Genomic DNA, 144179 nt, shown 5'->3' with positions numbered 1-144179 from the left:
TAGCTTGAATTTTGTGAGGGAACAGAAGCTGGAAGATTGTGTACTTTTAAACTAGAGGAAGGATCTGCAGTAGTTTCCACAGAGCCTTGTGGCATTAAAGCAATCAGTTTAGCCTGGAAGCATTGTGAAAAAACCATAAAAAGGAATGTAAGCATCCGCAGTTAACAAATGGTAAATGAAAGCAACATTCATGACACACAAGTGCCAGGCAATGATCATCTCCACCAAGAGAGAATCTAACCATCGCCCCTTGACATTCAATGGCAAAACCATCACTGAATTCCCCACTATCAACACCCTGGAGGTTACCATTGACCAGTAACTGAATTGGACTAGCTATATGAATACTGTGGCTACAAGAGCAGGTCAGAGGCTAGGAACCCAGCGGCAAGTAACTCACCTCCTGACTCACCAAAGCCTGTTCGCCATCTACAAGGCACAGGTCAAGAGTGTGATGGAATACTCGCCACTTGCCTGAATGAGTGCAGCTTCAACAACACTCGAGAAGCTTGACACCATCCAGAACAAAGCAGCCTGCTTGATTAGCACCCCATCCACAAACATTCACTCTCTTCACCACCGACACATAGTGGCAGCAGTGTGTACCATCTACAAGATGTACTGCATAAACTCACTAAGGCTCCTTAGACAGCACCTTCCAAACCCACGACCGCTACCATATAGAAGGACAAGGGCAGCAGACACATGGGAACAGCACTACCTGGAAGTTCCCCTCCAAGCCGCTCACCATCCTGACTTGAAAATATACCACTGTTCCTTTACTGGGTCAAAATGTTGGAACCCCCTCCCTAACAGCACTGTGTGTGTACCTACACCACATGGACTGCAGCAGTTCAAGAAGGCAACTCAGCACCACCTTCTCAAGAGCAATTATGGATGGACAATAAATGCTGGCCTAGCCAGCGATGCCAACATCCCATGAATGAATAAAAAATAAATAAATAAAAAGGCTTGAGCTGAGGAAAATGAAAGTAGTCTCCAGAAGACTGTGGCATACTTATGGGCAGTCCCTACAGAAGTAACTAATTTAAGATTGATGTGTCTTACAAGAGAATTCTTGGAAGTAAGAAGTAAACCTAAGGACACAGCATATGTAGTTATAAGCCATATTGTCTCATTAATTGTACTTATTTTGTTTAAGTCTTTAATATACAATAATGTTTGTTTTTGTTTAAAACCGTGAAATCTTAAGGTATAGTCCTACTGGTTAAACAAGGTGTTCAGATTTCTCTTTAAATGTTAACAGTCCCTAACCAGATTGTAACAAGACCAAAGAGATGCAATGCAAAGGAGGAAGATGTTGCTGAACTCTACATTACCCTTGCCTTGAGTAGTATGAGAGGCTAAAGGTGGAAATGTTTATGCAGGAATAGAAAGGTGTGTTGGGACACAAAGAAGTCAGGGTCATGATTGAGGATGAAAAGGAGTTGATGTTCAATATATGACTTGTTTCCTCAATGTAGAGGTGATCAAACTGTCCAAAGAAGAAAGAATACTCTGTATTATGGATGGCAAGGGACTCTGAGAAATGAGATAGTTAAGAAAAAGTAGTCTTGCAGTTTTCTGTAAATTTAGAGTGGAGGCAAAGAAATACTTGGTGGTTGGAGTGCATGGTGGAAATTGTTCTAATGTGCCCTTAAGGGATTGCAGCATGACATCACTAGAAATGAAGTGTGTCATATGATCAAGTTGTAGTTTCACTTTTGCTTTCAGTGCAGCACACACACACACAGCTCTGCTGCTGATGTCTTCAAGCTTTATACCACTGTATAAACATTCCCATGTGCCTAGTCTCAATAAATGAACCCACAAGGTGTTTACCCAATCCCTTATGAATGATTGGTGTCTTTGCATCATTATAAAAACATGACAGAATGGTAAAAGTTGATCTGACGTGTTGAATATCCGTGGGTGGAAGATGAAGACAAAAAGTACTATATGTTGAGGTCAAGAAGTGCCATATCATTGTTATGAGAGGAGTGAGAGGGAATGAAAAGAAGACTTGGGAAATGGGGTAAACAAAAGCAAGGACCTCGTCATCACAGGAAAGGAAAATCCACAGCGGAGCAAAAAGAGCATAGCTCAGAAATTCTGGTGCAAAGAGTTCAGACTTGAAAACAGATAACTGGGAGAAAGTCAGAAAGTGGAAGTTCGGAGGGGGCGGTGGGGGGGGAGGGGGGGGGGTGCGGAGAGGCGGGGGTGGTGGTGGTGGGGGGGAATGGTGTAAACTCAACAGCGTTTGGACAGGGGTAGAATAAGAAGGCAACATGGAGTCATCAGAAAGTGAAAGGAAATATGTAGTAGGGAATTGGTTAGTTGATTTGTTTCTAGCTTTTGTTTTGCCAAGTGTTTTCTTGGTTCACCTTCAAGGAGATTTACAAGCATGTGCAAGGCACAAGTATCCAGTTTAGTTCACAAGGGGATGCTATTATTACACCCTTGGGTTATGCTATTTAAGAGCACCTTGGTATAACTTGACCAAATTTTAAAAACTTGACTGAAATCTATACCAGGATGCTTTGCAAGGCCAAAAGAGACTTTTTCAAATATACAAAATCTGCTAAAAGCTACAGGCTGCTTTTTCCACACATAAACAAGAACCCATACACTATGAAGGAGATCAAAATTCCAAGGCCATGGAATGTTTAGCCAAGGGGTACACAGTCATAAAAAAGAGCTGGAACCAATAACAACCATGCTTTATGTTAAGTCTTCCAGCTAAACTGTACCTAATTAAGAAATGATTGTTGGAATTCATAAGTTACTTTGTGTGTACAATCTTAGTATAGTATCAATGGTCTGATGAGATCAGAGAACATCAGCTCTGAAATTTAGTTTACAATTTGGAGCTAAGATGTATGGAATGTGCTGTGCATGACAGCCTATAATTAAATAAAGGAAGATAAGGTAAAATCTTGATTGATGAAAAACAGAAGGCATGTGTGAAAACACTAGAAATTTGCAGAAAATTGACCATGTCAGAATGTGCTGATGCCCTGTGATTTAAATCAAAAATTCAAAGCTCCAATGGATAATGTATGGTTATAAAGGACTTTTACTGGATGGTGAGCTCCTGTCAGCATAACATCCTGTCTGCTAGTGGGGGGAAATGGTATAAATAAAATGTGACTGCTAAAGAAGTCACTTTACTGCAGTCAAAGTGAGTTGGTTTGGTCAGTCGTCTTGCCAGGAGGACTTGCAAACAAGGACTGATCATTTGTTGGTGGTTACAGGTATGGTTATCTCTTGGAACATTATTAGTGTACTGCTTGCATTGTAGAACTAACTTTAGATTGTGTGGTAGTGATGGTTTTGATTCTGTCTTGAAGCTATAATAAAATCTTATAGATAGAACTTGTGTGTCCTGTGTATTTTCTCTCAAATTTCAGGTAAAAGAATCGTAAGCCTGTACACTCCAGGAGTCGGGTCTTACAGGCTATTGTAATCACATAATGGCAGTATGGCACATTCCTAAATACTCAAATCGCCTAGTGATTAGTATCAATGTAGCTGAGATAATCTAAAGCAAGAACCTTAACTTATAACATCAGGTATTTGCAAATAAATTAGTTTATTATCAGTTATGAGTTTATAATAGGCATTGCAAAACAAAAACAAGTTAATATTTCATACAGTTCCCCTTTGGCTTCCTGGCCGTCACAATGTACAATGATAATAGAGCTTGCTGACTAACCATAATGATAAATCTTTAAGAATTAATCGACAACAGACCCTAAAGTGACATGGGGAATACCCCAGTGGAGAGATTTAGTAACAATGGGCAGAATTTTGCCCTCGGTTGGCGGGCGGGTCCCACTGGCTAGGCGGCGGGCGGGCAGCCGAACTCCACCGCCGAAACGGGGCCCGCCGCCATTTTGAGTGGGTTGGCCAATTAAGGCCCACCCAGCGGCCTGCCCGACAGGAAGCGCTATGCGCTTCCTATGCAGGGGGGGGGGGGGGGGGGGAGGTGGAGGGATTCTCCATCTGCCAAATTGCGCTCTTTCGCGCATGCGCACACAAGAGCGCACTGCTCCCTGAGACAAAGTCCTGTCTCAGGAGATTACTGACAGTCTAAAAAACTTTAAAAATAGAAAAATTAAAAAATTATTAACATGTCCCCCTCATGTGACAATGTCATACGAGATGGGACATGTTAATAAATATCACATAAAATTTATTAAAGTTTTAAAAACGGACATGAAACATCATCCCGCCAATGGATAAGGTTTCATGTATTATCAGGAGCCCGCTGGGGCTCCTGGCCTGCCCGCCAACCTTAAGGTTGGATGGGCAGGGTCTTTAATTATCTTAATTACCCTGTCAATGGCCTCAATTGGCCATTACATGTCGGCGGGCGAACGGCTGATTTCGCTGTCCACGTGCCTTCCTAAAAATTTAAATGGACTGGGATGACGTCGAGGGTTCCTCCCGACATCATCCCGTGTCATTTTCCCCTTGGGCGGGCCCCGCCCGGGCCCTGCCCCCAAATCGCTGACAGGAAAATTCAGGCCAATAGGTCCAAATTAATCTTTTAATTTCCAAGTTTCTACTACTGTTATGGACAGGAGAGGTTTAATACAAACTGCCCTGATTTCTCCATTCACCAGCCAACCATAAACAGAAAGGTGTTTTGATTTGCTTCCCCCTTTATAAGCGGTGGCATGTTTCCCAACCCCTTAGTTTTGGCATGATCCAATTTTCTATTAATAACCCCACAGCAAACTCGAGATAGGATGAACTCAGATGGTTAGTTTATTTACACACACTCAAAACACAGGAGGGGAGATCTCCACATTGCCCCCCATGCACTCAGATAGTAAGAGGGATAGAGAAGAAAAGCTTTACAGGGCAAAGACAATTCTCTGGGACTTTTCCAGAATCGAAGGATTCTTGGAAGGTTACTACCAGTGCACCCACTATCTCTGTAACTACTTCCTTTAATATCCTAAGATGCAACCCATCAGGCCCAGGGAACTTATCGGCCTTTAGTTCCTTAAGTTTCCCTAGCACTTTTTCTCTAGTGATAGTTATTGTATTTATTTCCTCCCCCTTCCCCTTTTGCCCCTTGATTATTTATTTTCTTTGGAATGCTATTCATATCTTCTACTGTGAAGCCTGAAGCAAAGTATTTATTCAACTCCTCTGCCATTTCCTGATTCCCCATTATTATTTCCCCTGCCTCATTCTCTAAGGGGTCTATGTTCACTTTGGCCTCTCTCTTCCTTTTTATATATTTAAATAAGTTCTTACTGTCCATTTTTATATTACTTGCCAGTTTACCCTCAAAGTTTATTTTCTCCCTCTTTATTATTTTTTGGTCATCTTTTGTTGGTTTTTAAAACATTCCCAATCCTCTGGCCTACCACTAATCTTTGCTGCATTGCATGTTTATTTCTTCACTTTGATTCTTTCCTTAACTTCCTTGGTTAATCATGATTGGTTTATCCCCTTCTTTGAATCCTTCTTCCTCATTGGGATTCATCTTTGTTGAGAGTCATGTACTATTTTCTTAAATGTCTGCCATTGTTCATCAAGCGTCTTTTCTGCTAAACTGCTTTCCCAGTCCACTCCAGCCAACTCTACCCTCATTCCATTGTAATTACCCTTATTTAACTTTAGCACAGTTGTTTCTGTCTCAAGTTTCTGACTCTCAAACTGAATGCTAAATTCTACCATGTTATGGTCCCTGTTTCGTAGGGAATCTTTTACTCTGAGATCATTTATTAAACCTGCCTCATTACACATTGCCAGATCCAAAATAGCCTGATCCCTGGCTGGATCCACAACTTATTGTCCTAGGAAACTGTCCTGAATGCACTCTATGAATTCTTGCTCATGGCTACCTCTGTCAATTTGATTTTCCCAAACTATGTGAAGATTAAATTCACCCATAATTAATGTACTGCCTTTTTTACATGCCCTCATTATCTCCTGATTTATTCTCTGTCCTACAGTATAGCTAATGTCAGGGGACCTATAGACTACCACCCATATGGATTCTACATCTCCCAACCCAAGATCCTTTCTTGCTATCGTACTTATCTCGTGCTAAGAAAGCTACCCCACCACCCTTTCTTTCCTGCCTGTCCTTTCGAAAATCCACATACTCCTGAATAATTAGTTCCCATCTTTGATCTCCTTGTAACTATGTCTCTGTAATGGCTATAAGATCATACCCATTAACCTCTATTTACGCTGTTAATTCATTTAATTTGTTCCGAATACTACATGCATTTAGGTAAAGGGCCATTAATTTTGTGTTTTTACCATTTTCCCCCCTTTGACCCTATTTGCTGCTTTTATTTATGTTTGTGCACTCATCCCTTCCTGTCACACTCTGGGTATCATTACCTAAATAACTGCCCTGCAAGGCTGCTATATCCTTTTGCTTTGTATCTTCTTTCCAGAACATTCCCCCATTCTACTTAGTTTAAAGCCCCCTCTACAGCCCTAGTTATTCGGTTCATCAGGACACTGGTCCCAGCATGGTTCAGGTGACGTGAGCCACACCGGAACAGCTTCATTCCACCACTTCATTCCACCACAATACTGGTGCCAGTGCCCCATGGACTGAAACCCATTCCTCCCACACCAATCCCTGAGCCACGTATTTAACTCCTTTCCTTTATTTACCCTATGCCAGTTTGCCTGTGGCTCAGGTAGCAATCCTGAGAATGGTGCTGAACATTGTGCAATCATCAGCAAACATCCTCACTTCTGACCTTATGATGGAAAAAAGGTCAATGATGAAGCAGCTGAAGATTATTGGGCTGAGGACACTACCCTGTGGAACTCCTGCAGTGATGTTCTGGAGTTGAGATGACTGACCTCCAACAACCACAACCATCTTCCTTTGTGCTTGGTATGACTGCAACCAGTGGAGAGTTTTGCCCCTGATTTCCATTGACTCCAGTTTTGCTAGGGTTCCTTGATGCCACACTTGGTCAAATGTGACTTTGATGTCAAGAGTAGTCACTTTCACTCAATCTTGGGAGTTCAGCTCTTTTGTCCATGTTTGAACCAAGGCTGTAATGAGGTCAAGAGCTGAGTGGCCCTGGCAGAACCCAAACTGGGCATCAGTGAGCAGGTTAGACACTGAGCAAGTGCCATTTGATAGCATTTTTGATGACCACTTCCATTATTTTACTGATGATCAAGAGTAGACTCATGAGGCAGTAATTGGCCAGGTTGCATTGTCCTGCTTTTTGTGTACAGGGCATATCTGGGCACTTTTCCACATAGCTGGGTAGATGCCAGTGTTGTTGCTGTGCTGGAACAGCTTGGCTAGGGATGCGGCAAGTTCTGGAGCATAAGTCTTCATTAGTAATGCCAGCATATTGTCAGGGCTCATAGCCTTTGCAGTATCCAGTGCCTTCAGCCGTTTCTCGATATCACATGGAGTGAATTGAATTGGCTGAAGACTGGCATCTGTGATGCTGGGGAACTCTGAAGGAGGCCAAGATGGATCATCCACTTGGCACTTCTGGCTGAAGATTGTTGCAAATGCTTCAGCCTTATCTTTTGCACTGGTGTGCTGGGCTCCCCCATCATTGAGGATGGGATGTTTGTAAAGCCTTGTCCTCTAGTGAGTTGTTTAGTTGTCCACCACCATTCATGACTGGATGTGGCAGGACTGCAGAGCTTAGGTCTGATCCGTTGGTTGTGGGATCGCTTAGCTCTGTCTATTACTTGCAGCTTATGCTGTTTGGCACGCAAGTAGTCCTGTGTTATAGCTTCACCAGGTTGACACCTAATTTTTAGGTATGCCTGGTGCTGCTCCTGGCATGCCCTCCTGCACTCTTCATTGAACCAGGGTTGATCCCCTGGCTTGATGATAATGGTAGAGTTGGGGATATGCCAGGCCATGGGGTTACAGATTGAGTTTGAGTACAATTCTGCTGCTGTTGATGGCCCACAGCGCCTCATGGATGCCCAGTCTTGGGTTGCTAGATCTGTTTGAAATCTATCCCATTTAGCATGGTGGTAGTGCTACACAACACATTGGAGGGTATCCTCAATGTGAAAGTAGAACTTCATCTCCACAACTGTGCGGTGGTCACTCCTACCGATATTGTCATGGACAGATGCATCTGTGGCAGGCAGATTGGTGAGGATGAGATCAAGAATGTTTTTCCCTCTTGTTGGCTCCCTCACCACCTGCCGCAGACCCAGTTAGCAGCTATGTCCTTTAGGACTCGGTCAGCTCAGTCAGTAGTGGTGCTACCAAGTCACTCTTGGTGATGGATATTGAAGTCCGCCACCCAGAGTACATTTTGTGGACTTGCCACCCTCAGTGCATCCTCCAAGTGATGTTCAACATGGAGGACCATTGATTCATCAGCTGAGAGAGGGCATGGTATTCAGCAGGAGGTTTCCTTGCCCATGTACGACCTGATGCCATGAGAATTCACGGGGACCCGATTCAATGTTGAGGACTACCAGGGCAACACCTTCCTGACTGTATACCACTGTGCCGCCACCTCTGCTGATGGGACAGGACATACCCAGGGATGGTGATGGTGGTGTCAGGGACATTGTCTGTAAAGTTTGATTCTGTTAGGATGATTATGTCAGGATGTTGCCTGACTAGTTTGTGAGACAGCTCTCCCAATTTTGGTACTAGCCCCCAGATGTTAGTAAGGAGGACTTTACAGGGTTAACAGGGCTGAGTTTGCCGTTGTCATTTCCGGTGTCTAGGTTGATGCTGGGTGGCCCGTCCAGTTTCATTCCTTTTTTTAGGCTTTGTAGCAGTTTGATACAACTGAGTGGCTTGCTAGGTCATTTCAGAGGGCACATTGCTGGAGTCACATGCAGGCCAGACCAGGTAAGGACATCAGATTTCCTTCCCTGAAGGACATTAGTGAACCAGAAGGGTTTTTACAACAATTGACAATGGTTTCATGGTCATCATTACACTTTTAATTCCAGATTTTTTATTGAATTCAAATTCCATCATCTGCCATATCAGGATTCGATCCAGAGCATTACTCTGGGTTTCTGGATTACTTGCCCAGCAACAACACCACTCCGCCATCGCCTTCCCAAGGGTGTCCAAGGATATATTCCTTCACAGAGATTAGCAGGCTGAGCTAATGCTGGATAATTCACTTTGCCAGTAGAGTTAACTTCCACAATAAGATTGGCATGCAGAGATGGATCAGTCTTGTAGTAGGCAATCGTATGGAGGTTCTATTCAAAACAGTGTAGATAGGACCCAACATTCAAGTCTGGACAGTGCCCCTTTTCTGTGCTGCAGCTTGTAGATGGTAAAATGGCAGACTGAAGCTTCTTAGGACCACAAGATAAATTATTGGTTCCACCAGCTAGGGGTTCATGTCTCATGAGCCCCACCACTCCATTTTCCTTTGACAAAGTATACCTTTGTTTTGGTCCCTGAGCTTGTAAATGTTCTAACCATTAAGTCTTGAATGGGAGGTTGCAGGCTCCTTTGTCTTAGCAGACGAATTGGCTCCGGTTGGCCAGGCCTGGCTTATGAAATGTAGATGGCTTTTGTATAGTTCCTATTGAATTTGGTCTCTGCAGCCCACAGGGGGTTGTTAGGATCTCTTCAGAGATAACATGTTGTGTGGGACTACCACCATACCAGGTGGGATACATTTTGAACAAATCTAGCAACTCAAGACTGGGCAACCATGAAGCACTGTGGGCCATCAGCAACAGCAGAATTGTACTCGACCACCATCTGTAACCTCATGGCCTGGCAAATCCCCAACCAACAGATCATATCTAAACTCTGAAGTCCTGCCACATCTAGTTATGAATGATGGTGGACAATTAAACAACTCACTGGAGAATGGGCTCTACAAATATCCCCATCCTCAATGATGGGGTAGCCCAGCACATCAGTGCAAAAGATAAGGCTGAAGCATTTGCAACAATTTTCAGTCAGAAGTGTGGAGTGGGTGATCCATCTCAGCCTCCTCCAGAGGTACCCAGCATCATAGATGCCAGCCTTCAGCCAATTCCATACACTCCACGTGATATCAAGAAGCAGCTGAAGGCACTGGACACTACAAAGGCTATGGGCCCTGACAATATTACTGAAGACCTGTGTTCCAGAACTTGCCATGTCACTAGCCAAGCTGTTCCAGTGCAACCATAGCACTGGCATCTATCCAGCAATGTGGAAAATAGTCCAGGTACGCCCTGTATACAAAAAGCAGGATGATTTCAACCCAGCCAATTACCACCCATCAGTCTACTCTTGATCATCAGTCAAATGATGGAAGGAGTCATCAACAGCACTATCAAGCAGCACTTGCTTAACAATAAACTACTCACTGACACTCAGTTTGGGTTCTGCCAGGGCCACTCAGTTCGTGACCACATTACAGCCTAGGTTCAAACATGGACAAAAGAGCTGAACTCCAGAGCTGAGGTGAGAGTAACTGCCCTTGACATCAAGGTAGCATTTGACTGAGTGCGGCATCAAGGAGCCCTAGCAAAACTGGAGTCACTGGGAATCAGGGGGAAAACTCTACGCTGGTTGGAGGCCCGAACAATATCCAGGCTTGAGCTGACAAGTGGCAAATAACATTCGCGCCACACAAGTGCCAGGCAATGACCAGCTCCAACAACAGAGAATCTAACCATCACCCCTTGACATTCAATGGCATTACCTCCACCTTCAACATCCTAGGGGTTATCTTTGTCAAAAAACTGAACTGGACTAGCCATATAAATACTGTGGCTACAAGAACAGGTCAGAAGCTAGGAATCCTGCAGCGAGTAACTCACCTCCTGACTGCCCAAAGCCTGTCCGCCATCTACAGGGCACAAGTCGGGAGTGTGGTGGGAGACTATCCGCTTCCCTGAATGAGTGCAGCTCCAACAACACTCAAGAAGCTTGACACCATCCAGGACAAAGCAGCCCGCTTGATTGGCACCACATCCACAATCATTCACTTCCTCCACCACCGACACACAGTAGCAGCAGTGTGTACCATCTACAATGTGTACTGCAGGATCCCACCAAGCCTCCTTAGACAGCACCTTCCAAAGCCATGACCACTACCTTCTAAAAGGACAAAGCAGCATGGAAACACCACTGTCTAGAAGTTCCCCTCTAGCCAATCACCTTCCTGACTTGGAAACATATCTCCGTTCTTTCACTGTTGCTGGGTCAAAATCCTGCAAATCCCTCCCTAATAGCACTGTGGGTGTGCCTACACAACAGGCACTGCAGCAGTTCAAGAAGGTAGCTCACCACCACCTTCTGAAGAGCAATTAGGGATGGGCAATAAATGCTCACCTTGCCAGTGATGTTCCACACCCATGAACAAATGTTTTTTTAAAAATGAGGTGTCAGTTTCTGCTTCTGTACAAACCGTACCCGACTAGCCCGTGCTTGCAAGCTCAACACACAAGTGTACACCATTAGATGTGATTCCGCGATTGGACTACATTTGCCAAATAATCCTCAATGTGCTAAGAATTACACTGACAACCAGTTTAACATTATCAATGAGGCTCGCAGTGTGGTACATTTGTGTGTAATGGAAGCTACATATATTAATACACAGGGGTCTGTTCTTTGCAGACAGAAAGAACATGTACATACATTACACGTGTTTCAGGTAAACAAAATTAGTGACAGTGATTTGCTGACTCATTCCTCAGGGCAATGCCTTGACCAATCAGGGTCAAGCTACCTGGTTTAAATTTCAAACAATGCTTGGCAGTTAACTGTCAGTCACCATCATGATGTATTCTCCATGGCAATTCCACTTGCCAACCAATCAGCACTCTCTTCACGTGCAGTATAAATTGTTGTTTTCCCCCTTATATTGGTATTCTTGCAAGTATCTTGATGAGTGCAAGGTTAGGCATTTCTTTATCAGCAATTCTCAAGTTCTGTACTACCAAATGGCTATTTTGATCTTCATCAGTTAATCATGGTGAGCCAGCAAAGATTTATTAAAGACAAGTTAAATTGACAAATTTGAATAGTTTTTTAAAGAAGTGACCAATAAACTATATATTCAAGTAAAAGTCAATTTTTTGAGAACTATTGGTTAGCCAAAAGTCATAGGGTTGAGGTTTACACAGGTAATATTTTCAAGGAGTAGACATACATGCTTGATTTGGGGCCAAGTAAAATCCAAAAAAGACCAGTGCAGTGGAATGAATTAAAAGCCAACAAGAGTAAAGAGTTCATAAGAATTTTCATTCATAATCATTATCATTCGTAATCTGATCTCTTTAATAGTTTGAATAAATAAAAACAAAACTTAAACATATAAATGTTTTTATGTATTTATTTACAGGTAATCATTTTCATTACATGTACAATGATATCAAATCAATGACAGTCTCCAGGAGAGGCTGGAGTATGGGAACATTTCCTTAAAAGGATAAAATTAGAAGAGATCTTGACGCTGTCAATCTAACAGAATTCTGGTCACAATAGATCTGGAAGTTCCTTCAGACAGATTTTTTTGGTGAAACTGTCCTTGATGACTCTTACTTTTCACAACTTTGCAGTCAAATAAAAACAGATGATTTATTCCGATGAGACATTTCTGAGGAAGGTGGGGCAGCCTGCTTCCGAGGCAAATGCACACACACTCTATCTAAGAGTTTTTTTTAAAGGCTAAGGCCTTAATTTCACCCTTGGCAGGTGGGTGTGATCGGCAGGCCCGCGACCGGTCGGGGAATGGGCCGCCACCTGCCATCGGCCCCCAACCGCGATTTCACATTGGCTGGCCAATTAAGGCCCACCCAGCGTGAAACACATCCTCCCAATGGTCAGGAAGGGGCAGGGGCCTGTTGACCTCCGGGTCCAATGGTGACCTGCTGGCCGGTTTAAGAATGGCACAGTCAGCTCCTTGAAGGCTGCCAGGGAAGAACATATCTTCTGCGTTGTGAACACTGAAGTTATGGCATCAAGTGCGGCTGGAGGTGCAGGTTGGATGGGCACTCAGCCCCCCGGTTTCAGATGAGTGTTTCACGGTCCTCCTGGAGGAGGTGGTTGCCGGGAAGGACACCTTTGTCCCCAGAGATAGGTGGAGAAGGACACTGCACTGAACAAAAAGAGCTTGGAAGGCGGTGGCAGCGCAGGTGAGCAGCCGCAATGTTCTGTGGCGCACAAGGGTGCACTGCCACATATAGTTTAATGACCTGCTGAGCTCAGGAAGGGTGAGTACCATGTTGGCATGGATCAGTGTGTTGAAATATTAAAGTCTGGCTGTCACCCCGTGGAACTCAGCGGTTTTAGAGTATGAGTGCCAACTGTAAATAATGCCAGAGCTGGCCAAGAGGGTGAGCCCTTACTGCTTGGACTGAGGGCCTTGCGGCCTAAGGGCCACGGCTCGGATGTGCACTGGAAGGCGTTCCTCAGGCAGAGTTGGCCAGGCTGCAATGGCGCTGCAGGTAGAGAGTGGACTAATCCATGCTCTCCTGCCCTTTCAGGAAAAGATAACCCATAACAACATTGAAAGGCTACTGACAGGTGAAGGGCCCCCAAACCTCCTAATCCTATCCAGACTTGAGCAGAACGCCTTGGAGCTGGAGAGGCGCCATACACCTTGGTCAACCAGCCGCGGAGATGTCGGGGTGACAGATGATTTTAAGAGTGCAGTGCACAGAGGTGAGAGTTTCAGATGGTCCAAACATTTTTGCGTAGTCTTATCATTGATAAGAGCCTCAAAACTGGATTCCCCGTTGATCATTGAAAGACGATGGCACCATGATGCAGATCTCCACTGTCTCACCAGGATGCCTGGCATGCACAGTGATAGTGGGATGACTTAAACTAATGATATGTTGTTGTTCTCCCTTAGATTCACCAGCACGTACTCAATAGCAGGATCCCAAAGAGCCAACCCTGCTACCAAAGGACTGCCAGGTTTCACATGCACCTACGTCACACCTGCTCTGTGAACCAGGCACCAACGCAGATACCAGCATCTCAGTGGGCATTAGATCCTCGGCTAGAATGTTGGAGCACAGCGGTGAGGGAACTTCACACTCGCTTGAGGAACAGGCGGAGGTAGAGAGTGCCCAGGGCAGTCAGAGGACAGTTGGAGACCAGGACGATGCTCAGTCAAAGACGGATGATGAGCCTCCACAGATCTTGGATGTCTAGCAGGATATACATGAGAATCTGGTGGAGATCCATGAGGGTATGCGTGCCATGGTCTCTGTTGTGGAGGAGTCCCTGCGGAGCATGAGCACTGCATTGACCCTCATGGCCGAGTGCACTGCCTCCTCCATTGAGAGACTGGTGACTCTCATGCAAAGGCAGCTCATGGAACAGAGTCAGGGGTTCTTGGAGTTGTGCTCGGACCTGCAAGCCCTCACACAGGCAATGACCTCAGATGGTCAGTGTCAGTGTGGGAGATGGATGAGGCACCCAGTATCCCAGCTAGGTGCCCGTCCATCAATGGCGAGCAGGGAGGTTCACATTGGTGCACAAGCTGCTTGTGATCTCTGCCGGCTCCTCTCAGGGCACTCTGGATGATGGCAGCAGCTCCTCTGCTCCTCTGCCAGTGACTGTGACATCTGATGAGGTTGCGATGACTGGGGAGATGCCAGCCGTGGTACTGGCCGCTCCCTCCCAGGCGGGGCCAGCACAGGCTCCACTGGCCAGAGAACGACTGCCAAGGTCATCAGGGCCAACAAGACACCAGAGTCAGCAGGCTGTCTCCAATGCCGCTGCCAGAGAGGGGGAAGTGCCAAGATGCAGCATTTGTAAACGTAAGTTTAAGGCACCACGAGCACAAGAGGGGCTGGTCACGAGTGATCTTCTGTTGTGTAATGTTTTGCTTATGTTTACTGGTCTGGTAATGAAGACCAGAGAAGAGGATGTTAAATTTTTTGCATTGTCAAAACAAGATAAAATTTTGTTTCTGAGGTAATGGCCTGAGTATGCTTCACCTTTGTATCTTTTGGTGCAGGGTACGTCAGTATATAATGCTGGACGTGAGTGGCTCTAAACTTGATTGCACAGACATTGAGTGGACTTTGGGTTCAAATGAAAGGGTCATTTCAGACATCCAGGATGGAGGTGGCATTCCTGGTGTGAGGCGGAAGCAGATCATTGGCAGCCTAGCTGAAAGAGCGTTGGATTGAGGCGTCCCTGGTTCCCCTGCCTCCCTGGAAGTTACCGAGGTCTGCCTCTGTGCCCTCAGTGTTCTCCTCACCATGCTTCTCTTCTGACTCACTACTGGATTCATCCCCTGTAGCCTTGGAGCTGCATCAAGATCCTCTTCCTCCAGTAGGCTTCATCTTGCCAGTGCCAGATTGTGGAAAGCGCAGCATGCAACCACTATCAGTGACACCCGCTCTGGGGGGTATTGTAGTGCTACCCCTGAACAGTCCAGGTATTGGAAGTGCATCTTCAGAAGACCTATGGTCCTCTCTATCACCGCCCTTGTGGAGGCATGACTCCTATTATAATGCTGCTCTGCCTCTGTTCAAGGTGGCAGAGAAGCATCATTAACCACCTTTTCAAAGGGTTGCCCTTGTCACCCAGCAGCCATCCAGCCAGTTGGGCTGGCGCACCTAAGATCCTCGGCACCGGGGAGTGTCTGAGGATGTATTTGCATTGCTATAACAGAGACCTGACTAAAGGAGGGACAAAACTGGCAGCTTAATATCCCTGATTATAGAGTCTTCAGACACGATAGAGTAGGAGATAAAAAAGGAGGTGGGGTAACACTAATGGTTAAAGAATCAATTCCAGTTGTGAGAAGGGATGATATACTAAACGGGTCAACAAATGAGGCTTTATGGATTGAGCTTAGAAATGAAAAGGGGTAGTCACACTACTGGGAGTATACTACAGACCCCAAATAATGAAAGGGAGATAGAAGAACAAATATGTAGGCACATTTCTGCTTGTAAGAACAAGAGGGCAATAATAGTAGGAGACTGCAACTATCCTAATATCAACTGGGATTCAAACAATATAAGGGGCACTGAGGGAGAAAGGTTCATGCAGTGTGTCCAGGAAAATGTTTTCAACCAATTAGTGACAAACCCAATGAGAGGAGTTGCAATTCTAGACCTAGTCTTGGGGAATGAAGAAGGGCAAGTGGGTGAAGTGACAGTTGGCGACCATATCAGGGACAGTGATCACAATTCAGTTAGATTTAGCATTACCATGGAAAAGGACAGAGATAAGGCAGAAGTAAAAGTCTTGAACAGGGGGAAGACAAATTTTGCAGAAATGAGAAGGGACTTGGCTGAGGTGGACTGGACAGCACTGCTGGAGGATAAAACAGTGGAAAACCAGAGGGAAGCACTAAAAAGCAAGATCCTAATTGTACAAAGTAGACATGTCCCCTACAAAAATAAGAGTGGTACTACCAAATCTAGACCCCCCTGGTTGTCTAGAGGAATACAGGGGAAGATCAAACAGAAAAAGAAAGCATACGATAGGCACAAAGAACTAAGCACTGCAGATAGCCTAGACGAATATATGAAGTACAGGGATGAAGTAAAAAAGGAAATAAGGAAATCAAAGAGAGGGCATGAAAAAAGATTAGCAAGTAAAGTTAAAGATAACCCAAAGATGTTTTACCAATACATTAATGCTAAAAGGTTAAGGAAAAAGTGGGACCTATCAGAGATGAAGATGGAAACTTATGTGTAGATGCAGAGGCTGTGGGAAGGGTTTTGAATGATTATTTTGTCTCTGTGTTTACGAAGGAAAGGGAGGATATAGATATAGTAGTCCAGGAGGAACACTGCGAGATATTGGACGGGATAGTCATAGAGAGAGAGGAAGTACTCTCTTGAAATCCTTGAAAGTTGATAAGTCACCAGGGCCAGATGGATTGTTTCCGAGGCTGCTGAAAGAAGTCAGGGAGGAGATAGCAGATGCATTGAGGATGATTTTCCAATCTTCACTAGATACAGGGGAGGTACCGGAGGACTGGAGAAATGCAAACGTAGTTCCATTGTTTAAAAAGGGATCAAAGGAAATGCCAAACAATTATAGGCCAGTTGGTCTTACATCAATGGTGAGCAATTAGTAGAATCAATCCTGAGAGATAGGATTAACTGTCATGTGGAAAGGCATGGACTAGTCAGGGATGGTCAGCATGGATTTGTTAAAGGAAGGTCTTGCCTCACAAATTTGATTTAATTCTTTGAGGAAGTGACAAGAAGGGTTGATGAAGGTAGTGCAGTGGATGTTGTGTACATGGATTTTAGCAAGGCATTTGACAAGATCCCACATGGAAGATTAGTCGGGAAAGTAAAAGCCCATGGGATTCAGGGTAATTTGGCAAACTGGATAAAAGGTTGGCTTTGTAACAGGAAACAAAGGGTAATGGTCGATGGATGCCCTTGCGAATGGAAAGTTGTCTCAAGTGGTGTTCCACAGGGCTCGGTGTTGGGACCCTTGCTGTTTGTGTTATATATTAACAATTTGGACGTGAACGTGGAGGGCACGATTGGGAAATTTGCAGATGACACAAAGATTGGCCAAGTAGTGGATAGTGTAGAGGATATAGATGGATTGGTGGAGTGGGTGGTTAAGTGGCAGATGAATTTTAACATAGAGAAATGTGAGGTCATACATTTAGGGAGGTCAAATAGTTATAGGGATTACACAATAAATGGGAATATACTAAGAGGGATAGATGAAGTGAGAGATCTTGGCGTACAAGTACACAAGTCCCTGAAGGCAGCAGTTCAAGTAGACAAGGTTGTAAAGAAGGCATATGGAATGCTCTCCTTCATTGGCAGAAGTATAGAATATAAAAGTAAGGATATAATGTTGGAATTGTATAAAACACTGGTGAGGCCACAACTGACGTATTGTGTGCAGTTCTGGTCACCACATTACAGGAAGGACATAATAACTCTGGAGAGAGTGCAGAGGAGGTTTACAAGAATGTTGCCAGGGTTGGAAAAGTGTAGCTGTGAGGAGAGATTGGATAGGTTGGGGTTATTTTCCTTAGAACAAAGAAGGCTGAGAGGTGACTTGATTGAGATGTACAAAATTATGAGGGGAATAGATAGGGTGGACAGGATAAAATTGTTTCCCTTGGTGGAGAATTCTAGAACCAGGGGACATAGATTCAAGATAAGTGTAGGGGGGAGATGAGGAAGAACTTTTTTACGCAGGAGGTAGTGGGTGTCTGGAATTCACTGCCCAAGTTGGTGGTAGAGGCAGAAACTTTAAACTCTTTTAAAAAGTACCTGGATCTGCACCTTAAGTGCTGTAAACTGTAGGGCTATGGGCCGGGTGCAGGAAGGTGAGATTAGAAAGGGCAGCTGGGTGTCCTCGGGCTGGCATGGACAAGATAGGCTGAATGGCCTCCTTCTGTGCTGTAACTTTTCTATGGTTCTATGGTAAGCGTCATGGGAGCTGCCAGGGTACTGTGCATAGACTTGCAGAACCTGCATCCCGTGGTCACACACTATCTGGATGTTCATTGAGTGCAATTCCTTCCTGTTGACGAAGGCACCCGGCTGACCCGTTGGTAACTTGATAGCCACATGTGTGCAGTCGATTGCGCCCTGGATGCAGGGGAACACAGCAATCGCTGCAAAGTCTCTGGCTCGCTCAGCCTGCCTGGCCTCATCCATACAGAAATGAATAAATGTCATTACCTGCCTGAACAGAGCTTCTGTCACCAGCTTGATGCAACTATGGACAGCTGATTGAGACACTCCATAAAGATCCCCCACTGACCCCTGGAAAGAGCCAGAGGTGTAGAAGTTGAGGGCCACTGTGACCTTCAGAGCCACTGGCATGGGGTTTCTACCCATACAGTTGGTGCTGATCTCAGGCCCAATCATCTGACAAATGGAGGTCATGGTCTCCCTGGAGAGGCGGAGCCTCTTTCAGCATTGCACCTCGGATATATTGAGGTAGCTACATCACCGCCTGTAAACCCTGGCATAGGATAATAGCGTCTTCTGCGGTCCCTTCCACCTTGGACTACCTGTTGGCCCTGTGCCCCTTGTGCCTGCGCCTCTTCTCCCACAGGTCGCTTCCCTCACCAGGTGTTCCCCATTGGACATTTGTCTTGACCCAAGGTTTCTTGGAGAATGGCATGTTTACATCCACAATTAATATTGCAAATTTTAAAAAATAACTCTGGAGGAAGAATTTTCAAAATTCAATGTCCTTCAAATTTTCAAAAAACAGGTTCCTCACACAACTATGAATTTTCAACAGTAAAATAAAAATATAGAAATGGATATAGGTTCACATGATTTCCAGAGTCCAGGAAGTCAAAGTCCAGATGGGGGGTTCCTTCAAGGAGAAGTTCCAGTTCTGGTGGGTTCCTGGCTGAAGATAGCAGTGCAGGCTTCCTTTAAAGTGAATTGTGATGCAGCGAGATGAGATTGCTGTATATAGACTTAGTATGCTTGGCAGGTGATGATCAGAGGCTTCCAGGTAAACAGGCTTCCACGGGCTGAGACTTATTATAGGCTGTTTGGTCAACCTGCAGTCCTGCTGTTGGTCCTGCAGTTTGGAGGTAAATCAGCAGGCTACCCTGCTTCTAGGTTCTCAACTGTATATAGAGATTTCAAATGGTCACTCAAGTCATGTGTCTTCCCTCCTCCACAATCTTTTCATAAAGGGATGTTTATCTGGTGCCTGGATCCGGCTTTTGTTTGGTGGCTTATAATGTCTCAGTCATTTGCTTCTCAAGTCATCATCCATATTGATGACCCTGTTCTGGGTGGCTATTGTCTTGGTAGACCCTTGGACTCTGCCAGAGGGGTAAGTTTATAAAGATGCAAATAACCTCCATTTCCTTTCAATAATTACTTTTTGAAATGGATCTTGACAGTCCCAGGTGTGAGATTCCGTGAGCAACATTTTAGGACATGTGTCCAGTGCAATCTGCATAATGCCTTAGTGTCACCTGACAATTCCAGACATCAGGTGACTTGTGGCAGCCATCTTTTGGTTCAGAATAGCTCATTTTTAAATAAGAAAAAAGGAATAAATTTTGATTTGCATAGTTTATGATTTCTTTCATGTCTTATTGGCATGTCAGTAGTTAGAGATAGGAAAAGAAGTAGATACACTGTAGACTGACTTTCTACAGGCATTCAATAGGATGTTTCACAAGATATTTGTCAGAAAAAATCAGCTGTGTAGCGTAAGAGAAAATGTAGATGTATTGACGGAAACTTAATTGTTGGACAAGTTAAATGGGTGCTACTCAGATTTGAAAACAATAGGCAGTGGTGTACTTGGACACTTGGGGGATTATAATAACAGTAACTTGTATTTATGTAGCTGCTTTAATGTAATAAAAAGTTCCACAGCACTTGACAGAAGTATTATAAACCAAAATTTGACACTGAGCCATATAAAGCAATATTAGGGCAGTTGACCAAAAACTTAGTCAAAAATTTTAAGCAGTGTCTTAAAGGAGAAAAGAGAGATGGAGGTGGGGGCTGGTGGGCGGGAGTGCAGTGACAGGGAAAAGGAATTTTAGAAATCAAGGATCATAGAAAAAAAAAATAAGAGTTCACATGAGTTCCAGAATCCAAAACCAGAGTCCAGGGGGTGTTTACTTCATGTGGGGTTCAGCTCCAATGAGTTTTTGATTGGTTAAGTGATAAGAAAATCTTAGAAACAAATGATGCTGCTGCATGATGGGCTTTTCTTGGCAGGCATTGACCAGAGACTTTTAAAATCAAGCAGGCTTCATAGAGTTCTGTCCAGTTAAAACAGCAGTCTGCCTGTGAGGCCTAAAGTTGCAATGTTAAAACTGTCCAAAAGGCCAGAGGCATGAGTCATGTGACATGGCCTATTAATGGTTCATTGCAACTTAACAATCAGTTTCTACCTTTCTGGCCAGAATTCCATTGTTCCACTTCAGCTGAGAGATGAATTGGCTATTAGCATCTCTTCCAGCATAACAGGTTTCAATTTTTCTCTTTTGTGATAGTTCAGGATAGGTGAGCCAGTTCGCCTGCACTTCCTCTGCTTTCATTGAGTACAAAGGGTTTGTACAATGAAGTGTAAAATTCCAGAAGCTGGAATTGAATTATTTTGTTCTTGAAACTGCAAGGGTAGCTACCAGACAGAGAGCCAACCTTATGATTAGGTGACTTGTAGCAGCCATCTTAATTTTCTTTGTTTAGCAGAAAAGGAAGTGAAGGAACGGCGATATAGTTCCAAATCAGGATGGTATGTGACTTGGAGGGGAATTTGCAGGTGGTGGCGTTCCCATGTGTCTGCTGCTCTGATCCTTCTAGGTGGTAAGGGTCGCGGGTTTGGAAGATTCTGTTGATGGAGATTGATGAGTTGCTGCAGTGCATTTTAAAGATGGTACGTTCTGCTGCCACTGTGCGTCAGTGGTGAAGGGTTGTGGACAAGGTAACAAATATCGTCCTGGATGATGTTGAGCTTCTTGAGAGTTGTTGGGGCTGCACTCAGCCAAGCAAATGGAGAGTATTCCATCACACTCCTGACTTGTGCGTTGTAGGTGGTGGACAGGCTTTGGGGAGTCAGGGTGAGTGCAGCTCCCACAACACTCAAGAAGCTTGATAACATCAAGGACAAAGCAGTCCGATTGACTGGCACCACATCCACAAACATTCACTCCCTCCACCACTGACGCACAGTAGCAGCAGTGTGTACCGCTACAAGATGCAGCGCAGGAATTCACCAAGGCTCCATAGACAGCACCTTCCAAACCCACAACCACTACCATCTAGAAGGACAAGGGCAGCAGACACATTGCAACACCACCACCTGGAAGCTTGCTTCCAAGTCACTCATCATCCTGACTTAGAAATATAGAAACATAGAAAATAGGAACAGGAGTAGGCCATTCGCCCCTTTGAGCCAGCTCCGCCATTCATTATGATCATGGCTAATCATCCAACTCAATAGCCTGCTCCCAGTTTCTCCCCATATCCTTTGATCCCTTTCGCCCCAAGAGCTATATCTAACTCCTTCTTGAAAACCTACAATGTTTTGGCCTCAACTACTTTCTGTGGTGGTGAATTCCACTAGCTCACCACTCTCTGGGTAAAGAATTTTCTCCTCATCTCAGTCCTAAATGGTCCACCCCATATCCTCAGATTGTGACCTCTGGTTCTGGACTCCCCCCACCATCGGGAACATCCTTCCTGCATCTACACTGTGTAGTCCTGTTAGAATTTTATAGGTTTCTATGAGATCCCCCCTCATTCTTCTGAACTCCAGCGCATATAATCTGACCCGACTCAATTTCTCCTCATATCAGTCCTGCCATCCCAGGAATCAGTCTGGTAAACCTTCGCTGCACTCTCTCTATAGCAAGAACATCCTTCCTCAGATAAGGAGACTTACGTGGGACTTTGTCGAAGGCCTTCAGAAAGTCCAAATAAACCACATCTACTTGCTCCCCCTCATCAACTCTCCTAGTTACATCCTCAAAATATTCCAGTAGATTTGTCAAGCATGATTTCCCTTTCGTAAATCCATGCTGACTCTGTCTGATTCTGCCACGTTTTCCAAGTCATCAGCTATTAAATCTTTTAAAATGGACTCTAGAACTTTCCCCACTACCGACGTCAGGCTGACTGGTCTATAATTCCCTGTTTTCTCTCTACCTTCCTTTTTAAATAGTGGGGTTACATTAACTACCCTCCAATGTGTAGGAACAGTTCCAGAGTCCATAGAATCTCGGAAGAAGACCGCCAATGCATCCACTATTTGTAGTACAACTTCCTTAAGTACTCTGGGATGTAGATTATCACGCCCCGGGGATTTATCGGCCTTCAATCCCATCAATTTCCCCAAAACCATTTCCCTACTAATACTGATTTCTTTCAGCTCCTCCCTCTCACTAAACCCTGTGTTCCCCAATATTTCTGGTATGTTATTTGTGTCTTCCTTTGTGAAGACAGAACCAAAGTATGTATTCAGTTGGTCAGCCATTTCTTTGTTCCCCATTATAAATTCCCCTGTTTCTGACTGTAAGGGACCTACATTTGTCTTCACCAATCTTGTTCACTTCACATACCTATAGAAACTTTTACAGTCAGTTTTTATGTTCCCTGAAAGCTTACTCTCGTACTCTATTTTCCCCTTCTTAATCAATCCCTTGGTCCTCCTTTGCTGAATTCTAAACTGCTCCCAATCCTCAGGTCTGTTTTTTTTTCTGGTCAATTTGTATGCCTCTTCCTTGAATCTAATACTATCTCTAATGACCCTCCAATCTGTAGGAACTGTTCCAGAGTCTATAGAATCTTGGAAGATAACCACCAATGCACCCACTATTTCTAGGGCTACTTCCTTACATACTCTGGGGATGTAGATTATCAGCCCCTGGGGATTTATTGGCCTTCAATCCCATCAATTTCCCCAACACCATTTCCCGACTAATACTGATTTCTTCCAGTTCCTCCCTCTCACTAAACCGTGTTCCCCAACATTTCTGATAGAATTCTTCATCCTCACCAAGATGGAGAGTGACATAATTGATTCTGAGACTAGGGCCCTGAATTTAAATAAAGGAAACTACGATGGTGTGAGCTGCGAGTTGGCTATGTTGGATTGGGAAACATTACTTAAAGGGATGATGGTGGATAGGCAATGGCAAATGTTCAAAGAGCGCATGGGTGAACTGCAACAATTGTTTATTCCTGTCTGGCGCAAAAGTAAATCAGGAAAGGTGGCCAAACCATGGTTTACAAGGGAAATTAGAGATAATATGTAGAGATTGAAATGGATTGAGAGAGGGGTTGGGGGTAAATGATGTATAGATTATTTCAGCTGGGATAACTAGGGTGGAAATTAAAGATGATGACTAACTGCATTATATTTGCTGAATTTTCAACTTTTTACAAAACATAATAAACTGAGGAAGAAGCAAAGCTTTGGAGGGATGCAGAAACAAAATAATCACGTTCGACTACTCGTGCATTTTGGCTTCGCTTCGTTGCCAGGGACCTCATTGTTAAAAAGCAGCTTTTTTCAGTCATTAATGTGTCTAGCTGCTCCCTGAAGTTCGCAGGTATTGTTACTGTTGTCATTGCCTCAGGGCTGGAGTCCCGCTCCCCTCGCGCGTGCCCGGGGAGGACTGTTCCAATGCGGGAGAAGGGAAAAGTGAGGCAGAAAAAAGAAGAATATCCTGTCCGACTGGCTGGAATAGTGAGGAGTGGTCACAGTGGATTACAAAGGAATAATATCTCAAGTTCCGAGTTCCCCATCTCTGCAGGTGGAGCTGGACCTGGCGATTTAACCACCCGCTCCTTTTAACTCCCCCCGCCCCGGGAATGTTGGTCGCTGCCGCTTTCCCTCTCGCGCTGCTGTCATGGCGCTGACTCAGGGAGGAGGAAAGAAGAAAGTTTGTTATTATTATGACGGTAAGAGAGAGATGGGGAGTAGAGACCGAGAGGAGGGAGAGACGGGGAAGGGGGAGAGGGCGGAGAGAAAGAGAGGATGGGGGTGGGGTGGGGCGGGAGAGAGAGGGGAGGCGGGGTGGAGTGCGAGGGGGAGGGGGGAGACCGGCCGGGGGTGGGGGAGTGGGGGAGACCGGCCGGGGGTGGGGGAGACCGGCCTGGGGAACGGGCGAGAGGGAGACCAGGAGTTCGAGAGGGAGGGGGGTGGGGGGGGGCGGCGAGAGAGAGAGAGAAACCACAGGAAAGAGCAAGAGAGAAAAAAAAAGGTGAGGGAGGGGGTCTTGCCTTTTGGAGTGGAATTGTTCTTGGGCTGATCTGGTGTTTCTGGTGGGGTGAGCCCAATCTGAGCTGCCATTTATTGGGGGCGTGGGTGAAGGGATCCTGGGCTGAGCTTGTCTTTGGGTTGGGGTGTGCACTCTATGCTGAGTTAGTCTTCAGGGAGGGCGGGGGAGGAATGCCCCTAATCCCTTAGTCTGGGCAAGAGGATCCTTGTAGCATAGGTAGGAACTATTCAGCCCATCAGATTTCTGCTAATTCTGACAGTTGGGCCTGAATTTCATGCTTGGTGTGCGTGCCAAGTCAGCAGGCCCAGAAGTGGATGCGAAATGTGCTTCCGCCCACGATTGGCCCCTGAATGCAATTTCTCGCTGGCTGGCCAGATTGCCCCGAGAAAGCCTCAGCTCTGCCGAGGTGCTCGGGAAGAGGGCGGGTGCCAACAAAAGTGCGGGTGGGCGCTTCTAGCAAGCTCCCTGAAGGTAGACAGCTGTTGTGGACCTGTCTCAGGGAGCTGCAGACCTGAACAGTTTAAATGACAAAAAAAATGCACCAAACTGTGTCTTTGCAACACCTTCAAGCACCTGACAGGAGAACTCAAAAACCATCAGTCCCCAGATATCTTTTTGTTATTATGTTTCAGCCCAGACATTTCGTCCCGCCCTTGGGTGAGGTTTTGTTAAAAACGGACTGCCCACCTGCCTGTTTTGCCCGAGCACGAAATCGCATGGGCAACGTAAATTCAAAGATAATAGGGTTTTTAATGGCCTTAATTGGCCTTTTTATTGTTGGCGGGCACGGCTCCGACCACCATGCACACCTGCTGACCTCAATATTGCTCACGTGCGCGTTGATGTTGGGACGCACGCCCAACACCATTTTGCGCAATTTCATATGAGTTCGGGTCGGGTGCGCAACTGCCCGAAAAACGTAAAATTCTGGGCCTGGTCTCGTTTCCATATCCTGTTAAATTTCGCCTTTCCGAATACTTATCCGTTTCCCTCTTATACATTCTGTTTACTCTGTACCACTGGTAGTACATTGTCTGTCCCAACAACCTTTGCAGGGGGAAGGATCCTAAGCTTTACTTCTCTATTAACTGTATTCACCAAACATTTAGTTTTTCTTGATTTCCTTTATCAAAAGCCTTACATATTCTGATTACATCTATCAGATTGCTCTTTAACCTTCTCTGCCAAAAGGTGTTTCAGGAGCAACCTGAAACCATGTAGAGAATTTTAAGCCCCCCAGGACTGGCAATAAGACCGCCCTGCAAAGCAGATTACTCGCCTACTCCTGCTTTATCCGAAGTGAGTCAGTAATTGAAATTTGCTAATGTCTCAGATTTTAACAGACTGAATTTGACAGCTATTGGGCAAATTTCCCAGGATTGGGGGAAACCCTGCAGCTGAAGGGAGGCAGCATTACTTGTGGGCCAGGAAGGTCAGGAGTGCTTTGTCTTAATTCTCCAAGCTTACTTGCCTTGTTGGACCCTCACCCCCCACCCTGCCATTGCTGACCCTCTGGCACCTGCCACTCACTCCCCTTCCCTTGAAATCTAAGTTGAATTGAGGTCAACGATCAGTACAGGTTCATTCCTGTTAAATGTGTTTCTCTGTGGGATATTGGAGACAAGTCTAATTTTGTCCTCTCAAATATCTCCATACTTTTGTTTGGGGTTGCTTGATTGGATCCAGGTGCAGAAATACTAGCTGGTATTTTTTTTCCTCTCTTTTCCACTCCCCTCCCCCATTTTTTCTTAAGACTGCTAAAGTCAAGTCTAGTGCCTTGTTACTTCCATAGATGAGAAAGCCAAATCAAGTTAGGGATCGAAAACAGAAAATGCTGGAAATACTCAGCAGGTTAAGCAGGTTCTTTGGAGAGAAAAACAGTTCATGATTCAGGTTGATGAAAGTTCATCAGAATTGGGATAAGTTAGAAACGTTAAAAGGTTTTGAGCAAGAAAAAGGGGTGTGTGTGAAAAAAGAACAAAGGGAAGGACCATGACAGGGTGGAAGCCAGAAGACATTAAATGGCAAAAGAGTTAGTGCAGGTTTAAGGTAGTGGTAAGACATTTGCATATGGTCGCCATGATGCAGGCGATGGATCTGCAGAACATCTCCATTGAGTTCGCTAGCATAACCTTGAGCTTTCACTCACCTGTCATTTTAATTCTCCACCTTGCTCTCATGTTGACTTTGGTCCTTGGCTTCCCATAGTGTTCCAGTGAAGCTCAACATAAACTTGAGGAACAGCATCTCAACTTTCAGCTGGGTACTTTACAGCTTTCTTAATTCAACATGGAGTTCAGCAATTTTAGACCAGAGTTTGTTTTCCTTTTTCTTTGCAGGTTTTGATTTTGCTCTCGTTTTTGTTTTTAGTGGCAAGTTGTTTATCATTCTGCCATTCACACCTCCTCTAGACTCAACTTTTGCTTCTTTGCTTGACTTGTTACCACTCCCTTTGGCCTTGCACCATGAATTCTAATTTAATCTCTCTTGTCTTCCACTTTATCACAGAACTTATTCCTTTCTCCCACCTGCCAGCATTTTCTCTTCTTTATTTCAGGTGTCCAACATCTGCAGTATTTTGCTTTTGTTTCAGATTAGGGAACCTTGATGATTGCTACTCACTTAGAGAAGTTAGGTTAAACTTGTATCAAACTTTGGTTACACCACTTGGTGCTCTGTTCTGGTCTCTGTATTGCAAAAAAAAGGATATAGAGACACTGGGTATAGTGGATTAAGGAGGATGATACTAGAAGTGAAATGTTATAACTCAGCAAAGACTAAACAGGTTGGGCCTTTTTTCTCTGGATAGGGTAGATGCGGCAAAGCTGTTTCCACTTGTGGGAGTATCTAAAACTAGGGCCCATAAATATAATGGTCAGTGATAAATCCAATATAGGATAGTTGAGGTGAATGGCGTAGGTGCATTTAAGGGGAAACTAGATAAGTATAAAGTTCAATCACTTACTTTGGCAGTCTTCCGTCTCATGAGATGATGGTTTGCGCCTTGGTGGGCAGTTAATATGTTAAACATCACCTGGCTTGGCTCAGGGCAGTTTCTGTCAGGTTTGCTACAGAGGAAGACAGCGGGTTGAGAAGATGCAGGTATTGTTGGCCTGTTTTCTCTTGGCCACCTTCTCAGCCAGCTGAGCTTTCCGTTTCTCCTCGCCTCTTCCAATGCCCCGTGAAACAGTTAGCTCCCAGAGGTCATAGCTGTTGGCCACTGTCTCCCAGTTGTAAAGTTAAGTCAAGGTTTATAATAATATGAAATATTATTTTTGTTGAAACTGCTTTCGTGACTATGTCGTGGGAAGTACTTCTTAAAAAAGTGAAGAAAACTAATTACACACAAGATAGATAAGAAGAGTCAGTACAGCCTATGTAAAATTAATACTGTTCAGTCAAATCTCAGTTGAGGTCAAAATGCTTCCGTATACTAACTACATTGCAAAACGTAGATGGAAATGAAAGCTTCCCTAAAATCTTTTTTAAAAAAAACTCATGCCAGACCTGTAACCAATAACTGAATGGTACCTTAATATTTGTACAAGTCTTGAGCACTTCTAATTCATTAACATCAGCAAAATCTTTTCCTCTGTTAATGCTTGAAACATTATAACTATTGAAAGTTTTACACTAGTATGTGTAAGGATAAAATTTGTGTCCAATAATGAAATGGGGCAAATTGTATTGAATTTTTTTCTCTTGGATTTGTAATCAATGCAATGAGTTATGTATTTTTCTCTGAGGTGTTTTCTGCTGAAAAAAGGCTGAATGAGAAAAAAAAAAGCTTTGAATAAGAAAAAGCCCATTACACCCACACGCTGGTCAAGAATTGTCACTTGGGTGCAACTGACAGTCTGGGTGCAGATTGCTCTAATTTTATAAATCTTTTTACTATTCAAGTTTCTGCTGAAACACATTTGAACATCACTTGATTTTAAGAGGCTACTCAAAGACCTGAAAACGAAAGTTGTACCAAACCAGTATAGAAATGTCAAAAAGGAATAAAACTGGATGGACCACTGGACTTAGACACTGGAAGCAATAAATGGCACACCCAACCGTGTTGACCCTGCAAAGTCCTCCTTACTAACATCTTGTGCCAAAATTGTGAGAGCCGTCCCAAAGTTTAGTCAAGCCTGACATAGTCATATTCACAGAATCATACCTTACAGACAATGTCTCTGACACCACCATCACAATCCCAGGATATGTCCTGTCCAATCAGCAGGACAGACCCAGTAGAAGCAGTGCAGCACAGTGGTATACAGTCAGGAGGGAGTTGTCCTGGAGTCCTCAACATTGACTCCAGATCCCATGAAGTCCCAGCGCATCAGGTCAAACATGGGCAAAGAAAGCTCTGACTGATTACCAGCTAGTACCCTCCCTCAGCTGACGAATCAGCATTCCATGTTGAACATTACTTGGAGAAAGCACTGAGGATGGTAAGCACACAGAATGTATTCTGGGTCAGGGACAGTTGTCCACCACCAAGTATCAGCACTACTGACTGAGCCGGCCAGGTCCTGAAGGATATATTGGCCAGACTGGGCAAACCTTCAGCAGGTAGTGATGGAACTAATAAGAGGAAAGGATGTACTCGACCTGGTCCTCACCAATCTACCTGTCGCAGATGCATCTGTCTACGACAGTATAGATAGGAGTGACCACCACACAGTCCTTGTGGAGACGAAGTACCATCTTCACACTGAGCATACCCTCCGTTGTGTTGTGTGGCGCTACCACCGCCCTAAATGGGATAGATTCAGCACAGATCCAACAGCTCAAGACTGGGCATCCAGGAGGCACTGTGGGCCATCAGCAGCAGCAGAATTGTACTCATCCACAATCTAATTTCATGACCCGACATATGCTTCACTTTACCATCAGGCCGGGGGATCAAACTTGGTTCAATGAAGAATGCAAGTGGGCATGTCAGGAGCAGCAACAGGCATAGCTAAAAATGAGGTGTCAGCCTCGTGAAGCTACAACATAGGACTACTTGCATGCCAAACGGCAGAAGCAGCATGCAATGTACAGAATTAAGTAATCAAAAATCCAATGGATCAGATCAAAGCTCTGCAGCCCTGCCACATCCAGTCATGAATGGTGGTGCACAATTTAACAGGAGTAGGAGGCTCCACCAATGTCCCCATCCTCATTGATGGGTGAGCCCAGGATATCATTACAAAAGACTAGGCTGAAGTATTTGCAAAGATCTTCAACCAGAAGTACTGAGTGGATGATCCCACGACAGCCTCCCCCTGAGACCCCCAGCATCACAGATGCCAGTCTTCAGCCAATTCACTCCAGTGATGTCAAGAAACAGCTGAAGGCAGTGGATACGGCAAAGGTCCTGACAACATCCTGGCAATAGTACTGAAGACTTGTGGTACAGAGCTAGTCACGCCCCTGGTCAGCTACAACAGTGGCACCTACCTGACAGTGTGGAAGATTGCCCTGGTATGACTTGTCCACAAAAAGTAGGACAAATCCAACCTGGCTTATTACTGCCCTCATCTCTCGATCGTCAGCAAAGAGATGGGAGGTATCATCAACAGTGCTATCAAGTGGCCCTTACTTAGCAATAACTTGCTCACTGATGCTCATTTTGTATTCTGCTAGGGCCACTTGGCTCCTGACCTCATTACAGCCTTGGTCCAAACATGGACAAAAGCGCTGAATGCAAGAGGTGAGGTGAATGACTGCCCTTGACATCAAGGCATGTGTCATCAAGGAGCCTGGCAAAATTGAAGTCAGTGGGAATCGGGGGCCATCTCCACTGGTTGGAATCACACCGAACACAAAGAAAGATGGTTATGGTCGTTGGAGGGCAATCATCTCAGTTCCAGGGCAGCACTGCAGGAGTTCCTCAAGGCAGTGTCCTCGGCCCAATCATCTTCAGCTGCTTCATCAATGACCAGGTGTTCGCGGATGATTGCACAACCTTCAGCACCATTTGCAACTCCTCAGATGGTGAAGCAGTATATGTCTACATGCAGCAAGACCTGGGCTGATAAGTGACAGGTGATATTTGTGCTACACAAGTGGCGGACAATGAGCATCTCCAACAAGAGAGAGTCTGACCATCTTTCCTTGACATTCATTTCGTTATCATCTCTGAATCCCCCTTCCTGGCTATCACATCCTGGAGGTTACCATTGACCAGAAATTTAACTGGTTCGGCCATATAAATATTGTGGTTGGAAGAGCAAGACAGAGACTAGGAATTTGGACTCCCCAAGCACAAGTCAGGGTGTGATGGAATACTTCCCACTTGCCTGAATGCGGCTTCCACAACATTCAAGAAGCTCGACACCATGCAGGACAAAGCAGCTGGCTTGATTGGCGTTACTTCTACTAACCCAAACATTCATTCTCTCCACACCAACACATGGTGGCAGCAGTGTGTACTATATGCAAGCTGCACTGCAGCAACTCATCAAGCCTCCTTCAGACCTGTGACCTCTACCACTTAGTGCAAGGACAGCACACACATGGAAACACCACCATCTGCAAGTTCCGCTCCAAACCACACACCATCCTGACTTGGAACTATTTGCTGTTCCTTCACTTGCTGCATCAAAACCCTGGAACTCCCTAATGGTACTATGAGTGGACTTACACCACATGGTTTGCAGTGGTTCATCACCACTTCTCAGAGGCCATTAGGGATGGATGACAAATGCTGGCTTTGCCAGCCAGTGAAAACTTGCAACAGTAGTTAATCCTCAATTGTGGGTAGGGAGTGAGGCCATTTTGTGGCTGAGGCTGGTATTTAACACAATACTTTTTAAACTAGTGCAGATGATTGTGGGAGCTCAGTTTGTGCTGAATGTAATTTGGACTTGAAATTCCTCAATATTGTATACTGGTTTGGCCAATTTCAGGTGAATTGCACCAGGAAAAAAAAACAGTGCAACTTCAGGTGCTAAGTTTAATCAGGCCTATAATGGGCTCTCCAATTCGTTTTATTTCCAGAGGAAAAATTCTTCCTGTCCCAGGGTAATCATGCAGAACTGCATAGGAATGGTACATATGTTGGTTCCTGTTTGTTTTATCCTTTACAAAGCACCTTTCTGCAAATATTGCCTTATTCAAAGAAACCATTGTGTCTCATGAGTATTTGATGATCTTTACATCCTGTAACTTTCAAGCCTATTTCTTGCTAGATTTTTATGCAGTTATTTTTTCAAGCAGTTAACCAGCACTGCATTACTTTTGTTAGAAGATGTTCCACATATTAATGGATTTCAGTAATGTGAAATAATGGGCACCACTTGTTGTGAAATGGTGCCTGCCCCAGGTCTTTTCCCTTTTATTTGTTTTTGTATTTATTTTGAGCCATTGTCATAACTGCACAAGAGGAGACCATTTGACCCATCAGGTCCACACTAGCTCTCTGTAGAGCAACTCAGTCAATCCCATGCCCCTGCTCCATCCCTGCAGTCCTGTACATTTATTTCCCTCAAGTGCCTATCCAGTTTTTGAAATCATTCATCATCTCCACTACCACCACCCAAGTAGGCTGAGTTCCAGGTAATACCACCTGCTGGGTAAAAATGTTCTTCCTCACATCCTCCACCACCCCCCCCCCCCCCCAAAAAAAAAACCTTAAATCTGTTTCCCCGAATCCTTTTACCATCAGCTAATTGGAAACAGGTTTTCTTTTTCTACCTTATCTAAACATGCCATGATCTTTACAGCTCTATTAAATCTTCCCTCAATCTCCTTTGCTTCAAGGGGAACAATTCCAGGTTCTCCAACCTAACCTTGTAACTAAAATTCCTTATACCTGGAACCATTCTGGTAAATCACCTCTGCATCCTTTCAGGAACCCTCACATCATAAAGTGTGGTGACCAGACCTGAATGCAATACTCTAGTTGTGGCCTGACCAGAGCTCTATAAAGGTTAGCACAACTTCCTTGCTTTTGTACTCAGTAACTCTATTTACAAAGTTCGAGATCCCAAATACTTGGCTAACTACTCCCTCAGTATTTGATGCCACCTTCAAAAATCTACACGCACAAACTCCCAGGTCCCTCTGTCCCTACACACACTTTAGAATTGTACTATTTAGTCTATATTACTTCTCCGTATCACTTTTGAAATTCTACCCAATTCCAAAATCCAAGCCATTTATATATATCAAAAAAGCAGAGGTCCTACCCCTGAACCCTGGGATACACCACTGTCTACCATTATTGTCTGATAAACAACAATTACCACACCTCTGTATTTTTTGTCGTCAAGTAATGTTTGTTTATCTAGGCTGACACTGACCCTCCTACTCCATGATCCTCAATTTTGTTAACCAGCCTTTTATGTAGTACTTTGTTAAATGCTTTCTGAAAATCCATATAGGCAACATCCATTGCTTTCCCTTCATCAACCTTCTCTATTACTTCAAAAAATTTCAATTAGATTACTCAAGCATGATCTTTTACAAATCCCTTCTGGCTCTCCCTAATTAACATAAACCTCTCCAAGCGCCTGTTGATTTTTTTAATTCCCCCCGATTATTGTTTCTAAAACCTTACTTGCCACAGATGTTAAATTGACTGGCCTGTAGTTACTAGGAATGTTCTTATATCTTTTTTTAAAAAGGCTATCACATTTGCCACAATTCAGTAGTCTGGCACCTCTCCTGTATAAAGGGAGGCTTGGAAGGTAATGGCAAGTCCATCTGCTTTCTCAACTCCCACTTCCTTTAGCAACCAGGGATGCAAATCATCTGGACCAGGTGACTTATCCACTCTAAGCATAGCCAGCCTTTCCAGCAATACCTTCCTATCAATATTCACCTTATCCATCATCTCTACTATCTCTGTTTTTACCAATGTTTTGTCAGCATGCTCTTCGTTAGTGAACACTGATACAAAGTACTCATTAAGTATTCTACTCTTGCCCTGCATATAAACATATGTCACACTGTTTTGTCTTGAATAGATTGCAATTCCCCCCCCCCCCCCCAAACCCTTTACTATTTGCTTACTCTTTACATGCTGGTAGAAGATTTTTGGGTTCCCTTTTATGTTAACTGCCATTCCATTCTCATATCCTTTCTTTGTCAGTCATATTTTCCTCTTCCTCTTCTCTTCCCCTCTCAGGTTCTTGCTTGAAGAAGTTACCTGACATGCATCGTTCACACTATTTTTGTTTCATAATATTCTCTATCTCTCTTGTTATTAAAAGAGCCTTGGCTTGGTTCCCTTCCCATTCACTCTTGTTGGAATTTTTATGTTTCTTGTCTGATTTCCCCTTTACTCCAGAAAGAGTTTTAATACCTTTAGATTTAGGTTATTTTCACATTTGTTCTTCTCCTTCCAAGTTAAACTCAATGGTGCACAAGGTTGATGTGCAGCACACCTTGAGCTTTAAACCCTGCATCCAGTCTGTCAGAATATTTTTTTATTTTTAAGGCTCACCTGATTATTCCAGCAACCACCAACTCCAACATCTCAAGCTCTCTCCATTAACTTATCCAGAACACTGCTACCTGCAGTCTTTAAGTCTCACTCACCCATCAGCTAAGACATGAGCTTGGATTTTGCTCTCAGCGTGAAGGAACGATTGTTATCGGTCATCTCATTGACAATTGCCCGTATATCTTTAGAGGATATGTCAGCAGAGAATTGCTCTAATTCAGCATCTTTCCTATCCTGGCGTTCTGTACAGGGGAGCTGTGGCCTTTGTGAATAGATCAAGCAACAATGTGGATCTTCACCAATCAGATTGAAGAATTCTAACTGAGACACATACAGTCTAAACCAGGAAGTACAAAGCAGAAAATATAAATTAGATTTAAATCATGTACAGAAACTGAAATAAAATTGGGAACTGCAGATGGGATTAAAGGAGAGAAATAACAGACAAAGTATAAAGAATATGTTTTTTTTTAATTCTCCAACATTCTTTTTCTTCTGAAGGTGAGACTCCACACTTGTAAAACTATTTTTTCAGGGCCAGAGAGGTTGTTCATGAATTATCACTTAATCATCCTGTTAAAAACTCAGATATTCCTGAATCTGCCAGCTATGAGGACTGCAGTGATACACCCTGTGTAGGGAGAGGGTATCTCTCATAGCTTCTGGGTTTCCGTGTTTAGCTTCGCATGAACATTCTCCAGAAGTTGCTGTAAGATTTTCTCCATTATAATGTTGAGCACTGATAGGCTCATTGTTATCTCATTGCAAATTCTGGGCCTTTAAATTTCAAAACTTTTGTCTATTTTCAGGCCTCTTCATGGGTTCAAATCACTTAATAGCTCAGAAACTTCCTCTAGCCCTATATCCCACCTTGCACTGTTCCACTCTTCTGAGTATTGGCCTGTGTCTCCATACTCTGATCTTCACTATCACTGTAAGAGCCTTTTGTTATTCCAACTCTACATTGGAATTTTCTTCCCTAAAGCTCCTCCACTTTGCTACATCTCTTGTCATATTTAAAAGGCTCATGTAATCTTAATTCTTTGTGCTTTTGAGCATACGCCAAACCTCATTTCCCAAACCAATTTCCAGGCCAATAGAAGTGAGAGTGGCGTGTGATAAAAGGCATGACAACAGAGCAAGCCTCAGAACAGTGGGAGCTGAGCAGATCTGGGAGAAGGTGCGCAGCGGCAGAGCAGGGATTAAGACCCGGAGAATTGAGAGCTGGGCAAGAATGGAGCGGGATAAAAAGCTCTGCAGCAGAGCAGACCCAAGATCAGGAGCTGAGTGAGAGTGGAGCAGGATAAAAGACACTATAGAAAAACAAGCTCATGGTCATCAGGAGCAGAGGCAGAAGTTGAGAGTGACGTCATAATCAATGTGGAGAGGAAGGAGTGGCAGAACCTGAGGGAACTAAGATCAGTTTGAGGATAAATATTGAACTGTGGATGTAAGATAAGGGAATAGAATAATGACATTTGATTTTAAAGTTTTTTTCTAAAGTCTTAAGTTTTATTTCTGATAAATATATTTATATTCCAATAAATAGAGGCATGGCAGGCCACCTCTGTCCCTGGAATGCTCACCCTGCTCCATGTGGGTACTCCAGGATGCTTCTCGTGTCCTGGACAACCACATGCAGGAATTATCTGCTGGAAGACCTCAAGTTCCAGGTTCTGGAGATTGAACAGCAATTAGAGCCACTGCGGTGCCGCAAGGCTATGCTTCATGGATTCCCTGCAGCTTAAGGATGTGCAAGCAGAGAGGGAATAAGTGATCACCAGACAGTCAGGAAGAATCAAGCTGGTAGTGCAGGAGTCCTGAGTGCATCTCACTCTCCAACCTGTTGTTATGGCACAGCCGATGGTAAATGTTGAGCTGCTCAAATCCCAGAGGGAAACTTGAAACGACTGCCACAACCTGTTTTTCAATTTTTTATATATTTCAAGATGCGCACCTTGAATTCAGTAGTAATAAGACCACTGTTTCTTATTGGTTTCTTACAAAATTAAATTAAACATTTATTAATAAAAGAAATAATTTGAAGCACATACTCAGATCTACAAATTACTACAATGATAACTTCTAACTCTCCTAGTTAATCTAACTCTCAGTTACACTTTCATTAAGGCAACACAGATTTTAAAAGACCCAGGCAAAGAAACACGATAGCCTGAACAATCTAATTCAAAGTGAGTTTTCTTAACTTCAGTTCTTTGTAGACAGCATCTTGACGCTTAGATGCTGGAGGTTTTTTCACACTTTGTTTAGATCTTAGAATTCCTTCCCTTACACACAGCCTTTGCTCCTTTATACATATTTTCCCCTTTGAATGCAAATTCCCATTGTATAATTATGTCTTTGGACTTTACCTCTCTGATAATAAAAATCTCTTACAGTAACAATTTTATCAGTAATCTTTGGGAAAAATAAACACACTGGGCAGAATTTCACCCATGTTGGGCAAGCTCGGCGGGGACGGTCGGGAATCTGACAGCTGCCTGCAATCTGGACCGGAAGGCGACTTCTCGCTGGTGGGCCAATTAAGGCCCGCCCAGTGTGAAACGCGAGTGGCAGTGCTGAGTGCTGCCTGTGCGGGTGGAGGGGAGAGTGCGAGCCGGGCGAGCGTGATCTTCGTGCATGCACGCGAGTGCACAGAGCTGCCTCAGGGAGATAGTGTTATATAAAAAATAAAATAAAAATGTAATGAAACATGTCCCCTAACGTGACTGTGTCAGATGAACAGGGACATGTTTTTCAAGTTTTAAAGTTCTTATTGCTTTAGGAAACCTCATCCTGTCTGTGGATGAGGTTTCCAAAAAAAGTGCAAAGGCCGCTTGGCCTTTTCCCCTGCCTGCCAACCGTAAAGTTGGACAGGCAGTGAAAAATTCAAGTTAATTGATAATTTAATGCCTTACAGGCCTTTTAATTGTTGGCAGGCGCGCTGCTGGCTTCATGTGCCCACTGAACGAAATATCGCACATCTGCGCGTTGACGTCGGGATGCTCGCTTGACGTCAATGTGCGTCATTTTACGTTCGAGCGGGCAAGGTGCGTGCCCACCCGCCGAGCTAAAAATTTTACCCACAGTTTCTGAACTTCTGGCTAGGTGTAATATTTCACACCCCCTTTGAAATCCATCTAGTCTGGTTTATTTAAAAATGCAAATGTTCCCTTTACACCTATGTTTACCTACTTAACATTTCAAACCTGGCTTATCTTCTAGTATATCAAAGCCTTCAGAAGTCACGCACACACACAGACACAGACCCATAGACACAGACCTCACTATTACTCTGCAATAAATTCCAATAACATCATGAGAATTATTATTTCTTCCTGACAACCCCCTCCTTATTAAAAAATGAACCATCGTAATTTAAAAAGACAGCTTCGTTCTCTGAACACATCTTACTTATTACACTATTACATTACCAGATGCATGCATTGACATAACAGTATATACACAAATCCTTGATATCAACAGAAATCATTCTAGTCCAGTGTCCAGGTTTTAAATGCCCAATTTTCCCATCAAGCTTCAAACTCTTGACAATGCATCTGCAATCAGATTTTCTTGTCCTGCTACATGTATAATCTGTAGATTAAATGGTTGCAGTAATAAACTCCGTCCGAATGGCCTTGCAGTTCTGTCTCGAAATTTGTCCAGAAACTTTATAGGATTCTGGTCTGTATAACCAATTGTTTCTGACAAATTGTTTGCAATTTCAATTTAATTCAATTTAAATCTCAAAATGCTGCAACGCTAACACCAACCCCAACTCCTTTTCGATCGTTGAATATCTTCTCTGTTGGACATTCAAGTTCCGTGAAAAATACCCTATTGGTTTTTCAAGTCCCGTGTCATCTTCATAATAGTACGGCCCTAACGCCTATATCACTTACGCCAATGGCCAACTTAAATTGCTTGGCAAAATTGGGTACTGCCAAAAATGGTGTCATAGTTAATACGGTTTTCAAACTGTCAAATGCCTTCTGACACCCCTGTATCTATTGAAGCTTCTTGTTCTTTTTTAATAGTTCTGTCAATAGAGCAACCACTCTGCTAAAATTTGGTACAAATTTCCGATAAAAACCACTCATGCCCAGAAATCCCAAAACTTCTCATTTTGTTGTAGGCACTGGGAAATCCACAATAGCCTTAACTTTTACATCTCTCGGGGCCACCTTACCATATCCATTGGAATGGCCTAGATACGTAACTTGCGCATTTACAAATTCACTTTTTGGGAAGTTCACCACCAAATTAGCTTCTTGTCATCGAGTAAATAATTCTTCCAGATGTTGTTAATGCTCCTTCCATGTTTGACTGAAAACTATCAAGCTGTCAATATACACAGCACAATTGCTCAGACCTGCAATTACTTTGTTTGTCAATCTTTGTTGAAATGTTGAAAGTGCATTTTTCATGCCAAATGGCATGACTTTAAACTGATATAGTTCATCTGGCGTCACAAAAGATGATATCTCTTTTGCTGTCTCCGATGACGGTACTTGCCAATATCCTTTTAGCAAGTTAATCTTTGTGATAAATTTTGATTGTCCCACATTCTCAATACAATCTTCCAACCATGTTATAGGTTATGAATCCGCTTTTGTCACCGCATTCACCTTTCAATAGCCCACACACAGTCTTTGTGTTCCATCCGGTTTCGGTACCAGCAGAATAGGCGAACTCCAGTTACTGCAACTAGACTCAATGATATCATTTTGAAGCATGAATTTGATTTCTTTCTGTACATCTGATAACTTTGCCAGATTTAATCTATAAGAATGTTGCCTGAGCAAAGATGCAACTTCTGCACATATATCATGTATAGCCAAATTTGTCCACCCCAATTTATTTCCACAAATAGATTTGTGTGACTGCAATAGATTTCCTAAATCATTTTGACACTTGTCTGGAAGGTAACTAAATGTTACATTTAAATTTTCAAGTATTATCCAATTTAATTAGAGGAAAATCAATTTCAGAATCCTGCACTTCTATTTCTTTCTCATTATCTACCACCACTAACATCTCCTTTTGGTCCTCTTCCCTGTTAAAGTACTTTTTAAGTATATTTATATGACACACCCTCTGCTTCTTTCTTCTACCTGGGGTATTTATTAAATAAGTTACTTTACTCAATTTCTTTTCAATCCTGTAAGACCCACTGAACCTTGTCTTTAATGAGTCACCCAGCACTGGTAACAGAACTAGCACTTTCTCCCCTGCAATAAAACTACGAGCTGTAGCTTTCATGCCTGCCTTTGTTTCATCACTTCCTGTGATATCTTTAAATGTTCCCTAGCCAACTCACATGCTCTGTCTAATCCCTCTGAAATTTGATACATAATCCAGGACAGTAGTTTCTGAATTTTGACCCACCAAATTCTCATGAATCAATTTCAGTGGTCCCCTTACCTCATGACCATAAACTAGTTCAAAAGGACTAAAACCAGTCAATGCATTAGGAGCATCCCTAATTGCAAATAACAAGAATGGAATTTCCCATCCCAATCCTGTGGATAATCCTTACTATACTCCCTCATCATAGTTTTTAGAGTTTGGTGCCATCTTTCCAAAGCCCCTTGTGACTCAGGATGGTAAGCTGTTGACTTAAATTGTTTTATCCCCAAACTGTTCATTACTTCCTTAAACACCTGTGACATGAAATTCGAACCCTTATCTGATTGTATTTCTTTAGGTAAACCATATGTTGTAAAAAATTTAGTTAACTCTTGCACAATTTTCTTTGTTGTAATATTTCTCAAAGGTATTGCTTCAGGAAACCTGGTAGACACGTCCATTATTGTCAGTAAGTACTGATTTCCACTTTTAGTCTTAGGGAGGGGTCCTACACAATCATTCATGACCCTAGTGGAAGTTCTTCAATTGCTGGAATTGGAATTAAACGTGCCAGCTTAATCACTGCTTGTGGTTTCCCTATCACCCGACATGTTCTATAAAATTTGATTATATCCCTATGCAATCCAGACCAAAAAAAAAGTATTTTGTATTTTCACCCATGTCTTTCTAATTCCTAAATGTCCCCATTTCATGGGCTATCCTCAGAATCTCATTTCCTATATCCAAATGGTATTACAATCTGATGCTCCTCCCTCCAGCTTTCATTTTCTGAAACATGGTACAGCCTCTATTTTCCCATTAAGACATTACCCTTAAGGTAATAACATTCTGGAATACATTTTACCTCTGTTTCTGAGTAAGCTGTCTGATATAAATGTTGTATTTGTAAATCCTCTTTCTGTATCTCCACTAACCGCCTTGAGTTAAACATTTCAGCTGAATTGTCCCCTGTTCTTTCTTCCTGAACAATGTTATCAAACACAGTGTCAGCTAATTGGACTTCCACACCTTCTCTCTGCATTTGAACTTCCTGACTTTCTTGTTTCAATCGATGAGCCTGTGATCTCATTATCACACAATCTGGAAACAATCCAAGATGCACTCTCTGCAACATTTCTGTTGAAAATATTTCTGCAGGCTGCTCAACTAATATAGGCATCACCCACACCTGGGATCCAGCTATATCATTACCCAAAATAAATTAAACCGCTGAAATGGACAGTTTTTCCACTACTCTAACAATCACCTCATTTGTTCTCCACTTTTTAAATTTACCTTCCACAATGGAACAGGTTTAGTATCTCTATGAACCCCACCTATTATCACCTGTTCCTGCAATACTCCCTCTGAACAACAAATGTCACTATCCCACAACATTAAGGATTGACTTAAAATTTTAACATTTTTACCTACTCCACCCTGTACACATGGAAAGACTTTCCCTTCACACACAAAATCTTTAAACATTTCTGCCACCTGCTCCTCAGAATTCTTTTGGGTAAATTGTGAACACTTATTACTGATTCTCCCTGTTTATCTGTACACAAACCATTGTTTTTTTCCTGTGCCTGAACCTCAGAACCCACAGTACTTTTAATTCCAGAACTTTTCTGTAACCCTACAATTCTAATAGATTTTCCTTGCAATTTTCAGCACACAGATTTCCTATGTCTAACTTTATTACAACGAAAACACCTCAATTTTTGAATGTCACTTCTACCCTCAGCACCTTCCTTTTTATTCTGAGAAAAAGCTTTCTGGGAATTTCCAGTTACTTGTCTTCCCTGACTACCCACCTTCTCACTCTCTATCCTTTTCTGATTTAAAAGGGTGACAAAAAAAAGGTTTAGCTGTATGAACTAACTCATAATCATCAGCTATCTCTGCTGCTTGTCTTACCGTTACAACGCTCTGTTCCTCCACATGAGTTCTCACTACCAAAGGAATTGAATCTTTAAATTCTTTCAAAAGAATTATCTCTCTAAGAGCTGTATATGTTGTCTCTATCTTTAATGCCTGTATCCACTAGTTAAAATTACTTTGTTTTACTCATTCAAACTCAGTCTAAGTTTGCCCAGGCTGTTTTCTCATATTTCTAAATTTCTGCCTGTATGCCTCAGGAACCAACTCATAGGTACTCAAAATAGCCATTTTTACCACATCATAGTTCACCGACATTTCTTCTGACAGTGAAGCATAAACCTCGTGCTGTACCCACCAACCTGGATTGAAATAACAATGTCCAGTTTTCCTGTGGCCATTTCATCTGTTTAGCTATCTTCTCAGATGAAATAAAGAATGCTTCCACATCTCTTTCCTCAAACTTTGGAAGAGCTTGTACAAATTTAAACATCTCCCCACTGGGTTCTGACCTATAAATACATCCTTGTTCACCTACTGGCGTCTCTTTTTAACTGCCTGCATTTTAAACTGGAATTTTCGCTCTCTTCTCTTTCCTCCTTTTCTAACCTTGCCATTTCTAATTCCCTTTCTTGTTTTCTTTCTCTACTCCTTTTCTGACTGTTCCCTTTGAAATGCCCTTTTCTTTCTTTTTCTTTTTATTCCTCTGCCCTTTCTTTTTCTGCTGCCTCTAGCTCAATGTTTTTTCATTTCCTTTGCTTGTTCAGGTTCAAGCTTCTTCATTTCTAACTGAAGTCTCACTACCTCCAGCCGTGACTCACTAGTGTCAGGTATCACTTCCAACTCTTAATGCTGTGCTACACCTTCAATTATATCTACTTTTTTTGCCCCTGCAGGTAACCCCAGTTGTAACCGATCCACCAATTCCATTAACTTGACTTTAGTTACCTTTTGTAAACCAGCCATAGTAATAACTTCAACTCCCAGACAAGTCTTAGTAATGGCCAAAACCATATTGCTATCTCACCACTTAAAAAAAACCTCACACCAACTCCTGAATTCAAAGTGCTTCTCGTACTTGTAACCTTAAGATTCACCAACTCCAAACCAATCAAGAAATTTCAAATATATTCTGCAAAGAGCCCCCAACTTTATTATGGCACAGCCGATGGTAAATGCTGAGCTGATCAAATCTCAGAGGGAAATTTGAAACAACTGCTGCTACCTGTTTTGCAATTTGTATATGTTTTGAGATGCATACCTTGAATTCAGTAGTAATAAGACCACTGAGTCTTATTGGTTTCTTCCAAAACTAAATTAAACATTTATTAATAGAAGAAATAATTTGAAGCACATGCATATATCTACAAATTACTACTATGATAACTTCTAACTCCCCTAGTTAATCTAACTCCCAGTTACACTTTCATTAAGGCAACAGTAAGACACAGATTTTAAAAGTCCCAGGCAAAGAAACATGATACCCTGAACAATCTAATTGAAAATGAGTTTTCTTAACTTCAGTTCTTTGTAGACAGAAGTTTGAGGCTTAGATGCTGGAGGTTTTTTCACACTTTGTTTAGGCCTTAGAATGCCTTCCCTCACACACTGCCTTTGCTCCTTTATACATATTTTCCACTTTGAATGCAAATTCCCATTGTTTTGCAATGTCTTTGGACTTTACCTTGCTGATAACAAAAATCTCTCATAGTACCAATTTTACCAGTAATCTTTGGGGAAAATAAACACACTGTTTCTGAACTTCTTTTGGCTAGATGTATTATTTCACTCTCCCTTTGAAATCCAGCTAGTCAGGCTTATTTAAAAATGCAAGTGTTCGCCTTACACCTATGTTTATCTACTTAACATTTCAAACCTGTCTTATCTTCTAATGCATCAAAGCCTTCAGACCAGCTGCCTTTAATTCAGTTAAATCTCACACACAGACATAGACTCATAGACACAGAATCCACTATTACTCTACAATAAATTGCAATAACATTATGAGAATTATTATATCTTCATGACCCCTATATTAAGTTCTGAATACTGATGAGTGTGGTGTCCCTCCGGGGAATGCAGCCAGAGCCAAATCTATCACAACAGAGGTGGCTCAGCTGTACAGGGGGACTAGGAGGAAGACTGGTAAAGCAATAGTGATAGGGAGCAGGGTTATTTTTATTGGGGTGAGAACAGATCTGTCTCAGGTAAATTGGAATTAAGATTGGCAGGCAAAATCGTAAAGGATCCATGGGCTGCCTTTGAAGACAAAATGGTTTGGGTGCAGTCAAAGAACGAGGGAGAAAAATAGGGCAAGCAAAGCTAGAACTTCCTGGATGATGAAGGAGATAGAGAGTAAGATGACACAGAAAAAGGGGCGCTTAACAGGTGTCAGATTAAGAACAACGCTGAATTTAGAAAGTTCAGAGGGAAGGTGAAAAAGGAAAGTGAGGCAAAGAGAGAATATGAGAAGAGACTGGCAGCTAACATAAAAGAAAATTCAAAAGTTTTCTATGGGCATATAAACAGTAAAAGGGTAGTGGGAGCTAGAGTGGGCCAATTAGGGGCCAAAAAGGCAATCTTTAGATGAAAGCAGTAGAATTGGGTATTTTATATCTGTCTTTATCAAGGAAAAAGATGCTGTTAAAGTAATGAGGTAGTTGAGACACTGAACAAGCTAAAAATTGCTAAAGAGAAGTTATTAGAAAAGCTAGCTGTACTCAAAGTTGATAAGTCACCAGGACAAGATGGGATACATCTGAGGATGCTGAGGAATGTAAGGGTGGGAATTGCAGAGGTACTGGCCGTTAATCTTCCAATCCGCCTTAAATAAAGGAGTGGTGCCAGAAGACTGGAAAACTGTAAAAGTTATTAAAAAAGTTATTCAAAAAGAGTGTAAGTGTAAGCCCAGGAACTATCGACCAGTCAGTTTAAGCTCAGTGATGGGAAAACTTTTACAATAGATATTCCAGAAAAAAATTAACAGTCATTCTGGCAACTGTGGATTAATTAAGGAATGCCAGCACAGAGTTATTAAAGGCAAATCATGTTTAACTAAGTTTATTGAATTTTTTGGGTGAGGTTACGGAGAGAGCAGACGTGGTGTATATTTCTGAAAAGACGTTTGCAAGGATGAGAAATTTCCATCGTTTGGCAGAATTCTGACTTTGGATCACAATATTCCTGCAAAAGCCTGGATATGGGGCTGGGATCAGGGGTCTAAGGTTAGGGAGGAAGAGGGTAGTGGGGCTAAGGCCTGATGGTTGGGATATGGGGCCAGTGCTGAGTAACAGGGCCAAGGCCTGGGGGAAGCAGGGCTGGTTGGGCGTGGGGGATGTGCGGGGAAGGGTAGCGAGAGCAAGTCCCGAGGCCTGGGGGCTGGAATTCGGGGGCCCACGGGGTTTGGGCCCTGACAGACGCTTCTCTCCCATATCTATCAGTGTTTTATAAAGGTTTAGAATTTGAGTCTAATTTAATAAATGTTCCTCTTTTATCCATCATCATTACTGTTGCCTTTCCACTCCAGCTCCCCCACATCTGGGCAAGGTAGAGAAATCCAGGCAGGGAGGAGGGCGGAGAAGGAGAAAGGTATGAATGAGTGGGGGCAGGTGAGGAGGGAGGACATGAGTGGGGAGCTGATTGTGGAGGCAGGGCATGAGTGAGTGGGGAGGGAGAGTGTAAGTGAGTGAAGGGATGGGAGGGAGCGCATGAGTGTGTGCAGGGAGAAAAGTTGGGAAGAGGGGTTTGGTGGGGGGAAGGTGCTGATTACAACGTGTCAGTGGGTGAAGAGTAGAAGGGCTTCACTGAGTCTTCTGTCACAATGGAATATGGAGATTTTTGCAAGTACGTAAAATAATTTTACAAAGCATTTTGAAAACAGATTTTCATATTTATATGATATATGTTGATCTATAAATATGCAAACTTTAAAAACATACCAAGTATCACTATGCTGCTTTATTGCTGTTTTGATTTTGCTGGCAACTGGAGTCACATTAATTTTCAAGAGTTTTATATTTATATATTCATTCATGGGATGTGGGCATCACTGGCAAGGCCAGCCTTTATTGCCCATCCCTGGGAGGCAGTGGTGTAGTGGTATTGTCACTGGACTAGTAATGCTCTGGGGACCTGGGTTCTAATCCCATCACAGCAGATGGTGAAATTTGAATTCAATAAAAAAAAATCTGGAATTAAAAGTCTGATGATGACCACAAAATCATTGCTAATTGTTGTAAAAACCCATCTGGTTCACTAATGTCCTTTAGGGAAGGAAATCTGCTGCCCTTACCTGGTCTGGTTTACATGTGACTCCAAACCCACAGCAGTTGACTCTTAAATTATGGATGGGCAATAAATGCTGGCCTAGCCAGTGCTGCCCACATTCCATGAATGAATAATAAAAAAATTGCCCTTGAGAAGGTGGTGGCAAGGGGTCACATTGGAAAAGAGTTTGTGAAGCACTGTAGCAGACCTATGCTTTGCTTCACAGGAACATAATCCAACAAAGTCATCTTCAGTTGTTAATATGGATTCATCCTGTATTACATGTGCTAACTGCATTTAATGCTGAAATGCTGAGGTTACTTTGGTGACTTCATACAAATGCATTAGTTTACAGTCTTGACAGTAATAAAAGATAAACAAAGGGAAAACTAATGTTTCTACCCACTTGAGGCCTAATAATTCCATTCATTTGAAATGGCCTAGAAGCATTTGCATTTCACTACAGATCATTTAAAAAAGTGCTATAATTACATGATTCCTTGTCACAAAAAATTTTCAAATCTTTTTGTCTTTGGCCACTCTCACCCCTGCATTTGATAAAGTGCCACATAATAGTCATCCCAGCAAGTTGAAGTCCATGGAATAAAAGGGAATGTGGGAGCATGGATACACAGTTTGCTGAGTGACAGGAAGCAGAAATAGCAGTGTTTTTCAGACTGGAGGAGGTATACAGTGAGATTCCCCAGGGTTGAGTACAAGGATGATGAAAAATATTAATGACATAAACTTGGATTTACGGACCACAGTTTCAAAATTTGCAGATGACATAAAATTCGGAAATGTTGTGAACCATGAGGAGGGTAGTTTTAGACTTCAAGAGGACATAAGACAAGCTGATGGAATGAACAGATACTTGGCAGATGAAATTTAATGCAGAGAAATGTGAAGTGATGCATTTTAGGAGGAAGAGCAAGGAGGGACAATTTAGAATAAAGGAGACAACCGAGGGATAAATGGCACACAAATTGTTGCAGGTGGCAGGGCAGGTTCAGAAAATGGTTAATAAGGCATACTGGATCCTGGGCTTTATAATTAGAGGCGTAGAGTACAAAAAACAAGGAAGGTATGATAAGCTTTTATGATACAGTGGCTCGCCCTCAGCTGGACTATCACGTCCAATTCTGGGCACTGCACTTTAGGAAAGATGTAAAGGCTTCAGAGAGGGTGCAGAAAAGATGAGAATGTTTCCAAGGATGAGAGATATATTAGAGAAGCTGGGGTTGTTCTTAGCAAAGAGAAGGTTGAGAGGAGATTTGATAAAGGGGTTCAAAGTCACGAGGAGTCTAGACAAAGTAGCTAGAGAGGAACTGTTCCCTTTGGTGGAAGGTTTGAGAACCAGAGGACACTATTTTAAGATGATTGGTAAAAGAACCAATGGCAACTGAAGGAAAAGCCATGTGTATGCAGTGAGTGGTTAGGATTTGGAATACACTGCCTGAAGTATTGTGGAGGCAGATTCAATCATGGCTTTTAAACTGGAATTGGATAAGCACCTGAAGAGAAAAGATTAGCAGGGCTATGGGGAAAGGGAGGAATGGGGCTAGCTGAGTTGCCTTTTCAGAGAGCTGGCACAGACACAGTGGGCTAAATGGCCTCCTTTGCTGAAACCATTCGATGAAATTATACTCATTTTTTGAGGTAGTGGTATATTTAATTTTGTTCGTTACAACCATGTCCACAGTGTATTTTTAAAATCAATTTCTCAGACTAAAGGTTGATACAAAAACAGAATTACCTGGAAAAACTCAGCAGGTCTGGCAGTATCGGTGGAGAAGAAAAGAGTTGACGTTTCGATTCCAACATGACCCTTCAACAGAACTGAAGTATAGTTAGGAGAGAGGTGAAATATAAGCTGGTTTAAGGTGGGGGGCGGGGGGAGAGAGAAGTTGAGGGTGGGGTGGTTGTGGGGACAAGCAAGCAGTGATAGGAGCAGATAATCAAAAGATGTCACAGAACCCCACCCCCACTAGAGCTGTACCTTGAGTATCCTGCCATCCATTCTTAATTAGCACTTTTCTTAGATAATATCACCACCTTCAACACCTCTTTGATCCTTTTGTCTGTGACATGTTTTGATTATCTGCTCCTATCACTGCTTGCTTGTCCCCACAACCACCCCACCCTCAACTTCTCTCTCCCCCCGCCCCCCACCTTAAACCAGTTTATATTTCACCTCTCTCCTAACTATACTTCAGTTCTGTTGAAGGGTCATGTTGGACTCGAAACGTCAACTCTTTTCTTCTCCACCAGGTAATTCTGTTTTTGTTTTGGATTTCCAGCATCCGCAGTAGCTTTTTGTTTTTATAAAGGTTGAGACAGTTCATTTATGCTAATATCAGCAGACTTCATCCATGCTCTGTTATGAGAATTTTGTTTCTGTATTTTCACACGTTTTCCCCTTTGAAAATTGTGCAAAGTAGTGGAAAAATTCACAGGCTGATATGGTGTAGCATTAATTCCCCTTCCACGGTGATAAGATTATAATGTGTAAACATTGTATTATTTACAGAATTATTGTACTTTGTGTAACATTTTTTGTTCTTCCACCATTATTACAAAATGACTGGTTGCATTCTATGATGTTCATTTCTGTCTTTGTATACATATTCCTGATAGGCAGAATGTTTGAATCTTGGAGTTCCTACTTGAATGCTCACTTCAGACCAATACAGCAAGTCCAGTAAGGCTGTGATCTACAGAATTGCACCACCCTGGCTTCATTAGTGATTTCATACCTTACTACGTTAGAATTGTTCTAGGTCTCTTCAGTCAGCTTGCCAACTATTTTCCAATTTTGCTATTGCTATAACCTGAACAGATACAGTTAATCATCTAAGGAAACAATTTAAAAATAAAATATTATTAATCAAAACTCTTAGGGGAGAATGGGAACAGCCTTTTCAACGCATGTCCCTGAAATAAAGGGAAAAATGGGGAGAAGAAGCTGCGGCTTTAAAAATTAAAATTAGCTGTTGAAAGGATAGATTAGTGTAGAATTTGAAAGGAATGGGAAGGTTCTGTTAAAGTGTAGTGTCAGTGTGAAGTTCTTCTTGCCCTTATATGCCCTAGAATTTTAAATTCTCATTAAATGTGAATCCTCAGTTGAAAGGCTAAATTTGCTGTAGACCCTAGAAGTAATTGTAATCTGGGAAGGAGAATCCTATAAACCTTATGTGCCAGCTGATGTTTTTACCTCAGACTAAGCCAGAGCCTGCTCATTGAAGAGAATTCTGGTATAGTCAGCAAAACTATAAGCTGACTAATTTTAAGAATATGGTCTTTTAACTAACATGTAAAAAGGCTGAATTTGCTATGATAAATATGGTAAGCAAAGCACACTTACTTCTGATTGGATGTTCAATGTGCTACCTGATATTTCAGTAAAACATAATGGGCATAGGATTGTTTTACACTTATGTATGATAGTTTTTTTTCCACACCTAGCTTAGTAAAGCACGGCATTTTGTACCTGAAAGTTTTGGAAAAAAGGGTTTTGTCCTTCCAAACTCTGATTAATTTGGTAAGATAATTTTTTAACATAGTCACTTTGTAATTCAAAGTTGTTCATTTCAAATTTTTGGAGGATTGAGTTTTTTAATGCAAAAAGTACTTTGAATTAAGGGAAATAGAGCATAAAAGAGTGAGTTACTTGTGGTAGCAAGTTTCTTGATGGTGCTGGAAACAACTTGAGGGAAATAAAGAATATACACTAAGTATATGCATGTATAACATTAAAGTCTATTCACAAAAGTGCATATCTTTTCCTGTAGCATTTAATAAGCCTGGTGACATGGAACATTTCTGAAAGAGTTGTTCAAGGATTATAATTATTCATAATGATTCATTAAAATGGAATTCTAGGGCAAGTGATAAACTGTTTTAACATTTCATATTAATCATAATCTTTTTTGTTCTCCACATATGCACAGAGTATTGTTTTCTAAACTGTTAGATTTTTCTCTGCTTTCCCCTTCTTGTAATTTCAAATTTTTATAAGTATAGCACATTTTCAACAGAATTGCAGTTGACTCCTTTTTATCTAAACTTGTTTGCACAGGATTTATTAATTTATATGGAGTTCTGTGTAAACTATTAGTTTTTTTTGTTGCACAATGCAATACATGCTATTTCATTCTAATGGCATATTGTAAATTATTCAGTTATCTGTAATGTCGATGTTCAAATAATCACAATCGTACAAAAGTAATTGCAGTTTAGAATGTATGACGAAATGTGTAATAAATTGAATTTTGTTCTTATATATATTTAGAAATTGATTTTGGCTTTTCAATTACTGCTTACTTAACAGAAATGTTCATTTATCAGGTGTTCACTTAAGTGGAGCTGACAGTACTGATGCTGTGGGTAAGTTTTTAGCTTTTGAGCAAAAAACTGAAGCATTGAAATTTGTATGTGATACTAAGCTGTAATTATAATAATATTGTCACATGTAGCAAGCAAGTTCAAAACAACCTTTCACTTATGGATTCAAAACATTTTTTTCTGAAATTATCAATTAATGTTCATTAGTAAAAATGTAAAGAGGCAGTGCTTTTAGTACAGGACCCTTCCCATCCTTCTCCTTCCCCAAATTAAAACAATTGGAAAGGAGAGGGGAAACCCATATTTGATGGCATTTGTTTTTTTTCTCTTGGTTGTGACCTGTTATTTTGTGTTTCCTTATGCCAAGTAACTGCTCCAACATAAAGTAGCTCTCAGGATAAATCAATGGTGGCATGGATTGCCATTGTCAGTTTGCTTGGGAACAGTTTATGTTGTGGAGCAAAATGATTTTTTTGAAATTCAGGCACCATGTTGGACCTTTCATTGGCGGTGCTAAATTGTGTAACTGGACCTGTGTTTTGTGCATACAACAACAATGTGTTTTCTGACTGTTGAAGTATTTTATTGTTCTGATACTAGCTGAATGAATTTGGTGTAAAGATATGACTATTTAGAAGGAACTAAATCTACATGTAATCACTTTATTACACAGTTCACTCTTCTCAATACTGTCAATGTTTATTGATTTTTTTTCTAGTTTATGCACTCTATTTAGTTCATTTGGATTTACGTGGAACACCAATTCAACTGCATTTGACAATTCCAAACAATAAGCTTTGACCTGAGGAACAAGACCTGCTGAGTTTCTTTCCTCCTCTTCTCCTTTTTTAATTTCCACACCTTTATATGGTTGAGAGGAATGGAGAGAGGCATATTCATGGGCTTTTATGAATGCCGAACTTAAATTTTGGCGCAACCCCTCCCTCCACCTCTCGTAAGAAATGCCATAGACTGCAGGCTTCCTCCCAGTAATGGCATGATTGAAATTGGACATTCAACATTTGAGGAAATTGCAACCACAACCCTACATTTCATCACTTCAGTGTACTGCCTTGCTGATGCATTCTTAACAAATAAATGTATAATATGAAAAGTTAAAGCTTTAGTCTTTTGATGAGGTGATTAAAGCCCATGGAACTAATGGAGTAGGGGCAGCATGGATACAAAATTGGCTAAGAGACAGAAAGCAGAATAGTGGTGAATAGTTATTTTTCAGCCAGGAGGGAAAAATACAGTGGTGTCACCAGTGGAAGGTATTAGGAACACTGCTCTTTTGATATATAGTTAATGGACTGGAGAAATGGGCAGACATGTTCAGATGAAATTTAATGCAGAGAGCTGTAAAGTGATGCATTTTGGTAGGGAGAATAAGGAGCGCCAATGAAATCGAATGATTTTAAAGGGGGTTTGAGGACAAAAAGCAGGGTGTACATACACAAATGGTGGCAGGGCACGTTGAAAAGGCTTTTTCTTCTTTCAAAATAAAGACGTATAGAATCCTTGTTTTTTTATAAGTAGAGGCATAGAGGGCTCACAGGGCTGGGCAGACTGGATGCAGGGATAATGTTTCCTCTCCCTGGGGGGTGGGGGGTGTGTCTAGAACAAGAGATCACAGTCTCAGGATACGAGGTAGGCCATTTAGGACTGAGATGAGTAGAAACTTATTCACTCAGGATGGTGAAGCTATGGAATTATCTATTACAGAAGGCTGAGGAGGACAAGTCACTGAATATATTTAAGAAGAAAATAGATAGATTTCTAGACTCTAAAGGTTGCCAGGGGGATATGGGAAGAGAGTGGGAGTATGGCGTTTGAGGTGGAGGATCAGCCATGATCATATTAAATGGTGCAGTAGGCTCGAAGGGCCAGATGACTTACTCCTGCTCCTATTGCCTATGTTTCTCTCTGTTTCTAAATCACTAGTCAGGACCCAGCTGGAGTAATGTCTCCAATTGTGGGCATCACATGCTAGGAAGGATGTCAAGGCCTTAGAAAGAGTGCAGAGGAAATTTGCTAGAATGGACTGGCAGTTTCAGTTATTTGGAGAGACGAGGGAAGCTAGGTTGTATTTGGAACAGAAAAAAGTTAATGTGAGAATTGTTAAAGATATTCAAAATTACAAAGCATTTTGGAAAAATAAGGAGAAACTGTTTCCAGTGGCAGTAGTATTGCTAAGCAGAAGATACAGATTTAAAATAATTGGCAAAAGAACAAGAGGGGAGATAAAAAAACCTCTTTACACGGCGAGTAATGCTGATCTGGAATGCACTGCTTGAAAGGGTGATGGAAGTAGATTCAATAATAATGATCTAATTTTTAGTAATCTAAGACTTAGTGCAAATTCTTGGTTGGAAGCATGGCCATGCAAAATGCCTACAAAATCTCCATGTATTTCCTCATTACTCCTCATATCTAATTTTAAAAAAGACATTATAAAATCACAGAATGGTTATAACACAGGAGGGGGTCATTCAGCCCATCATGTCTGTGCTGGCTCTCTGCTGGAGCATTTCAATGACTGCCACTCACCTACCGTTTCCCCATAGCTCTGAAAACATTTTCTCTTCAGATAATGACCTAATTCTTCTCTGAAACCCACGATTGAATCTGCCTCCGCCATATTCTTAGGCAGTACATTCCAGATCTTAACCACCCGTTGCATAAAGAGGTATTTCCTCATGTTGCCGATGCCTCTTTTGCCAATCACCTTAAATCAGTGTGTTCTGGTTCTTGATCCTTCCACCAATGGGAACAGTTTCTCCGCATCTGGTCTCTCCAGGCCCTTCGTGATTTTGAGCACGATGGTCTTTAAATTAGTGATCTCATTTTTTTGGTAGTTCTAAAATTGAATTATTGAACTATGATATTTTAATCACAATTATTATAGTGCAGAAGGAGGCCATTCGGCCCATCTTGTCTGCACAGGCCCTCTGAATGATCTATTCACCCAGTGCCATTCTCCCGCTTCTCCCTGTAACCCTGCACATTCTTCCTTTTCAGACAACAGTCTAATTCCCTTTTTGAACATTCCAATTGAACCTGCCTCCACCACACCCTCAGGCAGTGCATTACAGACCCCAACCACTCACTGTGTGAAAAAGTGTTCCTTCTAGTCACTTTTGATTCTTTTGCAAATTACATTGAATCTATGTCCTCTCGTTCTCGATCCTTCCACCAATGGGAACTAGAAAGTAGGGGGGTGGAGGGAAGGGTAAAACTCCAAGAAGTATGACTAATGGGAAACAAAGCAGCAGGTTAGCATGTGGGGGGGTGGATTCAACTTAGTGGAAAATTAAGAAAAAACTGAAAAGAAAGGAGAGCCCAGGAGAGGCTATTAAAGTCCCCAGAACACAAAATAGGACAGAGTGTTTGGAAAGGGCTAGGAATCTAACTTCAAGCACATCAGGTAAAGGGACGACAATGAGAAAGGGGATGGGAAATACAGGACTGAAGGTGTTGTATCTGAATGCACGCAGTATACAAAATAAGGTAAATGAGCTTGTGGCGCAGATTGAAATTGGCAGGTAAGATGTGGTGGGCGTCACGGAGACATGGCTGCAAGGGGATCAGGACTGGGAGCTAAATATCCAAGGATATCCTATCGAAAAGATAGACAGGTTGGCAGAGGGGGTGGGGTTGCTTTGTTAGTAAGAAATGAAATTAAATCGATAGCAAGAAATGACATAGGGTCAGATGATGTAGAAGCTGTGTGGGTAGAGTTGAGGAACTGCAAAAAAAAACATAATAGGAGTTATGTACAGGCCTCCGAACAGTAGTCAGGATGTGACAAGATACACCAGGAGATAGAAAAAGCGTGTAAGAAAGGTAAGGTTACAGTGATCATGGGGGATTTCAGTATGCAGGTAGACTGGGAAAATCAGGTTGGTAGTGGATCCCAAGAAAAGGAATTTGTAGAATGTCTACAAGCTGGCTTTTTGGAGCAGGTTGTGGTGGAGCCCACTAGGGAACAGGCAATTCTCAATTCAGTGATGTGTAATGTGGCAAATTTGATAAGGGAGCTTAAGGTGAAGGAACCCTTAGCAGGAAGTGACCATAATATAATAGAATTTACCCTGCAATTTGAGAGGAAAAAGCTGGAATCAGATGTAACGGTATTACAGTTGAATAAAGGCAACTACAGAGGCATGAGGGAGGAGCTGGCCAGAATTGACTGGGAAATGAGCCTAGCAGGAAAGACAGTGGAACAGCAATGGCAGGAGTTTCTGGGAGTAATTTGGGAGACACAGCAAAAATTCATCCCTTGGAAGAAGAAGCATACTAAAGGGAGGACGAGGCAACCATGGCTGACAAGGGAAGTCAGGGACAGCATAAAAGCTAAAGAGAAAGCTTACAATGCGGCGAAGAGCAGTGGGAAACCAGGGGATTGGGAAGCCTACAAAGACCAACAAAGGACAACTAAAAAAGAAATAAGGAGGGAGAAGATTAAATATGAGGGTAAACTAGCCACTAATACAAAAGAAGATTGCAAGAGTTTTTTTTAGATATATAACGGGTAAGAGAGAGGCAAAAGTGGACATTGGGCCGCTGGAAAATGACGCTGGAGAAGTAGTAGTGGGGAACAAAGAAAAAGCGGAGGAACTGAATAGGTACTTTGCGTCAGTCTTCACGGTGGAAGACACGAGTAACATCCCCAAAGTTTAAGAGAGTTGGGGGGCAGAGGTGAGTATGGTGGCCATTACCAAGGAGAAGGTGCTAGGAAAACTGAAAGGTCTGAAGGTGGATAAATCACCTGGGCCAGATGGATTACACCCCAGAGTTCTGAAGGAGATAGCTGAAGAGATAGTGGAGGCGTTAGTGGTGATTTTTCTGGAATCACTGGAGTCAGGGAGGGTCCCAGTGGACTGGAAAATCGCTAATGTAGCCCCCTTGTTTAAGAGGGGAGTGAGGCAAAAGACGGGAAATTACAGGCCGATTAGCCTGACCTCGGTCGTTGGTAGGATTTTAGAGTCCATTATTAAGGATGAGATTTCAGAATACTTGGAAGTGCATGATAAAATAGGGCCAAGTCAGCATGGTTTCATCAAGGGGAGGTCATGCTTGACAAATCTGTTAGAATTTTTTGAGGAGGTAACGAGTAGTTAGACAAAGGAGAGCCAATGGATGTTATCTACTTGGAATTCCAGAAGGCCTTTGACAAGGTGCCGCATAGGAGGCTGCTCAGTACGATAAGAGCCCATGGTGTTAGAGGCAAGGTACTAGCATGGATAGAAGATTGGCTGTCTGGCAGGAGGCAGAGAGTGGGGATAAGGGGGTCCTTCTCAGGATGGCGGCCGGTGACTAGTGGAGTTCCGCAGGGGTCAGTGTTGGGACCACAACTTTTCACTTTATACATTAATGATCTAGATGAAGGAACTGAGGGCATCCTGGCTAAGTTTGCAGATGATACATAGATAGGTGGAGGGACAGGTAGTATTGAGGAGGCGGGGAGGCTGCAGAAGGATTTGGACAGGTTAGGAGAATGGGCAAAGAAGTGGCAGATGGAATACAACGTGGGGAAGTGTGAGGTCATGACTTTGGTAGGAAGAATAGAGGCATAGACTATTTTCTAAATGGGGAGAGAATTCAGAAATCTGGAGTGCAAAAGGACTTGGGAGTCCTAGTCCAGGATTCTCTTAAGGTTAAGTTGCAGGTTGAGTCAGTAGTTAGGAAGGCAAATGCAATGTTGGCATTTATTTTGAGAGAACTAGAATATAAAAGCAGGGATGTGCTGCTGAGGCTTTATAAGGCTCTGGTGAGACCACATTTAGAATATTGTGAGCAATTTTGGGCCCCGTATCTCAGGAAGGATGTTCTGGCCCTGGAGAGGGTCCAGAGGAGTTTCACGAGAATGATCCCAGGAATGAAAGGCTTAACATATGAGGAATGTTTGAGGACTCTGGGTCTATACTCGATGGAGTTTAGAAGGATGAGGGGGGATCTGATTGAAACTTACAGAATACTGAAAGGCCTGGATAGAGTGGATGTGGGGAAGATGTTTCCATTAGTAGGAGAGACTAGGACCTGAGGGCACAGCCTCAGAGTAAAGGGAAGATCTTTTAGAACAGAGGTGAGGAGAAACTTCTTTAGCCAGAGAGTGGTGAATCTATGGAATTCATTGCCACAGAAGGCTGTGGAGGCCAAGTCATTGAGTGTATTTATGACCGAGATAGATAGGTTCTTGGTTGGTATGGGGATCAAAGGTTACGGGGAGAAGGCGGTAGAATGGGGTTGAGAAACTTATCAGCCATGATTGAATGGTGGAGCAGACTTGATGGGCCGAAGAGTCTAATTTCTGCTCTTATGTCTTATGGTCTTATGGAACAGTTTCTCCCTATCTACTCTGACCTGGCCCCTCATGATTTTTATTTTTATTCATTCATGGGATGTGGGCATCGCTGGCTAGGCAAGCACCCACCATCCATCCCCAATTGCCCTTGAGAAGGTGGCGGTGGTTAATAATTTTGCTTTAGCTCTTAACACCTGCTACTATATGTGAATAAATGTTTTCTTTTAAAAAATGAATTCTAGAACTGAAATAATTTACAACAGCCTGCTTCTGATAATTCAAAAATTTTTGTACTTAAAGACTTAAATTATCTAATAATTGGCAATTTGATAGGCAAAATGCCTTATTTTACAATTGCTTTTCATATACACTATGGGCAGAATTTTCTGCCTGTCAGGCGGGCGGGCCCGACCCAATCTCTGGCGGGCGGGGAGCCGATCCCCGCCAGCGAAGTGGGCCGCACCGTCATTTTACGTGGGTGGGCCAATTAAGGCCCGCCCAGCGTGACGTACGGTTGGAAGCGCTGTGCAGGCCAGGTGGGGATTCCCTAAAAGCGAGAGTGCGCTCTTTCGCACATGCGCACGAAAGAGCACACATCTCCCTGAGGCTAAGTGCAGCCTCAGGAGATCGCTTCCACTTTGAAAAATATTAAAAATAGAAAAAAAAAATTCCCTAACATGTCCCCCTCATGTAACAATGTCACATGAGATGAGACATGTTCATAATTTACAGAATATATTTATTAAAATGTTTAAAACCCTGCATGAAACCTCATCCCGCCTGTGGATGAGGTTTCATGTTTTCTCTATTTGCCGTTAGGGCTCCTGGCCTGCCCGCCAACCTTAAGGTTGGATGGGCAGGTCCTTTAATTGTTTAAATGATCCTGTCAATGGCCTCAATTGGCCATTGACAGGTCGGCGGGCCCACAGCTGATTTTGCTGCGCCCTCGCCTTCCTGAAAATTTAAATGGGGTGGGATGACGTCGGGGGTTCCGCCTGACATCCCACGTCAATTTACAAGTTGGCGACCAGGCCCCGCCCCCTCCTCGCCAACACCAAAATTCTGCCCTATGGCTGGGGCGGGTAAAGACAGACTCGCCTGTTCCTCCTGGTCCATAGTTGATAGAAAGGTATTTACATATTCTAACCAATTGCCCTTACCTCCATTCAGCTGCTAGGTTTCCCAAGATTCAGGAAATCCGGCCAGCCAGTATTAAAGTTGGAATATAGATAAGACTGCACGACTAAAATTTTATTTAAAATATTTAAATTATAACTGCAAATGGGCAGGTTCCAGGCTGCTTGGTTTCAGATTTGAAATTTTAACTTCCCGCCTGACTCAAACTCATCCATTTTGGTGGGGACGTGGTGGTGTTGGGAGGGGGGTTGCTTCCGATTTTGCAAAAGTACTTGAATCATCATGTAGGAAAGCAAGAGGCTTGTGCTAATAATTGAAGGATAATTTGAATTAATTGGCTTGAACTAAGCAAGAGAGTACTGTTAAGTTGGATTCTAACATTATGTAGAGGAAGCTAAGTAGCATTGTCTACATGTACCCATTTGCTTCTGAATTCCAAGTATGCTGTTGTTCGTTGACTTCCAATTGAAGTTACATGTGACTCCCACCCCAGTTAGAGCATACTTTCTCCCCGCACTCTCCCAGACCCCTTACCTGAATGCAAACAATAATTAATATGAATGCAAATAATAATAATTAATAATTGTTTTAATTTTTTTTTGAAAATTGAAAACTGCACTGAGTTCTGCCTATATTAAATTGTTTAGGCTTGACAATAAAGGTACTGTAATATTGTTGGAATTGTTACTTTTATGCCAGTAATACATTTTATTTCTCTGTCATCTCTACTTTTTACAATCAGTTACACTTTTGCACTGCAATTAAATGATTTTAACAGATACAACATTTGTTAGTTTTAGTTACAGTACAAGTTAAGTAAGAAAATTCAATCTCTTTAAAAAAAAACGCTCCTCCTCATAAATATACACACTGCTATGGATGACTGTTTGTTTATAATAGGATTTGAAAGTCCCAGTGTCCACATTTTCCCTCATCTATAAATATAAACAATAGTAAAGGCTTACGGAAACCTTGTCAGCCTTGGTAGTATGTAGAAATAAAAGCTATTTGCCTAATTATTCTTGTGACTGCTCTTTTCTTGAATAAACCAGAGTGTAGATTTCCAAGTCTTTTGGGCTTCAGAGTCACAAAGAACTGCTTCATTTTGAATAACTAGTTCCTTGTAGATGCCTTTCTGATATTTAATAATCTGTTGTTGGATACTGTTTAGAAGCTAACACTACTTCTCCTTTGTTCACTGCATTGTTACGCATGTTGAAGTGTACGATTACAATTCTAAGAAAATACTTTTAAATATTTAATTTCTGGTGGAGTATGGTGAGAATACAAAGTATGCTGCTTAATAATGATTGTTTTCTTCCCCCCACTGGATAAATATTTACAATATTTTATAATTTATCATACTGAGAAGAATTTTAAAGAAGTATTTTTATATTCCTACCACTAGCCCTTTAATATAGTAAGCTACGATATGAGCCTATTTCTGTCCTTAAAGAACTCAGTATATTGAATTACCATATAAATTTTGGAAGCAATAACAGCATGCAATTTTATAGTGCATCTAATATAGAGAAATGCTTCAACGGAAGAAAAGAATGAACAGTAAGTCCAAGGATTACATTAGATAGGCATAATAGATGACTAGAAACAAGCTCTTGGGTAAATGAGCTGCTAGCATCAAATTATTTTGACCGAGTGATAAATGTAGGGGAGATAAACATAATTTAAGTTTACCTGGACAAATTAAACAGTGTAACTAGTTGCAGTACATGGATTTTAATGTAGTATATGTAAAACATGTTGAAGTCATAGGCGCATGATGACAGGATGTGTGTGAGCAGTTTAGATATGATTGTTAATCATTGAAAGTTTCTGGTCATTGTGGAACTTGACAGCTCATATAATTAAATACGGAAACAATTAGAAGCCAGAATAAATTATTCTAATTATGCATGTATTATATTTATAGCCCAGTTGTGTAATGGTTTAGTTACCGTGCCTTCAGAAGGTTGTTGATGAGATAGGGAAGCATGCTGAGGATGATTATAAATTGAAACCCGAAAAGCTGAACTTGCTTTCAGTGAAGGAAAGATGATAGAGGGAACACGTTTTTAAAAAGTTATGATAAAATGTAAATCTAAACAGATTATTTAATCTAGTATATAGCTGCATAACTAGGTGATGCAAATATAAAGCAAGTAAGCTTCAAGCAAGGCTTGAGTTTAGTGAGAATTTTTCTCGCATGTAGTTTAGAATAGGCTTCCAGAAAAGTTAATTACTGTTGCATTGATTAACACAACTAAAGTGGGTGGATATAATTAGAAATTGTAAACATATGTATGGGAAGATATGATTGAATGTTATTGGAATATGAATGCTCACGAGCTGCAGAGAATGAATGAGGCAATGTTGGGTGTGGATAAAATGAAGTTTGAGTTATTATTAGAGGGATTAGGGAGAAACTTTACAGAACCGTGCCTCAGAGTTAGATAGAATCCGAGATGACCAGATTCTGGGTGAAATTTTCTGAGAGCTTAAGCACCATTGTATCCTTTCCTACAGCCAGTTGAGATCAATGGATGGTAAATTTCAGATACTGCCACTACAGTTTTTGGTCTGCAACGCCCCACAGTGGGATGGTGCTCTCAGATATATTTTCCCAATATATTGTGCTTCGCAAGGGCTTTAATGAATTGAGTGACCTTTTACCATTTCACAGTTTTTTCCATAGTAGAAATAACTTTTTTTGAAAGTTGAGCACACAGAGGATAAAGTTGATTAATTATTAGCACTGTCTATTTACCAGCCAAGAATTTTCATCCTCCATATATTATTTATGTGTTGCGTGGATAGTAGAAAGTCTAGTGCAGAATATCATGAAGTGATATGAAGTGATGAGTGATTAGTCAGGGATGAATAACGATTGTCTTGTTTTGTCCCATTTGTTACTAAAACATTTCAAAGTAATTGTGCTGCTACCAATTGGTGAGGAATTACATTATTTCTACTTCAGGATGATTTGGCAGTGAAAAAACTGCTCAATCTCATATGCATAATTCTTTGAAGCTGTAAATATGACCTTTAACAATGGCAACATGCTAATCTCACTCATTCACGGTTGGTGTAGTTACATTTGTGCTTCTATAAATCTGATTAAAATTACCCTTGATATTTGGGCAAGATCTACACTGGCCAGAAATATTGAAAACACATTCCTGACTTTTGCAGGCAAATAGAAAAGTCAGTTTGTCTGTAATCAGAGCTACAATGGTGGACCTGGCCCAAGTGCTGCTGGCAGGACTTATTGAGCTTTGATCTCAGTGGTACAGCCCTTTCAGTTGAAAAACCTATACACCTTAAGGGTATCACTGCTTCTAAAAGAAAGAACATTCAGTAGTTTGTGTAAAGTTTGAAGGGAATTCAAATTCAAAATAGCTTTGGCTAATTGCCCTTCACGTTTTAATCAAATTAACCTTAAGGATTCAGAAAAAGTTTCCTCAGAGCTTTGACCTTGGATCAGCTAAATTAGAAAGAATCTGTAATAGTGTGGATTATTTGGCAGCCCACTTAGGAGTGGGTTGGGCAAGTAGAAAGAACTTTTTCTCTTTACATACTTGTATGTATAAAGCAGTTAAAGACTGAGCAGTACAAGTTTCCTTTTCTTCCCCTCAGCAGATTTTGTTAATCAGCATAAAGGATACTATGCTAAGCAAAATTTAAGGTATAATATTGTTGACAAAGTAATTTTTTTTGGTTGTTAAACCAGTCTTTTCAATTAAGATATGGCATCAGTATTGTCCTCTGCAAATGCTGATCAGTAGATTTTGTTTGAAATAAAAGTTGAACTATTTGGTCATTCATTGTGACCTCCTCTGACTTAGTAATCAAAGTTATAGTTTATAAAATGGAATGGAAACCTCATTATGTAATTATTAAACTCGTCTTTTTTTTCACCTAATGTATGGAACAGTATAATAGTTTGTTTTGTACGTTTTTGGTATTGTCAAATGTTCCCATAGGTTCCTTTTTCCACTTTGTGATTGAGTTTTATGCAGTGTCACATGTGTTATTTGCTATTGGTATTTTGGTATCATTTTTAATAATTTCTGAATTGTGTACTTTGTTACTGATTTTTGCATTATTTAGTTGTTGGGACTCAATTGATGAATAGCCAGATATCATGTTTACCTAAAGTCTGTAGGCTGAGTTTTAAAAATACTGGCATAAATGCAGTTTTCCTTCTTGATTAATTAGCAGTTCATTTTTACTTTTACTAGGTGACATAGGTAACTACTATTATGGGCAGGGGCACCCTATGAAACCACACCGAATCCGTATGACCCATAACCTGTTGCTGAATTATGGCTTGTACAGAAAGATGGAAATCTATGTAAGTTGGTACTTGTATTTTCTAAACCTAATTAGTTGGGAGATGAAGAAGAACTGACAGTAACTGACAAGCTTATTCTTGTTATTTTTCCATTAGCGGCCACACAAGGCCACAACTGAGGAGATGACAAAATACCACAGTGATGACTACATCAAATTTCTGCGCTCAATTCGACCAGATAACATGTCAGAGTACAGCAAACAGATGCAGAGATGTAAGAATGCAATTTAAATTGTGTTGTATAATGCAATCATATAGGACCAAAAATTCAGGATTTATGAACCCTCCATAGATAGGTAATCCCAACTGAAGTGTTCATGATTACCTTTAGGAAATTGTACATGTCATCCAGTATTTAATATAATGCAATCTCACAGTTTAAACTTTGTCCCATCACTCCTGTGTTGGAATATATCTCACACTGTGATTATAGCCCTTATATCTCTCATTCTTTTTCTTTTTCTTTCTTTCCTCCTTTCTTTCGTTTTCTCTCTCCCTCTCTCTCTCTCTGTCTTGCAGTTGTAGATCTGAAATCATTGTGTAACTTAATTCTGTTTCTCATTGGTAAGAAAAGACCATAAATAATATTTTTCCTCTGATTCCGTAAGGATGCATGTGATTTTAAGCCCACCAATTTGTTGACATTTTAGTTCAAGCGCAATGTGTTGTTGATATCAATTATTTAATCAATTGGGACCAACTGCAACCAGTATAATTGGTATATTTAATGAGAGTTTAAGATGGGATACTACACACTCGTTATACAGCAAAAACATATGATCTTATTGTCTTATCAAGGTTCCCCTTAATTCAAAATGTCCAACAGTACATTGAGTTCTTGCCATAAGCTACTAGAGCCTTGGCACATACCATCTGCCCTTGATCAACCAGGCCTTCCTTATTTCACTCTAAGCTGTTTCCCATGACTAGTTTTATAACTCCCTTTCATCTAATCTCTAGCCTTCAAACAAACTTTCAGGGGTTTCATGGTTTGTATTGACCTGTTGTCATTTATTTATGCTCAGAGCTGTTCATAAGGCCTGGTTAATAAACTGTTGACTCATCTAAACCCTTAACAGACTGTTCAACTATAGGGTTGTTGACTAAAGTAACATATTCTACTTGCACACATTCACTAATTTTCACAGTTCAGCAAGCATCTTATTTAAGCAAGTTTAACTGAAAGTTCTGGCGCAGCTTTGAAATATGGCTGGAAGGCCAGTGTGGATCAGATTGGTGCCAACAGCATGAGCTTTGATCCCTGTTCTACGTGAGGTGGAGTTGACACCTGCCTGCTTGCCCTACCCATGATGGAGATTGTGGGGGGACCTGCCATTGGATAGAGAGCTGAAGAAGAAGACTCAGTTGTTTTCCTGCTATTGCAAGGCACCATCTAACCATGGCCTCTTTTTGGGTTAGATACAGTTGAGAATAATTATTCCACTAGCTGTTTCTAAAGAAATTAAGCCTCAAGTAGTTTCCAGTAAAACAGAACTTGCAGCACTAAACCTATTCCTTTTAAGCATCTTGTTAATTTCTAAAAGAATAAAAATATCATTCCAGTGCCCCAAAGAGATTGGGCGGAGTAAAATAAATTTTTCTCAAAATTGCCTGGAAAGAAGCTTTCGCAGTGGATTAATTCAACAAGTGTAACAGTCAGAAGGAGCCTTGATTTAATATCTCACCTGGAGCGGTGCCTCAATATTGCAATGACATGTAATAAATTACATAGTATTTGCAGCACAGAAACAGACCCATCAGGTCCATGCCTCTGGTTATGCTCCGCAGGGCCCTTCTCCCACATTACACCTAATATATTATTCAAATATATCCTCATGTGTTTATCTAGTTTTGCCTTAACTGCACCCATACCAGTTGCCTCAATTCAACTTGCTACTACAAGGAATAGCACATGGACCCTCATTATGCTGTAATCACTCACCGGATAAAGAAGCTTCTCCTGAATTCCATATTGGATATCTTATATTCATGGCTCTTATTTTTGGTCTCCCCTGCAAGTGGAAACATCTTGTCTAAGGCCAGGATCTTTAGGTCGGCGAGCAGTGGTGGGGGGGGGCGGGGGGGTGGGGGCTGCTCACCGACATGTAAAATGACACGGGATGACGTTGGGTGGAACTCCTGATGTCACCCCGCGTCATTTCAGTTTTCAGGTCAGCGGGGGCGCGGCCGAATCAGCTGTGTGCCCACTGACTTGTCAATGGCCTATTAAGGCTATTTGAAAAGTAATTGAAATAATTAATGGACCTGCCCGTCCAACCTCAAGGTTGGCGGGCAGGCTGGGAGCCCTGGCGGGCTTCAGAAAAAGCATGAAACCTCATCCGCGGGCGGGATGAGGTTTCATGAGGGTTTTTTAAAATTTAATAAATGTTTGATTAAAAGTGATGGACATGCCCCAACTCGTGACAGTGTCACATATGGGGACATGTCAGGGAAATTTTATTTGTGTGCCTTGACCATTTTTAAATTTGGCACCGATCTCCCTGAGGCAGCACTTAGCCTCAGGGAGATGAATGCACTCTTGCACGAAAGAGCTCACTCTTGGCTGAGGGGAACCCCCCCCTCTGCCCGCACAGGGAGCGCATAGCGCTTCCTGGTGGACATCACGCTGGGCGGGCCTTAATTGGCCCACCCACATAAAATGGCAGCATGCCCCCCCCCGATTGGGGGCGCCGATCGGAGGCGTGCCTGCCCGCACCCATTCCTGCACTTTCCCCCACCGACGGGGGGAAAATTCTTCCCCAAGTCTACCCTATCAAACTTGTTCATAATCTTGAACACCTCTACCTGGTTTTCCTGCAGTCTTTTCTTTTCTAGAGGAAAATGTAGGAACAAAATAAGCCATATAGCCGTCCAGCCTGTTCCACTGCCATTCAATGAGATCATGCCTGATCCGCGACCTAACTCCTTATACCTGCCTTTGACCCATATCTCTTCATATCTTTAATTAACCAAAATCTATCTATGAGATTTAAAATTAAAAATTGACTGAACATCAATTGTCATTTGTGGAAAACAAAACTTCTACCACACTTTGTGTATAGAAGTCTTTTTGAACTTTACTCATGAAAGGTTTCGCTCTAATTATTAGGGCGGAATCGCCCCCGCACACCGACGCATAAAATGACGCGTGCTGACATTGGGCGTGCAACCCGACGTCACTGCGCTCCATTGCAATCTTCAGTTTGGCGGGCATGCACCGGAGTCGGCTGCATGCCTGTCACACTGTCAAAGGCCTATTAAGGCCATTTATCAGCTAATTGAGACACTTGTCAGGGCTGCCTGTCCAACCTTAAGGTTGGCGGGCAGGTGAAGAGCGCAGGCGGCCGTTGCATTTTTCATGGAACCTCATCCATGGGTGGGACGAAGTTTTATGTAACTTTAATAAAATTAAAATTCATAGACATGTTCCAGCTCATGTGACACTGTCACATGAGGGGACTTGTCTGAATAATTTTTTTTCCCATTTTTCACAATCAAATTAATCTCCCTGAGGCAGCTCCGTGCTTCAGAGAAATTTCTGTGCTCCTTTGCAGAAGGAGAAGGCTCCTTAGACCCCGACCTAAAATGGCGGCACGCAACCAATCGCAGGCGGCGATCGGCTGCGCGCTTGCCCGCGCCCGCTCCCACTCAGCCCGCCCGGCGGGGAGAAAATTCTCCCCCTTAAGGTATTCCCTTAGTGTCAGACCCCGAACCAGCAGAAATAGTTGTTCTCTACCTACCCTCTTTCCCCCCCTTAATATCTTGAAAACCTCTATCACATTACTCCTTAACCTTCTAAATTCCAGGGAATACAACCCTAGTTTGTGTAATTTCTCCTTGTAAATTCACCCTTAGGGTTCAGGTATATATAATTCAGGTAAATTATGCTGCACTTCCTCCAAGGCCAATACATCTTCCTAAGGTGTGGTGCCCATAACTGCTCACAGCACTCCGAAATGTGGCCTGATGACCAGAGCTTTGTCTAGCTGTAGCATAACTTATACCTCCTTGAATTCTAGTCCCCTAGATGCAAAGGCCAAAATCCGTTAGCGTTTTTGATTACTTTCAGCACTTGCTCATTACATTTTAATGTTGTGGGTACATGGATCTAACCCACCCCTCACCAATTTTCTTTGGAGCTGCACTGTTTCTAGCTTTCCACCATTTTAAAGGATTCTGTTCTAATCTTTTCAAGTTCATTGTGGATGATACCACATTTTCCTACAGTGAAATCCATTTGCTTAGTCTATTAATATTGTTCTTTAATTTTATGTTTCCTTTTACACTGTTTACAATGCTGCCTCTTTTGTGTCATAATTTCACTGTGTCACTCCATCCTACCATCTAAGTTGTTAATATTTTGAATAGTTGAGGCATCAACACAAACCCTTGCAGACTGCACTAGTTACATCCTGCCAATTAGAGTATCTGCCCATTATCCCTACTCTTTGCTGTTCAGCCAATTTCTTAATCAGGTGAATAACTTTCCTTCAATTCCATAAAATTTAACTTTAGTTTAATGGTCTGTTTTGAGTGACTTTATCAAGTGCCTTCTGAAAGTTCAAGGCATTCGTTCCCCTGTCCAATACTTTAGTCACCTCTTCAAGAAGTTCAGTCAGGTTCATCGAGCATTCTGATCAACTGAATATTTTCAAGGAGTTCAGTCACTCTATCCTTAATTATTGACTCTGGTAATACCCTGACAGCAGATGCTAGGCTAACTGGCCTGTAACTGTCTGGGTTCCTTTCTTCATCTTTTTTAAATAGGATGTGATATGTGCAAGTTTCTAATCTAAAAGAAAGGTGCCCAAATCAAGAGAACTTGGAAGATTACAGTTATCAGTCTAGATTATGTGCTCATGTCCCAAAATGTGATTTAAACCTTCAACCTGGTTTTTCAGCTGAATCATTGCTGTTCTGACACTGGTGTTAGTAGTAGAAGCAATATGAACTGAAGATTTGAACATCCCCATACATAATTAAGGCTTATCGGTTTAAAAACAGTCTACTGTATTCATATTGATATTCTGAGTAAACCCAGTGACAGGCACTGTCTGTTTCAAAAATCAATCTAGTATATTAATCCTTAATTTTAACACTTGCTGAGATTGCACGCAAGATTTTTAAAATTTGTTTTTTTATTTCTACAGTTAATGTTGGAGAAGATTGTCCTGTATTTGATGGAATGTTTGAATTTTGTCAATTATCAACAGGAGGCTCAGTGGGTGAGTTTTTGTAAAATTTCTGGGTTTGCACTTTTACAAGCTGTTTAATTGACATCACATCCTTATGTGATTCATTGAAATTTTTATTGCAAGTAAAATTTCTACTGAGCAAGTCAAAAGAATTTTAATTTTCTTCTTCTACATAGCTGCAGCAGTAAAACTCAATAGACAGCAGACTGATATTGCAGTCAACTGGGCTGGAGGTCTTCATCATGCCAAGAAATCTGAAGCATCAGGTTTTTGTTATGTCAATGATATCGTTCTCGCCATTCTTGAATTGCTGAAGTAAGTAAAGCAGTTACTGTCTTTTTGAGGGAAATAACTGACTTTGTTTGGCTTATTCTGGAGAGCTGCATTGTTGTCCCACTGTAGAAATAATCAGAACTTCCTATGAAGTAAAATTACTTAAGGGAGAATTAAGTCTAAATTGACAGGATCTAAAATTTTCCAAAGTTTTCCAAAGACGGTATCTGTACATATTTTGTACTTTTAAAATTGCTAGGAACAGGCATAAAATTATATAGAAATACAACATTAAACAGGGTCTGGTTAGTTCAGTTGGCTAGATAGCTAGCATGTGGTTCAGAATAACGCCAGCAGCATGGGTTCCGTTCCTGTTCCAACTGAGGTAGACGTGGGACCTAAACAAAAAACTACTGCGGATGCTGGAAATCCAAAACAAAAACAGAATTACCTGGAAAAACTCAGCAGGTCTGGCAGCATCGGTGGAGAAGAAAAGAGTCGACGTTTCGAGACCACATGACCCTTCAACAGAACTGAGTATAGTTAGGAGAGGGGTGAAATGTAAGCTGGTTTAAGGTGGGGGGCAGGGGGAGAGAAGTTGAGGGTGGGGTGGTTGTAGGGACAAGCAAGCAGTGATAGGAGCAGATAATCAAAAGATGTCACAGACAAAAGGATCAAAGAGATGTTGAAGGTGGTGATATTATCTAAGAAAATGTGCTAATTAAGAATGGATGGCAGGACACTCAAGGTACAGCTCTAGTGGGGTTGGGGTGGAAAGACTGACAAGGTATTAGTTGTAGATTTAAAAATAATGGAAATAGGTGGGAAAAGAAAAATCTATATAAATTATTGAAAAAAACAAAAGGGAGGGGAAAGAAACGGGGTGGGGATGGGGGGAGTGAGTTTAAGATCTAAAGTTGTTGAATTCAATATTCAGCCCGGAAGGCTGTAAAGTGCCTAGTTGGAAGATGAGGTGCTGTTCCTCCAGTTTGCGTTGGGCTTCACTGGAACAACGCAGCAAGCCAAGGACAGACATGTGGGCAAGAGAGCAGGGTGGAGTGTTAAAATGGCAAGCGACAGGGAGGTTTGGGTCTTTCTTGCGGACAGACCGCAGGTGTTCTGCAAAGCGGTCGCCCAGTTTGCATTTGGTCTCTCCAATGTAGAGGAGACCGCATTGGGAGCAACGAATGCAGTAGACTAAGTTAGGGGAAATGCAAGTGAAATGCTGCTTCACTTGAAAGGAGTGTTTGGGCCCTTGGACGGTGAGGAGAGAGGAAGTGAAGGGGCAGGTGTTGCATCTTCTGCGTGGGCATGGGGAGGTGCCATAGGTGGGGGTTGAGGAGTAGGGGGTGATGGAGGAGTGGACCAGGGTGTCCCGGAGGGAACGATCCCTACAGAATGCCGCCGGGGGGGTGAAGGGAAGATGTGTTTGGTGGTGGCATCATGCTGGAGTTGGCAGAAATGGCGGAGGATGATCCTTTGAATGCAGAGGCTGGTGGGGTGATAAGTGAGGACAAGGGGGACCCTATCATGTTTCTGGGAGGGAGGAGAAGGCGTGAGGGCGGATGCGCGGGAGATGGGCCGGACACGGTTGAGGGCCCTGTCAACGACCGTGGGTGGAAAACCTCGGTTAAGGAAGAAGGAGGACATGTCAGAGGAACTGTTTTTGAAGGTAGCATCATCAGAACAGATGCGACGCAGGCGAAGGAACTGAGAGAATGGAATGGAGTCCTTACAGGAAGCGGGGTGTGAGGAGCTGTAGTCGAGGTAGCTGTGGGAGTCGGTACGCTTGTAATGGATATTGGTGGACAGTCTATCATCAAAATTGAGACAGAGAGGTCAAGGAAGGGAAGAGAAGTGTCAGAGATGGGCCATGTGAAAATGATGGAGGGGTGCAGATTGGAAGCAAAATTAATAAATTTTTCCAGGTCCCGACGAGAGCATGAAGCAGCACCGAAGTAATCATCGATGTACCGGAGAAAGAGTTGTGGGAGGGGGCCGGAGTAGGACTGGAACAAGGAATGTTCCACATACCCCATAAAGAGACAGGCATAGCTGGGGCCCATGCGGGTACCCATAGCCACACCTTTAATTTGGAGGAAGTGAGAGGAGTTAAAGGAGAAATTGTTCAGTGTGAGAACAAGTTCAGCCAGACGGAGGAGAGTAGTGGTGGATGGGGATTGTTGGGGCCTCTGTTCAAGGAAGAAGCTAAGGGCCCTCAGACCATCCTGGTGGGGGATGGAGGTGTAGAGGGATTGGACATCCATGGTGAAGAGGAAGCGGTTGGGGCCAGGGAACTGGAAATTGTTGATGTGACGTAAGGTGTCAGAGGAATCACGGATATAGGTGGGAAGGGACTGGACAAGGGGAGAGAGAAGGGAGTCATGATAACGAGAAATGAGTTCCGTGGGGCAGGAACAGGCTGACATGATCGGTCTGCCGCGACAGTTCTGTTTGTGGATTTTGGGTAGGAGGTAGAAGTGGGCCATCCGAGGTTGGGCCACTGTGAGGTTGGAAGCTGTGGGAGGAAGATCTCCAGAGGAGATGAGGTCAGTGACAGTCCTGGAAACAATGGCTTGATGTTCCGTGGTGGGGTCATGGTCCAGGGAGAGGTAGGAGGAAGTGTCTGCGAGTTGACGCTCAGCCTCCACGAGGTAGAGGTCAGTGCGCCAGACAACAACAGCACCACCCTTGTCAGCGGGTTTGATGACAATGTTGGGGTTGGACCTGAGAGAACGGAGTGCAATAAGTTCAGAGAGAGACAGATTAGAATGGGTGAGAGGAGCAGAGAAATTGAGCATTTCACTTGCATTTCCCCTAACTTAGTCTACTGCATTCGTTGCTCCCAATTCGGTCTCCTCTACATTGGAGAGACCAAACGCAAACTGGGCGACCGCTTTGCAGAACACCTGCGGTCTGTCCGCAAGAAAGACCCAAACCTCCCTGTCGCTTGCCATTTTAACACTCCACCCTGCTCTCTTGCCCACATGTCTGTCCTTGGCTTGCTGCGTTGTTCCAGTGAAGCCCAACGCAAACTGGAGGAACAGCACCTCATCTTCCAACTAGGCACTTTACAGCTTTCCGGGCTGAATATTGAATTCAACAACTTTAGATCTTAAACTCCCTCCCCCCATCCCCACCCCGTTTCTTTCCCCTCCCTTTTGTTTTTTTCAATAATTTATATAGATTTTTCTTTTCCCACCTATTTCCATTATTTTTAAATCTACAACTAATACCTTGTCAGTCTTTCCACCCCAACCCCACTAGAGCTGTACCTTGAGTGTCCTGCCATCCATTCTTAATTAGCACATTTTCTTAGATAATATCACCACCTTCAACATCTCTTTGATTCTTTTGTCTGTGACATCTTTTGATTATCTGCTCCTATCACTGCTTGCTTGTCCCTACAACCACCCCACCCTCAACTTCTCTCCCCCTGCCCCCCACCTTAAACCAGCTTATATTTCACCCCTCTCCTAACTATACTCAGTTCTGTTGAAGGGTCATGTGGTCTCGAAACGTCGACTCTTTTCTTCTCCACCGATGCTGCCAGACCTGCTGAGTTTTTCCAGGTAATTCTGTTTTAGACTTGGGACCTGTCTCCTTGCCCTACCCCTGAGAGTGCAAGAAATGGCAAACCACCACGAATTAAAAACTGCAAAGATAACAGCTCAGGATGAAGCATCAGCAGACAATGAGCCAAGGACATGCTTTTGGGCAGAGTACACATGACGTAACATACCGACATTAAAACCGTCACATGGCCCACCCAACCTTTGCTATTGTTTATCCTTCACGCATTCCATGGGCCCACCTTGCTTCCATATCCCTACCTTATCAGTATCCTTTTGCAGCTTCCTTTGGTTTTCACAATTATTTACTGTACCTTCTATTTCAGTATTCAATGCAAGTTTGAATACCATTCTAACTAGCCTTACATTTGAATTATTGATACAGACAATGAACAGAATCAGTCCCAAACAGTACTGTGGAACATTGCTACCCACTTCTAACCACTCTTGAGAACTGCCTGCAAGTTTTAGTCTCCCTTCTAACCAGTTTTTAATTCGGTTAGATCCTTTTGCTCGAATTCCACGCCACTTAATCTTTTTCAATATTCCCCTGTGTAATAACTTTGTCAAAGGCTTTCTGACAGTTCTTGGTCACCACATCACTACATTTTTCCATTCCCCATATCCTCCTTAAGAGAGCTTTTATTTTTGTCAAATATGATCTTCTTTTCTGATGTCCATGTTGGTTGCTTCTGTTACTTCCTCTTCATTAGGTATTTGACAATTTCATTTTTAGTGATTCCAAAATTTTACCTACCCCAAATAATTGCAATTACTGCATTTACTCTAATTAGTTCTTTCTCCTTTTTTGAAAATAGGTATTACATTGCCCATCCTCTTTTTTTTTATTATTTGTCCTTGAGATGTGAGCATTGCAGGCATGGCCAACATTTACTGCCCGTACGTACTTGCCCTTAAGCAGGTGACGGTGTGCTGTCTTCTTAAATCACTGCTGCCCATGTGGTATTCATGCACCCACAGTGCTTTTTGGGAGTGAGTTCCAGAATTTTGACCCAGCAACAGTGAAGGAATAGCGATGTAATTCCAAGTCAGAATGGGCCGTGACTTGGAGGGGGGACTTGCAGGTTGTGGTGTTCCAATGCGTCTGCTGCCCTTGTTCTCTAGGTGGTAGAGGTTGCATGTTTGGAAGGTGTTTTCGAAGGAGGTTTGGCAAGTTGTTGCAGTGTATATTGTTGATGGTACCGACTGTTACCACTATATGTTAGTGGCACATAGGAACATAGGAATTAGGAGCAGGAGTGGGCCATTTGGCCCCTCAAGCCTGCTTCACCATTCAATAAGATCATGGCTGATCTGATTGTGGCCTCAACTTCACATTCCACCTACTCCTAATAACATTTGATTCCCTTGTTAGTCAAGAATCTACCTACCTTTGTCTTAAAAATATTCAATAACACTACCTCCTCAACCTTCTGAGAGAAAATTTCTTCTCATCTCCATCTTGGAGAACTTGGAAGAGGAGTGCGAGAGGAGTTGAAGAGAAGTGCGAGAGGAGTCGGGAGTTGAAGAGAAGCACGAGAGGAGCCGAGAGTCGAAGAGAAGCGCGAGAGGAGCCGGGAGTCGAAGAGAAGCTCGAGAGGAGCCGGGAGTCGAAGAGAAGCGCGAGAGGAGCCGGGAGTCGAAGAGCAGCGCGAGAGGAGCCGGGAGCCGAAGAGCAGCGCGAGAGGAGCCGGGAGCCGAAGAGCAGCGCGAGAGGAGCCGGGAGCCGAAGAGAAGCGCGAGAGGAGCCGGGAGCCGAAGAGAAGCGCGAGAGGAGCCGGGAGCCGAAGAGAAGCGCGAGAGGAGCCGGGAGCCGAAGAGAAGCGCGAGAGGAGCCGGGAGCCGAAGAGAAGCGCGAGAGGAGCCGGGAGCCGAAGAGAAGCGCGAGAGGAGCCGGGAGCCGAAGAGAAGCGCGAGAGGAGCCGGGAGCCGAAGAGAAGCGCGAGAGGAGCCGGGAGCCGAAGAGAAGCGCGAGAGGAGCCGGGAGCCGAAGAGAAGCGCGAGAGGAGCCGGGAGCCGATAAGGAGCGCGAGAGGAGCCGGGAGCCGAAAAGGAGCGCGAGAGGAGCCGGGAGCCGAAAAGGAGCGCGAGAGGTGTCGGGAGCCGAAGAGGAGCGCGAGAGGTGTCGGGAGCCGAAGAGGAGCGCGAGAGGTGTCGGGAGCCGAAGAGGAGCGCGAGAGGTGTCGGGAGCCGAAGAGGAGCGCGAGAGGTGTCGGGAGCCGAAGAGGAGCGCGAGAGGTGTCGGGAGCCGAAGAGAAGCGCGAGAGGAGCCGGGAGCCGAAGAGAAGCGCGAGAGTGTCGGGAGTTGATAAGGAGCGCGAGAGGTGTCGGGAGCCGATAAGGAGCGCGAGAGGTGTCGGGAGCCGATAAGGAGCGCGAGAGGTGTCGGGAGCCGATAAGGAGCACGAGAGGTGTCGGGAGTCGAAAAGCAGATCGAGAGGAGTCGGGAGTTGATGAGAAGCGCAAAAGGAGTCGGGAGGTGAAGAGAAGCTGGGAGAACAGGGGGTGACTGAGGGAGTTCGGTGAGGTGGGAACAAGGTGATCCATTGAGTATCATAAGTACGGCCGGGTAAGCATTTACTACTTTTATTGCTTATAGTTTTTAAGGTCTTATTTTGTGGTTCATCGCTCGTAAGGGCTATATTCTGTAACAACGAGTAGCAGAGAAGAAGGGCCCGAGAGTAATTGATATTATTTGATATTAAGTATCTTCAAAAAGGTTTAATTTAATTTAAAGAGGTAAGTCATGGCAAGAGAGCTCAAAGCTGTGGTGTGCTCCTCCTGCTCTATGTGGGCAGCCGGGAACATTTCCAGTGCCCGAGGCCAGCATGTGTGCAGGAAGTGTCTGCAGCTGCAGCTCCTGGAAGCTTGGATTTCGGAGCTGGAGCGGCGGCTGGGGACGCTGTGGAGCATCCACGAGGCGGAGAGTATCGTGGATAGCACGAATAGAGAAGTAGTCACACCGCAGGCTAAGAGTCCACAGGCAGGAAGGGAATGGGTGACCACCAGGCAGAGCAAGAGGACTAGACAGGCAGTTCAGGAATCTCCTGTGGCTATTCCCCTGCAAAACAGATATACCGCTTTGGATACTGTTGAGGGGAATGGCCTCTCAGGGGAAAGCAGCAACAGCCAAATTGGTTGCACCGTGGTTGGCTCTGCTGCACAGGGGAGGAGTAAAAATGTGTGGGAATGCAATAGTTATAGGGAATTCAATTATAAGGGGCCGCAAACGAGACTCCAGGATGGTATGTTGCTTCCCTGGTGCTAGGGTCAAGGATGTCTCAGAGCGGCTACAGGACATTCTGAAGGAAGAGGGTGAACAGCCAGTGGTCGTGGTACACATTGGTACAAACAACGTACATAGGTAAAAAAAGGGATGAGGTCCCAAAAGCAGAATATAGGGAGTTAGGAAGTAAGTTGAAAAGTAGGACCTCAAAGCTAGTGATCTCAGGATTACTACCAGTGCCACATGCTAGCCAGGGTAGAAATAGCAGGATATATTGGATGAATACGTAGCTGAAGAGTTGGTGTGAGGGGGAGGGTTTCAGATTCCTGGGACATTGGGACCGGTTCTGGAGGAGGTGGGACCAGTACACAGTGGACGGTTACACCTGGGCAGGACCGGGACTGATGTCCTAGGGGGAACATTTGCTAGAGTGGTTGGGGAGGGTTTAAACTAAAATGGCACGGGGATGGGAACCTATGCAAGGAGTCAGAGGAAGCGGAATCAAGGACAAGAACAGAAGACAGAAAGGGGAATAAGAAAAGTGATAGGCAGAGAAATCAAGGGCAAGAATCAAACAGGGCCTCAGTGAAAAATAGTGGGAACGGGACAAGTAATGTTAAAAAGACAAGCCTTAAGGCTTTGTGCCTTAACGCGAGGAGCATTTAGAATAAAGTGGATGAATTAACCGCGCAAATAGATGTAAACAGGTGTGATATAGTCGGGATTATGGAGACATGGCTGCGGGTTGACCAGGGATGGGAACTGAACATCCAGTGGTATTCGGTATTTAGGAAGGACAGACAAAAATGAAAAGGCGATGGAGTTGCATTGCCGGTTAAAGAGGAAATTAACGCAATAGTGAGGAAAGATATTAGATCCGACTATGTGGAATCTATGGGTAGACCTGAGAAACACCAAGGGGCAAAAAACGTTAGTGGGGGTTGTATATAGACCCCCAAACTGTAGTGGTGATGTTGGGAATGGCATTAAACAGGAAATTAGAGACGCTTGCAATCAAGGACCATGTGTAATTATGGGTGACTTTAATATGCATATAGATTGGGCAAATCAAATTAGTAACAGTACTGTAGAGGAGGAATTCCTGGAGTGTATATGGGATGGTTTTATGGGCCAATAGGTTGAGGAACCAGCTAGAGAACAGGCCATCCTAGACTGGGTATTGTGTAATGAGAAAGGAATAATTGGCAATCTAGTTGTGCGAGGTCCCTTGGGGATGAGTGACCATAATATGATAGAATTCTTCATCAAGATGGAGAGTGACGTAGTTGATTCTGAGACTAGGGTCCTGAATCTTAGTAAAGGAAGCTACGATGGTATGAGGCACGAGTTGGCTATGATGGATTGGGAAACGTTACTAAAAGGGATGACGGTGGATAGGCAATGGCAAACATTCAAAGAGTGCATGGGTGAACTGCAACAATTGTCTATTCCTGTCTGGTGCAAAAGTAAAACAGGAAAGGTGGCCAAACCATGGCTTACAAGAGAAATTAGAGATAGTATTAGATCCAAGGAAGAGGCATACAAATTGGACAGAAAAAAACAACAGACCTGTGGAATGGGAGAAGCTTAGAATTCAGCAAAGGAAGACCAAGGGATTGATTAAGAAGGGGAAAATAGAGTGCGAGAGTAAGCTTGCAGGGAACATAAAAACTGACTGTGAAAGTTTCTATAGGTATGTGAAGAGAAAAAGATTGGTGAAGACAAATGTAGGTCCCTTACAGTCAGAAACAGGGGAATTTATAATGGGGAACAAAGAAATGGCTGACCAACTGAATACATACTTTGGTTCTGTCTTCACAAAGGAGGACACAAATAACATACCAGAAATGTTGGGGAACACAGGGTTTAGTGAGATGGAGGAACTGAAAGAAATCAATATTAGTAGGGAAATGATGTTGGGGAAATTGATGGGATTGAAGGCCGATACATCCCCAGGGCCTGATAATCTACATCCCGGAGTACTTAAGGAAGTGGCCCGAGAAATAGTGGATGCATTGGTGGTCATCTTCCGAGATTCTGTAGACTCTGGAACAGTTCCTACAGATTGGAGGGCAGCTAATGTAACCCCACTCATTAAAAAGGGAGGTAGAGAGAAAACGGAATTATAGACCAGTCAGCCTGAAGTTGGTAGTGGGGAAAATTCTAGAGTCCATTATAAAAGAGTTAATAGCTGAGCACGTGGAAAACAGTGGCAGAATTGGACAGAGTCAACATGGATTTATGAAAGGGGAATCATGCTTGACAAATCTACTGGAATTTTTTCGAGGATGTAACTAGTAGAGTTGATGAGGGGGAGCCAGTGGATGTGGTTTATTTGGACTTTCAGAAGGTTTTCGACAAAGTCCCACATATGAGATTGGCATGTAAAATTAAAGCGCATGGGATTGGGGGTAGTGTATTGAGATGGATAGAAAAATGGTTTGCAGACAGGAAACAAAGAGTAAACGGGTCTTTTTCCAAATGGCAGGCAGTGACTAGTGCTGGGACCCCAGTTATTCACAATATATATTAAAGAGAACTAAATGTCTCCAAATTTGCAGATTACACAAAGTTGGGTGGGAGGGTGAGCTGTGAGGAGGATGCAGAGATGCTTCAGTGTGATTTAGACAAGCTGAGTGAGTGGGCAAATGCATGGCAGATGCAGTATAATGTGGATAAATGTGAGGTTATCCACTTTGGTAGCAAAAAGAAGAAGGCAGATTATTATCTGAATCACTGAAGGTAAGCATGCAGGTGCAGCAGGCAGTAAAGAAGGCAAATGTTTGTTGGCCATCATAGTGAGAGGATTCGAGTACAGGAGCAGGGATGTCTTGCTGCAATTATTCAGGGCCTTGGTGAGACCACACCTGGAATATTGTGTGCAGTTTTGGCCTCCTTATCTGAGGAAGGATATACTAGATGGAGTGCAGCGAAGGTTTACCGGATTGATTCCTGGAATGGCAGGACTGACATATGAGGAGAGATTGAGTCGGTTAGGATTACATTTGCTGGAGTTCAGAAGAATGAGGGGGGATCTCATAGAAACCTATAAAATTCTAACAGGACTAGACAGGGTAGATGCAGGAAGGATGGTCCCGTTGGTGGGGGAGTCCAGAACCAGGGGTCACAATCTGAGGATACAGGGTAGACCATTTAGGACTGAGATGAGGAGAAATTTCTTCACTCAGAGAGTGATGAGCCTGTGGAATTTGTTACCACAGAAAGTAGTTGAGGCCAAAACATTGTATGTTTTCAAGAAGGAGATAGGTATAGCTCTTGGGGCAAAAGGGATCAAAGGATATGGGAAGAAAGTGGGAGTAGGCTATTGAGTTGGATGATCAGCCATGATCATAATGAATAGTGGAGCAGGCTTGAAGGGCCGAATTGCCTACTCCAGCTCCTAGTTTCTATGTTTCTGTGTTTGAGTGGGAGACCCCGTATTTTTAAATTGTGTCCTCTAACTCTAGTCTCAAGGGGAAACATCCTTTCAGCATCCACCCTGTCAAGTCCCTTCAGAATCTTATATGTTTCAATAAGATCACCTCTCATTCTTCTAAACTCCAGTAGATAAAGGCCCAGCCCCCAACTTTTCCTCATAAGATAAGACCCCAATCCCAGGTATCAGTCGAGTGACCCTTCTCTGAACTGCTGCTTACGCATTCATATCCTTTCTTAAATAAGGAGACCAAAACTGCTATTTTCCAATCTGATGGGACCTTTCCAGAATCTAGAGAATTTTGGAAAATTAAATCCAATGCACCTACTATCTCAGCAGCCACTTATTTTAAGACTCTAGGATGAAGTCCATCAGGACCTGGGGACTTGTCAGCTTTTAGTTCTAATAATTTTCTGGTGATTGTAATTGTTTTAAGCTTCTCCCTCACTTTCACCTCCTGATTCACAGTTATTTCTGGGATGTGATTTATATCCTCTACAGTGAAGACAGGTGCAAAATATCTGTTCAGTTCATCCGCCATTTCCTTATTTCCCATTATTAATTCTCCAGAATCACTCTCTAATGGACCAACATTCACTTTATTTCTCCTTTTCCTTGTTAAATACCTATGGAACTCTTACTATGTGTTTTTATATTTCTAGCCAGCTTGCTCTCATACTCTAATTTCTCCCTCCTTAATAATCTTTTAGTCATTCTTTGCTGTTCCTTATATTCTGTTCAGTCTTCTGACCTGCCATTCATCTTTGTGGGATTATACGCTTTTTGTTTCAATTTGATACTATCTTTAACTTCCTTAGCTAGCCAGTTAGTTAGTGGTGGAGGGAATAAATGTTTAAAGTGGTGGATGGGGTGCTAATCAAGCAAGCTCCTTCGCCTTGGATGCTGTTGAGCTTCTTGAGTGCTGTTGGATCTGCACTCATCCAGGCAAGTGGAGAGTATTCCATCATATGCCTGACTTGTGCCTTGTAGATGGTGGGAAGGCTCTGGGGAGTAAGTATATGAGTTACTTGTATCGGAATTCCCAGCCTCTGACCTGCCTTTTTGATCACTGTATTTAAATGGCTGATCCAGTTCAGTTTTTGGTCAATGGTAAGCCCAGGATGTTGATAGTGTGGGATTTAACAATGGTAATTTCTTTGAATGTCAAGGGCAGATGGCTAGATTCTCTCTTCTTGGAGATGGTGCTGTCTGCCACTTGTGTGGCATGAGCGTTGCTTGCTACTTATCACACGTCCACGCATCGTGCCTTTTTCAACTAAAACTTGGGGGCCAGCAATTCCCTGGTTCATTCCCCTGACAATGCCTTGACCAATCAAAGTCGACCTGCCTGGTTTGAATTTAAACAAAAACTTGGCAGTTAACTGTTCCCTGGTGCATTCTCCATGGTAACGCCTCTACTAATCAGATTCCACTTGCCAACCAATCAGCACTCTCTTCTCATGCAGTATAAGTTGTTGTTCTCTTTACAATTGGTATTCTTGTGAATCTGTCCTGATGAGTGCATGAAAAGCTTTGACAGCATGTCTCTTTTTCTCAGCAATGCTCAAGTCCTGTACTACCAAACGGCAATATGTTTATAAGGTTGTTATGTTTGAAACTGTGCCTTTAATTTAAGGTAAAATGAAGGGGGTCATGTGACCTGTTCTGAAGTCTGCCTGACAGTAAGTCTGGGTGGTCAGAGATTAAAGGGGGCAAGGTATTTATAGATAATGGCAGTAGCCTGTATGCTAATGATGGACCGACTGAGAGTCTCCAAAGCCCCAAGCAAATGTTAAGAATGTGCAGTTGTAAACAGTTATGTTTAAAACTGAACATTTAGCTCCAAGATGAAAGAGGGTTGGGGCCTCAAGGATAGCTAATCAGCATTTCTACCTGGATACAAGTTCCATGTGATTCACGTTGCCATGGAGGTGGGCTTTGAGAGGGAAAAGGTCTAAGATATCCTTAAAAACTCAAACAAGGTTAGTCTGCCAGGATCCAGAAGAGGGAAAGCAGCTAGATGCAATAAGACATTAAGATTCACCACAAAAAAGTGCAGGTGGGAGCTCACATGCGAGTGAAAGACCAAATTCATAAATTCATGAGGAGTTAAAATAAGGCTGGAAGACTTGTCTAGCTTGCGCAAGAGGAAGAATCCCTGGGGGAAAACCTCACTGTAAAAGACAGTTCTGAGATTAAAAGTTCCTAAACTGAGAAAGGAAAGGAACAGAAGTAAACCCTCAGGTGCTAAGAATCACCTTAGACTGGTTCCAGGAGAATTAAATGTCTACTTAAAAGACAGTGAAAAGTATATCTGCGAAGTGTGTTTTTGGTTGTGCAAAAAGTAAAAGGGGAATGTTCTCTTCTGTGGTTTAAAGTGTAAGTCGCTTACAAAGATAGTGCTTAGTAAAAGTGCTTTTTAGCCTTTTGTTACAGTAAAAGTCATCAAATGTGAAATCTCATCATGTCAGCCTTTCCGCTAGTAGCTAGAAATTCATATTTTTTGAAAAGTTAACGATCTCTACAGAGATCCTAACAACAGGTTTGATACAACTGAGTGGATTGTTAGGGCATTTCAGTGGGCAGTTGAGTCAACCACATTTCTGTTGGTCTGAAGTCACATGTAGGCCAGCAGATTTTCTTCCCTGAAGGGCATCTGTGAACCAAAAGGGTTTTTGTGACAATCCTGTAGTTTCATGATCATTATCAGTGGCATTTCATTAGATCGCTTACTTGACTGTAAATTCTCCTAGCTTCTGTGTTGGGATTTAAACTCATGTCTCTGGAGCATTAGTCTCGGCTTCTGGATTACTAGTCTAGTAACATCATTATGCCACCATTCCCTTAACATAACCTCTAGGCCTCTACCCATAATCCCACTTCCTCCAGTCTCCCTCTGGTCCCAGCCCTTGTTGCTCATTTATCTTAAATAATATCTCCAGTACTTGTCATGCCAATATCCCTCTTCTCACTTTTAACCAGTTCATGATTTACCTCCACCCCACTACCCTTTTTCTTTGTGAATATTGAAGCAAAGTATTTGTGGATATCCTTGCCAATTTCTGTTTATCTTCTCTCAGATCTGAACCCTTATTTAACAATTCTCTTTACACTGATGCATTTGTATATGTTACTGTTCTTTTTAATATTGTGAGATTCTGTTTTCATATTCCCTCTTTACTCTCCTTATCCTTCAGTTAACTTTTTTCTTTATTTTTTCGTATTCACTCATTTTTATATCTATAGATCCCATAGGCCCTCTTCAATTTTAGTTTGTTTCTAACCTCTTTATTTATTCACAGCATCCTGAAACTTGAAGCCGTCTCCTTTTTTTAATGGTATGTATTTATTCTGCAGCTTTTCAGTCTGTATAAAACTGTCCTATTGGTAATCAACATTCTTGTGTGTCAATTTCTCCTTCTATCTCACCTCAGCTAGCTCATTCTTCATCTTTCCAAAATCTGCCCTATTCCAATCTGTTGTTGTTGTACTAACTTTTTTCTTGTCCATTTAGTTCTTTAACCATATCACATTATGAAAGCTCCCTAGCTGCATACCCACATGTAACTCACCTATCTGATCCATTTTGTTACTCACAAATAGACCTAGCATTGCCTATCCTTCATAGGCATACAAATATAATGTTAAAGAAGGAATCCTGTACATACTTTAGAAATTCTGTTCCCTTTTCTTCAGTTAGTCCCTCTGCTTTAAAGATTGAGCAGGTAATTAAAACCTTGTAGGATGATAATTTGTTTCTACTCTTCTTCCTAATATATATATATATATATATATAATATATATATTTATTTCCTCTTCGTTTCCCTCCTAACAATTGGTGGGGGAAATGTCATAATGCAGCCTAACCAGTGTAACAACATCTTGTATTTAACTGATCTTTAACCATATTAAAGTCTGTGCCTTCTTTCTGTATACCTCACTTCAGTATTGAAGAGCTGCACTGTCAGAGATGGTGCCTTTCAGACATAATGTTAAATCTGTTTGCCCTCTTATCTGGGCATAAAAGATTCTGTGTAACTATTTGAAGAGCAGCGGTATTCCCCCGGTTGCCTGGGTATCATTTATCTCTGAATTGACATCTAAAGCAGATGATACAAGAGCAAAATACTGCAGATTCTGGAAATCTGAAATAAAAAATGGAAATGTTAGAAATACTCAGGAGGTCTGGCAGTATCCGTGGAGAGAGAAAAGAGTTAATATTTGACCTGAAACATTAACTCTATTTCTCTCTCCACAGATGCTGGCGGACCTGCAGAATATTTTCAGTGTTTTCTGTTTTTTATCTAAAGCAGATGTTTTATCCATTTATTTTCTTGCTCTTTGTGGGACTATGTTGTGTACAAATTGGTTGGCTCATTTCCTTTTATTACAACAGTGACTACAGCTCAACAGAATACAATGGCTGTAAAACATTTTGGGACATCCTGAGGTCATGAAATGCACTAGATAAATGGAAGTTAATTTTTTTTTCCTTTATCAGTCCTGTCCATAGCATGTATTCGCTTCTTCATCAATATTGCCATTTTTATCTTGCCTCTTCTGTCTCTCCTAAAAGATATTATAATTCAATGTGTTTATTTTCTGTTCCATACAGTATCCAGCCAAGTTTCTGTTGTTCTATTAAATCAAGTTGCTTCTAATTTCCCTGTTTTATTTCCAACTTTGCAATTCATGCACTTTTTATTGTTCAAATATAATGCTACTCCTTTCCTTTACTTGCCCAAGCCCACACCCTTCATTTCTGTATTTCAGTTGTTTCCCTGTTCATAATACTGTTTATGTTGATCTGATTTTCTGGCTTTAGTCCCTTTATTTCTTCTGTATGCTATTCTTTTTGATGCATTCTTTATTTCTATGTTAATTATTCTAATTAACTCTTGATTCTTTACTCCCTTTCCCTAGTTTAAATGACTCTTTAATTTCCTCTTTATGCATTTTGCAAATTGGCGTATATAACTGGTGGCTGATCCGCCAATGCCTTTGTGTCCTCGCTGAAGTTAAATTTCACCCTTGATATTCTGAGCTAATTCTCATTAGCCAAATATCCTGTTGTGGAAGTACCGTTTTGATTGTTTCCATTTCGTTCTGTTAGCAGCTCATTTTGTGGTGTGCTTTCTTCTTCACCTGGCATCCTGGGAGACATTTTGCTATAGCAAAATCCCCACCAGTGATATCAGGAAAACGATTGGAGAACAACTGCAGGGGAAATTCTGCACCAAACACATATTCACTGAATGCCAGCTGTTTTAAAGTTTCAGGCAGTAATGCAGAATATTCATATGGAAAAAATACAACCATATTCATAGATTATGCCTCCTAAATGCCTTACACTTGGCTGTGATTTAAAAAGATGAAAGTGTCCCATTTGGACATTTCATTTACAGCAAGCGCAGTCTTAAAGAGAATATGTTCTATTTCCACAGATATCATCAGAGAGTTTTATATATTGATATTGATATCCACCATGGAGATGGCGTGGAAGAGGCTTTTTATACAACAGACCGTGTGATGACTGTTTCATTCCATAAATATGGTGAATATTTCCCTGGCACAGGTGATCTTCGGGTGAGTGTTCATTTCAGTAAGAAAGATGTTCATAAATACAAGCTTCAATTTAAAAGTTATATTATTTTAATAACTCGAAACAACTCAAATTCCCAGAAGTGGCCTTCCGAAAAGGTTGAAGACATTGTAAACGGTTAGAAACCACAACGGAGTCGAAGATTATATTTGTCAATGTTGTTGCTTTGGGCCTGAAGATATGTGTTTATAATAACCTGTTTTCTATCTTTCAGACCTGATATTAATTTGCAGAAAATGCTAGGCTTTTTTTTGTTCTAAACAATAACATTCAAAAAGTAAAACCAGGAGCAAACTGCTGAGACTCTTTGGGCTTTGTTCATCCCCCCACATCCCCCTCCAGAAGCAAAGTGCTCCACACCAACCTGCCCTGCAGCCATAACATGCTTAATTGCCTGAGAGTGAGACTTCCACCCCTCACTGGAGAGGAGGTCCTGCCTCGAGTGCTGCCAGCCAATCTGATTGGCTGGTAGCTCCACCAGTCCCGGCAGCACCAAAATCTCATTAGTGAACACTGCCGGGACTGCAACCAGCCTCAAGAAGGCCCAGTCCCAGAGTCAGGTAGGTCCATGGTATTGGGCGGAGAGGGTTTAGCCAACTTAGGGAGGGGAACGTGGGGGTGGAGATGGCATGTTTTGGAGAGCCAGTCGGTAGGAAGAAAGGGGCAATACTATCATAGTGGGCTTCCCTTCCCTGATGCACAAGGATTACCCACCCCCTTCCTTCCCAACCTTTTAAAATCTTTTCAACAGAATTGGCCTGCCCATCCTACCAAACTGCCCACGCCAACTGTATTGTGACATGGGCAGTCTATTATTGGGGTCAATTGGCTTGTTAACGAGCTCAATTGACTTGACTATTTATTTAAATATGGTGGGCGGTCTGCCAATTTTTGGCGCTCACCTACCAGGTTATGGGGATGAGCTGAGGGGCGGGGGGGTAGGGTGGGCACCCGCCCTATTTTGTGTGCCCCCGTGGCGAAAACAGGGGGCACATAAAATCCAGCCCTTTGTTTATAGGACAGTATAATTTGGTTGTTCTGATCTTTGCCCATATGTTTTAATTATTGATTTGATTCTAAAGAAATAGCAAGTTAATAGGTAATCATTCAAACAGTTCAGCAACTTTTGGCTTTGTTCCATTTAATGCCAAAATAAATATGATAGGGTTAATGCATAAAATGTTCCACACTTTTAACTGTGATTTACATAATAAAGAGCCTTTTCCCTTCGCTGTGTGTGGAATTGTTGCCTTGATTTGCGGTACTGGCCAGATGTCTTAGACTCAGTTGCAATCTGCAGTCGTGATGGCCCAGCAGGTTATGTTGTAGTGATGTATTCTGCCAGATGGTGAAATGGTATAGCAGCTGGTATTTTTTTTCCCTTTTTAAAAATGAAGAAACTCAATTATCTGAGGACATTTTCATCCTGGCAGCTTGGAAAGACTTTGAATTTGAGTTCAAGAAATGAAATACATTATTCTAACCTGCTGTGCCTACACAGTACCTTTGTTAGCCAATGACTGCAGTCCTTTTAAAGAAACTATCTGGCTGAGGGATGCCTAGGAGAAAACAGAAATATTCATGGTTTGACCTCTGGATAGCGTAAGATTGTCCAAATCTATTAGCATAAAACTTAACAATTAACAGGGATATATGTGTTTTGAGTTCCAATGATCCAGAGATAAAATTTATAGTGCAGGTTGCAAACCCAAGGAAAAATTAAGCGACAATCTAAAGCCATGAACATATCTGAAAACACAACCTGAAGGTCCTGATATTCCCTGCACCATATTAATGTTTGTGCAGCATTCGGTAATTACTGTGCCTCAAAATTGGCTCTGAATTCATTTTTTTTTGCCTTGTACGTATAGGACATAGGTGCAGGGAAAGGTAAATATTATGCTGTTAACTTTCCGCTGCGAGATGGAATTGATGATGAGTCTTACGAGCAGATATTTAAGCCAGTAAGTATTCTAAATTTTCTTTTCCTCATTTAGAAATTAATTAAACTTGCCTGCAATGATGATGCAACATTTTGAGAAATATACTACAGTTTGGTACGAAGTGCTGCCAGTTTTATTAATCGTTCATCATAATTGTGGCAAAACAAATAAGGTCATCTCATCTTATGTCTCATTTTCTAATGCAGATTTTGACCAAGGTGATGGAAATGTACCAGCCCAGTGCAGTTGTACTGCAGTGTGGAGCTGATTCTTTGTCAGGGGACAGGCTTGGATGTTTCAATCTCACACTGAAAGGTATAAGCAAGTGCATCATCATGTGTCATATTGAATTCTAATACATTATTGAAAAACTTATAGGACAGGATTTTTAGTTCAGGGGGTGTGTGCGATCGGCGGGCTGGGAGCTGCCAGGGATCAGCCCCCGACTGCGCTTTCACACTGGCTGGCCAATTAATGGCCGGCCAGCGTGAAATGCAAGCTGAAAGGCTCAGCGCTGCCAGGGTGGGGGCAGGAGGAGGGCAAGAACTGAAGTCAGCGCGGGTGCCAGGGAGCGCTCACAGAAAGCTCCCTGAAGGCAGAGGGCTGCCTCAGGGAGCTGAAGACCTGGACAACCTAAAACATAGCTCACAGAAACCAGAAAAAGGCATCCAAGCTGCATAATCAGTCACCTGAAAATGTGGGTAATGAAAATGCTGTGCACAGAAAATTATTTTTATTTTAATTTATCACAGAAACCTCATCCCGTCTGTGGATGAGGTTTCCTGAAAAATGTAAAGGCCACCTGGCTGATGCGCCCATCCGTTGGACGGGCAACGAAAAATCTCCGTTAACTGCACCATTAATGGGCTTAATTGCTCTCCTAATTGTCGGCGGGTGCGCGCTAAACTTGGAAGCGAACCCACCGACTGAAATATCACACCAGTGTGCGATACATCGGGACACTTGCCTGACGTCATCACACGCTATTTTACGATCGAGTGGGTCAGGTGCATGCCCACCCGCTCAGCGAAAAATTCTGCCCATAGCGTGTTCTGTTAGTTATAGCTGGGGTGTTGTAAATTATTATTGTTTGTTAAAACAGGTCATGCTAAGTGTGTGGAATTCATGAAAACCTTCAACCTACCCTTACTGATGCTGGGAGGCGGAGGCTACACAATCCGCAATGTTGCTCGCTGCTGGACATATGAGACTGCTGTAGCATTGGATACAGAGATTCCAAATGGTAGTTACTTGATACAAAAAAGCTTTAGTAGTTCTTTCTTAAGGCCAGCAATCTTTAAAAACATAAGTAAGCTTTCTGCTGAGTGATTCCCACGGATTTCCTACCAATCTCATACCAGTATTTTAATATATCAACTGTACAAAATCCTTTCTGGATGCATAAGGTAAACTGGTAAATGGTTTCCCTTGTTTGAGTTATAAGTCCCATAGATACAGCTAGTTTGATCGGAAGATTATATATTTTATCACTTGTTCAGAGATAAAATATCATTAAGTGAAATGGGTGTAGACAGGATTCCAAGTCATTAATCAGGGATTGAATTTCAATTGAGTCCTTCCAATCTCTTACTGTAACTTCAATCAATTGACAGAACTCCTAGAGAAATGACATAAATGTCCAATGTTAGCCGTTTTCATTACTTCTCTGGGAGTTTCCCTATGTCACGCTTCAAACTTGCACAGGAGTCTCTTGGCAAATCAATTTCCTCTCTAAGGATTTAGATTGTATTGCAGGGTATGATACTAACTTAGGTAATTGCACTTCTGAGTTTGGTTTTCTTTTAAAAAGCACATACGTACATTTAGGTTCTAAGGAAAAAAAGTTACAGCTTTATGTATCTGGCTAGTGCACAAACAATTGCATAAATTTTATAATTTGGCCCAATCAATCTATGCCTGTGTTTATGTTCCACATATATTTCCTCCCATTTTATTTAGTCCATCTCACCCTTTCAACATATCCTATTCCTTTCTCCTTCATGTATTTACCTTGCTTCCCCTTCAATACATCAATCACTCCATGAGGTAGCGAGCTCCACTTTCTCAGCATACTCTGTATTATGAAGTTTCTCCTGAATCCCTTATTGGATTTGTTAGTGACTTTCTTAAATTTATGACCCCTAGTTTTGGACTTTCAATAAATAGAAACATCATCTCTATGTCTACCCTATCAATGCTTTTCTAATTTTAAAGACCTCTATTAGGCTATCTCTCAGTCTTCTGTTTTCAAGAAAAGCTCCCGTGCCTGTTCAATCTTTCCTGATAGTTGTACTCTTTCATTTCTGGTATCACCCTCGTGCATCTTTTTTTCACTTTCTCCGGTGCTTCTATATCCTTTATTTAAATAAATTTAGCACAACTCTTCTGCTTTTGAATTCTATCCCTCCAGTAGCCTGCGCTATGAAAAACCTGATTTTTTTTGATGTGCTATTTGTGTACAAAATATGATGGACTAGCACTGTTATTTTGCTCTATATTTTGACATTATCTTGATTCTAAGTTTACATTGCTTATTTTATTAAGAGTTACCTTACAATGACTATTTTGAGTACTTCGGGCCAGACTTTAAACTACACATCAATCCTTCCAATATGACGAACCAGAACACACTGGAATACATGGAAAAGATTAAGTAAGTACTGTGAATTTATTTACAATTATAAACAGTTAATCTGAACTACTGATCCAGTACCAACTAGTGTATGTAGCTTCTGATTTAGGCATAGAGCCAAGACTTCTACAATTGCAAATGAACAGCCTTACCCTGCATGTTCTAATCAACTTGCAGTTTAATCCTGTTTTGTTTGCAACGTATGGGACAATGACGCTTCAGTTTGAGTAGGAATTTGGGCTTAACCAGAACACTGCAAATTTTTGTTTAATTTGTTCGGATTCTATCATATGCTCCTTGTCCCCACCACTGTGATTTATGTTGAGAATCCAAGTCTGATAAGTATGTTTCTGATTCATACTCCAACATTTAATACTGGTATTAAATATCCTATAAAATATAGGAAGATATTTCTTTAAAGTATTTGGTAAAATGGAAGTATTTCAAGCATTGACAAAGAATGCTCACTAAAGATGCTTGTTATGAATTTGGGTTTTGCCTTAGATTTTATATTACATTAAATGGTACTGGTGGCTTCTTTAAGTGGCCTGAGCACATTCCATCCCTGTATTGTCCAGTGATTATCTATTGAATATTCTGGGGTGTAACCCAAGCTGGACATCTGTCTCTTTTACAAATGGTCCAACATGTGCTTCTCTCGTCTTTTGAAAAGTGGAGTCAGAAAATACTTGATAAGTCATGCCATGTATTAATAGTTAAGACTAGGCTCATTTTGTATAACTTGTCTTTTTGTGTTACAAATTAATGAACACTTTACACTTCACCGCCTTAAACGTTTTTCTACATTAAAGGTGCGATATAAACGTAAGTTGTTGTTGAGTCATCTTAGTTGACTTAGAATCCAGGTGTACAGTTAGATGTTATGCCATAAGTCCTTATAAGATGTGAAAACTGCCCTGTGCCCTCTGTTTTCTTAAAATAAAATGGACTCATGGCTGTTCATATCCCTATTTCATCTGCCTACAAACAGAATGACGGGCCCATAACAGACAATCCCTCCAAGTGCCTGGGACCTTAGCTCTCCCAAACACAACGGGCAGAATTTAATGCCCTCCCCTGTGACAACTTTTGTGGTGGAAGACATTTAATTAGGAAGAAGGGTGATGGATGGGTGACTCCACTGCCTTCCTGCTTCCACCCCTTTCAAGTCCATGGAGTGGACGATCTTCCTTGCCAGTTGCCAATTGAGGCCTTTAAGTGGACCATTAATGCCCACTGAAGAGCCTCATCCCATCACCGCTTGTATTAACCCAGTAGCGGGCGGTTGCTTCACCATGTGGAGAGCACGACAAGTAAACCCATGCGGGGTGCCCCTCATTCAAAGGTATTCAGTACCTGTTCGAGGTACCTGGCATCAGGAATGGGGGTTGGGGGGGGTGGGGGGTGGGGTGGGGGGGTGCGGTGAGGGTCTGCTGAGAGCCACCCCAATGCCTTTGCTGAAGTCTCCTCCCCTCCCCCTGCTGCCTTCCAACCATCTCTCACCTGTGGCCTGGGACCCAGCAATGATCCTAAGCCTCGAGTAGTTGTTATACCAATAGTAGCCATTCAGTAAGGCTAATTGGCCAGCAAGTTCTCAGCAGATGGACTTCTGCCCTGGGGTTCTGGATCCTGGGGAAGATCTGCTGCTGTCCAGTTAAGCGCCTGAGTGGCACTTAATTCAGTGGGCCTTCCCTAAAAGAGGCGATGTGGGACTGTCGCTGACTCTCCAACAGGAGGCAAGACCCTATTGCCTCCATTAAATACCACCCAATATTCACAAGGTGCTTGCTGATTACTGATACAGGGTACTGAACCACTAATTGTTTTCATTCTTTATGAAACAACTAACATGCATTTTAACCATCTTTCATTTCTGCTTTTTAAAAAAATTTGTGTGAATACTTTACTTAAAAAACTAAAAATTAAATGTACCTTTTTTCCAAATCTTTTCTCTGGAAATATGGTTGAAAATATCTTGAAACATGACAGTACTGAAAAGATGAGTTAGGAGAATTGTAAGTGTTGATTATTTTACATATGATATGGCTATGTGGTAACCAGAGGGAAAGTGTGTATGTATATTTTGTAAATAAGCGAAATTGTCTACTTAAGCAAGAATTGCCATTCCTGATCTCAAACAATTTAACATGCACTTACAATACTTAAAATCTGAGGTGGAGAGCACCACAACTTGCCACGGTTGTGTAAAACTGGTGTTGTGATACCACCCAATTTTCATTTCCACTGACACCAATGGAAATTAAAATCAGGTAATTTCTGTAATGGGCAGTCCTAGGCCTAACCATCTTCAGTTGCTTCATCAATGATTTTCCCCCCATCAAAAAGTTAATAGTAGGGATGTTTGCTGATGATTGTGCAATGTTTAGTACCATTTGCAACTCTTCAGATACTAAAGCAGTTCGTGCCCACATGCAGCAAGACTTGGACAGCATTCAGGCTTGGGCTGTTAAGTGGCAAGTAACATTCATGCCACACAAGTGCCAGGCAACGATAATATTCAAGAAGAGAGAATCTAACCATCTCCTTTTAACATTCAATGGCATTATCACTGGGCTAGTAACCCAGAGGCCAAGGGTAATGCTCTGGGGACAGGGATTCAAATCACACCACTGCAGCTGATGGAATTTAAATTCAATTAATAAATTTGGAACTATAATGCTGGTCTCAGTAATGATGACCATGACAACTATCGTCGATTGTCATTAAAACATATCTGGCTCACGAATGCCCTCTGGGGAGGAAATCTTCTGTCCTTACCTGGTTTGGCTCCAGACCCACAGCAATGTGGTTGACTCATAACTGCTCTCTGAAATGGCCCAGCAAGCCACTCAGTTCAAGGGCAATTAGGGACAGGCAACAAATGTGGGTCTTGCCTGCAGCACCTACATCCGATGGAAGAATAAAGAAAACAAAACATTGCTGAATCCCCCTCTATCAACGTTCTGGGGTGGGGGGTGGGTTACCATCGACAAGGAACTGAACTAGACCAGCTGTATAAATACTGTGACTACAAGAGCAAATTAGAGGCTGGGAATCCTGGGAACTCAGCTCCTGGCTCCCCAAAGCCTGTCCACAATCTAAAAGGCACAAATCAGGAGTGTGGCGGAACACTCTCCACTTGCCTGGATGAATGCAGCTCCAACAACACTCAAGAGGCTTGGCACCGCCTAGGACAAAGCAGCCCACATAATTGGCACCCCATCCACCAACTTAAATATTCATTGCTCTGCCTCCTATGCACAGTGGTAGCAGCGTATTCCATCCGCAAAATGCACTGCAGCAGCTCACCAAGGCTCCTTCAACAGCACCTTCCACACCCACCACCTCTGGCATCTAAAAGGACAAGCGCAGGAGATGCATGCGAACACCACCACCTGGAATTTTTTCTCCAAGCCACACACCATCCTGACTTGGAACTATATCGCCATTCCTTCACTCTCGCTGGGTCAAAATCCTGGAATGCACTCCCTAACAGCACTGTGGGTGTACCTATACCACATGAACTGCAGCAGTTCAAGAAGGCAGCTTTCCACCACCTTCTCAAGGGCAATTAGGAATGGACAACAAATGCTGACCTAGTCATCAATGCCCACATCCTGTGAATGAATAATTTAAAAAAACCCACCCACATCACCCAACGGCAATTTGAAAATCTACCTTGCTACTAGAGCTGTGCATTTTAGCTGTTTGTAAAAAAAAAATCAGTGTAATTTCCAATTCCATAGTTTTGCTGCATATGCCACAATATTTTAATTTTAGATGAAAATTTCCCCAATTCTATTTCAAACTGTATAATTGTTCTAGAAAAGAGATTTTTGTGTAATTTGTCCTGTCTCTTTACAGAATACGTTTATTTGAAAATCTGCGTATGCTGCCTCATGCACCTGGTGTCCAGATGCAGGCTATTCCAGAGGATGCTATTCAGGATAACAGTGGAGAAGAGGAGGAGGATGATCCCGACAAACGAATTTCAAGTTAGTGGTAGTATACCGAAGTTTTATAACGCTAGCTTTAACGTAGAAAAATATTCATAGACGTGTAAGCAGACAAAAATTGGCATGAGTACAAGATAGATATATTAGGAGGGTTGACTAAAAGAGAGGTTTTAAGGAGGTCCTCAAAGGAGATGGCGATGAAAAGGCAGAAAGGTCAAGGAAGGAAATTCCAAAACTTAGGATCAAAATTGCTCAAGGCATGGCCTCTGTTGATTGGACGAATAGAGTCAGGGATGCACAAGAGAGAAGAATTGGAGGAAGGCAAAGCTTTTGGAGGCTTGGAGGAAGTTATAGATTAGGAAAGTTATCTATCGCAACTAGAAATCATCTTTATGTGAATAAATATTTGTATTTATCTGTCATTCCCACTACACCTGTACAAATGTTTGAACTGTTTCTCCAGAGGCAGGTGCTTAGAACCAAAGTGCAATGTAAAAGTACTTAGACACATGAGAGAAATTCAGTAATTGGGTATGTATTGATTGCTGGGTATCTATCTATATAGTGAGAAGTGGAAAATATCTGTTTACAACAAGCTGAAATGATAGTCAAAATGCTTTTGTCTTCAGAAGTTCAAATTTGGAGCTTGCAAGAGAAAACAATATGATTTATTTCCACGATAGAAGTGCTTGCTGAATCATCAGAAATTTATTAAAGTTGAGATATGATTGTTTTACAGCACTTTTTTCTGTGTACTAACATTGTGTACTTCTAAGACAGAATAACTCACTGGTAGCACTCCCTTGCTGTTGGGTCAGAAGGTTCTAGAGATTCGAGTACAAAATCTAGGCTGACACTCTGGTATGGTACTGAGGGAGTGCTACACTGTTGAAGAATGTTGCCTTTTGGGTGAGAAATTAAACCAAGCTATCTGCCCTTTCAGTAGCAATAAAAGATCCCATGTCAATATTTTCACGAAGAATGGTAGAGTTCTTTCATTTGGCCTGGACGATATTTATCCTTCAAGCAACATAAAACAGCTTATCTGTTTGCTATCTCATTGCTGTTTTTGGGATCTTGCTATGTGAAAGTGATCTGTTGCATTTCCTACATTTGCAACAGTGATTACACTTTAAGTTTCCTTCACAGTACGATGGGACTTCCTGAGGTCATGAAAGGCACTATATAAATGCAAATCTATCTGCTTGACTTTCTTTACATCCATGCACATATTTTTAAATGTTTATGTAAAAAGATTCTAAACCTCTGAATCGAGCACATGTACCTTGGCAAATGATTTTATTTGCTTTATTGCAGTCCGAGCTTCTGATAAGCGGATAGCCTGTGATGAGGAATTTTCAGATTCCGAAGATGAAGGAGAAGGAGGTAGACGAAATATTGCAAACCATAAGAAAAGTACCAAGCGAGCACGAATAGAAGAAAAGAAAGAACCAGAAGACAGAAAAATTGGTGAGTGCACTATGTGCTGGATTTTGTAGTGATAATGATAGCAACTCTCAGCAGTTGCCACCATTAGCGGGAGGGGATGAGGTAGTGGTATTGTCAATGGATTAGTAATCCAGATACCCACGCTGCAGTCCTTATAGTGCAATTATACCCACAGTGCTGTTAGAGAGAGAGCTCCAGGATTTTGACCCAACGACAGTGAAGGAACGGTGATATATTTCCAAGTCAGGATGGTGAGTGGCTTGGAGGGGAACTTCCAGGTGGTGGTGTTCCCATGTGTCTGCTGCCCTTGTCCTTCTAGATGGTAGCAGTTGTGCGTTTGGAAGGTTCTGCCTAAGGAGCCTTGGTGAGTTTCTGCAGTGCATCTTGTAGATGGTACATACTGCTGCCACTTTATGTTGGTAGTGGAGGGAGTGAATGTTTATGGATGGGGTGCCAATGAAGCAGGCTGCTTTGCCCTGGATGGTGTCGGAGTTCCTCAGGATACTGTCCCAGGCCTAACCATGTTCAGCTGCTTCATCAATGACCTTCCTTCCATCATAAGGTTGGAAATGGAGATGTTCGCTGACGATTGCACAATGTTCAGCACCATTTGCGACTCCTCAGATACTGAAGCAGTCCATGTCCAAATGCAGCAAGACCTGGACAATATCCAGGCTTGGGCTGACATGTGGCAAGTAACATTTGCGCCACACAAGTGCCAGGCAATAACCATCTCCAAGAAGAAAGAACCTAACCATCACCCCTTGACATTCAATGGCATTACCATCGGTTTATCCTCCACTATCAATATCCTGGGGGTTACCATTGACCAGAAACTGAATTGGACCAACCATATAAACACTGTGGCTTCAAGAGCAGGTCAGAGGCTAGTAATCCTGCGGTGAGTAACTCACCTCTTGACTCCCCAAAGCCTGTCCACCATCTACAAGGCACAGGTGAGGAGCGTGATGGAATACTCTCCAATTGCCTGATTGAGTGCAGCTCCAACAACACCCAGGAAGCTTGACACCGTCCAGGGCAAAGCAGCCCGCTTGATTGGCACCCCTTCAACAAACATTCACTCCCTCCACCACTGACACACTGGCAGCAGTGTGTACCATTTACAAGATGCACTGCAGGAACTCACCAAGCCTCCTTAAACATCACCTTCCAAACCCATGACCACTACCATTTAGAAGGACAAGGCCAGCAGACATATGGGAACACCACCGCCTGGAAGTTCCCCTCCAAGCCACTCACCATCCTGACTTGGAAATATATGGCCATTCCTTCACTACCATTGGGTCAAAATCTTGGAACTCCCTCCTTAATAGCACTGTGGGTGTACCTACACCATGTGGACTGCAGCGGTTGAAGAAGGCAGCTCATGACGACCTTCTCAAGGGCAATTAGGGATGGGCTATAAATGCTGGTCTAGCCAGCGATGCCTACATCCCATGAAAGAATTTAAAAAAAACCATTGCTCTGTTGAAACTGACAGGAACTTTGGGAATCCACATGTGCAGAATAACACAGAAATCTAGACATTGCTGTCAATAATCCTGCAATCCTCCAGAGGGGTGCTGTTGAGATTCCCTAGAGTGCAATCCCAAAACAATCTGAATTGACAAAAAATTCCACTTTTACAAAATCCATCTTAATGTAAAAATCCTTGAAAAAATTACAGCTCGGTGAATGAAGTATAACTGGATTCTTCAATTATGGACTAAGTTCATAATTGCTGCTAAACATCCTAGCTCACCCTGAAAAACATTTTGTATTTGTGGAATGTAACATGTCTCCCAGTATAAAAAAAAATCTGCATTTTATTATTTTTTTTGAAGTTTGATATTTTAGCTTCTCCCTTATTCCAATCATAAGTTATTTCACTATCTGAAAAATGAAATTAAAAGTGAAGGATTATTCCAGGGCTTTTAAACTTCCTGGTTTGCTGTCCGTGTGAATATTACAATGTGATTGCCTGCTTATCCTTCTTGCTGACATCACTACTGCTGGAAGCTTGGAGATTCCCTTGACTTGGTGACTTCGCAAGAGGAAATCCATACCACAGAGATCTTTGGATCTTTGGGGATAGCTCCTTTGGAGATCAGTGGCAAGTGCCAGTGCTTCACAGTGAACCACAAAATTCAGCTCTATTTACCTGAACTAAAAGCATGATATATATATCACAACCTAATTGTGCACATTAGGAGTTCTGAAAAATGCCAAATGTTAGTTTAGTGTTCATAGTAGTGATCAGAAGAAACTTGGTATGGTTATAAAGAGAATGGTTGCACTTGTAGGGGGAAGGATTTCAGTATGTTCAACTGTATATTTATCTTTGAAACTTGTTATGCCTGTGTAATATGCCCACAAAATTATGAAGAAGATGGACACTGTACTTGTAAAAAGCATAATACAAAAGGACAACTTACATGACACAAGATGGATCCCAAGGGGCCAAGTGACCTTCTTTTGTAAAAGCAAAAAGGTGACCTTCTTTTGTGTTTTCTTTACAAATACCCAGACCTGAATCAGTTCCTGTATGTTCTGGGAAGTCACTTTAAAATGCAAATGGCCTTCCCAGATGCCGATGACTCCCCTCTTCATTTCAATTAAAGAGATTCACAGGGCAGAAGCGTCCCGACGTCAGCGCGCGGCATCAAATATTTAGGTGGGCGGGCGCGCTATGAAGCGCGACGCGCGCCCTCCATTAATTAAAGGCCTTGTTAAGGCCCTTAACTCAGCAATTGACAAAGATTTTGAGGAGCCTGTGCAATCTTTGCCTCGGCGCACGGGTGCAACGAGCAGGCGGGTAACTGATTTTTTAACAAACCTCATCCACGGGCGGGATATGTGGATCAGAGGGGTTGTTAATGTTTTATCTGAAATATTTATTGCAGAAGGTGTTTTATACTTGCCTGTGTGATTGTTAGCAGTTCAGATTGATTTCCAATAGCTTTCTCTGTACTTTGAAGCTTCAGCTCACAAGTCTGGAGTCAGTAATCTTTATCGGGCCTGCAGCTTTCCAGAGGCCTCCATTTAGCCAGGGTATGGGTTCTGACATCTCCACTGGAGGCAGCTCCTCTGAGGAGGAAGGGAGGGATAGAATAAGGAGGAGGCCAGGAGTGAACAATCAACCTCCAGGGGAGCCACCTTTAGGAGGCCAGGTGCAGGTACAAGGGGCGCAGGGCCAAGAGGTTGTCCAAGGTGGAAGGGGCCACTGAAGACGCCACTATCCTGCTGCCAGGGTATACGGGCGGCGAAGCAGCTACCTCAATGTGACTCAAGGGGTACAGTGAACTATATCTGTCAGATGATTGGCCCTGAGATCTCCCCTAACTGTGTGGGTGGACACCCCATGCCAGCAACTCAGAAGGTCACAGTTGCCCTCCACTTCTATGCATCTGGGTCCTTCCAGGGCTCGGTTGGTGATCTTTGCGGTGTCTCCCAATCAGCTGTCCACACTTGTGTCAAGCAGGTTACAGACGCTCTGTTCAGACAGGCATTGACCTTCATCCACTTCCGCTGCAACCAGGCAAGTCAGATACAGCGAGCCAGAGGCTTTGCACCCATTGCTAGCTTCACGTCCAGGGTGCAATAGACTGTACACATGTGACCATCAAGGTGCCAGCAGGTGAGCCCGGTGCCTTCGTCAGCAGGAAGAGCTTCCACTCCATGAATGTGCAGATAGTGTGTGATCACAGGATGCAGATTCTGCAAGTTTGTGCAAGATACCCAGGCAGCTCCCACGGCACCTACATCCTCAGACACTCCCAGGTTCCGGTGCTCTTCAGTGCCCCAGCTCGGCTGGATGGTTGGCTGGTGAGTGACAAGGGCTATCCCCTCAGAAGGTGGCTCATGATGCCTCTCTGCCATCCAAGAACAGAAGCTGAGGAGCGCTACAATAGGAGCCATGGCACCACAAGGGCTGTGGTGGAGAGAGCCATTGGTTTTCTCAAGATGCGCTTCCGTTGCCTGGACTGCTCAGGGGGCGCACTCCAGTACCCCCCAGATCGCGTCTCTATGATAATGGTAGCATGCTGCGCTCTGCACAATCTTGCGCTGGAAAGGGGGGATGCAGTTGACAATGAAGACCTTGACGCAGTGGATGAGGCTGCACATGATGGATCCAGCAGCGGCTCAGAGAATGAGGAAGCACAGGGCAATGATGAGGGGCAGCATGCCAACCCGCTGCTACACCAAGGAGGCAGGGACATCCGGGACATTTTATTCCAACGAACCTTCAGCTAGCTCCGCACACATGGATCTGCAGGACCAGCATTGCCTGGAGCTTCTACACGTGGCACTTAGGTGCTACATCTTCCACCTCATCAGCTGCAACTGAGAGCTTAGTACAGAAACATCAATGTCCACTCAAACACTCATGATATATCTGTGAAACATACAAATGCAGCACAAAGGAAACACTCTCAGTCATGGTCAGATAAGTGGACTTTATTGCCACCAAAATAAACAACAAATGTCGCTCTGACGCATATAATGAAATATTCCCTAATCTAGGACCAACACAAAATCACCAGTGACAAACCCATGGAGTGCCTAACGTGCCTTATGCTTACTTTTGCGGGTGCTACGTCTAGGTGCCGCCCCATCGCTCGGAGTCGCTTGTGAGACAGCCTGTTGGCCTCGATGACCTTGGCGGCCGTTCTCTGGCCCGTGGAGCCTGTGCTGGCCCCGCCTGGGAGGGAGTGGCCAGTTTCAGAACTGGCACATCCCGTTATCGTAGCCTCAACGGATGCAATGGTCACTGGCAGAGGGGTGGAGGAGCTGCTGCCCTCATCCGGAGCGCCCTGAGAGGAGCTCGCAACGACGACAGACAGCTGCTGCGCCGACATGAGGTCACATTGGACCTCCCTGCTCACCGCACATGGATGGGCACCGAGCAGCGACACTTGGTGCCCAGAACATCTCCCACATTGCGAATGACCACCTGTGGCCATTAGCACTGCGAGGGCTTGCAGGTCAGAGCGTAACCCAATCAGAAGATTCTCAATCTGCTGGAAGCCCCTCTCCATGAGAGTCGCCAATCTCTCAATGGAGGAAATCTGAAGCTCTGTCCTAAGGTTCATGCCATCACTGACACTCTGCCTGGATTCCTCCACCAGAGAGACCAAGTGAAGCACACCCTCATGTAACCCTGCCAAATGCTCCCGTGCACCCTGCCGCTTGTCCTGCAGCTGCTGCATGGCTGACATCTCCAGAGGCAGATCATCACTGCCCTATTCAGCATGTGCCTGGTCCCCTGCAGTCCTCCGGCTGTTGGCGCCATCGGCACTCTCTGTCCGTGCCATCTCCTCCAGCAATTGTGAAGTGCCCTCTTCACTGTGCCCCGGGACACTAGCTAACGTCATAATCCCCACCGATGTGGCAGTCGCTGCGCTGGTGCCTGGCTCGCTGAAATGATGTGACACAAGTTGCAATTGTTGGCCCTCAGGTGTGGAGGGGGTGCTCTGGACTTGTCGGTGGCAGGCGTGCGGTGGTGATGCTGAAATGAACAACAAGGACAGTGCATCAGTTAGCATTCAGACAGTAACACTTTTCATCCCTTTACCCCCCAGCCTCATAATGCGCTCACCCTTCAAGAACCTAAGGAGACGAACATTGGTGGGGTGGTAAATAGTCAAGAGGAGGCCCAAACATTGCATATAGACAGGCTGGTCAGATGGCCCAAGGAATGCCACATGGAATATTATGTGGATAAGTGTTCGGCTAAGCACTTGGGCAAGACAAACAAGGTACGGGAATACATGAATAATGGTAGGACCGTGGGAAGTCACGACGATTACAGGGACCTTGCTGGGCAGACCCGTTAAGGTAGCAGAACAGGAACATAAGGCATTTAACAAGGTCAAAGCCAAACTTGTCTTTATTAGCCGAGGAATAGAATGTAGGAAAAGGGAGGTCATGTTGCAAGTGCAGAAAACACTGTCGAGGCCACATCTACATTTCTGATAAAAACAAAAAGCTAAAAGCTACTGCGGATGCTGGAAATCCAAAACAAAAACAGAATTACCTGGAAAAACTCAGCAAGTCTGGCAGCATCGGCGGAGAAGAAATTTCTTCTCCGCCGATGCTGCCAGACTTGCTGAGTTTTTCCAGATAATTCTGTTTTTGTTCTACATTTCTGAGTTCAGTTGTGACCTGCGCTTCATGGGAGGGTTGGCATTGGAGTGGGGAGAGTGCAGAGGTTCCTGACCAAGATGCATGTTGGCCTGGAGAGTTGGAGTGATGAGGAAACATTGCATACACTGGCGACATTTGCTGTGGAGCACAGGAGATTGACAGGTCACATTATTGACCTTCATACCCTTATGAGGGGCATAGAACGGGTGGACAGAAGGCAACATTTCCCCTTGGCGCAGGGATGACTAATGTGGTGGCATTATTTGAGTGCCATGAGGTTGACAGGTGAGGTGCTGAGGACTTTTGGACTGAGTAATGTTGGACGCACTGGCTGAAAGGGTGGTGGAGGAACAAACCCTCCTAAGATGCAATAAGTCTTTGAATGTGCAGCAGCAATGCCATGGCATGTTAGACCATGGGGATAGTGGTCACAAATGGGATAAGGCGACTTTGGAATGTGCTAGAGACACGCATCCTCAAGGGTCCAAGGGACCTTTGTGTATGGACCCACATGTCTGACTTTATCAGTCTGTGAATGAGCAGTGTTGCTGCATTAATCATTGCAGCAATCATCAGTGCTTTGGATGGTGGGGAGACAGAGTGGATGGGACTGTGGCCCTCAAATACCTGGCCGCTGCACCCCAGCCTCGCTGACACCTGCCGACTTGGCTGTCTGCCTCCTCCCCAGCTCCATGGCCTGCTCTTTATAAGTGGTGAGATGCTGCAGCATGGCGTGCCCACCACCAGTCTGCAGACGCTCCCAGCTACTATTGTTCTCTGTTTTTGCCTGAAGAACAGAGAAGAGCATTTATTGGGGCTGATCGCTCATGTACTCTGCACACGCACGTCGTACCCCAACCACAGTGGCCCATCTGAGGCCTCCAGCGGCTCCTGTCCACACTACTGGTGATCAGTCCCCAGAAGATAGTACGGCTGGTCCCAACCCCCTCCCCCAACGGCCACCTTGGACACGTTAGGCGTCCATCACTTTGAATAACACACGGGTCTTAGCGCCCATGGCAAGGAGGCGCAACTAGGTGCGGTGCCGAGGCCAGCAGATGGTCTTGGCCACGACACCTTGAGGCTCCCCTTCCACCATCTCATCACCATCAATAAGACATGTGTTGGAGTTCTGAGTATGTGTCTAGCTGCCTCCCCTGCAGGTTGCCCCCAGACTACTCAAATGCGACAAACACCAACATATGCTGTGGGGAGAACCCATCTTCTCCTCAACCACTAAGGCTAATGTAAGCATGGTCACTACCTGTTTGCCCACCCAGCCTGCGCCAAATGCCCAATGCAGTAATGACACTAAGACGTGGGTCGGGGGCGGGGCGGGGGGGCGGCCTCAAAAGCTACCTGCTGGGTAAAATGGCCAAGGCCGTCATGGTACTCACCCTTTCAGACCGCAACAAATCATTGAAGCGCTTGCGGCACTGTGTTCCTGTGCGCCGCACAGCATCTTGAGAGCTTACAGCCTCTGCCACCTCCTGCCACGCCTGCCTGGTCACATGGGGAGCCCTCCTCCTCCCATCCTCCGGAAACAACACCTCCCAATGGTTTGACACCTCTTCCAGGATGGAAGGAAGGCAGGCATTGGAGAACCGAGGGGCACATTGGCTACCCTGCAGCTTGCCCCCCTCCTCCTCCTCTGCCCTCACCTCTTCTGGTGCTCGGTCGCTGGCCATGGTGAACAGCCTAAAGGAGGCTGCCTGGCCATTCTTTATACAGACTGCCGGTTCCCCATTGGAACCAGCGGTCTGAACCCCCCCGCCGCACATTTGAATTTCCTGCTGAACACGGGAGTCTGAAACGCGCTGGGCGGGCCTTAATTGACCCGCTTGCACAAAATGGCGGCACAGCCCGTTTCACCGGCGGCGATCAGCTCTGCGCCCGCCGCCGATTGGGTCGGGCCCACCCGCCCGACAAACGCAAAATTCAGCCCATAGTTAAAAGAACTGATAGCTTTGCAGGCCTCATGGAGATAGAAATGCAAATAAAGATATTCAGAGGCTATTCATAACTGGAATGTTGATGGTGATATCAAACATTTCCCCATTATGTGGCAGTTGCTTAGCCCATCAAACCATTTGTGTGGACAGTGGGAACACTAATGCCTGCTTATGGAAGGCAACACGCTATTAACTGAGATCTTGGTAGACCAGGGCAGTCAGCCTGGTACAAAGACCACAGAGGGAAGGGATCTTGCCCAGAAAAGAAGAAACCTGCCTAGACAGTTCGCTAGAGACAGAGAAGTTTCTTTCACCTGCAGATTATATCTTCGCTACCGGGGTTTGACCACAACTTCCACTCGAAAAGCCAAAAACCCACTGTTACATGAAATCAGCCACTGAGTTCATTGAGAGAAACTTCCAACCTCCATTGTCTTCAGTGAACCAAGGGAGAATCCTCAGGCCTGCATCATTTCTAAATATCATCTCGGGAACTGATAGTAATATTGACTTTTTGGACTCTTTCAGAAATCTAAGTGCATGCTACATCTTTTATAATCATCTTTTCTTGTGTGTGTGAAGTTTTGTGTGAATAAGCGAATGGATGGTGTTGCGTTTACATTTCAGCTGTTGAGGGAATGGACATTTATTCTTTTAATTTAAACCTACGAGAAAGCTTGCCTTGTGTCTGTTCTTGAAAGTCATAGGACTCAAGGGATTAAAACACCTCTTTAAAACACATCTTGTTGCAGCTAGCCGAGAGGTGGAAATAAAGGAAAACCACCCTATCATCTCTCCCTTGGTCCGTAACAAAGTGACTTATGAAATTTGCACACTCAAGGCTTGCGTTGTTAGAATTTTTTCATGCAAGCCCAATAAATTTGCGTTTTGTAATACCTTGAGAAGACTGCATTTTCCGAATGGATGCATATTTTGCATTGAGTGCTTTCATATACTGTAAGTGACTCCCGATTGATTCTGAGAGAACAGAGAACAGCAATAAAGATAATTCTATTTAACAAAATAAAGAGGAGGAGCCACAATTTAGAATTTGGAGGAATGGATGAACTGAAAAATTTCCTTCCTTTAGGGATACAAAATGAAAATCTCAACATTTTTAAAAACTGAGAAGCTTGGTTAAAGGACGTTGAAGTTCTAGACTTGTTTTCACTAGTTGGTGATTCAGTGACCATTGGGCATAGACTTGGAATTATCAGAACAAAGAAGAGGTGGGAAGAATTTTTGTTCACACAGGGTGATTAGACCATAGAATGTCCTTTTTAAATACACTGCCTTCCATCCCACCTTCCATCTCTCTTCTCTGAGTTCACTGTCCTCTCATCTTCCATAAATCTCTTCCTCCATGTAAAGCCCCCAACCCATATTCATGGCCATCCACTTTGCCTCCTCACGTGACCTTGCTAGTCCCATTATATCAGTTAGATAAGGTCATCTTTGATCGCTTTCTTGTAACACTCTCCACCCAAAACCTCTTCCACACCCTAATTCTACCCTTTCCTGTATCCATCCCAGGAAAAAGCTATTTTCCAATTCTCTTACAACTGCACTCCCAGAATCCCCACTTTGGCCCTCTGATCATGCCAACATTTTTGCAGCTACTGATTTGCTTAATCACACTTTAGGATTTACCTTTGAAATCTTAACCCGAGATAAAACCATTGTTCTCTCTCTCTCTCTCACCCTAGCTGATTCCCCGTATGGCTCTCAGCTCCACTCCCTTAATTCAAGTGATGGAGTCATGAAAGTATATGGCCGACAACTGGCTTAATCTTAATCATTCACCAGCAGATCTGGCTGGATCACATAAAGCACCACCAAGTCCTGTTCTTGTCTGCTAAAACTGATCAATATTCCAGAATCATCTTGGATGCAAAGGAAATCCCCTGCTTCTTTGTTCTACTGCAAACTGTCTTCTTAAACCCCTCTCCCATGTCTCCTCCATTCTTATCTCCAGCAGTAAATGTGAAGAGCACATGGACTTCTTTGTCACTAAGATCGAGACCGCCAAATCAGCTGTCCCTGCCCCGTCTCTCCTTTCCACCAGTCCACCTGGCCAAACTTCCTTTAAAGCATCCACCCCCGCCCCAGCCCATAACTTGCACCTTTCTGTAGTTTTTCTCCCCTCATGTCTCTCTGAGCTCACCTTGTGCATTGGACACACCTCCTGCTCACTCGATCTTATTCCCGCTAAACTGCTGACCGCGCTATTTCTCCCAATCCCCATGTTAGCTGATATTTTTAACAATTCTCTCTCTTCAGATGTTGTCCTTCGTTTATATTTACCATCAAGATTACTTTCAACACACCAACACTTCACCCCATTATTTTTACAAACTACTGCTGCAACTCCAATCTCCCTTTCCTCTCCAAAGTCCTTGAACACATTTTTAAAAATCCATTTACAGGATGTTGGCGTTGCTGGCTAGGCCAGCATTTGTTACCCGTCTCTAATTGCGCTTGAGAAAGTGATGCTGAGCTGCCTTCTTGAACCGCTACAGTCCATGTGGTGTAGGTATGCCCACAGTGCTGTTAGGGAGGGAGTTCCAGGATCTTGACCCTGTGACAGTGAAGGAACGGCGATATATTTCCAAGTCAGGATGGTGAGTGACTTGGAGGGGAACTTCCAGGTGCTGGTGTTCCCATCTATTTGCTGCCCTTGTCCTTCTTGATGGTAGCAGTTGTGGGTTTAAAAGATGCTGCCTAAGGAACCTTGGTGCATCTTGTAGATGGTACACACTGCTGCCACTGTTTGTTGGTGGTGGAGGGAGTGAAATGTTTGTGGATGAGGTGCCAGCCAAGCAGGTTGCTTTGTCCCAGATGGTGTTAAGCTTCTTGAGTGTTGTGGGAGATGCACTCATCCAGGCAAGTGCAGCTTTGTCACCTTCCAAATCTGTGCCCATCTTTCCCAGGATTCCATGTTTGAATTCCTCCAATCAGGATTCTTCCCCCCCCGCCCCCAGCCACATAAAGAAATGGCTCTTACCAAAATCACAAATGCGATCTTATGTGACAGTGAAAGGTAAAATTCCCTCCTCGTCCTTCTCAACTTGCCAGCAGCCTTTGGCACAGTTGGCCACACCACCTTTCTCAGGTGTCTCTTCACCATCGCCCAGCTGTATGCTCTCACCTGATTCCCTTCTTATCTATCCAATCATAGCCAGAATCTCACTTGCAATGAATTCTCCTCCTGCGTCCAGACTATTACATTTGGTGTCCCCCAAGAACCTATCTTTGGCTCCTATTTCTCATCTACATGCTGAGCCCCAGTGATATAATCTGAAAGCACAGCCATCACCTTCACATGTAGGCTGATGACACGCAGCTCTACCTCCCCACCACCTCTCACAATTGCTAAATTGTCAGACTGCTTATCTGACATCCAGCACTGGATGAACAGAAATATCCTCCAACTAAATATTGGGAAGACTGGGCCATTTTTTTCATTCCCTGCTACAAACTGTTCTCTAGCTACCGAATCTCTCTGGCAACTGTCTGAGGTTAAACAAGTCTGTTTGCAACCTTGCTGTCACATTTGACCCCAAGAAGAGCTTCTGAACATACATTCACATCATCACTAAGACCACCTATTTCTACCCCCATAACATTCCAACTTTGCCCCCTGCCCCAGCTCATCCACTGCTGAAATGCTTGTCTTTGTTACCTCTAGACTTGAGTATTCCAAAGCACTCTGGACTGGTCTCTTATTTTGTACCCACTGTAAACGCGAGATCTTCCAAAATTCTGCTGCCCATGTTTTGACTTGCTAAATCCCATTCAACCATCACTTCCTTACGTTAGCTTCCGGTCCAGCAGTGTCTTGATTTTGAAAATCTCATCCTTGTTTTCAAGTCCCTTCATGACCTCACCTCTCCCTATCTCTGTAATCTTCAGCCCCACAACCCTCCTAGGTACCCGTGTTCTTCTAATTCTGGCCTCTTGAGCACTCTCAATTTTAATAGCTCCACCATTAATGACTGTGGCTTCAGCAGTCTGGGCCCAAGCTTTGAATTTCCTCCCTAAATCTCTCTACCTCCTTCTCACACTTTCCTTCTTTAAGATGCCCCCTTAAAACCTACCTTTTTGACCAAGCTGTTGGCTGTCTGCCCCAATATCACCTTATGCAGCTAGGTGTCATACTTGTCTTCATAATGCTCCTGCAAAGCACCTTGGGGTATTCTATTATGTTTAAGGCATAAGAGTGATGGCCCATGTGCTTTTAGTGGGGAGAAAACTACATTTATATTGGGGTGATAGTCCCTTTAAGGATTAGGTTTCTCTGGGAGATGATTTCTAGTAAAGCACCTGGTTTCCAGTAACTGATTGTGTGATCAAGATGCCTGGGAGATAAATAATGGACAAGAAGAAGCTAATTATCGAGGTGAGTAGATTGTCGGTGTGGCTCTGGTCTTAAGCAGGTTCTAGTGTTTTCTTTAGTTTAGAACAAGCTTGCTGAAAGGAAAATCGCTTTCAAGCAGAGTTCATTTGAAATTCTATGTGCTGGCTTAGAATTGAAAACTCTTGTTAACTGAAAGATTAGAGAACAGTGAGTTGAACTTCTAGGGATAGCCAAGCTAAGAAGAGGGAGAGAGTTTTAGATGTAAGATTCCAAAGTTAACACCAGAACCAGGAGAGTTCTGATCCAAGGTGCTACGCTTGAGACGCTAGCAACACCTGTGTTGAGCAAGGAGTCTCCAACTGTGGGTTGGTTGGAGCTGATTTGAAGGGACAACCTTGCTGAAAGTAAACGGAAGGTCCAAGAAATCTCAACCCTAAATAGAATCATTGAAATAGGACTCAGACCACGTGTTTAATCTTACAATTTTTGATAATTATCTGACTTAAGTTTTTTGAAGGTGTAAGTCAAATGCGTGTAGAAAGAAATTTCAGTGAAGTTCATGTCAGAGACTAACTGTGTTCATTGTACTTTTATATCTTTAATGTAACTGATTAGTTAAGATAGAGTGCAGTTTTTAGTATTCATGTTCTTTGATTTTTGTGTAGTAAAATTATTTTGTTTCAACCATGAACCGGATTCATTATTTTAGTAAATACCTGAGTTTCCTGGATTCAGAAAAATGTTACCAGTCTACCGAGATCATAACTTCAGTTGCTGTTGGAAATCAGGCGATGTTCCAATAGTATGTTGTATGCAAGACCTCATTCTGATTGTGACCTCATTTTTATCCCCCTGCTATGAGAGCAGATTTTCGCTGTATTTTGCATCATTAAAAAATATGAATACCCAGACACTGGTTTTCTATTTGCTCTGGAAAACTCTCTCAGTTGATTTATTCTATGAAGGATGATGCAAAATTACATTGGTATAAGAAGATTAAACTTTAATCAAACAATGAGGAAGATCATGGTAGCAAATGTGATATTTTTAGTCAGAAAATCATGGCTTCACAGCTTTGCGAATGGAAATTAAGAAACAAATGTTAACTACTAGACCACTAAGAGGAACAGATTTAAATTGCCTTTTTTCTGTAAATTCATCTTTATCTTTAATCAACCTAATAATTACTGAACTGTTTTCAGATGCTGAAGAGGAAGACAAAGCTAAAGACGTTCCAGAGAAAACTGATATGAAAGGGTAAACTAAATTGCTATCTACATACTGTAATGTTTTAAATTAGTAACATTGTTCACTAGAGGTGACAACCTAATAAGCAAGTGCACCTAAGCAGAAATTAAACTGTTCTATTGATTTATACCTAGACCCAGTTGTCACCTCTATAATAGTTAAATCTAAAACCAGCCGAACAGTGTTGAATAATTAGAGGTTAATTTTGCATGATGTGAATTCTCGAGACATTTGCTTTTAATTCACAGCTAAGTAATGATACAACAATATGGGGGTAGGGGCAGCATGGGGAAATCTATGTTTCTTACTTCTAACCACTACCCAGCGTTTTTCACTGGAAGATGTACAAAATTGCATGTTGTTAGAACAGGATAACTTTGAGCTTGTAATGCTCTCCGCTGTTAGCCTGTTGATACTCGCTCTCATAATTTCTTCATTTATGAATAAAGGTTGCTTGGGCAAGGTGCCAGAGGAAATAACTTAGTAAGTGTCAACGTCTTTCGGAAAGAAGGGTAGAAATTTTAGAGGGAAATACTTTTCAAAAATATATATGGACTCCATAGTCATTCTTTTCTGCATTGAAATAGCCATTGTATTGTGCAGTGCTTGCATTTATGGTATTGTGGTTACAAAAGTCACCAATTCTACTTTTTTCCCCATTAGGATCAAGTCTGAGCAACCCATGAACATTTGAAGTTCTTTTGTTAAGCAAAATGAAGGTCACATCTCAAAGAAAGTTATGTTTTGAGAGACTGCAGACTTTTTGTACTATTTCAAATGGGCCGCATATTTATTTCAAAACTGGGCAAGTGTGTTTGTCAGTTTCTTTGTGATATTCTAAGCAACAGAAATACAAATACTCCTAATTATGAAGCTGCGAGAAAGAAAGGTTTAGTTTTGACAACCACTCTACCATGTTGCAAGTAATAGCATTTGTAAGTTTTTTTTTAAACTAAGCTGTTTTGCTTTTAAATATGCTATTTGTTATCTTGTTGAAAACTGCATTTACTACTTTTACAAATATTTGTAATTAAAAAGTGTTATATGACCAAATGTGTCTCTGTCATATTGGAAGAAACTTTCATCTACACTGCATGATAAATGATAGCAGTACTACAGTGATGGTTTCTAGTTTTTTGCAATTTGATGCTCTGTTCAATGCTAACAATTGAACTGTCTACTCTCAACAACAATATCAGAAGAACATTTTGTTTGTAAGCAGCGGCTTCAAGCTCAAAAAACACCTGCTTTATCAACACATTTTTATTTAGGTGTTCACAGAGTCATAGAGGTCTACAGCACAGAAAAAGGCCCTTTGGCCCATCGAGTCTGCGCCGGTCAAACAAGTACATAACTATTCTAATCCCATTTTCCAGCACTAGGCTCATAGCCTTGTATGCGGTGGCATCGCAAGTGCACATCCAAATACTTCTTAAATGTTATGAGAGTTTCTGCCTCTACTACCCTTTCAGGCAGTGAGTTCCAGATTCCCACTACCCTCTGGATGAAAAAATTCTTCCTCACATCCCCTCTAAACCTCCTGCCCCTTACCTTAAACCTATGCCCCCTGGTTATTGATCCCTCCACCAAGGGGAAAAGTTCCTTCCTGTCTACCCTATCTATGCCCCTCATAATGTTATACACCTCAATCGTGTCCCCCCTCAATCTCCTCTGCTCCAGGGAAAATAACCCCAGTCTATCCAATCTCTCCTCATAACTAAAACTCTCCAGCCCAGGCAACATCCTGGTAAATCTCCTCTGCACTTTCTCCAGTGCAATCACATCCTTCCTATAATGCGGATTCCAGAACTGCACGCAATATTCTAGCTGTGGTCTAACCAGCGTTTTATACAGTTCCAGCATAACCCCCTGCTCTTAATATTATATATTAGCCTCGGCTAATAAAGACAAGTATCCCATATGCCTTCTTAACCACCTTATCTACCTGTCCCACTACCTTAAGGGACCAGTGAACATGCACACCAAGGTCCCTCTGATCCTCGGTACTTCCCAGGGTCCTACCATTCATTGTGTATTCCCGTGCCTTGTTCGTCCTGCCCAAGTGCAGCACTTCACACTTATTTGGATTAAATTCCATTTGCCACTGATCAGCCCATCTATACCCCCCTGTAATCTAAGGCTATCCTCCTCACTATTTACCACCCCACCAATTTTCGTGTCATCTGCGAACTTACTGATGAACCCTCCTACGTTAAAGTCTAAAGCGTTTATATATACCACAAACAGCAAGGGACCCAACACCGATCCCTGTGGAACCCCACTGGACACAGACATCCAGTCACAAAAACACCCCTCAACCATCACCCTCTGCTTCCTGCCACTCAGCCAATTCTGGATCCAATTTGCCAAATTGCCTTGGATCCCATGGGCTCTTACCTTTGTTATCAGTCTCCCATGCGGGACCTTATCAAAAGCCTTGCTGAAGTCCAAGTAGACCATGTCAAATGCATTGCCCTCATCTACACACCTGGTCACTGCTTCGAAAAATTCAGTCAAATTGGTCAAACATGACTTTCCCTTAACAAAACCATGCTGACTGTCCTGATTAATCCCTGCCTCTCCAAGTGTAGATTAATTCTGCTCCTCAGAATTGCTTCCAATAGTTTCCCCACCACTGAGGTTAGACTGACTGGCCTGTAGTTCCCTGGTTTATCCCTTCCTCCCTTCTTGAATAACAGTATCACATTGGCTGTCCTCCAGTCCTCTGGCACCTCTCCTGCGGCAAGAGAGGTATTGAAAGTTATTGCCAGCGCCCCTGCTATCTTCTCCCTTGCCTCACTCAACAGCCCCGGATACATTTCATCCGTGCCTGGAGATTTATCTACTTTTAAGCCTGCCAGACTACTTGGAACCTCTTCCCTTTCTATGCTAATTTCTTTAATTATATCACAGTCCTTCGGCATGATTTCCATACCCACGTCATCCCTCTCACTTGTGAACACCAACACAAAGTAGTCATTTAAAACTCTACCTACGTCTTCCAACTCCACACACAAATTACCACTATGGTCCTTAATGGGCCCTACTCTTTCCCTAGTTATCCACTTACTCTTAATGTACTTGTAAAATAACTTTGGATTTTCCTTTATTTTACCTGCCAATGTTTTTTCGTGCCCCCTTTTTTGCTCTCCTAATTTCCTTTTTAAGTTCCCCCCCTACACATTCTATACTCCTCTAGGGCTTCTGCTGTTTTGAGCCCTCGGTATCTGCCATAAGCCTCCCTTTTTCTCTTCATCCAATCCTGTATATCCCTTGACATCCAGGGTTCCCTGGATTTGTTGGTCCCACCCTTTCTCTTTACTGGAATATGTTGGCCTTGTACTCTCCCTATTTCCTTCTTGAATGAGTCCCACAGCTCTGATGCAGATTTACCTAAAAGTAGCTGCTCCCAGTCCACTCTGGCCAGATCATCTCTGATCTTCAGCCTTCCCCCAATGTAGAACTCTGATTTCTGGCCCATCCTTATACTTTTCCATAACAACCTTGAATCTAGCGGAGTAATGATCACAATCTGCAAAATGCTCCCCCACTCTACCACTTGCCCAGCTTCATTCCCTAAAATTAAGTCCAGGACTGCCCCCTCTCTTGTAGGACGTTCTACGTACTGGCTTAAAAAGCTCCCCTGGATGCATTTTAAGAATTCTGCCCCCTCTAAACCTATCGCACTATAATTAACCCAGTTAATGTTGGGGAAGTTGAAATCCCACTATTAGTACCTTTTTATTTTTACACTTCTCTGAAATTTACCTACATATCTGCTCTTCTATTTCTCTCTGACTGGGGGCTATAGTACACTCACAGCAATGTGATTGCCCCTTTTTTGTTATTAAGTTCTACCCATATGGCTTCATTTGAGGAGCCTTCTAAGGTGTCATCCCTCCTTACTGCTGTAATTGATTCTTTGATCAATATTGCGATACCTCCTCCCCTGTCTCACCTGAAAACCCTATATCCTGGAATATTGAGCTGCCAATTCTGCCCCTCAACCCTATCTCTGTGACAGCAATGACATCATACTTCCATGTGTTAATTTGTGCCCTCAACTCATCTGCCTTATTCGTCAGACTCCTTGCATTAAAATAAATACCATCCAACCTTGCCAAACTCCCTTGTGCCTTAACTGGCCTATAATTTCAATGCCTTCCAGACTCACTTGCTCTCCTAATTTTGGCTGTTCATCTCCCCCTGCTGAACCTCCTCTCAGGATCCCAACCCCCTGCCAAGTTAGTTGAAACCCTCCCCATCAATACTAGCAAACCTTCCCGCAAGGATGTTGATCCCATTTCCAGTTCAGGTGCAATCCATCTGCCTTGTGCAGGTCCCACTGCCCCCAGAAACAGTCCTAGTGTCCCAGAAATCTAAAGCCCTCCCTCATTCACCATCTCTCCAGCCACGCATTCACCTGGACTAACCTCCTATTTCTATACTCACTAGCGTGTGGCACCAGAAGTAATCCAGAGGTTACTACCTTTGAGGTCCTGTTTTTAAATCTTCCAAGCTCCCTAAATTCTGCTTGCAAGACCTCATCCCTCTTTCTACCTATGTCGTTGGTACCAATATGTACCATGATCTCTGTCTGTTTGCCCTCCCCCTTTAGAATGCCCTGCAGCTGTTCAGTGACATCCTTGACCCTGGCACCAAGGAGGCAACATACCATCCTGGAGTCAATCTAAATTTATAATTGTGAATGAAAAGGATGTTAGAATTCTGTTTTGTGTATGACTTAGGAGATTGGTACTGATGCATGGACCATTGTCAGCTATCAATCCTGGAAAATCATCTAACAAGAAAAATATCAGTAACCCCAGTGTTGTTTTTAAACAACGCTATTGCACTGCTGTGCTGCAGGAAAGAAGAGGTTCAATGCACGTTGCACTACTTCAAAAGCTGCCCAAATGTTAGTCTCTGGATATCAAACCTAAGTGGCCTATGTGCCCTTTGAAGGAACCCATCATTTTACTTTGGATTTGTACTTTGGGATTGCTCAATATGGTTGTGTTTTTTTTGTTGTTGTTGTAGGTGACTATACTCTCATTTGGTGTGGAGCCTTTTACTGTGCTGCCTTTGAAAGGTATTGGGCTGCATTTTGTTGTATGAATTCAAAAGCTGCATGATAATACTATCTTGCATTTTGATTCACCATTCAAATACATTGAATGGTGTGAAGTTGCTGTCTTTTGAAAAGGAGGGTAGAAAGTTTAGAGGGAAATTATTTTTAAAAATGTATGGTCCCCATGGTCATTCTTTTTGCATTAAAATGGCTATTATATTGTCCATGGATACGGACTAAACTTACCAGAAGAAGTTGGGGCATATCCATTCCAGTCTCAGTACACTTTAATGATGTGATAAGTCTGAATCACTGCCGAACAGCCACTGTGACACTCAAAATTAACTTTTATAAATGTGGAGTTTCATTCCTTCAGTTTGTGGAAAATTTTAAAACAATTAAAGATTTTTCTTTTACTCTTTTACTCTCTTCTCCCTTTCTATCTCTTTCACTTTCTGTACTTTTTCTGATTTGACTTTAAATTTACTGTTCAAACTGACACTCCTGCTTCAGATTCGTCAATTGGATTGTTTAAAAGAGATAATTGTTTGCTCTGTTCACACGGAGAAGAGATGCCCTCTAGAGGGCACTGTACTTTTTTGGATGGCTGGCTGACAGCAACTTGCCATGGAGATGTCCATAGAAAGTCTATGGGAAAGAGCAAGCCGAACAAATGACACCACATTCACTGCCCAGAACAAAATTTGCCCATTGTTTTTAAATAATCAAAAACACTTCCTTGGTTTGGCATCTTCAGAGTTAGGAGTATTATCATTATTTAAAATAGTTGCAGTTGTACACATTTTTGTATTACACTGTAACCTTTTCCAGTCTGGAATGCTTGGGACCAAGTCATTTCTGGATTTCCCAATTTTCCGGATTATAAAATGATGTTAGAATGCCTAACCACGGGTGGGTGAACTGGAAAACGCCGTAGATATAAACATTTACTTGAAACATAAAACAGTGATAGCACATTATAAGGCGGTAATAAAAATTGTTTTACTTATCCAAAGTACTGTATTTTATATTTTTCTGCTCCCAAAGTACTGTACTAAAATGACGTTAGGATCTGCTCAAAGAATTTCTGCACAGCTGGTGTTTCTGAACAATGAATTTCTGGTCTGGAGAGGTTACAATGTATTTTTTGTTGGTTTAATTGAAAATAAATCCTATATTTTATACATATTTATATTAGAATGTAACTTAAACCTGAAAAAGTTGCCCAGTATAAATACAGTTAATAGCAATAGAAATTTCGACTTGTGCCATCTTCATTTAAAATTTTAAAATGATTACTTTTACCTTCTTTCCCAACCATTCTGTAGGAGATTCCTCTTGCGGAATGAGGTAAAGAATATTTTTAAAAATGTGTTCCTTTAATTGTACATTGCCTGAAATAAATGTTCCAAAATGATGTGAAATACTACAGGATGTAGTAAGGGTTGAGGTATGTTGTCACAGCAAAGTAGGAAATGCACATCTCTTGTGTCTGGCATGATGGAGTACTCCACTAAAAATATTCTGTCAAGTAATCTCATCAAGAGCTGATGAAACTCAGCCACTGGCTGATGTTGAAGTACAGATCTTCCGAATAGGAATTTAGCACTACTACATAAAAAAGTGTACTTTCATAATAATCCTGAGTGGTTCAGAATTCTAAGTATCAACTCTGCTGTTATTAAAATTGATTGGGGAAAATGAAATTCATTTAGCATTCCACTTGTGTTGCATGTGCCAACACCAAAGATCTATAGTCCCTTGAGGATATAGAATGTGATTACTAGAGAACAAGGAGTGCAAGCAGTGTTGGATCATTAATATTGTAGTGACTAGACTGAATGCCTTCAGTACATTCTCATTACTTCTACATTATACATTGAAAATACCTCACTGTACACAGGCGTAAGAAATAAAACTCACTTTTTCTCTTGCTGCTTCCAATTAAAGTGATTGATTTCTGATCCATGTCTTTCAAATGACTTATTCCTTTGCAAAAAGGCTATTTGGCTTTGTGTTTTGGAATATCTGCACTGTGCAAAATTGAAAGTGCAACAGTAATTTGATATGTACAACAAAAGACCTTTTGAACCAATCTTCAGTAACTAAATGATGTAGTTAGGTTTAGCGTTACCCAAAAACTGTATATAGCTTTTACTTCATAAACCATTACAATTTTAGGGAGGACTAAGAAATCTTTGCCAAAGTTCAGCAGAAAACTAGAAAATTTGATGCCATATAGAAGGAACAAAGTTGACATTCTAATCTGGATAATAAATACCAGCTGCTGTCAATTCATTATCACTGTCTAAGTGCAGTGCTAAAATATATTCGGAATCAATTCTACACATGTAGATTCGAAGTCACTCATTTGAAGTCACTGACTTGGTTTAATGTCTCATCCAAAATATGGCTCCACTGGCAGTATCGCACTCTGTACTGCATTGGAGTGTTAGCCAAGATTTTGTCTCATGTCTCTGGAGTGACAAGCACAAAATAGTAAATATTCTGAATGACTACTTCCACATGGACATCATGTTCCCCAATAGGCAAAATTAATTACTTTGATATAAATAAGATGGAAGTTCAGGGCTGGCTTAAAGAGCTGAACACAATCAAAGGAAATTTGTAAGGCATTGACAACCATTATGAGGAAGACACTCGGCACTGCGATGTTATCAATAACTTGGAAGCAGGCTAGTGTGCTTGCTTGCAAAAATGGTGGCAAAACCAACACAGGCAACTATAGCCTTTTTTAAATTCATTTATTCATGGGATGTGGGTGTCACTGGCTGGGCTGGCATTTATTGCCCAACCCTAATTGCCCTTGCAAAGATGGTGGTGAGTTGCCTTCTTGAATTGCTGCAGTCCATGTGCTGCAGGTCCATCCACAGTGCTGTTAAGGAGGGAATTCCAGGATTTGATCCAGTGACGGTGAAGGAATGGTGATATATTTCCAAGTCAGGATGGTGCATGGCTTGCAGGTGGTCTTGTTCCCATGCATCTGCTGCCCTTGTCCTTCTAGGTGGTGGATGTTGCGTCTTTGGAAGGTGCTGTCGAAGGAGCCTTGGTGAATTGCTGCAGTGCATCTTGTAGAGGGTACACACTGCTGTTACTGTGTGTTGTTGGTGGAGGGAGTGAATGTTGAAGGTGGTGGATGGGGTGTCAATCAAGCGGACTATTTTGTCCTGGATAGTGTCAAGCTTCTTGAGTGTTGTTGGAGCTACGCTCAAGTGGAGAGTATTCCATCGCACTCCTGACTTGTGTGTTGTAGATGGTGGACTGGCTTCAGTGAGTCGACTTGATTGAAATCTTTAAGATCCTGAGAGGTCTTCAAAGGGTGGATGTGGAGAAGCTGTTTCCTCTTGTGGGAGAATCTAGAACTGGGGTCACTGTTTAAAAATAAGGGGTCACTTATTAAGACAGAGATGAGAAGTTTTTTTGTCTCAAAGGGCTGAGAGTCTTTGGAACTCTTACTCAAAAGGCAGTGGGAGGAGAGTCTTTGAATATTTTTAAGGCAGAGCTAAATGGTTTCTTGATTAACGAGGGGGCGAAAGGTTATCGGGGGTAGGCAGCAATGTGGAGTTGAGATTACATTCAGATCAGCCAGGATCTTATTGAATGGGGGAGCCGAGTGTCCTAATTCATATGTAAGTTCATATGAGTCAGGAGGTGAGGTACTCTCCGCAGAATTCCCAGCCTCTGAATTGTGCTTGTAGCCATAGTATTTATATGACTGATCCAGTTCAGTTTCTGGTTAATGGTAACCCCCAGGATGTTGATAGTGGGGGATTCAGCGATGGTAATGCCAATGAATGTCAAGGGAGATGGTTAGATTCTCTGGTTGGAGATGGTCATTGCCTGGCACTGTGTGGCATGAATGTTCCTTGCCACCTTTCAGCCCAAGCCTGAATATTTTCCAGTTCTTGCTGCCTATCAACTTGGACTGCTTCAGTATTTGAGGAGTCTCGAATATTGCTGAGCATTGTGCAATTCGTCCACAAGCATCCCCACTTCTGACTTTATGATGGAGGGAAGGTCATTGATGAAGCAGCTGAAGATTTTTGGGCCTGCAGCACTACGCTGAGGAACTCCTGCAGTGATGTCCTGGAGCTGAGATGATTGAGCTCCAACAGCCACAACCATCTTCCTTTGTGCTGGGTATGACTCCAATGATATGTAAAGTCGTAACATGTTGACGTTTTTATTTTGCCATTTGACATTCTACTATAAGTAATATCAGCCCTGCTTTTCTTGTACAGAATAAGCTTTTCATTTCTGAAAAAGCCGATATTCCTCAGTTTTATATACAGTAAATCTAAATGACTCAAAATCCACCTGCTGTGTCTCCTATAATCAAATAAAGGTAAAGAGCACCCCCTAGTGGATAATAATAGCCATCACATCAAGTTCTTCCAGTTTTGGTGTTCGTAAGTAACAAGAAGTTGCACTTCTAAAGCACCTTTTAATGCAACAAAACATCACAGGCACGTCACAGAAGCGTAATCATGGAAAAATGGACACCACTCCAAAAAAATAGGTAGTGGGCATGGTCATCCAAAACTTGGCCAAAGAGGTAATAAGACCATAAGACATCGGAACAGAAATTAGGCCAATCGGCCCATCGAGTCTGCTCCGCCATTCAATCATGGCTGATAAGTTTCTCAACCCCATTCTGCCGCCTTCTCACCCTAACCTTTGATCCCCTTACCAATCAAGAACTTATCTATCTCGGTCTTAAATACACTCAATGACCTGGCCTCCACAGCCTTCTGTGGCAATGAATTCCATAGATTCACCACTCTCTGGCTAAAGAATTTTCTCCTCATCTCTGTTCTAAAAGGTCTTCCCTTTACTCTGAGGCTATGCCCTCATGTCCTAGTCTCTCCTACTAATGGAAACATCTTCCCCACATCCACTCTATCCAGGCCTTTCAGTGTTCTGTAAGTTTCAATCAGATCCCCCCTCATCCTTCTAAACTCCATCGAGTATAGATCCAGAGTCCTTCAACGTTCCTCATATGTTAAGCCTTTCATTCCTGGGATCATTCTCGTGAAACTCCTCTGGACCCTCTCCAGGGCCAGCACATCCTTCTTGAGATACAGGGCCCAAAATTGCTCACAATATTCTAAATGTGGTCTCACCAGAGCCTTATAAAGCCTCAGCAGCACATCCCTGCTTTTATATTCTAGTTCTCTCAAAATAAATGCCAACATTGCATTTGCCTTCCTAACTGCTGCATCAACCTGCAAGTTAACCTTAAGAGAATCCTGGACTAGGACTCCCAAGTCCCTTTGCACTCCAGATTTCTGAATTCTCTCCCTATTTAGAAAATAGTCTATGCCTCTATTCTTCCTACCAAAGGGCATGACCTCACACTTCCCCACGTTGTATTCCATCTGCCACTTCTTTGCCCATTCTCCTAACCTGTCCAAATCCTTCTGCAGCCTCCCCGCCTCCTCAATACCACCTGTCCCTCCACCTATCTTTTTATCATCTGCAAACTTAGCCAGGATGCCCTCAGTTCCTTCATCTAGATCATTAATGTATAAAGTGAAAAGTTGTGGTCCCAACACTGACCCCTGCGGAACTCCACTAGTCACCGGCCACCATCCTGAGAAGGACCCCCTTATCCCCACTCTCTGCCTCCTGCCAGACAGCCAATCTTCTATCCATGCTAGTACCTTGCCTCTAACACCATGGGCTCTTATCCTACTGAGCAGCCTCCTGTGCAGCACCTTGTCAAAGGCCTTCTGGAAGTCCAAGTAGATAACATCCATTGACTCTCCTTTGTCTAACCTACTCGTTACCTCCTCAAAGAATTCTAACGGATTTGTCAGGCATGACCTCCCCTTGATGAAACCATGCTGACTTTGCCCGATTTAAAGGAGGTGCTGCTAAAGTCGGAGAAAGAGCTCAGGAACGGTGGATGGTGAGAGTTGTAGGGTTGGAGATCACAGAAATAGAGAGGGTGACGGTGAAGGGATTTAAATGTAAGAATGATCATTTTAAATTGGAGATGCTGGAGGCTAAGAGACAATGCACATATGGAAGGAAAGAAAGTGATGAGTGAGCAGGGTCTGGTTTGAGATGAAATGCAGTACAAATAACAGAGATTTCAATGATTTTAAAGTTTATGGAGTGTGGAGGCTATTGAAATAGTCAAGTCTGGAAGTAATAAGGGCATAAGTGTTTCGGGAGTAGAAAAGCTGAGGTAAGAGCAGAAGTGACTAATGTTACTGAGGTCAAAGTAGACAGTATGTTCCTGAGGTAGAGGCATTGCAGAAGCTGTAGTCACTGAAGAAGTCAATAACTTGTGATGGAGATGATATGGAATTGTAAGCTCAGCTGAGGTCAAATGGGATGCTAAGGTTGTGAGCAGTCTGGTTCAATCTGAGACAGTGACTAGTATCAGGGATAGAATCACTGGCAAGGGTCTAGAGCTTTTTGGTAGAAGCTAAAGACAATGGCTTTGGCTTTCCTCATGTTTAACTAAGAACTAAGAAAATAACATGGATATCTGGCAAGCAGTCTAACAACAAAGGGACAGTGGAGAGATTGATCTGGCTGTCATCTGTATACATGTGGAAGCTTATGTGATGTTGCTAAGGGGCTGCATATGGATGAGGAAGAGCATGGGACCTAAGACAGTTGATCCTTGGAGGACTTGAGTCATAATGGTGTAAGAGCAGGAACTTCATAAACTTTAAACTCATTGAAATCTCTGCTGGATAGGTATGAAAGAAACCAAGTGAGGGCAGTCTCACTGGAATGGACAATAGATAAGAAGAATTGGATGGTCTCCTCTGTGGTGAGTAGCCTATTGGCACAAAACTTAAAACTCAGAGCGATGGTATCTTCTTCTGGATTTTCTTTCCCCCTACTGAAAGGTTTAGAATGAATTGATAATGTTCAAGTTTTCTTTTTTACCTCTTGGCCTTTGACCTCATATAACTTCCACATGCCAGTCTGAACACCAAATACAAGCAACAGAATGAATCACAAATGCAAATTTAACTAAGTAAAAGTTAAAATGAAATTGCAGTACAATTATGTGCTGACTTCACATATATAGACTTGGAAATTTGGGAGAAGTGACCTAATGAATATTCAACAAATATAGGAAATGGCTAAATATAATGACATTGTGGATCTTGCTCCTCAACCTATTTCTAGATTTTATTAAATATCAATATTAGTAAATATATATTACACGGCAAAATGCATCACCTACAAAAAGCAAAGCACTTTTTTCTCCACAAATGCTGGCTATCTGCTGTGCATTTCCAGCATTTTCTGTTTGATTTGATTTTATCTTGGCTGATTCAATTTCAAGATTAAATGTTTTCTTTTTACACTAAAATAATGGTGTTTATCAACTGCTTATTGAGGACCACAATCCCATTGCCATGGTTTGATAGGGTGGGTAACACTCAATCATGGACAACTCTTTGCACTGGAGGTCCAGCAATTTTCAAGCAAACTGAAGAATGTCTTCCACTGAGTCGATTGTTCTCCACCCACAGTTAATATTTATCTCACTGTGCGTTCCTGGGAACAGCCCGTAAAGACTCTACAGGCATCACAGTTAATTTTATTTTAATTAAACTTTAACATGACTAGCGTAACTCTAATTTTAATTAAACTTGCCACTTTTACATTAGCTCTTTTAATTAAAAGTTTTGTTATTAAACACACAAAACACAACAGTGCCTAATGTGTGATGTTAAATATTTTAGTGTAATTGGTACAGTTAGGTGTCAAGATTAATGGAATACTAGTGATTAATATAGTTTCTCTCAAGTCTCTTGTCCACAATAATCTAACAACTAAAACAAAAGCAGAAAACACTGGAAAAGCTCAGCAGGTCTAACAATATCTGTGGAGAGAGAAACAGGGTTAACATTTCAAGTCCGTATGATTCTTCAGAATAAGTCATGAAGAAGGGTCATATGGACTCGAAATGTTAACCCTGTTTCTCTCACCACAGATGCTGTTAGGCCTGCTGAGTTTTTCCAGCATTTTCTGTTTTTGTTTCAGATGTCCAGCATCTGCAGTATTTTATCTTAGCAACAACTAAATTGACTTTAAGTCTAAAAATGGTGTAAAGAGTTGGAAGTTGGAACCTTAGGCCTGAATTTTGTGCTTATCGGGTGTTCATGGTTGGCGGGGGCCGGGAAGCGGGTGTGAAATGCACTTCCTCCTGTGATTGGCCCCCAACCGCGACCTTTTGCACCCGGAGAAAGGTTCAGCACTGCTAGTGGAAGTGGGAAGGGGGCGATCACCGACGTCACTGCGGGTGCTGGTGAGCGCTTCCACTGAGCTCCCTGAAGGCAGACAGATGTCTCAGGGAACTGCAGACCTCCAAATAATAAAAGAAAGCCCAAAAATGCTGCAAGAAATGTCCATGCAGCACAATCAAGCACCTGAAAGCCTACCTCATTGAAAAAAAAAGTCCCAGATCTTTATTTTTATTTGAAATCCTAATTTCATCCCGCCCTTGGATGAGGTTTCATCGAAAATATAAAGCCCACCTGACCGATTGGGCCCGTCCGCCACCAATAAGGTTGGACGGGCCACGAAAAGTTACAATTTGGCCGCCAATGTTAATTGCCTTCTTAAGCGTCAGCAAGCGCTCTTCTGAATTTTGTGCGTGCCTGCTGAGTGAAATATCGCGCATGTGCGCTATGACACCAGGATGCTGGCCCAATGTAATTTCAAGCGATTTCACACCCGTTTGGATCGGGTGCGCACCCGCCCGCCTGTGGGACGTAAAATTCTGGCCTTATGAAACAGATTTGAAGCTGGGAATAGGAGATGCTCACAACAGCACAGCACCAAGGGCACGTCTGCTCAGAGGGAGCTGGTTTAAATGTGTTCGTCATACCAGGAAGAAAACAATTTTACGGAAACATCTGACTTTAGTTAAGTTATTCTTCACATTATGTTTCAATTTATTTATTCACTACATTAAAAGAAGTTTTTTGAGTGATTTCCTGCCATATTTCTGCCGATCTACTGACATAGTGAAAAAAGTGTGCACCTTTTAGAACAATGTTGGTCATAAATCAATTCCATTGGTAAACTAATTGGTCTGGGCTTGATTGGGCTGCCTCTCCTGGAGATTTTGTCCGTCCCCTTCGATGTCCCCACGCCCTGACCATAATTTTATTCTAAGGATGTCTTTAACAGATAAGAAGCAGGGTCCCCAGCCTCCGCTGAGAAGTTAAGCCAGTTTGAATACAAAGATTTCCTGTGGCAGAAACTCTCTTACTTGAGAGAATGCTTTCAGGCTCCTCTTCCAACTTTGGTCATATACTCCCTCAGCTGAAGTCAGAAAGTCATCTCAGGTGATGGAAAACCTCAGCCATATTAACAATCTATTTTATATTATTGGAAAAGGGTTCCTATTAATCATTCTCCTCCATGTATTTGTTACCTCTAGACTTGACTATTCCAATACACTCCTGGCCAAACTCAAGTTCTACTGTCCATAAACTTGAGGACATCCAAAACTCTGTTGCCGATGCTGCCCTTACTTACACCAACGTCCATTCACCCATCAGCCCTGTGTTCACTGACCTACATTGGCTCCTAGTTAAACGTTGCCTCGATTTTCAAGTTCTCATCCATGTTTTCAAATTCCTCCATAATTTCATCTTGGCCTTTCTTCTCCAGCCTCACATCTCCCCCAAGATATCTGTGCTCCACCAGCTCTGGCCTCAAGCATCGCTGATTTTAATTACTCCACCATTGGTGGCTATGCCTTCAGCTGCCAAAGCCCTAAGCTTTGGAATTTCCTCCCTAAACCTCTCCACCTCTACTTCTCTTTCCTCCTTTAAGATGTTCCTCAAAGCCTATCTCTATGACCAAGCTCCTCTTCATCTTATGTGGTTTGGTGTCAAATTTTGCTTTATAACACATCTATGAAATAGCTTGGGATGTTTGATTCCAATAAAGGAGATATATTGATAAAAGATTATTGTTAACTTTAGAAATTTTGCAAATGCCGACTAGTTATGTGCAAGAATTGATGGGAGTTAGAAGTCACACTCAGACTGGGATTTAATCTGTACTAATGGAATACAGTCAATATAATTAAAATAATGATTATTCACAATGCAGTGAAATTTTTAACTAAACCACCAGAACTCCTTAAAAACATTTAGAATTCCAGAATTCTAAAATGGCATAAAACAAAAATTCTGATCCTAATGCCTGAGATGAGATGCTCCGTGTGGTCATCTGGTTGAAGTCCAGCAACACTGTCCACCAGAACTAGCCGAATTTGAGAGCTTGTTGCTTTGATGTCACATGACACTTGTGCGCTAAGCTAATTTTAATGGTATTCCACTTGGCACTTCTGGCTAAAAATGGTTTCAAATGTTTCAGCTTTTTCTTTTGCACATACTGCCCATCATTGAGGATGGGAATATTTGTGGAGTCTCCTCTTCTGGTTAGTTTTTTAATTGTCCACCACCATTCATGACTGGATGTGGCAGGACTTCAGAGCTTTGATCTTATCCATTTGTTGTGGGGTTGCTTTCCTCTGTCTGCCACATGCTGTTTCCATTGTTTAGCATGCATGAGGCCCGTGTTGTAGCTTCACTAGGTCGGCACCTTATTTTTAGGTGTGCCTGGTGTTGCTCCTGGCATGCTTTCCTGCACTCCTCACTGAACCAGGGTTGATCGCCTAGCTTGAAAAGCAGAATACTGTGGATAAAAACAAAAAACTACTGCGGATGCTGGAAATCCAAAACAAAAACAGAATTACCTGGAAAAACTCAGCAGGTCTGGCAGCATTGGTGGAGAAGAAAAGAGTTGACGTTTCGAGTCCAATGACCCTTCAACAGAACTGAGTGTAGTTAGGAGAGGGGTGAAATATAAGCTGGTTTAAAGCAGTAGTTTTTTGTTTTTATCTCTGTGTTTAATTGACTGCCGCCTCTCTTCAAGAAATGCCTTCCTTGAAGAAGTATTGCTCTGTTCCCCGACAGGATTTCCGCCTGTCTCTTCTGCCTTGTCCACCTTCATTGCTTTCCATTTCTCTCCTGGTGTTTGACAAGGTGTTTACTAAAACCCGCTTTCACAGCCATATTTCCTTTCTCAGTGACTGTCTCCGTCTCCGACTCACCCCACGTGGATTTCAACTGAAATTCCATCCCTCTTGTTTCGAACCCACCCAGGATTACAGGTATCTCCGGGACATAAAACGTTTCTCGGACTGCTGTTCCCGTCGCATTCTTAGATCCACACTCAGTGCCATGCGCCGCCATATGAACACACTCGACCTCTCCCTCCAGCAGCACCGCCGCACCCTTTTTCAAAGCTGCGCGTGCCCCCAGTTTCATTTTATTCTTCGCCTCATCCGACGCCTCAACAAGAAACTTTTTCTCTTTCTCTCAAGTGCTAAGGAACGCAAGCTCCAACAACTCATCGACACCAACACCCATCTGGGACCCTCCACCCTTGCTTGTCCCTCCGTCCCCACCCCATCTTCCAATCCCAGCCCCAGACACGTATTCACTATACCCCCTGACCTTCCCCTCTCCGATGCTGAACGTTCAGTGCTCAGCAAAGGACTTAGTTTCATACCCTTACGCTCTCATCTCAATGAATTTCGGGCTCGGCACAATGCTGAACTCTTCTTCCGCAGTCTTCGTCTCCGTGCTCACTTCTTTGGGCAGGAGTCCTCTCCCCGTTCAACGGATCCTTTTACCCACCTCCAATATTCTCCCTCCACCTGGACCCCTCCCTCTGGATTCTTACCTTCTCTTGATCTTTTCATTGAGAACTGTCGGCGTGACATTAGCCGTCTCAATTTCTCTGCTCCTCTCACCCATTCTAATCTGTCTCTCTCTGAACTCACTGCACTCCGTTCTCTCAGGTGCAACCCCAACATTGTCATCAAACCCGCTGACAAGGGTGGTGCTGTTGTTGTCTGGCGCACTGACCTCTACCTCGCGGAGGCTGAGCGTCAACTCGCAGATACTTCCTCCTACCTCTCCCTGGACCATGACCCCACCACGGAACATCAAGCCATTGTTTCCAGGACTGTCACTGACCTCATCTCCTCTGGAGATCTTCCTCCCACAGCTTCCAACCTCACAGTGGCCCAACCTCGGATGGCCCGCTTCTACCTCCTACCCAAAATCCACAAACAGAACTGTCGCGGCAGACCGATCATGTCAGCCTGTTCCTGCCCCACGGAACTCATTTCTCGTTATCATGACTCCCTTCTCTCTCCCCTTGTCCAGTCCCTTCCCACCTACATCCGTGATTCCTCTGACACCTTATGTCACATCAACAATTTCCAGTTCCCTGGCCCCAACCGCTTCCTCTTCACCATGGATGTCCAATCCCTCTACACCTCCATCCCCCACCAGGATGGTCTGAGGGCCCTTAGCTTCTTCCTTGAACAGAGGCCCCAACAATCCCCATCCACCACTACTCTCCTCCGTCTGGCTGAACTTGTTCTCACACTGAACAACTTCTCCTTTAACTCCTCTCACTTCCTCCAAATTAAAGGTGTGGCTATGGGTACTCGCATGGGCCCCAGCTATGCCTGTCTCTTTATGGGGTATGTGGAACATTCCTTGTTCCAGTCCTACTCCGGCCCCCTCCCACAACTCTTTCTCCGGTACATCGATGATTACTTCGGTGCTGCTTCATGCTCTCGTCGGGACCTGGAAAAATTTATTAATTTTGCTTCCAATCTCCACCCCTCCATCATTTTCACATGGCCCATCTCTGACACTTCTCTTCCCTTCCTTGACCTCTCTTTCTCAATTTCTGATGATAGACTGTCCACCAATATCCATTACAAGCCTACCGACTCCCACAGCTACCTCGACTACAGCTCCTCACGCCCCGCTTCCTGTAAGGACTCCATCCCATTCTCTCAGTTCCTTCGCCTCCGTCGCATCTGTTCTGATGACGCTACCTTCAAAAACAGCTCCTCTGACATGTCCTCCTTCTTCTTTAACCGAGGTTTTCCACCCACGGTCGTTGACAGGGCCCTCAACCGTGTCCGGCCCATCTCCCGCGCATCCGCCCTCACGCCTTCTCCTCCCTCCCAGAAACATGATAGGGTCCCCATTGTCCTCACTTATCACCCCACCAGCCTCCGCATTCAAAGGATCATCCTCCGCCATTTCCGCCAACTCCAGCATGATGCCACCACCAAACACATCTTCCCTTCACCCCCCTGGCGGCATTCCGTAGGGATCGTTCCCTCCGGGACACCCTGGTCCACTCCTCCATTACCCCCTACTCCTCAACCCCCACCTATGGCACCTCCCCATGCCCACGCAGAAGATGCAACACCTGCCCCTTCACTTCCTCTCTCCTCACCGTCCAAGGGCCCAAACACTCCTTTCAAGTGAAGCAGCATTTCACTTGCATTTCCCCTAACTTAGTCTACTGCATTCGTTGCTCCCAATGCGGTCTCCTCTACATTGGAGAGACCAAACGCAAACTGGGCAACCGCTTTGCAGAACACCTGCGGTCTGTCTGCAAGAAAGACCCAAACCTCCCTGTCGCTTGCCATTTTAACACTCCACCCTGCTCTTTTGCCCACATGTCTGTCCTTGGCTTGCTGCATTGTTCCAGTGAAGCCCAACACAAACTGGAGGAACAGCACCTCATCTTCCGACTAGGCACTTTACAGCCTTCCGGGCTGAATATTGAATTCAACAACTTTAGATCTTAAACTCCCTCCCCCCATCCCCACCCCGTTTCTTCCCCCTCCCTTTTGTTTTTTTCAATAATTTATATAGATTTTTCTTTTCCCATCTATTTCCATTATTTTTAAATCTACAACTAATACCTTGTCAGTCTTTCCACCCCACCCCCACTAGAGCTGTACCTTGAGTGTCCTGCCATCCATTCTTAATTAGCACTTTTCTTAGATAATATCACCACCTTCAACACCTCTTTGATCCTTTTGTCTGTGACATCTTTTGATTATCTGCTCCTATCACTGCTTGCTTGTCCCTACAACCACCCCACCCTCAACTTCTCTCCCCTGCCCCCCACCTTAAACCAGCTTATATTTCACCCCTCTCCTAACTACACTCAGTTCTGTTGAAGGTTCATTGGACTCGAAACGTCAACTCTTTTATTCTCCACTGATGCTGCCAGACCTGCTGAGTTTTTCCAGGTAATTCAGAATACTGTGGATGTTGGAAATCTGAAATAAGAACAGAAAATGCTGTAAATACTCAGCAGGTCAGGCAGCATCTAAGGAAAGTGAAACAGAATTAACGTTTCAGGTCGATGAATTTTCATCAGAACTAGGAAAAGTTAGTTAGTTTTGAACCAGGGATGGATGGGAAAAAGACAAGGAAGATCTGTAATAGGGTGGCATGAGGCATGAGAGATTGAATGACAGAAGAGTTAGTCCTATAGGTCAAAAGTAATGATGATGAGGCAGGAAAAGAAACAAAGAGAAACAAAAGATATGCCTAGAGCAGGTGTGCTGCTGTCTGAAAGCAAAAATAAAAACAGAAAACAAAATGGTGGGAGGCATGGGAGGTGGGGAAGGAGGTGGTGGAGGGCAGGGTTTATAGTCTGAAATTGTTGAACTCAATGTTAAGTCCAAAAGGCTATAAAGTGCCTAATCGAAAGAAGAGGTGCTGTTCATCAAACTTACATTAAGCTTCACTGGAACAGTGCAGCAGGCCAAGGACAGAGATGTCAGTGTGAGAGCAAGGGGGAGAATTAAAAAGACAGGCCATCAGAAGCTCGGGGCCATGCTTGCAGACTGAATGGAGGTGTTCCGCAAAGCAGTCACCCAATCTGCATTTGGTAGAGGAGGCCGCATTGTGAGCAGTGAGCAGAAGACTAAATTGAAAGGAGTACACATGAATTGCTGCATCACCTGGAAGGAACATCTGGGGCCTTGGATGCTGAGGAGAGAGGAGGTAAAAGGGCAGGTGTTATGTCTCCTGCAATTGCATGGAAAGGTGTTGTGGCAAGGGGACGGTGATTAAGGAGTGAACCAGGGTGTCATGGAGGGAATCGTCCCTTTGGAATGCTGAAAGGGGAGGGGAGGGGAAGATATTTGGTGAGTGTCATCATGCTGGAGGTGACAGAAATGGCAAAAAATGATCCATTGAATACAAAGGCTGATGGGATGGAAGGTGGGAACAAGGGGAACTGTATCATGGATCTGGGAGGGAAGGGTATGGATGAAAGCAGAAGTGCAGGAAATGTGGTGGACTTGATCAAACCCTGTCAATTTGGGTGTCGTGGGGGAGGTGGGGGTGTGGGGGGATGGGCAAGGTGGGATTGTGAGGGAATTTTCAGCTGAGGAAAAAAGAAGACATTCCAGAAGTGCTGATGTGGAAGGTTGCATCAATGGAATTGCTGTATTGGAGATAGAGGATCTGGTAGAATGGAGTGGAAGCCTTAGAGGGTGTTGTGTGTGTAGAGTGTGAGGAAGTGTAGAGGTATGGGAGTCAGTGATCTTACAAAGAATATTAGTTGATAGCCTACCACCAGAAATGCTTTCTGATAGCAGCACACCTGTTCTAGGCACTTCTTTCGTTTCTTCATTTCTTTTCTTGCCCCATCACTATTCCTCTTGGCTCTCTGAGACTAACTCTTCCCTCATTCAATCCCCCCTATCTTCCACCCTATTACAGACTTTCCTTTTGTCTTTGTCCCTTCCACCCCTTGCACAAGGCTTGGCTAAAAGTGTAGATTCAGAAAAAGATTATGTGAGTGGGAGGTTGTTTATACAGCTGGAGAGAACTGTTGACTTTGCTTGATTGACATCTTTATGTAATTATAATAAGTTAGTTTTCTATGATCTCTATCAATGTCTCAATGTTTATTTGCACAAAATTAAAAGGCATGAAGAGCTTAAAGCTTGTTATTGATACTTCAAATGTCTGTTTGACACTTTTATATGATTGTAGGAAGACCAGATTTTTTTCAAAGAATTATGAATGAGTGTTTTTTTTAAGCGTTTTCACAAGTTCCATTGTTACTATAGGGTTCATTGGTTTTGTATATAGTTTATACTGGGTGAATGGGCATGGGAGGGCCATTGGGGTGGGTGTGGGGCATGAGTTGGTATGGGGGTTATTAGGGGCTGTGGAGGTGGGTGGGTGGGAGGGCATGAGTTGGCATGGAAGGGGCATGGGAGGCATTGGTAAGGCCTTTTGAATCCAGAATATGGTTCACAACTGTTCTGAGATCCATGAACCACGAGTCATGGAGAAGCTGGCCAGTCACTCTGAAAATTGCAGGGCAGCGAGGAGATGCCTACCCCCCGCCAATGGAGCCGGCTAGGCTGGGAGTGCAGGATGCAGGTTTGCTACCTGCACCCTTATCCCGCACCAGTGAAAATTGGAGGTGCAGGAATGCAGTTGGGGATCCCAGAATCAGGCCCCACCTGCCATTTTGAAATAGCTCCAGAGCTCTTCTGACTCTGTGAAAACCCAGGCCCTAGACTCAGTAAAGGTGTCCATGGTTTTGGATTGTCATAAAAAACAATCTGGTTCACCAATGCCCTTCAGGAAGGAAATCTGCCGTCCTTACTCAGTTTGGCCTACATGGGCTCCAGGCCCAATATGGCTGACTCTTACCTGCCCTCTGAAATGGCCTAGCAAAGCCGCTCAGTTGTATCAAACCAGTTCAGAAAAAAAAAATCCTCACCAACGTCTATTTTTCAATGTACTTGTAGATGAGAGAGAATAACCAAACCTTACTTTTGAACCTTTTCCTTTAAAATTACTTCAGCTGCATTCACCCAATGGATCTGTATGTTTATCCAGTAAATGGGTAGAGAATGCAGATTAGGGAGTTCAAAACAAAAACAAAAATACCTGGAAAAACTCAGCAGGTCTGGCAGCATCTGCGGAGAGGAATACAGTTAACGTTTCGAGTCCGAATGACCCTTCAACAGAACTAAGTAAAAATAGAAGAAAGGTGAAATATAAGCTGGTTTAAGGGGGGGTGGGAGAAGTACAGCTGGATAGAGGGCCAGTGATAGGTGGAGATAACCAAAGGATGTCACAGACAAAAGGACAAAGAGGTGTTGAAGGTGGTGATATTATCTAAGGAATGTGCTAATTAAGGTTTGAAAGCAGGACAAGCAAGGTACAGATATCCCTAGTGGGGGTGAGGTGGGGTGAAGGAATCAAAAAAGGCTAAAAGGTAGAGATAAAACAATGGATGGAAATACATTTAAAAATAATGGAAGTAGGTGGGAAAAGAAAAATCTATATAAATTATTGGAAAAAAGAAAGGGGGGCGGAAATCGGAAAGGGGGTGGGGATGGAGGAGACAGTTCATGATCTAAAATTGTTGAACTCAATATTCAGTCCGGAAGGCTGTAAAGTGCCTAGGAAGATGAGGTGCTGTTCCTCCAGTTTGTGTTGAGCTTCACTGGAACAATGCAGCAAGCCAAGGACGGACATGTGGGCATGAGAGCAGGGTGGAGTGTTGAAATGGCAAGTGACAGGGAGGTCTGGGTAATGCTTGCGGGCAGACCGAAGGTGTTCTGCAGATTAGGGAGTTCCCTGGTTGAACCCTGGTCTGTGCTGAATTATCTGATCTCAGGCATGTAGTTTTACAAGTCTCTAACTGGCTTTATCACTCCTGAGTGTGGGGAAGGACAAATTGGAAAAGGTTCCTATTCCTGAAAGCGTGAGCACTGGATAAAGATACAAGTAGGCTCATCTGTGGTGCCCCTATTGCTAAGATAACTGACAAGGCATATATCAACAGTGATTACCTGGGCAAGGCACCAGAGGACGGAGCCCATGGAACCATATTTGTGGAAGAGGAAGAGGAGACAAGTCGCAAGGGGAAGAAATAGAGACATTCTCTTAATACAATACTGTTTCCTGCCAGCAGACAGTGTTGCTGCACTATTAATAACAATCAGTGAACTTCTCCCGCACAGTGCAAGAGCGCCATCTGCCTTAACTCCTAGTCCTGCTTCAGGAAAGAGGAATCGCTCATTCTGATTGTGCACACAGAAGGAATTAATTGAATGGCTGTGTCCAAACAATAAGTGCTCAATTCTCCAATCTGAAAGGATTTTTTTGTTAGTTAATGGACCATCTATCATTCCACTCCCTTTTGTGCTATTAAACTATTAGCTGAACAATACTGAGTTTGTGAGGATGTTACCAGACTATACTGTGCAACAGCAGAGTACTGTCTCAGTACACATATTAAACAGAGCTCCTTTTATCAACCCAGTAATTTAGAAATATTTAAAATAACCATCATCATCACCACCAGAATAGAGTCCGACAAAATAAATCAGGAGCTAGTTACACCCTTAGATGATGGGATAGACCCTGATTATCATATAGAAGTAATATTTCATAGAATCATGCTGCACAGAAGGAGGCCATTTGGCCCATCATGCCTGTGCTGGCTCTTTGAATGAGCTATCTAATTAGTCCCACTCCATGGCTCTTCCCCCTTTTGAAGAATTTATCCAATTTCCTTTTGAAAGCGACTATTGAATCTGCTTCTACTGCGCTCCTAGACAGATTCCGTGATTCCAGACCATAACAACTTGCAGTGTAAAAACAAATTCTCTTCGCCTCCTCTCTGGTTCGTTTGCCAATAACCTTAAATCTGTGCCTTCTGGTTACTAACCAAAACAGCTTCCCTCTATGCACTGTATCAAAACCCCTCATGACTTGAATGTGGAGGAAGGGAAAGAAGCCTCTGGGGCTCTCCCAACTTCAAATGCCTCCACAATAATACCCTCGCAGCAGAACTACACACTTCATATGACTCAGGCACACTAACAAGATGTAATGCAATTAAACACACAGCAGGTGGCACATGTTGCTAAGAGTCTTTGTGATAAAGCCAGTGTAGTACTAGCACATCGTAGAATTGCCCAGGAAGTTTAAGCATCCAACGCACACAGGGCATTCCGCCCAAAGGATATAACCCCCTTCCTTCCCGTCTTTACAACAAACCTGTCCAAAAAAAATGGCCTTCTGCCTCTCGCCCTCCTTCCAATGCTTAGCATATTATGGCAGTGGAGGCTCATTGAGTGCTGTTAAATGGGCAATAATTGACGCTTAAGGGCCTCCATAAGCCTAAGGGTGGGCGGCCCAGTTGGCGTCTTACCCACCCCCGTATTGGTTGTTGGGGGGGGTGGGGGGGGAGGCAGTGGGCTTGCCAGCGAAAACATACCGGGTGGAGGGGGCCATTAGCCCAGGCCAACGACTGGACCTTTAAACTTGCCAGAGCATGGCAGCTAGTACCATAGAAAAAGGTCGTGCCCTGTCTTCCTCCGACCCTACTGCGCTCCGATGGGTTTTTCCGGAGGAGACGGCGCAGTGCATTTCTTTGACTGTTGGGGATCTGAAGATCCTGGAAGAAAAGCGCAGCATCGGGTCAGGAGAATCTTGGCACACAGCGGCAATGCATGTAGGTAGCATCGCTGCTGCTCGGAGGATTCAGGCCGATGTGTCTTGTGTGGCAATGTGCATAGCGCAAAATCTGCTAGGTGAGGAGTATGCTGGTAGGTTACTGAATAATTTTCCCTTTGGCACATTGATCTTCTCACTGACGCTTGGAAGTGTGCTCAGGTGCTCCTCGATTTATTTCAATAAAAAGATGACACATTTTGCAGCTTTCACTTAAAATATCAAACAAATGCCCTGATTTTACTCCGGAGGGCTGCATGGGGCAATTGGCAGGTTTACCTGGCTTGCTTGCTGACGTTAGACTCATTATTTTAACTCCCAAACTTCATTTAAGTAAGTCATGCCTCAATTACACCCGAATCTAACATCAGTTATCTTGCACTAGTGGGTAGGAGCAGTGAGTAGAGCAGGAAGTGACTGCCAGGGACCCACAGGAACCGTCCCCAGCAAACATAAGTTTAAAAGGAAGGGGTGAAAATCCCGGTTGTAGCTGGTGAGAACCTCCTGGAAGAGCACTCCTGCTTCTCTTGGCACATAAGGAAATGAATGTAAAAAATGTATACTTATTTTCTCAGCCCACCTCTGGGCCTGCTGCTACTCAAGTGGTGGGTTTTCCTGGTGAAGTTGGCACCAGACTTGACCTCACAACTGGAAGTTAAAATAGCACTGGCCCTCAGCTGTCCGGGGTGATCGCCTGGCCAGCTGGCGCCCATTGTGGTGCAAAGTCAGTTCAAATCACTGGGTTTAGCTCTACCGCTATTGTAACCCCTGGCTCCCCACCCCCTGCATGCCTTGTCCTCAGCAGGTGCAGAGGGTTAGAATTCTGCTTACATTTAAGAAAGCATTGCGTAGCAGATCACTGTGGTTATAATTCATGGCCCATTCTGTTACATAACTGTACCATCGTGTTGAACCTATGATTTAATTATGTTAGCTGTTCATCGATGTTAATAACATTATAGACCAGCTCTAGGCAATCAAGATTTCAACGTTTTTAATTTGTTACTCATGCAGCGGCTACAAGTTCAAGAATATCCTGAAGGTGCTGTTATGTAAGTTTTATAAAAATAAGATTAGGTAATGTATGTTGGGTACAAAGCTTCTTAATTTTGCTTTAACAACCAACCTGCCATTCACATGAAAAAAGCTGCCTTCTTGCATTGATTGAGAAGTATGTTGTGGATATCACAAGTCAAATTCCACACTATTTTAAAACACGTCCTAAATTGCAGCTATCCATTCGGTATGTCATGTGATTTTACAGCCTGAGTAATTTGAAGGCCTTGCTTGAAGTTCAATCGGGCCTGTACCAGCCACATCACAAGACACTTTTCAGTGCTATTATCATGGGATTGATCATTTGGACTAAGAATACTCAGCATTAGTTAGTGACTTATGAAAAAAATGCAACTAATGACAAAACAGAAACATCATTAAAACTGTATGTTCTGCCCATGGCTTTTTTTCTAAAACAAACCAGAACATTGAGAAAGAGAGCTATTAACTGTAATCAGCGTTGCTCTGAAATTATGTACAAGTTATGTTAAAATATTTTTTTTTTAGGAGCATTCTCCTGATTAAGTTCCACTTGGATAATTTGTATCTCTGTTATAATTGTCATGTCCAGCACAGGCATGAAGATATTACAAATTTTAAAACTATATTTTTTTAAAGGACACAGTAGTTTTTAAGATGGCTGACAACATATCATTGTAACTTTGGCATTATTGACTCTAGATAGAACTGAAACTCAGGCAAATTTCTCATTAAAATATGAGCAATCTCAGCCAGTTGTGAAATTCACAAGTCCTTTTGTTAAGGTTGAAGTAGACTATCACGTATCAGCCAACTTGTGATCCTGGGCCATAGAGCCACCGAAATGCATTGTCCTATTCTCAATGTGTGAAAGGCTAAAACACAAGATATGAAGAGATACATCCCACTACCCTTTTTTTGGAAGAAGAACTTTGAACTCGTAATTGGTCACATGATTTAAGGCAGCTATGTTAGTTACCTGTTCTTTTTAAAAATAAAAGCAGAAGCTGTTCAGATCAGAAACATCACAAACATCATCTGAAAAGCCATCGAACCGGCTGCAAGACAATGCAGCCAAGGTAAAACAGGTATACCTTAAAAGAGGGAGAAGGATTAATTATGCAGAGAATTTCCCCTCTGCAACTTGATCTGACTTCAAGTTCACCTGAGAATCAGCCCCCTGGAAATTCAACTACAAGAAACATCACAGCTTACTGAAATTCCTCTGCTTTTCAAGACCTCCTCAGCATCTAAAGTATCAATTCATCTGAGAAACAACAGGCCTGCTATGAAAGAGACTGAAATCATTACAACTAGTGATTGTATTATTTTCTTCTTCACTTGGATCTTATCTTTGTGTGTGAGATAGTGTGTGTGAGATGTTGCATTAAAACCACCGGGGCAGGTGTGGGATAATAAATAATCTTCATTATTTTTTAAAATTGACAAAAGCTTGCAGCTGGAAATAATTTAAATTGGGATAAGCACTTTGAGGGGAAGGAAATACACACTAGCATAGACATTAAAACACTTTGATCATTGCAGATAATAATAAAACACATAAATTCTGTCTGTGACTTAATCAACAGTAGGCTTCTGAAGGAGTGAACTCAAGGGGGAGAGAATTTAGTGCCCTCCTCAAGGTGAGTTTGGAGGCATCAGGGTCATTTAATCAGGCAGGAAGGTGCTGGATGGGAACCCCTCCACCTTCCTGCCTCTGCCTTGAATGAGTCTAGGGTGTAGGCTCATGGAGGGCCTTCCCACTCCACTGCCAATTGAGGCCCTGAAGTGGGCAATTAATGCCCATTTAAGTGTCTCATCCTGCCTCGGCTGGTATTCAACCATTGGTGGGTGGGAGGCTCACCATATAAAAAGCCTGAAAGGCAAACTCTGTCGGAGCAGCTTGCAGGCTCCTGGGGATGTGAGGAGGGGGGGGGCAGGGGGTGTTGTTTTGGGGGGGTGGGGGGGGGCGGTGCAGGGGAAGAGGCCCCCCTTTCAAAGGCAGTCAGTGTCTAATCAAAGGACATGGCATTAGCGGGTGGGGGGAAGGCTTGCTCTGAGCCACCCCCATGCCCTTGCTGCTGCCAATCCCATTGTCAGTAGTTGCCACCGCTCCCACTGGTGTTGCCTGTAATGGACAGCTACAGGCCTCTGATTGACTGGCAGCTCTCAGGGGGTGAGATTACTGCCTCTGGGGTCCTTAATCCCGGGGAAAACCTGCCGTTGAGCACTTAAGTGCTTGTTCAGCAGTTAATTCAGTGGGCCTTCCCCAAAGGAGGGGAAGCAGGGCTCCTGCCAGGTCTCCAGCCAGTGGATGAGACCATCATTACCTCGATTAAATAATGCCCAAGACCATAGGGCTGATTTCCAGATCAGGCAGTCCCAGGAAGGTGTGGTATTTGCAAAAAGCTTTGGTTGTGAAATTAAGAGGTTCTGGCTTCTGATTTTCTGTGATTTAAATTAATGCACAAAAGATTAGGTGATAAAATTAAACTTTGATGGGGAGACAAAATAACTGGAATTGGATTGGCCACCAGTTAATATACCCTATCCAATTCCTCTTTCCATTGCATTCAAAGGCTGTTGATCCACTATCATCCACTCTGCACCCTGGCTGAAGTTGAATTTCACCCCTTAACTTCTTTAAAGCTCACAATTTCTTGACGAGTGTTGCTTCCAAGTGCTGCTCCTTACAGGGAGCATATGAACTTGAATCGGTCCTTGTGAATCCCCTTATCAATATGGTGCAGCGGACAGGAGACATCATATCACAGAGGGACAGAAAGTAGCAAATGTGACTCATTTTTAAAAAAAAAACGTGTGAAGGACAAGCTATCAAATAGTCAACAAATAAGTCTCATCTCAATTGTGGGAGATGAAGCAAAGTGTAAAGGATCTTCCTGAGGGGCTGCAGTTAAGGCTTTAGAGCAAGTCATGATTCATCAATTTATTTGAGAACATATTGGGCTGGATTTTGTTGGGGGGAATTGACAACAAACTATCATCGCTATTACCCCTCTGAAGCTGAACATAACTTCAGTCTGTTGGGCATGGGCAGATTAGCACAGAAATCCTGCTTACAGTCAGTCATTCAGGGATCCAACACAGGCTGTGCTGTGGCCCCATCTCTGCCCCAGATTCAGCAATCCCTAAGATCACCGAGAATTTCAGCTTTAATATGAATGACCGCTTGGACAGCCTGATGATGTACTGTTGCTGCACACTGGAAATGTCCATTAAAGAACGTTGCAATCAATTGCATTACCACTGCACAGAGATAGAGGTGAAATTCTCACCTGGGAGATCACTAAATCCTTCAGTGAGACTTCTTGGTCAGTGGCGATTGTCCTTGCTTTGCTGCATTGGGTGGTGCATTCTGACCACCGATCCTCCTTGGGCTGGTCTAATTCCCAATCAGGGAAGTTGAGAGGGTCAGATGGCAGGAAAACAGGTAATGTTGGTGGATTGGGAGGAAGCATTTCTGCTCCTCTTGGCCCACAAGCAATGCTTTAAGGGCACTTGTGGAATGCACTTACCTTTACCCCAAAGCTAACCTCTCCTCTACTGCTGAATCATAGAATCATAGAATGTTTACAGCACAGAAGAAGGCCATTCAGCCCATTATGTCCATGCCAGCCCTCTGCAAGATACACTCAGCTAGCCCCTGCAAATTTCTTCTCTTCAGATAATTATCCAATTCCTTTTTGAAAGCTACAGTTGAATCTGCTTTCACCATACTGTCAGGCGGTGCATTCCATAATTTAACCATTTGCTGTGTTTAAAATGTTTTTCCTCATGTTGCCTTTGATTCTTTCACCAATCACCTTAAATCAGTACTCTCTGATTCTCGACTATTTGCTAATGGGAACAGTTTCCCCTATCAACTTAATCCAGACTGCTCATGATTTTGAGCACGTATCAAATCTCTTCTCAACCTTCTCTTCTCTGAGGAGAACAGCCCTAACTTTTCCAATCTATTCACTAAAGTCTTTAATTCCCAGAACCATTCTTATAAATCTTTTCTGCATCCTCTCTCTAATGCCTTCACACCCTTCCTAGATGTGGCACCCAGAATTGGACACAATACGCTAGTTGTGATCAAACTAGTGTTTTATAAAGGTTCATCATAACTTCCTTACTTTCGTAATCCATGCCACTGTTTATAAAGCCCAGAACCCTGTATGCTTTATTAACCGCTTGCTCAACCTACTTTGCTACCTGCAATGATTTGTGCACATGCTTTGCCTATAGCCATAGTAGTCTGAAAACACCTGATCTCAAAAGCTAAGTAAACTCAGGCTTGGTTAACATTTGGATGGGAGACTGCCTGGGAATACTGGGTGCAGCAGGCTTGTCAGTTGTTTCTGTATTGTAGTGGTTATCATGTTAGTTTACACATGAAAAGGCCTTCGTTTGAGATCAGGTAGAAACGTTACTCCAGATCTCTTTACTCCTTCAGGGTTGCATCCTTAATTTTATATTGCCTTTTCTCATTCTTCTATCAAACCACATCATTTCATATTTCTCTGCCTTAAATTTCAACTGCCATGTGGCCATGCATTTGACCAGCTTGCCCGTATCCTCTTGAAGTCTATCACTATTATGTGGCAAGAAACCAGGCCGGCCAGGGTTAAACCTGTAAGGCATGTTATATATGGGACTCGCAGCCTATATTATTTAAATTGCCAACGACCTCCTGGGTTGGTCACCTTCCCCCTGTGCTGCCTCTGTTAAAACAGGAAGTGGGCGGGTTGAAGGCAGTTTATTATCTGGTTTGAGAATTGTGCAAATTTTACATCTCACCAGCCCCACCCATTTTTACGGGCTAAAATTGCCCCATAGCTTTTGCGTCAAATCAACCCCTGATTGTCAGTAGACTATTTGACAGTGAGGGGCATCACAGCTAAGTCCAATCCTGTCCTCAGTGAATTCAGTTGGGTTATTGAATCAGCACTTCTGAATACGTGGGCGTTATCAGATTCTGCCTTTCAAACTGCTGAAATATAAAAGGAAATATTGCAAAAAAATTGCAATCATTAAAATCATTAGGGCGACAAATTATTTAGTTGCTGAAATATACCAAGAATAACAGTTGGAATTTTAAAAATTGTATTAAATTTTCAACACAAAGCTATAAGTTACAAATTGAATTTGAAGTAATTTGTAGCTATTTCCACACCATGTATATTGAATCTATTTGATACAGCATGTCATTTGTGATGTAACGCATGGACCAAAGCACATTTTTATTGAGCTAACTCATCTGGCTTTGCTTCCGTTACCATGAAACTTAATACATGCTGAGCTCAAATCTATGTTAACATTATTATGAAACTATAATTTCAAAAATCAGCAGTTTACTTACATTCGAAGTCCATCACAAAAAATACTGCGCAGTAATTTTTTCCATAAGTTAAAAGAAAACATGGGAAACATTGGGAATTATTTGCATCAACTTTGGCATTCACCTAAAGAAAAAGGCTCTGAACTTCTGCAGACCTTATCCTGATCCCTGTCACTTACGCCATTTCTCCAGGGGATCTTCTGGGCTCCTGCCAATGTGACAGCAGGAGATTGGAAGAACACCTTACCTGCAGAAATTCAATCCTTAATGTCTCAACCAAGAAATACAGGCTGTTATGATGGCTGAGTTAGTAAATGAACTGCCCTGCATGGAACAGAGTCAAACAGGCTAGAGAAATCTCAGTTTCAAAACAGCCAGGGCAATGGCTGGGATGCTAAAATTAACCGCATTGCTTTGGACTAGTGAGTTGGACAATCAGTCACAACTCTGATTACTATCTCATAACACCTCTTACAAAATGGATATCAATCAGGAGAGCACCACAATCAGGTTTGCTTGCAATAGCCCGCTGATCCAGGCTCATTCCATTCAAGAGAGGACAGCAAGTAAAAGAAAACATTGCATTTATAAAGCACCTTGGAAGCACATTATATACAGTGAATTACCTTCGAGTAAAGTGACTGTTATTATCATAATGCATAGCCAAAGCCCACAAATGTGGCATAAATAACTGTTTTCTGGGAGTGTTCATTGCAGAAGGAATGCGGATAGAAGAAGATTCACTGCCCTTCAATAAACGGCACAGAAGCCACAAGAAGGGATTTAAAGCCTAACATAAAAGTTAAAAGGTTCAACAGTGCAGCACTCCCTCAGCACTACATTGGGATGTCAGTCCAAATTACATGCACATACTTCTTGGAATAGGGTTTGAACCCACATCTGGCTCAGAAGTAAGAGTCTACAATCTGAGCTCAGCTAACACCCTTACAATTGGGGAGGGTCTTGCTTTTCTTTGATTTTTCACAATGACTTGATTAGGTCACAACTAGAGAATTGTGTCCAGTTTCTGTCATCACACTTTAGGAAGGCGGTGAGGGATCTTTTCTCAGGATGGTTTCAGAGATGAGTGATTTCAGCTGCAAGGTGAGGTTGGAAAAGTTGGGTTTGTTCCCTTGGAGCAAAGGAGATTCAAGGGAAATTTGATAGCAGAGTGCAAGATTATGACAGGTCTCGATAAGGTAGACAAAGAAAAGCTGTTCCCATTAGCTGATAGTGCAAGGACTATGGAACACAGACGTAAGGCTTTGGTCAAGAGATGCAAGGGGATGTAAGGAAGAACATTTTTACGCAGCAAGTGGTATGACTTGGAGCTATCTGCCTACAAAAAGCGGAGACAATCAATGATCTAAAAAGGAAATTGAATGGGCACGAGGGAAATAAACTTGCAGGGCTACAGGGATAGAATGGAATTGCTCTCAAGAGAGATGTCATGAACTCGATGAACTCTGTGAAATAATGATTCTATGACTCTATGACTTCATGAAAAATTATGATTTAGAATCTTTGAATGTCCTAGTATTTACATTTTATTTATAAAGTATAATATTTTTCATGGACTAATAAGTGCTATTGGAAATTAAATTTTACATTTGACAGGAAATTAAAGAGCACAATTGTTTAGAACAGTTCTTTCCATTAGGGGACTCAAGTTTAAATGTAGCCTAGACTAATGGAATGAAAATCTTTGTCTGCTGGTTATGTGTTCTCGGTGAAATGAATTGTAACCCATTTCCCAACCTCTCTTAACTTGATGACTAGAAGTATTCATTCAGTGTTCATTAAGAAATCATATCCATACAAACACACATGATTTTAAACTACATATCAACTTTAAGTGGTTCAGTTTTATCATTTATTTTTGTGATTTTAGACTTTCCTGAGTTTGTTTGTCATGAATCATTCATTTGTTGTTTTGGAAAATACTGGCAAAACATGCCACCTCTCGAGTAAATGTCTGAGGGTGGCAGTTGCCGGGTGAGGGGTTGGGGGCAGGGCACTGACTTTTTACGTTACAAAATGAGCTAACAAAATAGATGTTTTTGTTTCCAGCATGTTGGGAAAATATACACGGTTTACATGGCTGTAGTTTTTCCATTTAAACTTCAGGTTATTTCATTTTCTGAATGTTTTCACTCAAGAAAATTTGTGGGTATGTGATCCATGGCAACAAGAGAAATCAAAATTGTAAACTAAACAGACATTGAAAACTTCCCTGATAGTTTAATCGTCCAGGATGGAATTGAGAAATACAATTAATCCACAATCTGTACTGCGTTAGTTGAGTTTAGCCAAGGTGGTGATAGGAGTGACTATGTGATTGGCTTCAGTCCATCCTGGATTAGGAAGTGGAAGAATCAGCCAGGGTTCCCACTCCTGATTGCTATCCACAAGTCCCACTGGAAAGTGTGGATATCAAATGAGGGCAAAAGAAAATACTGACCATATGTGAGTCCTGGGGTTTCGTATCACAGGGGCTTGACACGTGGATAATATGAATTTTCAATGTGCAAATTCACATGGAGAAAATGGTCAGAAAAATAACATATTATTCAACAACAATCTACAGGGATACTGGAAAAACACAAATTCATTCGACAAGGGGAGGAAATTACAGGATTGACTAGAATTTGGATAATATCTCTTTTCTAATTCTAAAATGGTGCTCCTATGTTTGTAAAAATAAATATGAGGTTCAGTATTGCATGGACCACTCAAATTATATTATGGGGTTATTAAACATGTTAGAACCTTCGATAGAGGTCTTGTAGTGCAGTGGGTAGCCTCCCTTCCTGTGAGCCAGAAGCTTCAGGTCGGAGTACCACCCCAGGACTTGATGGCCATAGAAGGTGCATTCATAACATATCCAGACAAGTTGATTAGCAACCCATAAATCCTTCTGACATGCCTATGGCAGGCAGTAAAAGCAGAAGAGTTTCCCTGTCAGCGATCTGCAGAAGGCAATGACAAACCACTGCAGTACCTTGCTAAACATAACCATGGACCATAACCATGGTCATCAATGCCCTTCAGAGAGAGAGAGAGAAAGAGAGACATTTTGACAGATGTGGCAATTTTATTATTTTTTTACTTGGTACCTGTTAATGAGAAAATATTTTAAGTGAAGATTTATAGGAAAAAAGCATAGGGAAAGCTGAGTCATACACAAATGATCACTGATCATAAAATTAAGTACATCATCACTAAACTCTGTCAGACAGCTGGTGCAAACATGATGGGCTGAATCCTCCCCTATTTTAATTGAATAATAAGATTATTTGAACACGTATAAAACACATTCAAATTTATGTAATTCCATAAAATTAATGCTGCAATTTATTTCATCCAGCTTCAGTTTTTTTTACTTGTTTAACATGAGCCTCTATTTTATTTGTTGTGTCGGTTACATGAGTCAGCTTTTTCTGGTCAGCGAGCAGGGGCGGGGCCCGCTCGCCGACACGTCAAATGATGCGGGGTGATGTCGGGTGGGAGTCCCGATGTCACCACATGTCATTTAGATTCTCAGTTTGGCGGGCGCGCAGCCGAGTCAGCTGCGTGCCCGCCGAACTGACAATGGCCACTTAAGGCCTTTAAAAGAGCAATTAAGGTAATTAATGGACCTGCCCGTCCAACCTTAAGGTTGGCGGGCGGGCGAGGAGGCCAGGCGGCCTTTAGAAAAAGCATGAAGCCTCATTCACAGGCGGGATGAGGTTTCATGAGGGATTTAAAAATGTAAGAATATTTCAAAATAAAAGATATGGACATGTCCCAACTTATTTGACAATGTCACATGAGGGGACATGGCAGCAAAAAATTTTTGCTCAGCTTTATTTAAAGTTTAACATCTGAGCCGATCTCCCTGAAGCAGCACTTAGCCTCAGGGAGATTTATGCGCTCTTTCACAGGCTGAGGGAATCCCCCCACCCCATCCCCGCACAGGGAGTGCAGCGCTTCCTGGCGCACGCCACACTGGGCAGGCCAATTAAGACGTTAAATGGCGGCACGCCCCTGTCGATTAGGAACCTGTCCGCCCACTGCCGCGCATCCCCCCCCCCTCCCCCAGATAAAATATTGTTAAGAGAAAGTATTTTTTATGGGCAACATTTCCCCCCTCCGCCCCCCCGCCAGCAGGGGGGGGGGAGGAATGTTGCCCATAAAAAATACTTTCTCTTAACAATATTTTATCCTAAAAGTAAAATATTACCAACACACTGGCCTTATGAGTAAAAAAGGTCAATTTTGAATGGCTTTCAGGTTTAGAATTCAAACCATATACAATAAGTAACAATTTTTTTTAGCAAGTGGATCATGGCATAATTCATGTGGTTTACTTCAAACTGAAATTTACGGGGCAATTTTGACTTTTTGTGTTAGAGTAAAACACATGACAATGAATAGGTAGTGTGTTGTGCTCTCCCCATTTTCATTGGCCCAGAAATTTGAGGTCAGCAATGAAGGAACCATTCACTTTGCTGACAGCTTCTCACAAATTTTGTAGACTTCTGAGTGGAAACTTGCTTAAAACTGGTGGTTGATGCAGCATGATACTCTCTACAGAGGATTTATGGCATCTCTGAGCATAATAAGAAACTGAAAAGCTCTTCAACTACTTAACTTGAAGGATCCTTATCGAGACATGAAGAGTCTAAACTAGAAAGTTTAAAGCAGGAAATAAAAATTAGTTCTAAATAAAGTGCAGAAAGCAAAATATATATAGAGATTAACTAAGAGAGATAAAAGAGACAGAAAAACCTTAAAAAAAGGTTTTTTTAAATGTCCAACATTAAATTTTCTTCTGATGGAATGGGACTCCACACTTGTAGATTCAAATTTTCTTGGACAAAGGGATTGCTCAGCAAGAGTTATCACTTATCATGCTGTTTAAAATATCTCTTACATCCTGAATGCACCAGCCTTAACTGTTACATCTGTTTTCAGTGTGGAACCAGTGGGTAAGTACACCATGTTCACGGTGTTGCATTCATTTCAATGGCAAGTATGTTGACAAAGATTGCAATAGCGCACTCTATGGAGGAGCAGTGCATTTCTGCACATTTAATTACAATTGTGAGGGCATCAGAAGTTGCTGTGCAATTACCCCATTATAATGATGAGCCCTGTGATCTTAACCATTGGACGGATTCGGCCCAGATTTACACTAAGTTTTACCCACCAGCCGCAATGGTGGCTTTTCATCCCATATCATCCCAAACCCACCACATTAATTATGCATTCGTGGGAAACATGTCGTTTCCATGTTGGGCCGGCCATTCTCATTCGCCCGCCACACCATCACCTCGCCTCTTCAACACGCCGGGCGCCATATTTAAAGTCCAGCTGCGTGCACACCTCTCAGTGCTTCCAGCCTCCCCCCCACTCCACCCCCACCACCACCCCAGTTTTTAATTATGCTTCCCTCAAGCACCTTTTGGATGCAGTGGAGGCCCAATGTCTTCTACCCCCGCTCTGGCCACAGGATGGGAAGCAACTTCACTAATCCGGCGTGGGAGGCAGTGGCAGCAGTGGTCACTGTCAACGCCCTTCAAAAGAGGATTGCCACCTGTGCCAAAAGAGGATGAATGATCTCCTCTATTCCACCAGGGTAAGTCACTCTTCTCATCACTCTCAACTTACTCACAAACCCATCACACATCCACAGGGCCCTCACTCACTGTCGGTTCAAGGGACATCACTATTCACTCTCACACACACCTTCATTGTCCTCATCCCATCCATGGGGCCATTCACCACCCACGCATCCCAGACATACTTATCATCTGGCCTGGCAGGCATCCTGCTTACACTCTATCCATCTCTATTCATGCAGGACAAGCTGGCACACAACAAGAGGGAGAGGTCACTGACTGGTGGAGGAATGCTTGAAATCAAGGTCCTCATGGACTTTGAAAACAGAACCATCCAGCTGGCCAGTGATGATCTGGACCAGTCCTGTGCTGATGGTCAGGTCGTCAGTGCTCTACCAAGTGAGGATCCAGCAGTGCAAAGTCCATCAGGCAACCATGCTGTGAGTGATGTGTCCTGTTTCACAGGCCACTGCCATGCACTAATTATCTTCCTTCCACAGGCATATCTAGGAAACAGCCGACAAACTCCATGACCCAGGGCCTTCAATCAAACCCCAAAGAAATCTCTGAAGAGGAATCTGGAGGCACTCTCTTTCACGACTCACTGGGGATAGTGCGCTGTAATATCAGCCCCTCTGTTCCCTGAGCCATGACAAATGTGAAAAGTTTGATCAAACCACCAGATTGCCCCAAGTCTACCGAACTATTTAATTTAGGTTAACAGAATACGAGCACCAGGTTTGTAAACTTAATAAGTAAATAACTGTTTATTGAACAAACTTTCGTTAACCAGTGGCAAAAGAAAGAAATATGAGCTGCTAACTTCTAACGCTATGGCCAGCATCTTCTGGTCAGCAAGCGAGGGCAGGGCACAAAATGACGCGGGATGACCTCAGGCATGCATCCCGGCGTCACCCCACGTCATTTAGATTGTCAGTTCAGCGGGCGCGCGTCCAAGTCGGATGCACACCCACCGACCTGTTAACGGCCTATTAAGGCCATTAAAAAACC

At 42.9% G+C, this 144179-nt stretch overlaps 2 protein-coding genes across 7 annotated transcripts; one reads left to right on the top strand and one right to left on the bottom strand.

Annotated features, from left to right (window-relative positions):
- Positions 1–24252: 24252 nt before the first annotated feature.
- LOC144680809 (histone deacetylase 2) lies at positions 24253–107756 on the top strand. Of its 6 annotated transcripts, XM_078542212.1 has the most exons (16): positions 24253–24327; positions 39857–39898; positions 49924–49962; positions 61603–61715; positions 61812–61929; positions 66866–66940; positions 67087–67225; positions 82862–83003; positions 84891–84983; positions 85169–85277; positions 86065–86205; positions 87507–87615; positions 91459–91589; positions 92868–93020; positions 106658–106712; positions 107367–107756. In XM_078542212.1, exons 1-16 carry the CDS (start codon positions 24276–24278, stop codon positions 107395–107397), a joined length of 1542 nt encoding a protein of 513 aa, XP_078398338.1. In that variant the 5' UTR covers positions 24253–24275; the 3' UTR covers positions 107398–107756. The 6 variants fall into 6 exon arrangements, with proteins under 6 accessions (XP_078398338.1, XP_078398340.1, XP_078398339.1 ...); XM_078542214.1 differs by lacking the exon at positions 39857–39898; XM_078542213.1 differs by lacking the exon at positions 49924–49962.
- LOC144680414 (uncharacterized) lies at positions 72181–74777 on the bottom strand. Its single transcript, XM_078541381.1, has 2 exons — positions 74378–74777; positions 72181–74307 (listed from the first exon to the last, which is right to left on the bottom strand). The coding sequence occupies exon 2, from the start codon at positions 73300–73302 to the stop codon at positions 72181–72183; it is 1122 nt and encodes a 373-aa protein (XP_078397507.1). The 5' UTR covers positions 73303–74307; positions 74378–74777.
- Positions 107757–144179: the final 36423 nt, after the last annotated feature.

The sequence above is a fragment of the Cetorhinus maximus genome, chromosome 5 (genome assembly GCF_964194155.1).
Source record: "Cetorhinus maximus chromosome 5, sCetMax3.hap1.1, whole genome shotgun sequence".
NCBI classification, from domain to species: Eukaryota; Metazoa; Chordata; class Chondrichthyes; order Lamniformes; family Cetorhinidae; genus Cetorhinus; species Cetorhinus maximus.
This window is presented reverse-complemented; position numbering and strand designations above follow the sequence as displayed.

Coding starts and splice junctions, on each gene's coding strand:
- LOC144680809 (XM_078542212.1), top strand. CDS start 24,276: ATGGCGCTGACTCAGGGAGGAGGAAAGAAGAAAGTTTGTTATTATTAT. Junction 49,963..61,602: donor TGACAGTACTGATGCTGTGG/GTAAGTTTTTAG, acceptor TACTTTTACTAG/GTGACATAGGTAACTACTAT. Junction 61,930..66,865: donor CAGCAAACAGATGCAGAGAT/GTAAGAATGCAA, acceptor TTATTTCTACAG/TTAATGTTGGAGAAGATTGT.
- LOC144680414 (XM_078541381.1), bottom strand. CDS start 73,302: ATGGATCACCTTGTTCCCACCTCACCGAACTCCCTCAGTCACCCCCTG.